At 51.8% G+C, this 138068-nt stretch overlaps 9 protein-coding genes and 1 long non-coding RNA gene across 15 annotated transcripts; 7 read left to right on the top strand and 3 right to left on the bottom strand.

The window, feature by feature from the left end:
• Nucleotides 1–17188: 17188 nt before the first annotated feature.
• On the top strand, nt 17189–18231 carry LOC116423072 (olfactory receptor 10AC1-like). The gene has a single exon (XM_031964142.1). It carries the CDS (start codon nt 17231–17233, stop codon nt 18209–18211), a length of 981 nt encoding a protein of 326 aa, XP_031820002.1. The 5' UTR covers nt 17189–17230; the 3' UTR covers nt 18212–18231.
• Nucleotides 18232–26352: 8121 nt separating this feature from the next.
• On the bottom strand, nt 26353–29108 carry RNF225 (ring finger protein 225). The gene is made up of 2 exons (XM_023507292.2): nt 28854–29108; nt 26353–27789 (listed from the first exon to the last, which is right to left on the bottom strand). The coding sequence occupies exons 1-2, from the start codon at nt 28976–28978 to the stop codon at nt 26868–26870; spliced, it is 1047 nt and encodes a 348-aa protein (XP_023363060.2). The 5' UTR covers nt 28979–29108; the 3' UTR covers nt 26353–26867.
• A 632-nt stretch (nt 29109–29740) lies between these two features.
• On the bottom strand, nt 29741–32250 carry RPS5 (ribosomal protein S5). The gene is made up of 6 exons (XM_031964147.1): nt 32104–32250; nt 31291–31399; nt 30959–31168; nt 30144–30272; nt 29965–30063; nt 29741–29876 (listed from the first exon to the last, which is right to left on the bottom strand). Exons 2-6 carry the CDS (start codon nt 31396–31398, stop codon nt 29808–29810), a joined length of 615 nt encoding a protein of 204 aa, XP_031820007.1. The 5' UTR covers nt 31399; nt 32104–32250; the 3' UTR covers nt 29741–29807.
• On the top strand, nt 32059–35509 carry LOC116422751. Its single transcript, XM_031961859.1, has 3 exons — nt 32059–32164; nt 32267–32789; nt 33142–35509. Exons 1-3 carry the CDS (start codon nt 32059–32061, stop codon nt 33269–33271), a joined length of 759 nt encoding a protein of 252 aa, XP_031817719.1. The 3' UTR covers nt 33272–35509.
• Nucleotides 35510–45537: 10028 nt separating this feature from the next.
• Nucleotides 45538–53252, top strand: ZNF497 (zinc finger protein 497). Its single transcript, XM_031964122.1, has 6 exons — nt 45538–45594; nt 46121–46499; nt 46592–46739; nt 47779–47859; nt 48114–49894; nt 52245–53252. Exons 2-5 carry the CDS (start codon nt 46161–46163, stop codon nt 49685–49687), a joined length of 2142 nt encoding a protein of 713 aa, XP_031819982.1. The 5' UTR covers nt 45538–45594; nt 46121–46160; the 3' UTR covers nt 49688–49894; nt 52245–53252.
• Nucleotides 53253–56489: 3237 nt separating this feature from the next.
• On the top strand, nt 56490–71040 carry LOC100915769 (NACHT, LRR and PYD domains-containing protein 12). The gene is made up of 8 exons (XM_031964109.1): nt 56490–56760; nt 58196–58267; nt 60278–62132; nt 62592–62762; nt 64311–64481; nt 65329–65499; nt 65715–65885; nt 69742–71040. The coding sequence occupies exons 1-8, from the start codon at nt 56709–56711 to the stop codon at nt 70097–70099; spliced, it is 3021 nt and encodes a 1006-aa protein (XP_031819969.1). The 5' UTR covers nt 56490–56708; the 3' UTR covers nt 70100–71040.
• An 83-nt stretch (nt 71041–71123) lies between these two features.
• LOC116423077 lies at nt 71124–74991 on the bottom strand. The gene is made up of 2 exons (XR_004233556.1): nt 74570–74991; nt 71124–71799 (listed from the first exon to the last, which is right to left on the bottom strand). It is a non-coding gene; the product is annotated as an uncharacterized LOC116423077 (long non-coding RNA).
• Nucleotides 74992–77483: 2492 nt separating this feature from the next.
• On the top strand, nt 77484–79185 carry LOC111720225 (E3 ubiquitin-protein ligase TRIM4-like). The gene has a single exon (XM_031964150.1). It carries the CDS (start codon nt 78496–78498, stop codon nt 78859–78861), a length of 366 nt encoding a protein of 121 aa, XP_031820010.1. The 5' UTR covers nt 77484–78495; the 3' UTR covers nt 78862–79185.
• A 2446-nt stretch (nt 79186–81631) lies between these two features.
• On the top strand, nt 81632–91629 carry LOC100916026 (zinc finger protein 501). 2 transcript variants are annotated; one of them, XM_023501314.2, is made up of 2 exons: nt 81632–81692; nt 90456–91629. In XM_023501314.2, exon 2 carries the CDS (start codon nt 90514–90516, stop codon nt 91510–91512), a length of 999 nt encoding a protein of 332 aa, XP_023357082.2. In that variant the 5' UTR covers nt 81632–81692; nt 90456–90513; the 3' UTR covers nt 91513–91629. The 2 variants fall into 2 exon arrangements, 1 of the variants encoding a protein (XP_023357082.2); XR_004233552.1 differs by lacking the exon at nt 90456–91629 and adding an exon at nt 86100–88822 and having other exon boundaries at nt 81633–81692.
• A 29112-nt stretch (nt 91630–120741) lies between these two features.
• Nucleotides 120742–137798, top strand: LOC111720224 (zinc finger protein 501). Of its 5 annotated transcripts, none has more exons than XM_031964137.1 (5): nt 120742–120887; nt 122382–122542; nt 124331–124419; nt 128106–128232; nt 132619–137798. In XM_031964137.1, exons 2-5 carry the CDS (start codon nt 122527–122529, stop codon nt 133764–133766), a joined length of 1380 nt encoding a protein of 459 aa, XP_031819997.1. In that variant the 5' UTR covers nt 120742–120887; nt 122382–122526; the 3' UTR covers nt 133767–137798. The 5 variants fall into 5 exon arrangements, with proteins under 5 accessions (XP_031819997.1, XP_031819998.1, XP_031819994.1 ...); XM_031964138.1 differs by having other exon boundaries at nt 128084–128232; XM_031964134.1 differs by having other exon boundaries at nt 122382–123757; nt 128084–128232.
• Nucleotides 137799–138068: the final 270 nt, after the last annotated feature.

Raw genomic sequence — 138068 nt, 5'->3', positions numbered from 1 at the left:
CATTCTGTCTCTCTGCATTTTTTTTCTTATCCCTTTAGTTTTTGAAATTACCCCATCATAGCCAACTTACACCCAAGTATGTCTATACTAAACTCCCAGCATAGATGAGGTTCTAGATACACTCCTGCCTATGTATATTCCTTCTAACTGTCCTAAAAATGACAGAGGTCTTTGAAATTAAAAGTACCATTTTCCTATGTAGGAAGTTTAAACTTATTGGAATCTGTTATGATTTCGCTTTGCTCTTTACTTTTTTATGGTTCTCTTTCTTGACTTTGAAATATAAACACTTGAAAGTCAAGTTTCCTATTCACCTTTCTTCTTTTCATCAGAAAGGCTTGAAAGTCTTCTAAGCAACTAAATATACATTCCCCCTCTCCCTCCCCCCACAGGAGTATACTTATTTTGCTGGGTTCAAATTCTAGCTCCTTTGCTCTCTAAAATATCACATTTCAAGACAGCCGAACATTTAATGTAAAAGCTGCTAAATCTTTTGTTATCCTGATTATGGAGTCATGATATTTGAATTGTTTCTTTCTGGCTGCTTGCAATATTTTCTCCTTGATTCAGGAGTTCTGGAATTTGGCTATCATATTCCTGGGGGTTTTCATTTAGGGATCTCTTTCAGGGGATGATTAGTGGATTCTTTCCATTTCTATTTTACTCTCTGGTTCTAGAATATCAGAATGGTTTTTCTTAACAATTTCTTGAAATACAATGTCTAGACAATTTGATCACAGCTTTCAGGTTTCCAATAATTCTTTTTTTAAAGTTTGTTTTCCCCTAGTTATATGTTTAAAAAAATTGTTATACATGCACATTTATTTTTTTAACCTATTTCTATATATATCACATTGGGAGAGAAAAAACCGGAGAAGAAGATGAAAATGGTAAGCCCTGATATACATATTTCTCTCTCTGGATGCAGATGGCATTTTCTATCCAAAGTTTATTGGGATTGTCTTGGATCGCTGAACCATTGAAAAGAACCAAGTCTATCACAGCTGATCATTGCACAATCCTTCTGTGCTGTGTACAATGTATTCCTGGTTCTTCTTGTTTCACTCAGCATGGAAATTCATGGAAATCTTTCCAGACCTTTCTAAAATCAGCCGGTTTATCTTTTTTTTTTTTCTAATAGAACAATAATATTCCATTACTTTAATATACCATAACTTATTCAGCCTTTCCCCAATTGATGAGCATCTACCCAATTTCCAATTCGTTGCCACCACAAAAAGAACTGCTACAAACATTTTTGTACATGTGGGTCCTTTCCCCTCTTTAATGTTTTCTTTAGGATACAGACCCAGTAGTATCACTGCTGGATCAAAGTAGTATACACAGTTTTATAGCCCTTTGGGCATAGTTCCAATTGTTCTCCAGAGTGGTTGAATCAGTTCACCACTCCATCAACAATGTATTAGTGTTGACTCTCTTTTTATAATTTTCTTGCATCACTCTTATTTCCCCACAATGTTTCCTCTGCCTTTTATTTGATTTTTAAAATCCTTTTTGAGTTCTTTTAGGCATTTTTGGGGGGATACAGGAGGGATTTATTCAATTCACATTTTTTTTGAGGCTTTTTATACAGTGGTTTTGATTTCATTGTGTCTTAATCTTCCCTGTTACCATAGTAACTTTCTTTCCCCCTCCCTACATTCCCTCTAACATTTATCATATTTTCTTGTCATCTTCACCAATCTGATAGGTGTGAAGTGATACTTCAGAGTTGTTTTAATATACATTTCTCTAATCAATAATGATTTAGAGCATTTTTTCATATGACTATATATGGCTTTAATTCCTTCATCTGAACATTGTTTGTTCATATCCTTTGACCATTTATCAATTGGGGAATGGCTTTTATTCTTACAAATTTCAGTCAATTCTTTATATGTTTTAGAAATGAGTCCTACATGGCCATTTTCAACAATGAGATGAACCAAATCAGTTCCAACAGAGCAGTAATGAATTGAACTAGCTACACCCAGCGAAAGAACTCTGGGAGATGACTATGAACCATTGCATAGAATTCCCAATCCCTCTATTTTTGTCCACCTGCATTTTTTATTTCCTTCACAGGCTAATTGTACAATATTTCAAAATCCAATTCTTTTTGTACAGCAAAATAACTGGACATATATACATATATTGTATTTAATTTATACTTTAATATGTTTAACATGTATTGGTCAACCTACCATCTGGGGGGGAGGGGGAAGGAGGGGAAAAGTTGGAACAAAAGGTTTTGCAATTGTCAAAATAAAAACTATAATAATAATAAAAGGAAGAAATGAGTCCTAATTAGAAAGACTGGCTATAAATTTTTTCTCCCTGTTTTCTGCTTCCCTGCTAATCTTGTCTGCATTGGTTTTGTTTGTGCAACCTTTTTTAAATGTTACGTAAAATTATCCATTTTGCATTTCATAAAATTCTCTAGTTTTTCTTTGGCCATAAATTCCTTTGTTCTCTGAAGATCCGACTGGCAAACTACTGTTTCCTCTCCTAATTTCCTTATAGTATCACCCTTTATGCTTAAATTTGACTCTTTTGATATGGGTTGTGGGATGTAGGTCTATGCCAAGTTTCTGACATATTATTTTCTAGTGTTCCCAACATTTTTTTGTCAAATAGTGAGTTTTTATCCCAGAAACTGGAGCTGTCTAAAATTCTTAAGTTTTCTCTCCTGAATCTATTTTCATTGAAAATTTTACATTTCTTCCATTTTTTCCCATTCTTTTGATTTTATTGTATTGTTTATTGAAAAGTTATAGTCATTAGATTCCATTTGCCCAATTCTAATTTTTAAGTTATTTTCCTCAGTGAGCTTCTGTACCTCCTTTTACATTTGACCAAGTTTACTTTTTTCTCCTTAGTGAATTTTTGTTCCTTTTAAAAAATATATATTTAAACTATTTAGCTATTCTGTTTTTAAAATGTTATTTTCACTGGGAAAAAATTTTTGTATGCAAGGGTTCTGATAAAGGCCTAATTCTAAAATATATAGAGAATTGAGTCAAATTTGATAAGAATACAAGCCATTCTCCAATTGATAAATGGTCAAAGGATATGAACAAACAATTTTCAGATGAAGAAATTGAAACTATTTCTAGTCATATTAAAAAATGTTCTAAATCACTATTGATGAGAAATGCAAATTGAGACAACTTTGAGGTACCACTACACACCTGTCATATTGGCTAAGATGATAGAAAAAGATAATGATAAATGTTGGAGGGGATGTGGGAAAACTGGCACCCTCAAACATTGGTGGAGTAGTGAACTTGATCCAATCATTCTGGAGAGCAATTTGGAACTATGCCCAAAGGGCTATCAAAATATGCATACCCTGTGATCCCACAAATATTTTTACTGGGCTTGTATCCCAAAGAAATCTTAAGAGATCTTAAAGGAGGGAAAAGGACTCACATATGCAAAAATGTTTGTGGCAGCCCTTCTTGTAGTGGCCAGAAACTGGAAACTGAGTGGATGTCCATCAATTGGAGAATGGCTGAATATATTATGGTACATGAATATTATTGTTGTATAAGAAACAATCAGCAGGATGATTTCAGAGATGCCTGGAGAGACTTACATGAACTGATAATGACTGAAATGAGCAGAACTGGGAGACCATTGTACAGGGCAAGGAGATAATGCGATGATCAATTCTGATGTACGTGGCTCTTTTCAGCAATGGAGAAAGCCATCTACATCCAGGGAGAGGTCTGTTGGGACTGAATGTGGAGCACAATATAGTATTTTCATTTTTTTGTTCTTGTTTGCTTGCTTTTTGTTTTCTTTCTCATTTTTGATCTGATTTTTCTTGTGCAGCATAAATGTGGAAATATGTATAGAAGAATTGCACATATTTGACCTATGTTGAATTGTTTGCTATCAAAGGGAGGGGGTGAAAGAAGGGAGAGAGAAAAAACTTGCAACGCAAAGCTTTGAAAGGATGAATAATGAAAACTATCTTTGCATGTATTTTGAAAATAAAAAGCTATTATTTTTTAAAGTATTTTCTTGGGGTTTTTTTTGCATGGTTTTTTTGTGCTCCCTTTACCAAGCTATTGGCTCTCTTTTCCTCATTTTCTCGCATCATTCTCATTTCCCTCCCAATTTTTCCTCTGACTCCATTATTTGATTTAAAAAAATCCTTTTTGAGAGGCAGCTACATGACACAGTGGATAGATCCTTGACTCTGGAATCAGGAGGATCTGAGTTCAAATCCAATCTCAGACGCTTAATTTTTCCTAGCTGCATGATCCTGGGCAAGTCATTTAACCCCAATTGCCTTGACAAAAAAGAAAATAGAAAAAAGAAAGTCATAAAAGGAAAATAAAAATAAAATAAAACAAAACATTGCCATGTGGCCAGCAGAACATCAGGGAGAATTCAAAATATATAACAACAAATTTCTATTTCAAGAAAGCACATATAATAATAAGAGAGGAAATTATATTCACAAGTGTCCATCTTTTCCTTGTTTCCTTTTAGGTTGTTCATTTGTTCTCTGCTGCTCACTTTTTACTTTATTCTTTTTACCCCTTTCATCTCCCCCACTGCCTCCAATCAGGCTACAGTTAAACACAGATAGATATCTATTTATTTGTGCTTAACTATTATACAATGTATACACACATATATATTCATATCCACCACAGATCCACACACATACACATATACCTATATGCACACATACATAGTCCTACATGTGTACATATCCCACATATGCTTAGACATACATATATACATATACATGCACATTCACACACAATGTTGTGCCATAGTTCCCTTTTAATGTCCTGACCCAGTTTCCTCAACTTTAGGCTATACTTATTCCCTCTTAATGTTGAATGGGATAAAGGTCTTTATCCATTTTAGACATCATTAGAATATCAGGAGCCTCTCCAGTAACTCCCATTATGTCATCCTAGGTGCTTCCCCCCATTAGGTCATCCCCACCCAGGGACCACCCCCATTATGTTATTGTTCTTATTACTTTATAAAAAAAAAACCTTGTTATCTGATAATCTGTGCGCTGGATTCTTTGAGAGGATAGTGTCGTTTAGCCCTGGGACCCATGGATCATTTGGTCCCAGTAAATCTCTCCATTTAATAAACTATTAAATTGTTCTCTAATCTCTGTCTTGTTCAGTTTCTTTGGCATTACACAGATACATATATACATATATGCACATTTACCTATATATAAAAATAGATCTAAAGCAATAATAATATGACTGACATATAATGTAGATTTTTCTCGTTTGAATCTTTCAGTTTGACTTTGTCTCAGATCAATGATAACTAGCCCTCCTTTTTTTCTAATAAATTCTACTCCTGAAGATCCTTGTTGTAGTGTTTCTGTAAATGTCTTATTTCCTGTCCCTGCTTACTATTTAATTCTGCTTCTTCATGTGCCTTGCTGTTACTTAACTCCCCTCCCATCCTTCCTTTATCTTCTTCCCCCACCCACCCTTTCTTTCTCTCTTTATCCCATTCTCATTAATCTACATACCTTATTCCATTTCAGTTAATCTAAACACCCTTCTGTAGCTCACCTTGTTTTTTATCCCTTGCATATTAATCTATACAACTTGTCCTACTACCATAAATCAACACATCCTTTTATAACTCAATTTATCCCATTCCTTCTCCCTTTAATTTTTATAAATTTTGGGAAGTGTATGTGTGTATATATATGTGTGTGTGTATATATAAATATATAATGTTCCCTATTTAACCTGTTCCCTAAGTGAGTAGATTTTCAGAACTATAAGCCCTCCTTCCCCCTCTACTGCCTCTGTATAAGTTCTTCCTCTGCACTTCATATGTATAACATAATTATTATTTTTATCTTTTCTGAGATAGTATTGCTTTTTAAAATCAGATCATATTCAACTCTATCTCAATCTTTCTTTTGAGCTACCCCAATTACTGATGTCGGTCTTAAATATATGGCATACATTTTCATGCACAACACATAAATGATTTGTTCATATTGAGTTCCTTGCAACTAACTTTGATATTGGTTCTTATGTATTAAATTTTCTATTAAGTTCAAGTTTGTTTTATGCAAAGTCCTGAAAATCTGCAAGTTTGTTGGATGTCCATTTTAGAAATTCAATATTATGGATATTTTTGCTGGATATAATATTTTTAGCCACAGGCCTAGTTATTTTGATTGCCAGTAAATGATTCCAGGACCTGAGATCTTTGATTGCGTCTGTTGATAAATTCTCTACAATTCTAATTGTAGCTCCAGCATATTTGAATTGGGTTGTTTTGTTTGTTTATTGCAGAATTTTCTCTTTGATCTGGGAATTTCTAAATTTGACAATAATATTCTTCTGTGATTTCCACAAAGGATCTTTTTGAGATGGTGATCAGTGAATTTTCTCTATTTCTATTTCCCACTCATGTTCTATCACTCCAGGAAAAATTTCTTGAATTATTCTCGCATTCTTCTATCAAGGTTCTTTTTCTGGTTACAGCTTTCAAGTAATCCAATTATTCTTATATTTTCTCTTTTTGATCTGTTCTCCAGATCTGTTATTTTTCTTGTTTCACATTCTGTTCTATTTTTTCATTCTTTATATTTTATCTTATTTCTTTGTCTTGTGAGAAATGCTAAAAAGTTGGGTTTCCACAGTGTTGCAAGCTTTGAGGTATTGTGGGATAGAGGGTTCCACTGACCAAGAGGTTTTCAGAATGTGAGAGGTAAGGAAGGTTAGGATTCACAGAACAATTAATTCACAGATCAATAGAAGTCTTGAGAAAACAAGGAATTGGGGGGAAAAGGGGGGCACTAAGAAGGCACAGGTGGATTCAGCCAATCAGAAAGAGTCTCATGGTTTTGAGAAAACCACAAACTTATGATAATAGCCCTCCAGCCCAAACTAGTTGGAGTCAATGACCTGACTTGACCAAATCACTACTGCCCCTGCTTAATAGGCTAATTGAATATTAAACAACACACCCTGTAAGAGAAGTTTTCCACCATTTTTTAACATGGGATGTATGCTGGGGAGGGGGGAACATATTTTATACATATCCCTTAATATGTATGTAGTATATCTTTGTATTATGTAACATGTAGTGGATGTATCAGAAAGATTGTAACCCAGATGAAATGGACCAATCTATTCTCTGAAGGGAGGGGCTGCATCGCACTGGCAAGTATAAAGATTCTCCCACTTCTGTACTCAGTGCTCCCTCTTCCAGAATTTTATTTTAAAAGTTACCATAGACAGTGAAATTCTATTAACTCTAAACACAAATGCACTAAATGGTATAATATCCAGATTCTTAAAGGAAAAGTTAAGATACAGGAGGCTATAGTAAAATTATACTGATGAGGTTCCTCAATCACTCTCAGAACTCCATAAATCTAACCAAAAAAGGAAAAAAATAAATAAGATTTTAGAAAAGTTAGAAAACTTAGACTTCTCTAAAAAATTAAATAGCACAAGAATGTGGTACTAGTGATACATGGCACATAAACAAAAATTGACCATATATTAGGGCATAAAATCTCACAATTGAATTAAAAAAAGCAGAAATATTAAATGCATCTTTTTGGGATTATAATGCAAAAAACCCAAATTTAATAAAGGGCCATGGAAACAGATTTTAAATTATTGGGAAAAAATGGGGGGGGGGGGGTTCATATAATCCTGAAGAATCCTAAAGAAAGGAAAAAAAATCAAAGAACAAATTAAAAAAAAAACAGTTTTCTTAACTATAATCAAAATAATGAGACAACATACCAAGATTTATGGGATTCACACAAAGCAGTCTATAGAGGAAAATTTATATCTTTAAACAGTTGCATCAATAAAATAGAAAAAGAGTAGATCAATGAATTGGGCATGCATCTAAAAGTAGGGAAAGAACAAATTAAAAATTGTCAATTAAATATTAAATTAGAAATTCTAAAGTAAGGTTGAATGTAAGTGAACCATTGAATTAATAAATACAATTGAGCTATTTTGTGGGGAAAGGACAATAAAAGAGATAAATCATTACTTGATTTAAAAAAAAAAAAGAAAACCAAATTATCAATATCAAAAATGAAAAGAATGAATTCATCACCAATGAAGAGGAAATAATTAAGTCAATTTTAAGTGTTATTTTGTCCAATCATATGCCTATAAATCCAAGTGAAAGGAATCACTATTTATAAAAATATATATTGTCTAGATTAACAGAAGAGGAAATAGAATTTTTAAATGACCCTATCTTTTTTTTTTTTTTTTTAAAGAAAATGAACAGACCACAAGAAGAAATCCCCAGAATCAGATAAATTCACAGGCATTTAAGGAAGTATTAATTCCAATATTATAAAAGCTATTTGGGCAAATAAGCAAAGAAGGAGTCCTACAAAATTTCTCTCACAATACAAATAAGGTGCTACTACCTAAACCAGGAAGAGCTAAAACAGAGAAAGAAAACTCTAGACTAATTTCTCTAATGACTACTGATGCAAAAATTTTTAATAAAATACTAACAAGGTAATTACAGATATATATATATCAAAAAGATCATACATGAATGTAGTACTAGTTCAACCTGAAAACTCTCAGCATAATTGATCATTTCAATAACAGAAACAACAAAAATCAAATTATTATTTCAATCAATGTAGAAAAGGCTTTTGACAAAATACAACTCATTTGTATTAAAAACCCCAGAAAGCCCAGGAATAACTAGAGCTTTCCTTAAGATAGTAATATCTAGAGAGAAGCTTGGAGAAACTTACATGAACTGATGCTAAGTGAAACTGATGCTAAGTGAAAAGAACAGAACCAGGAGATCATTATACATGGCAACAACAAGACTATACGACAATCAATTCTTCTTTTTTTTTTTTTTTAAACATGTGCAAACAGTTATTTTGCTGTACAAAAAGAATCGGATTTTGAAATAGTGTACAATTAGCCTGTGAAGGAACTCAAAAATGCAGGCGGACAAAAATAGAGGGATTGGGAATTGTATGTAGTGGTTCACAGTCATCTCTCAAAGTTTTTTTGCTGGGTGTGGCTGGTTCAATTCATTACTGCTCTATTGGAACTGATTTGGTTCATCTCATTGCTGAAGATGACCACGTCCATCAGAATTGATCGTCATATAGTATTGTTGTTGAAGTATATAATGATCTCCTGGTCCTCCTCATTTCACTCAGCATCAGTTCATGTAAGTCTCTCCAGGCCTTTCTGAAATCATCCTGTTGGTCATTTCTTACAGAACAATAATATTCCATAATGTTCATAAACCACAATTTATTCAGCCATTTTCCACTTGATGGGCATCCACTCAGTTTCCAGTTTCTGCCCACTATAAAAAGGGCTGCCACAAACATTCTTGCACATACAGGTCTTTTTCCCTTCTTTAAAATCTCTTTGGAATATAAGCCCAGTAGTAACACTGCTGGATCAAAGGGTATGCACAGTTATGACAATCAATTCTGATGAACGTGGCTCTCTTCAATAATGAGATGATTCCAACCAGTTCCACTTGTTCTGTGATGAAGAGAGCCATCTACACCCAGAGAGGGAGACATGGGAATTGAGTGTGGACCACAACCTAGCATTCTCACTTTTTCTGTTGTTTGCTTGCATTTTGTTTTCTTTCTCATTTTTTTCTTTCTTCTTGATCTGATTTTTCTCATGCAGCAAGATAACTGTATAAATATGTATACATATATTGGATTTTATAATATATATATATATATATTTTAACATATTTACATGTATTGGACTACCTGCCAGCTAGGGGAGAGGGTGGGAGAAAGAGGAGAAAATTTGGAACAAAAGGTTTTGCTAGGGTCAGTGTTGAAAAATTACCCATGCATATGTTTTATAAATAAAAAGCTTTAATAAAAAAAGAGAGAGAGAAAAGAAAAAATTTTAAAAATAGTAATATCTATCTAAAACCATCAACAAGCATTGTCTGTAACATGAATAAGCTAAAAAAACCTTCCCAATAAGATCATGACAAAGCAAGATATGAATTATCACCACTATATTCAATCTTATATTAGCAATGCCAACTTTAATGATAAATGAAGAAAAAGAAATTACTTAGAATAGAAAATGAGGGAACAAAAACATCATTTTTAACAGATGCTATGACAGTACAGCTAGAGAATCCCAGAAAAAAAAATTTTAAATTACTTGAAATAATTAACAGCTTCAGCTAAATTGCAGCATATAAAGAAGCCCACATAAATCATCAACATTTCTCCATATTACCAACAAAGTCTGGCAGAAAGAAATAGAAATAAAAACTGCACTTAAAATAACTGTAGACAATATAAAATACTTGGGAGCCTAGCTGACAAGACAAATCCAGAGATTATATGAGTACAATTATAAAACTCTTTTCATACAAATAAAGACAGTCCTTAAAAATTAGAGAAACATTAATTGCTCATGAATAGAATGAGCCAATAAAACAAAAATGAAAATACAACTTATATTAATCTACTTATTCAGTGGTATACCATCCCCCCCCCCCAAAAAAAAGTGTTTATTGTAGAGCTAGAAAAAAATAACACATTTCATCCGAAAGAAAAAATGGTCAAGAATATCAAGGGAACTAATGTGGGGGAGAGGGAGAATATGAAAGAAGGTAGCCTAGTTGTATTAAATCTCAAATTGTACTACAAAGTGGTAATCAACAAAGCAATCTCCTGCTGGCTAAGAAATAGGTGAATTAGTCGAATAGATTAGGTACACAAGATAGTAGAAAAAGACCATAATAATCTAGTGTTTGATAAACCCAAAGGTCCAAGAAAAGACAAGAACTCACTATTTGACAAAATAACTGGGAAAACTGGAAAGAAGTTTGGCAGAAACTAAATATGGACCAACAGTGCAAAATGAGTATATGATTTAGACAGTAATACCATAAGCAAATTATAGATGCAAAGAATAGTTTACCTGTTAAATCTATGAAAAAAGGAAGAATTTATGACAAACAAGAAAGAAGTATTATAGCATATAAAATGGATAATTTGAATTGCACTAAATTTAAAAAGTTTTGCACAAACAAAACCAATACAGCCAAGTTTAGAAGGAAAGCCAAAAGCTGGGTGAGGAGAGAGAGGAATTTTATGTTTCTTTGATAAAAGCTTCATATCTCTAATATATAGATAATTGCACCAAATTTATAGGAACAAGTCATTCCCCAATTGAAAAATCATCAAAAGATATTAATAGGCAGTTTTCAGAAGAAATCAAAGCTTTCTATAATATAAAAATGCTCTAAATCACTATTGATTAGAAAAATGCAAAATAAAACAACTTTGAGATACTGCTTCACATCTATTAGATTGGCTAATATGACAGAAAAGGAAAATACAGGCCTCATATCTCAAATATATAGATAATTGCATCAAATTTATTGATTCTTTCACCAAACCTGAGCTCAATAGAAAATTTAACTTATAAGAGCCAATATCAAAGATCAGTTTCAAAGAATTTAGCATGAACAAATTGTGTTTTTTATGTGGAAATGTATAACATATGGTTTAAGATGAACATCAGCAATTGGATAGCAATTGGATTAAAAGAAAGATTGGGGTAGAGTACTGAGTATGATTTGACTCTAAAAAGCAAAACTGCCTTGGAAAAGGTAAAAAATGATAATTATATGATACAAATGAGGTGCAAAGGAAAAATAGAAACAGCAGCATTAGGGGGAGGAGGAGGACTTATAGGTCTGAAAATCTACTCACAATGGGTCAAATAGGCAACACTACATATACACTATAAAGGGTATAGCACCCTCCAAAATCTATAAAGAAATAAAGGGGAAGGATGGGCAGAGGAGGGAAAACAAAGGGTGGAGGAAGAAGACAAGGGAGAGATCCAGGGATGAGGGGAGATTAAGTAATAGCAAGACAAGAATTAATGTAGAAGAGTTAACAAGGATAGGAAAGAAGAGATAAGTCAAACTTAAAGATTCACTCATGAGAGAAATCTACATTATATGCCTTTTAGATATATGTTTACATATGGGTAAATGCATGTATATTTGTGTGTATCTGAATATATGTAGATATGTATTCATGTTACTCTATGTGTGTATATAGATATATGTATGTGAGTGGGTATGAATATATGTGTATGTATATATAGACATATATATATGTCTCTCTCTCTATATATATATATATGTGCTTAACTACTGCCTGCTTGGGGGATGTAAGGGGGATGAAAGGGGGAAAAAAGAATAAAGTAAAAAAAGTGCACAGCAGAGAACAAAAGAGTAACCTACAAGTAAGCAAAGAAAAGATGGACACTCATGAATATAATTTCTTCTATTATTATATATCCTTTCTTGAACTGGTACTTTGTTATACATTTTGAATCCTCCTTGATGTTCTGCTGGGCACATGACAATCCTCTGTTTTGTTTTATTTCCTTTTCTGTTTTTCTCTTTTCTGTTCTAAGTAATAATTTGTAAAATTATGCATTCCCTTTGACTCAGCAATACCATTAGGTCTGTATCCTAAAGAGATTTTTTAAAGAGAAAATTAACTATGTACAAAACTATTTTTAGAAGTTCTTTTTGTGGTGACAGTGTATTGGAAATGAGAGGATGCCCATTAACTGGGGAATAGCTGAACAAGCTGTGACATGGTTGTGAGAGAATACTATCTATTGTCCTTAAAAAATGAAGAAAGGATCACAGAAATATGGGAAGACTTATATGAGCTGATGCAAAAGGAAGTGAGCAGGAGAATGCTTTATATAACAATATTATAAAGATAAACAAATTGAAAGACTCAGGAACTCCACCATTCCAGAGGAGTCATGATGAAACATTTTCTGATTTCAGGGTGGGCATTTGGGGTTAGATTTACAGGACACCTAGGAGAGCCCCCCAGGCAGAGGTCACCCTATGGGCTGGAGCTCAGGGTCTGGGAAAGGGAATGAGGGAATTAACAAGACTCTGAAAGGCTCTCACTGGGATGGCCTTGAATGCCAGGATCAGATAAAGTCTCTTTAAGAGACTTTGAGAAGAACTGGGGAACCATCATAAGATTTGAGGAGGGGAGAGACCCAATTAGAGGGGGCATGGGGAAGGCACCTGGGCGTGTATATGAAGGATGGACTGGGTAAGGGAGGCTGGAGGCTGACTAACCATTTAATAGTCTTGGTTAATGGTCCTAGGTTTGGGAGTTTCCCCAATCCTGGAATACCCTGGCATTCCCTAGGCTCTTTCCCTTCTCCCTTCAGTCCCTCGGGTCCAACTGGGTTCTGTCAGTCTTAATGAGGCCTTGGGGACAGAGACCCTAACAAGGCTCACGGGGGCTCATTAGTGGATCCAATTGTTCCCAGAGATTCAGGGAATTGAGGCTGGAAAATTCCCTCCCTGCCTGCCTGTCTGCTCCCCTCCTGAGTCCCCCCTGAGTCCCTAAGCCCATCAACTGTCCCAGGGGACTATGAGTTAGGTCGGGATGGGGAGAGCACGAAGGGTCGCTCTTATAGAGACCGACATTCCCCACCCACTGAGGGCAGGGCCTGAGCGCCACAGGCCAGAGGTGGCCAAGGCTGAAGGCGGAGGAAGGAGAGAGGTAAGAAGGGAGGATCAGAGCCCGTGGGAGCAGGGGGCAAAAGGCTGGACTTGGAGCTGGTGCCCTCTGCGGAGACCAGCGGCCACAAGCACCGGAGGGTCCGTGTAACTGTCAGCTCTGGGCAAATCTGCCCCTGCCCAGGCACAGCTGGGCAGCAAGGGGGGCCAAGAGGGAGTTTGGGGATGGGGCTCCCTGTCCCTCCCAGTTCCTCTGCCTGTGCCTGTCTGGGCTCCTGGTCACCTCTGACCATCTCCTCCATTTTCTGTCTTTCATCCTCTCTTTTTTTCATTTCTGTCTCCCTGTCTCATCCACTGGTCTTTGTCTTTCTGCCTCTGAGAGTCTCTTGGTCTCTCTCTCTTCCTCCCCATCTGTCACTATCTCGTTTGCCATGGGCCAGGCTGGCACTACCCAGCAAGAACAACCCCCAGAGAAAGGGGGCACTAGTTACCTCTGCTGCCAAGGTCAGGGTCCGACCCATTGCTTAGCTCATCTCCCTGTCCCAGGGCCTTCAAAGCTAAGCCCAGTCACTGGGGCTCACAAAGGGCCAAATGTCAGGAAAGCAGGGGTCAAGCCCTTGCTCCCAGGATGCTCTGAAGTAAATGCTTCTCTGGGCCTCAGTTTCTCCATCTATAACAAGAGAGGAGGTTAGCCCGAAGGCCCCTTCCAGGACTTCTCTTTTACCCAAGGTTCCCTCACACCTCCTGAGAGGGAGCCTAGAAAAGTGGGCTGAGAAGACAGACGGGCACTGGTGGCGGTCGCCGCCTGAGACAACTAGGAGCCAGCTTGTCTGTCATGACAGGACTCCTGGCAGATCCAAATGTCCTCCACGAACATCCCGGGAAGAGAGGAGAAAATAAAATGTCCCGCTGCTGAGTCTGCCTAGGACCGTGTGCAAAGGCAGTGAGATAAGCCCCATGAGCTGAGAGAAGGCGGTGCCCAGCATGCTGGGCTATCCGCATTCGTTCAGCCTTTGGATTTCACTGAGCGCTGGAGAGGGCCTGGGCTAACCCTCAGGCCAGTCTGGGGTTTTTATTAAATTTATTAAAGCATGCCGTCAGAGAGCCAGAAGCAGTCTCCATGGCCCAAGTGTCCTCCCACATGCCCCTGCTCCAAGACCTCCCAGGAGGAAGAGCCCACTATTTCAGCCTCTCTGGAGGTCTTGTGGTGAAGGTGCTTCTCCTCCATTCAGGTGTTTGCAGACCCTGGCCCCTCCCCTTCCCCATTGTTCCTGACCCTTCAGACACCTGAAATGACCGATCAGGTTTTCCGAACACCCCCCCCCCCCCGCCCCCCCCCACTCCCTAAGTCGTTTTACCCTGGCCCAAGCATGCGTGGTTTAGGCTCCTAAGCTCATAGGTCAAAGATCCGGTGGAACAAATGAAAGGTCTTGTAGACTAGTTTGGCCACTTGGAACCTGATGAGCTTTAGTCCTGCATGGCCAGACGTCCATTTAGCCCAAATTGTATCCAAAAGAAATCCCTACCATTTCCCGAGGCAGCCTGGTCACTGTTAGACAGTGTTTTACATGGGGATCTTTCCCTTTGCAGCTTCTACCCATGAATCCAATAGGTAGATCAAACTATGAAGCCCTGGGGCCAGAGTAGCAAGAGGCCTCCAGTGGAATGGCCGGGATCTGTGTCTGTCCTGCTTTTTCCTGTTCACCGTTTTGTCCAGTTCCAAATAAAAGCAGAGATGCCGTCTGCCTCCAATCTCCAGGGGACAAGTCGGGAGGAACAACAGACACATATAGGGCGAGTCTCAGGATGGACAAAGACCCGGGCAGGCTAGAACACGAGCAAAACCCACCCACATGACTTGGACTCAGAGTAAATGTCCACAATTGGGCTTGGGTTGGCAGAGCAGTCTGTGGGGAGAAAGCCCAGCTACAGTGTCAGTCAGCAAGCATCCATTAAGCGCCTACTGTATGCTGGGCATTGTGCAAAGAAAGACAAAATGCCTTCAAGAATTCATAGCCTAAAGTGGAGAAAACATGGAAATAAACACTGACCAAAAAGTTGTAGATGCAGTGACCTGGACATGACGTCAGAGAGGGCGTCAGGATCAAGGGGGATGGAGAAAGGCTTCCAGCAGCAGCTGGGATCTTAATTGGGAATTAAAGGAAGCCAGGGAAGTGACCAGGAAGTGAAGGTGAGGAGGGAGTACATCCCAGGCCTGGCAGCCAGCCACTGGAAACCCCTGGAGTGGAAGGATTGAGCCGGAACAGCCCCTGGATGCAGGATTACGTGGTGGGGAGTGAGGAGTGAGGAGGTTGGGTTTGCTCCTGGAGGCCAGGGGAAGCCAGTGGAGTTGAGTGAGTAGGAAGTGACATGGTTGACCTGAGCTTTGGGCTGAAGGATGGGGTGGATGGGGGGAGGCTCGGAGCAAGCATACCCCCCAGCTTGCAACAGTCCAGACATGAGGGGCCAGGAGCAGCGTCAGAGGAGGTAAGAGGGCTGCTGTTGGGGAGATGATAGGGATAGGCCTTGGCACCCCAGTAGAAGGAGAGAAGTTGAGGGGTCCGGGAGCAGTCTTGGCTTGAGGGCTTGACGGTGGTGGGAGGCAGGAGGGTTGAGGGGCTGAATAAGCATTTACATGATTCCCACTGTGTGTCAGTCACCTACCAGGTGCTTTCCACAGCTATTATCACTCCGGATTTTCATGTCGCTGGGAAGGAGACGCTCCGATGCTCCTGTTACTGAGCCTGAGCTGTTATTTGGCCCACTTTCTCATATCTGAGGCTGGATTAGCCCAGTGCCTGGCCCATAGTAGGAGCCTAAGCTTCCTTCCCCCAAGGCCCGCAGACAACTGCGACCACAGTCTCGGATAGTGCTGGAGAGGGACTGATACTCGTCCCGAGGAGTCGCTACTGTGTGGCGCGGGGAGGGCAGAACGAGTGTCCCAACTCCCTCACCTCCTCCCGTGGGGGACCGCTCCGGGGAAGGAGGGAACAGGTAACCAGGGCGGCCCGGGTCAGAGTGCGCTAAGCTCCCAGCCCGAAGCTGGAGGGGGTGGGAAAGGAAAAGGAAGCTGGGGGGGGGGGCGATGAGAATGGGGCTCCGACAGCCGCCAGGAACACCCCCCTAAAGGTATGGGGAGCTCCCCGCCCTGGGAGGCTCGCGAGCCGAGCCTGCGGGGCTGACCACTTGTGGGCAATGTCGCAGGGAGCTCGAGGCGGCTGGGGAGCCCCCACTCTCCCACTGGGGATCCGGCAGCACTCGGCAGAGCCGCGAAACAGCTGGCTCTCGAGCGTGGGTCTGTCTCCGCAAGCAAAGACGAGAATTCAGACGGCTGGTCCCCTTTTACCCCGGCAAGGCGGCCTTATCGAGCTCTGGCCGGCTCCCTGGGAGTCGGAGCGAGTTCGGCCCCTAGCTAGACCTGTTTGGCTCGTGTAAATCGGGGGTAGGGAGGCTCCCGGCAGGGAGAAAGGTGATCTCTAAGTGATCTCTAAGCCGCTTCCAACTCCAAAGTTCCAGGTGTGTGGTCCAAGGACAGACTCCATCCCCGCCAGCCAGAGCCCCGCAGCCCCACCCGCTCCGGCCTCCCCCGCCCCCCACCCCACCCCGGTCCGGTGCCGGCTCCTCGCGGGTCCCGAGCCCCGACCAGCCCTTGTCTCCATTCCCCCCCAGGGCCCCCGCCATGAGCCTGCGACCTGAGGCCAACTGGACCGGCCGGCTGCCGCGCGAATTCGTGATCCTGGGCTTCTCGGGCTGGCCGCGGGGGCTGCGGGCCCTGCTCTTCGCGCTGGGGCTGCCCCTCTACGCCGCCACGCTGGCCGGCAACCTGCTGATCGTGGCTCTGGCGGCCGCCGACCGCGCGCTGCGCACGCCCATGTACTTCTTCCTGGGCTCGCTGTCCGCCGTGGAGGTGGCCTACACCCTGGTGCTGACTCCGCGCACGCTGGCCGGCTTCCTGCTGCCCCCCGGGGGCCACGCGGTGCCGGCCGCCGCCTGCGCGGCCCAGATGGGCCTTTTCGTGGCGCTGGGCGGCGCCGAGTGCCTGCTGCTGGCCGCCATGGCCCTGGACCGCTACCTGGCCATCTGCCGCCCGCTGCGCTACCCGCAGTTGGTGACGCCCGCCCTGTGCTGGCGCCTGCTGGCGGCCTGCTGCGCCGGCGGAGCCGCGCTGGCCCTGGCCCTGACCGTGGCCATCTTCCAGCTGCCCTTCTGCCGCGGCCACCTGGTCAACCACGTCTTCTGCGACCTGCCCGCGCTGCTGGAGCTGGCCTGCGGGGACAAGGCGCTGCAGGAGCGCGCGCTGCTGGCCGCCTGCCTCCTGCTGCTGGTGCTGCCGCTGGCCCTCATCCTGCTGTCCTATGCGCGCGTGCTGGCCACCATCCTGGGCGCGGGGGCCGCGGCCGAGGGCCGCCGCAAGGCGCTGGGCACCGTGGCCTCGCACCTGACCGTGGCCGTGCTGCATTACGGCTGCGCCACGGCCATGTACGCGCGGCCGCTCGAGGGCCGCTCGCTGGAGCAGGACAAGCTGGTGTCCCTGGTTTACATCTACCTCACTCCCCTCCTCTACCCGGCCATCTACACCCTGCGCAACCGGGACATGCAGGGGGCCCTGCGCCGGGCGCTGGCCGCCCCACGCACTGCCGGCCTGAGCCGCCGGGGCTGAGGGGGGCCGGGGACAGGGGAAAGGATTCAACGGAAGCCCCTGTCCTGAGGGGATGGAAGGCGCTGGCCGCCGGCTCGGAGGGAGGCCCGGCCAACAATGCAAGAGGAAGGCTCGGACCTCACGATCGGGAGGTCGGCCACCGAGACACATTACGCTTCTACTATGTGCCAGAAACCGTGTTAAGTGCTGGGAGTACAAAGAACCGGCAAAGTCAGTCCCTGCTTCCAAGGAACTCCCCGCCAAAATGGAGAGCGGAGGCGCAGACGGGGAGGGAAGGAAAGAAACAAGCATTTATTAAGCACCTCCTCGGAGCCAGATGCCACGGTAACTAGCTACCGAAAAGCGTCAAGGAGCGCCCTGTCTAACCAGAGAGACTACAAAGAGGCAAACACTGTGGACAAGGGAGAGCGGATCATGGGGAGAGTGAAGATTCAGGGTGATCACACACTGTGGCAGAGAAGGGGGAGAGCTTTCCGGCGGAGGGAACGGCCAGAAAACGTGTCTGAGTGCTCGTATGGCATGGGCTAGGAGGCCAAGTGTCGCTGGAGCACGGGGGACATTGGGAGAGGGACCCTGGGACTTTGACAGCCGACTGAGGCTGTAAAAAGGTAGGGGAAAGAAGGCAGGCTAAGAAGGGCTACAGAGGATTCTATGATCCTGGAGTGGTGGGAAAGTCCCTGGGGATCAGGAGGAAGGGAGGTGAAGTTCACTTTAAAAGCTGAATGAAGGGGGACTGGAGTGGAGAGAGCTTATGGCCAGAAGCTCACCACCATGTAGTCCAGGGCATGTATCTTTCTCCCCAGGAGCATGGACTGCACCGGGAGAACATTGGGCTTCCATAACTACCGGCTGGATGAGCTGCTCCTGAGATACCTACTTGGAGAGACTCAAAGGCATCTCCTAGTCTGGTCTAATTCACATTTTAAATCTGTCAGTCAGTTGTTCATGAAGCACCTACTACATGCTAGGTCCTGTGTTAAACATGGGAATACTAAAATGAAAAAGTCTGCTTTTCAGAACCTCTCAGTTTCATGGGAAAGACAGCACACAAGAGGCAGCTGGAAGGGAAGGGAGGGAGAGGAAGAAGGTATTCAGGTAGGGGAGTCTAGTCTAAACAGGTGCAGCCAGGTGCAAAATGAGATGTGGGGATGGACAGACACTATGTTCATCAAATTTAGCAGATGGCTAACAAACTGGGTACACAACAGAGTAATTCCCCAAAGTTCTTAGCAGGATAGAGTTTAGGACTGGATGCAAACAGATCAAAACTGCACTGGATTTTGAAATGACTTTAGAAATACACGATGGGTACTGTTACCTAAAGCAGGAAGAGTGAAAATAGAAATAAAACGAGAGCAATTTCACGAATAAATATCATTGCAAAAATCCTAAATAAAATACTAGCTAGGGGACTATAGCAATATACACTGAGACCATACTAAGAATTCAGGCTTGCCTCAATAGAAAAAAAAAAAAGCTATTATCATAATTGATTACATGAATAAGAAGAGTTTAAAATCATATGATTATATCAATACAGAAAAGGCACTTGGCAAAATACAACTCCCATTTCTATTTTAAAATTTTGAAAGAAAAGGTATGAATGGATTTTTCGTTAGAGATGATTAGAAGCATCTCCCTAAAGCCATCAGCAAGTATTATTTGTAATGGGAATAAGCTAGAAGACTTACCAATAACATTAGGAGTCAAACAAGGATGACCATTATCACTAATATTACTCAATATTGTAATAGAAATGCTAACAATAGCAGTAAGTGAAGAAAAAGAAATGGAAGGAATCAGATTGGGCAATGAGGCAATACAACTATCTCCTTTTGCAGATGATATATGGTATACTTGGAAAACCCTAGAGATTCAACTTTAAAAATAGTAGAAATAACTAATAATTTTAGCAAAATAGTAGGATATAAAGTAATCCTTAACTATAATCCTATAAAGTAAACATTAACATTTGTATATAACACTAACAATGCCCTGCAAGAAGAGATAGTAAGCCACATTTCATTTAAAATAACCACAGACAATATAAAACACTTAAAAGTATGCCTGCCAAGCCAAAACCGGGATCTAAATGAACATAATTATGAGATACTTTTTATATGAAGTCATATTTAAATAAATGGAGAAATAATAATTGTTCATGAGTAAGCAGAACCAATGTAATAAAAATGACAGTTCTACCTAATTTACTTATCCAGTGCCATCTCAGTTAAACTACTAAAAATTATTTTATTGAGCTATAAAAATAATAACATTCATTTGGATGAACCAAAAATCAAAAATAACAAAGGAATTAATAAAAATGTAAATGAAGGAGGTTCAGCATTACCAGATCTTAAACTGTATGATAAGGCAGTTATTTTCAGAACTATCTGGTACTGGTTAAGAAAGATAATGGGTCAGAGGAATAGGAAATGATTATAGTACTCATATAATTGATAAATGTAAAGATTTAAGATTTGGGGATGACAATGTTAGGAAAACTAGAAAACCATCTGACAGAAATTGGGTATAGACTAATATCTTACACCATCCGCCAAGGGAATATTAAAATGGATGCATGATTTAGACATAAAAATAGCATAAGTAAATTTAGAGAAGCACATTACCTATCAGATTTATGGATAAGAAAACAATTGATCAATAAACATGAAATAGAGAGCATAGAAGTAAATAAAGTAGATAAAGTAGATCATTTTGGTTACTTTAGATTAAAAAGGGGTTGCATAAATAAAAATCAACGTAGCCAAAATTAGAAGGAAAGCAGAAAATTAGGGGAAGCTAATTATTTATAGACCAATTCTCTGATAAAGGCATATTTCAAACATATAAACTAAATTTATAAGAATATGAATCATCATTGTTGGTGGAGTTGTGAACGAATCCAACCATTTTGGAGAGTAGTTTGGATCTATGCTCAAAAAGTTATCAAACTGTGCATACCCTTTGATCCAGCAGTGTTACTACTGGGCTTATATCCCAAAGAGATTATAAAGAAGGGAAAGGGACCTGTATGTGCACGAATGTTTGTGGCAGCCCTTTTTGTAGTGGCTAGAAACTGGAAACTGAATGGATGTCCATCAGTTGGAGAATGGCTGAATAAATTGTGGTATATGAAAATTATGGAATATTACTGTTCTGTAAGAAATGACCAACAGGATGATTTCAGAAAGGCCTGGAGAGACTTACACGAACTGATGCTGAGTGAAATGAGCAGGACCAGGAGATCATTATATACTTCAACAACAATACTAGATGATGACCAGTTCTGATGGATCAGGCCATCCTCAGCAACGAGATCAACCAAATCATTTCTAATGGAGCAGTAATGAACTGAACTAGCTATACCCAGAAAAAGAACTCTGGGAGATGACTAAAAACCATTACATTGAATTCCCAATCCCTATAGTTATGCACACCTGCATTTTTGATTTCCTTCACAAGCTAATTGTACAATATTTCAGAGTCTGATTCTTTTTGTACAGCAAAATAATGTTTTGGTCATGTAGACTTATTGTGTATCTAAGTTATATTTTAATATATTTTAACATCTACTGGTCATCCTGACATTTAGGGGAGGGGGTGGGGGGGTAAGAGGTGAAAAATTGGAACAAGAGGTTTGGCAATTGTTAATGCTGTAAAGTTACCTATGTATATATCCTGTAAATAAAAGGCTATTAAATAAAAAAAATTAAAAAAAAAAAAAAAAGAATATGAATCATTCCCTAGTTTATAAGTGATCAAAGGATACAAACAGACAGTTTTGGGAAGAAAAAAAATCAAAACTATATATAGTCATATTAAAAATACTCTAAATTAATGATTGGAGAAAAGCAAATTAAAACAACTTCTCACACCTATCTGGATGGCTAACAAGATAAAGGGGAAAATCCCAAATGTTGGAGGGGATATGGAAAAATGGGCATACTAATACACTGTTGGTGGAACTGTGAAATGATCCAACCATTTCAGAAAAAATCTGGAATTAGGCCCAGGGGTTATCAAACTGTGTGTACAAACTTTTTGATCCATTTCCCAAGGTGATGGGGGAAGGGATATATTCTAAAACATATATGGCAGCTCTCTTTGTGGAGACAAAGAGCTGGAAGTTGCGGGAATAGCCATCAGCTGGGGAGTACCGGTGTGAGCTGTGATCAAGGACTGTGATGGAGTGCTACTGTTGAGAAATGATGGAATTGGTGATTTTAGAGAAACATGGAAGGAGCCGCATGAAATTCCCAGAAGGCTGGTGACCGTAAGAGCAACACTATTTGAAGAGTAGCTAAAATCCCAATCTGAACTCAAATCTTCTACAAGGGAGGAAGATGCCATCCACCAACAGAGAAAGAGCTGATCTGTGGATGCATGTATTGCATAGTTACACACACACACACACACACACACACACACACACAAAATCTCTCTCACACAAATACTAATCTTCTCAAAGGTGGGTTGGGAAGGAAGGTGACAACTCAGAACTCAAAATGTAACATAAATATTAAAAAAACAAAAACCCAAGCTCAATGTGGAGAACATGGTCTGGCAGGAGTTGCCGGCGAGAGAGGTCCCAGGAGTGGAAGGAGATGAGATCCCTCCAGTCATCATTGTCAGACCTTATCCACGGGGGCCATATTTCAGAAGGAATACCAAGGAGGTAGAAAAAGACAGATCGGAGGGACATCATCAGTGAAGGGAGCTGGCAGGCTCAGCCTGGGGACCAGACCTGGGGCTGGGCAGGAGAGGGTGCTAAGGAGCTCCAGAGAGCAGAGCTGGGAGCAGCGAGGGGAGGAAGCTTCATGTTAAGAGACCTTTTGAGCTGCCCCAGCATGAGATAGGCTGCCTGGGGAGACCGTGGTTGTCCATGGGGGAGGGTCCAGCCGAGATCACAGCACAAGCACATGGCTCATAGCGGGAGATCCCTTCTGGAGTGGGGTACACTGGATGGCCCCTGAGACTTCGATCATAATCTAGCCTGGAAATGCAGGACTGGCAGGTACAGCAGGGGGCCGGATAGAGCCAGGCACATGTGAGTGTAAATCAGACGCCTCCTGGATGGGGATCATCTCTGGCCCTCAATTTCTTCACCTGTAAGAGAGGGGGTTGCATCTCCTGGGCTAGGCAAGATCCTGCTCTCCAGGTCTGGAGTTCCCGAATTCCACGAGAGCCCTATGAGCAACACACGGGGACAGTACCCAGCCACGCCAGTGGGGAAAACCGGAAGTAGGTCTGAACCCCGATTGCATGGGGCTTTGTCTGATTCCTCTTCTATAAATACAGTTTGGTGCCTGACAAAGACCTCGGGGCTCCCTTGCAGCTCACTCAGTCTGAACATGAGCCCACAAAACCCAGGCTATTCACCATGCTACTGAAATCACTTTTTAACGCTCACTCTAACCCCAATACTCAATGCCTCCTGGCTTTAACTCTAACCTTAACCCCAACCCCAACCCAACCCTCCCCCCGAAACCTGTCCTGAACCCACCCTTTTTCCCCCCTCCCCTAAAAGGGCCCAAAACCCGGGCCCTCCACTCATCCAGAACCTGGCCCCCCCCCCTTTCACCCCCTACGATTTCCAAGTTCCCACCTAAAGGGAAATTCCCCTAACCCCCACTACGCCTCCCCCACGACCCCTTCTGGGCACAAACCCCAGCGAACCCCCCGCCCTCCCCCCACCCCAAAACCCCACACCAAAACCCCCACACCCTCCCCCCTCACCCTTTTCTTCCCACACTTTTCCCCATCCACCCCCTTCACACACACTTAAACCCACCCACCCCACCACATTTTCCCCTTCCCCTCCCCCCCATTTCCCCAACACTTTTCCCCGCATTTCCCCCTCCCCCACATTTCCCACACCCTTTTAACCAAAAAACCCTTTCCACACACTCACCCACACCCAACACACCAACTACCCCAACACCACTCCACACCTCACATTCAAAACTCCACACCAAACACTTTCTCACACCAACCCCCACTCCCTTACCCTCCCAAAACTTTCCTTCACACCTTTCTCCCCCAAACCACCTTCCTTCCCCCCACCCCCTTTTCCCACCCACACTTTTCAAACCCCCCCCCCACCACCCCTTTCCCCCACCCACACACACACTTTCTCCACACACCCTTTCTCCCCAAAACACTCTCAACACACTTCACTTTCTACAAAATTCCCCCACTTTCTCCCACCACACCCCCTCACAACCCCCAACCACTTTCCCCCCCACCTTTCTCCCACCACACACTTTCTCCCACCACACACCTCCCACAACCCTGCCTTTTTTTTTTTTTTTTTGTTGAATTTTGGGGGGCTGGGCTGGCCCCCAAAGGCTTTCCCCCCTCAGAGCGCCCCCTGGTGGTGACGTCTCTGGTGTTAGTTAAGGTCTCCCCAGCTTTAGTCAGAGCTCTCCCCAAAGGATCCCCCGCGGAGGAGGCTCCCTCGGCCTCCCTTCTCTGAATCCTCCGCTGCCTCCCGCTCTGACCACACATGTCACGCACGTCGGGGGCTCCCGCCGAGTCTCCTCTGAGCCTCTCGGGGGAGCGACATAGTACCGCCCCCGCCCCCGGGCCCACCCGCCACCATGCCCTGTTCCCGCCCCTTGTGCGGCAGCTCCCCGAGTGACTCGCAGCGGAGACTGGAAAGGCGGTGAAAGGGCCCCGGGGAACAGAAGGGCAGCGGTCCGGGGTCCCCACCAGTCACCAGCGTGGGAGGAGGGGCTCGTCCTTCCCTTGGGGCCCCCAGGGCCTCCCAGAGAAGACCCAGGAGCTCCTTTAGTCTCGCCCACCCGTTTTGCAGATGGAAAAGCGGACGTCAAAGCTGGACCCCCCCACACCCCCTGTTTCTCCGCGTGGGCGAGTCTTTGCCCCAATCTGAGCTGCCTCAGTTTCCTCGGCTGTGAAAGGAAACATCGCTGCTGACAGCCGCGGAGGAAGGAGGGGGGAGAGGAGTCCAAGCTGTGTCTGCCCGGAGCTGCCCGGCTTCCGTGGGGAGCTCGGCTCTGAGTCACCCCTGCGCTCCCAAGTCACCGGAGGCTCCCCAGTATCTCCCGAGTCCGGCCGCTCCAGGCTTTCCTTCCTCCCCAGGATTCTCCGCTCGCTCTGCGGACCCGGTCCTGCCTCCATGCTTTTGGCCAGGCTGTGCCCGGTGCCTCCTCCTGATCTTCCTGGCTGCCTCCTACAGGAAGCCTTCCCCGACTCTCCTGAACTCCACGCCCTGCTTAACTGTCCCCTGGTCCCGCCGGCTACAAGCACAGCTTTGGACGCAGCCCCCACGGGACAGGGCGCCGGGAGGCCTTCCACTTCGCACACACTGGGTGCCTAATACATGCAGCGGAGATGGGGACAGCTCTGTAGATATAACCTGGGGGCCGGCCGGGCTGAGACCCCTGGGGTCAGGGGGGTGACCTGGGGGCCGGCGGGGCCATGAGACCTCTCGGGCCGGGCACGTGCTCCTGCTCCTTTCCTCCGTTTCTGCTAACTGGGGCTCGGGCGGGAGCCGGGCTAGCGGAGGAACCCCGCGCATGCGGAGGAACCCCGCGCATGCGGGAGCGTCCCCTCCGACCTCCCGTAGACCCGGGCGCGGCCAGAGCCGGAAGCGCAGTCGCCCTCTTTTCCGGTCTCTCTCGCGGGGCCGCTCTAGGCCCCGGGGAGGTCCGGACTCTGTCCCCAGGATGCCCGCTCACCGGGAGCCTCTGCTCCAACGGCCTCGGGGTGCAGCCTCTCTATTACCGGGACGTAATCTGGCTTTGGTCCTTATATTCCCGCCCACACTCCTCGCCGGGGATACAGGGCAAGGGTCTACTCGTTTCTAGGACAACTGCGGGGGTGGGGGGGCAGTGGCAAAAGACCGTGCCAGTAACCTCCTGCGTCTGCGTAGTCATTCATGGAGCGCGCGACGCCTCCTGGGATTGGTAGTCCGATGGAGGAACCTAAGGACTCCTCTGCGTGCGTGTGCCCCCCCCCCCCCCCCCCCGCCCCCCGCTCCCCCTCCCCCGCGCATCGGTCCCTCCGCTGACCCCCCAGCACACCCCGGAGTGCTCACCGCATCCCACACTGGCGCAGCCACCCCGAGCCGAGCCCCGAAGCTCTGTTTGATGCTCAGCACATGACCGCAGTCGTGTTCCCAGGGACGGGCAGGAAGAACCGGGAAGCCGCAGTGACGCCGCCGGGAATCCGTCAGTTAGTCAGTCCACAGGCCTTTATTACAAACGCCTAGCCGATCCTCCCGAGCCTGGCAGAGCTCCCTGGCTTGTGCGAAGGGAAGCGGGGCTTGGGGGGCCGGGGAGCTTCCTGGCCGTGCCCCCCCCTCGTGACCTCAGGGAGCTGACGCGCGTATTTAGGGGTCCCCGCGCCGCTGTGCGGCCGGGCTTGGGAAGGCAGCCCGGAGGATGGCCGGGGGGCCGGCTCAGCGATCCCCGCCCAGAGAGGAGACTAGTTCTCCCCTGACTCGGGGCCACTACTTGCAGGACCTGAGGCCTTTTTGGGGCCTCAGCTTACTTCTCTAGAAAATGGGGGAATTGTACAGATCATTCCAGGGGTGGAAGCCCAGACGTGGGGCCCACGGTGACCGTGCCAGCCAACCCTGCCCATCTCCTCGGGCTGCCTCAGTTTCCCCACCTATGAGCCGGATCGGCTCTCAGCCCCCCAGGGGGCCACCATCAGCAGTCTGTCCTTCGCGGGACCCGGCGGGCGCAGCGCCTGCTTGAGACCCTCCAGGCGGAGGTCCGGGCGAGTCCCCGGGGCCTTCTCCCGGCTGGGTCCGCTCCGGGGGCGGGGGCGGGGGCGGGGCCGTCACCGGCGCCAGGAACCAGGAGGAGTTGGTGGGCGTGGGCGGCAGGTGCGGGAGGATGACGGCGTGCGAGGCGGCGTGGGGGATGAGGAAGAAGATGTACACCCCGGACACCACCAGCCCCGCCGTCACCAGCACGGCCAGCGTGACGGCCGCGTGGAAGGCCCACGTGGAGCGGTCCCAGCCCAGGGGCCGGGTCTGCGGCCGGCCCAGCCGCAGAGGCGGGGGCAGCGGCGGGCCCTCGCGGGCCTTGGCCGAGCTCGGGCCCGAGGAGGGCGGCCGCAGGTAAAGGAGGCCGCGGCGGCGGTCGAAGCGGACCGAGTCCGGGCCCAGCCCGGGGCTCTGGGCGTCGCGGGGCAGGAGCCGGGGCTCCGTGGGCAGGGCGGGGGGCCCGCGGCGGGGGGGCAGGCGGGTGGGCGCCCGGCACATGGGGCACGCCACGGCCTCCCCGCTGCCCACCGTGGCCAGCGACAGCCGCGCCAGGCACTCGAGGCAGAAGACGTGGCCGCAGGCCAGGCGCTTGGGCAGCTTGAAAACCCCGTCGAAGGGGGACACGCAGATGAGGCAGTCCAAGGGGGAGGGCGGCGGCAGGATGGGGGACTCCGCCTCTGCGAGGCCCGGCCCAGGACCCCCGTCCTCATCCTCTTCCTCTCCCTCCCCCCGGGGGGAGCGTGTGTTGGAACTGGCAGCCGGAGAGCTGGGGATGGACCAGGAACGGGATGGGCCCCGGGGCCAGCGGAGGCAGGACAGAGGACACGGCATCGGAAACCTGCCGGGGAGATGGAGACGGATGAGCAGGGGGTCCGTGAGGGGGCGAGAGACTGATGAGAAAGGGGGGCATGGGGGAGACAGAGTGATGAGAAGGGAGGGGGGGAGCCAGAGTGATGAGAAAGGGGGGGCATGGGGGAGACAGTGATGAGAAGGGGGGGACATGAGACAGGGAGACACTAAGAAAGGGGGAACATTAGGTAGGGAGACTGATAAAAGGGGGGACATGGGGAGACAGTGATGAGAAAGGGGGGATGGGGGAGACATGAGAAATGGGGGTGATAGACGTGATGAGAAAGGGGGTACATGGAGGAAACAATAAGGGAGGCGTGGGGGAAACAGTGATGAGAAAGGGGGTACATGAGACAGGGAAAGACTGATGAGAAAGGGAGGACATTAGGTAGGGAGACTGATAAAAGGGGGGACATGGGGTGGACTAATGAGAAAGGGGGGGTTACATGAAGGAGACAAGAACGGAAACAGAAAGGGACAGACCTGTTGAGAAAGGGGGACATGGGGAGACAGACAGGGAGAGAGCAGGGGGCCCGAGGGAGAGACAGGGAGGGGCCACAGGTGGAGGTCAGACTGGGAGACGGCAGAGGGGACAGAGGTTATCAGAAAGCGGGGACCGAGCGTGGGGAGTTAAGTGGGGCAGCAATGGGGAGCCCGAAAAGCTGAGCTCCAGTCTGGCTGAGCCCCTCTGGGCCCCCCCAGCTGCTCCCGCAACAGCTCCTTCCTCCCGGGACTGTGGAGCCATCCAATGAGGATGTGCCCCCTCCCCGAGGTCTCGCTCTACGGGAGGGGGGGCCGAATCCATGCGCTCCGATCGCTGAACCCAGGCGGGCTTCAGGAAGGGGGGCTCGCTGGGAGGCGCAAGGAGCGGAAGAGGGCGAGCCCTCCGTGGGGAACCAGGAGGGAGAGAGTTCCTGGCGTCTGGACGCCCCGCAGGGCCGAGCCTCCCTGAGGAGACAAGTGGGGCTCGGACCCAAGGCTGAGCCGGGAGGGCCGGGAAGCCCCGGCTCCCTAGCCGAGGTCCCGCTTCAGTCGGGAGAGGGGGGCACCTACCTGTCCCGGGGGGAAGCAGCGGGCACTCTGGCCCGCACCGAGCTGGCCGCCCGACTCCCCTCCTGCCCGGGCCGCCCCGGCCCGGCCCCATCCCCAGCCTGGCATTCCGGTCTCTCCAGGATCATCTTCAAGGGGGCGGGGCGGGGCGGGGTGGGGTCCACTCATAACCCCGGCTTGGCTTCGCAGGCCAGACCGGGTCGGCCCGCCCCCGTGCTCCCGGCCGGACCGGTTGGGCCACCTCCCGACTAGGGTGTGGGCAGGACCTCCCCCGGGCCGGCCTCCCCCAGCCATTGCACCTGTGGGCACCGCCCCAACCCTCAGCCCGGCCCGGATGGCGGAGGCGGCCAGGAATGCCGGCCTGTCTTGGAGGTGCCCCCGCCCCCCAGGCTTCGGAGCAGCTCGAGGGGGCGTGTCTGGGCCCAGCTGCTCCAAGCTGGCCCAGCCCTCCAAATGCCTGTGACCTGCGGCCTCAGCTTTCAGAACCCCCAAGGGGGAGGGAACAGTGCCAAGGGCTCACCACCCCCTCCCGGGCTACTCCAGGCAACTCCAGGCAGAGGAATGCTGGGCATGTGCTGCCAGCTCAGGCCCCGGCCCAGACCCCCCCCCCCACCTCCTGGCACTGTGCGTGAGTGCAGGCCATGTGTCTGTGTGCCCAGGCCCAGATCCCCCCCATGTTCTGTGCCCCCCAGCCCTCTGCCATGTGTGCCCAGGCCCAGACCCCCCTATCTCCTGACTGGCTGGCACTGTGTGCATGAGTGCAGGCCATGTGTCTCTGTACCCTGGCCTGGTCCTTGCTGTGCCCAGGCCCAGATACCCCCATGTTTCCTGCCCTTCAGCCCAGCCCCCGGCGCACCCCCAGCCCCAGAGCAGCAGACAGCAGACATGAGCACAGAGAGGGACCCTGCCCCCATTGCAGGGGGAGGGGGCATTTATTAGAGACAGAAGCCGCCAGCCTCAGCGGTTAGACTTGGCCACTCGCTCCAGCTCATCCTTCTTCTTGATGGCGTATGAGTTTGAGGAGCCCTGGAGAGGAAAAACGGGAAGGGCTGCTGAGGGGGGCCACTCCCCAAGCCCTCCCAGGCTCCCCCTCCCCACCAGGGCCCCCCCTCACCTTGGCGGCATTGATGAGCTCATCAGCCAGACACTCGGCAATGGTCTTGATGTTGCGGAAGGCGGCCTCTCGGGCGCCGGTGCACAGGAGCCAGATGGCCTGGGGAGCAGAGGGCATGTGAGCCTGCCGGCCCTGGCCTGGCATCCCCACCCCCACCCCCTCCCGGCAGGGACCCCTACCTGGTTGACCCGCCGGAGCGGGGACACGTCCACGGCCTGGCGCCTCACTGTCCCTGCCCGCCCAATTCGGGTGGAGTCCTCCCGGGGCCCGCTGTTGATGATGGCATTCACAAGAACCTGCAGCGGGTTCTGGAGACAGGAGGCAGCAGTTGAGGCCATGGGTCCATCTGGGGCCTCTTGGGTACCTGGGCTAGGCCAGGACCCCCCCCCCCCTTCCCCAAAGACAGAGGTCCAGGGTGCCCGCCCAGGAAAGCCTGAGGAGCAAAGACCCCCACCGGAGGGACAGCTCACAGGGTGGGTGGGGGCCCACCCCTCATGCCTCTCCTCTGAGCAGGGGGTGACTCAAGTCACATCCTGTACCCCCAAATGCCTCTCCTGTGAGCAGGCGGATGATCTCTGCCAGGAACTGCCCAGCCACGCCCCCTCCAATATCTCTGGGGTGACCAGGCCAATGACACCTGACCACACCCCCTCGGCTCTCCTGAGCAGACCAAGCCCCCCTCCCCCCTCCCGGCTCCCCCTTTCCAACAATTGTCCTATGGGTCAGCCCCTCCAGATCACTCCTCTTCCCATGACCTGCTAGGAGAGCCCCCTCCCCCAATGCCTCCCAGGTTAACTCCTCCCACCCCATATCTCTCAGGCCAGATCCCCATTACCTTCAGGCCCCCTTCTCCCAGTACCTGCCAGGTCAGCTCCCCCTACCCCATATCTCTCAGGCCAGATCCCCATTACCTTCAGGCCCCCTTCTCCCAGTACCTGCCAGGTCAGCCCCCCCCACCCAACGTCCCTCAGGCCAGCCCCCCATGCCCCCTCACCTCTCCGGTGAGCAAGTGGATGATCTCGAAGGCGTGCTTGACGATGCGCACGGTCATGAGCTTCTTGCCGTTGTTGCGGCCGTGCATCATCATGGAGTTGGTGAGGCGCTCCACGATGGGGCACTGGGCCTTGCGAAAGCGCTTGGCAGCATAACGCCCCGCGCTGTGGGGAAGGTACTTGGCGTACTTCTCCTTGACCGCGATGTAATCCTGGCGGGCAGAGGACAGAGACGAGGCACAGGGGTCAGAACAGCCCCGGGACCCCCAAATTGGGCTGGGCTCACCCGGAGCCCTCCCCCTCCAGCTGGGGTTGGCAGGGGGAGGCTCCTCACCTGCAGGGAGATGTCATTGATCTGCACGTCATCTGTGCTCCACTTGCCGAACAGCTTGATGTCCGGGGTCTCGGCCACGGCCGGCGCCGCCGTCTCCCACTCAGTCATGCTGGGGAAAGGAGGGGTCAGGGTTATGGGGGAACAGTGCTTCCAGTGTGGAGATGCCGTCCTCCCCCCAGGCCCAAAGAGCTTATGGGGGAGAACAGTGCTTCCAGTGTGGAGGTGCCTCCCCCTATCAGACGCGAGTTATAGGGGGGACTCCTTTCAGCATGGAGATGCCTTTCTCCCATCAGCAACGAAGAGGTTATGGGGGGGAGAACAGTGTGGAGGCATCCCCCCTCCAACGCCTATGAGGGGGGCAGTGCTTGCAGTGTCTCCCACCGCTCACTAAGGTTATTGGGGGAAAGTCCTTCCAGTGCACAAGTGTGGGGGGGAGGGGGAGAAAGTCCTCCCAGCCCGTAGTTGCCCTCCCCCCACCAGCCACAAGGAAGTCCTTCCAGCGCGGAGGCGCCCCCCTGCGTGCACAGGGAATCCCTGGGGGGAACAGTCCCTCCCCCCCCCCCCGCCACCGAGGCTATTGGGGGGGACCGGCGCTCCCAGCGCGGAGGCGCCCCCTCCCTCCTTCCCATACGCCACTGCCCCCGCCGAGTACGCGGGAGGGGGGGGCACAGCCATCCCCGCGGGGGTTTCCCTCCCTCCCCAGCCCAGCCGCCTCCCGGCCCCCGCGCCCGCGGGCGGCTCCGCTCGTGCCTCAGTTTCCCCCGCGCGATGTCGGGGGGGGGGGGTGGCGGCCGGGCAAAGGCCCGCACTCACTCGGTCCTCGGTCCTCGGTCCACGCGAGCAAGGGGAGGGTCTCCGGACGCCGGGCGCGGGGGTTGCAGGGGCTGCAGGGGCTGCCGCGTTTACTCCACGCGCCTCACTCAGGCGCCGGAACAGGAAAGAGGCCGCGCCCGCGGGGTCTCGGACTTTATATGAGCCACGACTGCTTCCGGGTCGCCACCTAGGGACGACCGTGCGCAAGCGCACTGGGCAGCCCGGAAAGCCCGGGAGCCCGCTCCCATTCGCACGTGGGACACAGGCTTAGAGACTGCGCATGCGTCCGCGACTGGAGCCACCAAAGCTTTACGCTCCAGTTCCTCTGACCCCCCCTCCCCCCGCTGCGTCACGGGCTTTCCCTCCTGCCCCGACGGCCCCGAGCCCCGCGGGGCTCTCCTGGCCCGGGTCCCGCTGCTGCTCGGGCCTCGGCGCCGCCCCTCGCTTCTCCGTACGGGCCGGGGGGCTCGCGCTCTCCCGTCCGACAGGAAGCGGGGGGGGAGGGGGGCGGGGGGGAGCCGGCGCTGGGCCGTGGGCCTGCCTTTGGGAAGCTCCCTCTCTGACCGGAGGGCGGCGGACGAGAGAAGAAGCTGCGCGAGAAGCGCTGGGCCGGTGGGTGCTGGGCACCGGGAGCGGAGGAGCTTGGGAGGGCGCCCTGAGCTGCTGGGGTTCCCTGTTCGTCTTGGGTAAGGGGCTCCCCGTGAAGGGGGGGGTGAGAATTCCCGGGCCGCCCCCAGGGCTCTCCCCCCGGACGGCTGGCCTCCTCATCCCAGCCCGGCGCTTAGCTGTCTTTCTGCTACGGGGGGGGGGGGGGGGGGGGGGGGGGGGGGCGGGGGGATTTTTTTTTTAACGTTTGTTTATAAGACCTATATAGGCATGGGCTGTTTTTCAGCAGTGATTCCTGCAAAACCTTCTGTTCCAGATTTCCCCTCCTTCCCCCCTCCCCTAGATGGCAGTCAGTCCAATGCATTAAATATGTTAAAATGTGTCTTCCACCCAACATATGTGTGCGTATTTATACAGTTATCTGCTGCACAGGAAAAATCAGGCCGAGAAGGAAGGAAAAACTGCAGAAGAAAGCAACAACAAACAGAATGCTGCCTTGTGGGCCACTCAGTTCCCGCTGTCCTCCCGCTGGCTCTCTGAATCACTGAACAATCGCAACTAGTTTGAATCATCTCATTGTTGAAGAGAGCCACTTGGTTGTGGTCCTGCTCATTTCGCTCAGCACCAGCTCCTGTCAGCCTCTCCAGGCCTCTCTGAAATCATCCTGCTGGTCCTTTCTTACAGAACAGCAATAAGAGGGCGGCCCCAAACGTTCTTGCACCTCCTTTAAGGTCTCTTTGGGATAAAAGGCCAGGAGTAACACCGCTGGGTCAGAGGGTACGCACAGTTTGATAACTTTGAGCATAGCTCCAGACTGCTCTCCAGAACGGCTGGATCCGTTCACAACTCCACCATCAATGTGTCAGTGTCCCAGCTTTCCCGCCTCCCCTCCAGTATTAGATGGCGGTATTTTAACTGGGACTTGAAGGAAGTCGGGAAGGTCAGTGAGCACCCCAGGCTCATTGCACGGCTGCAGCATCGCTGCAGCATCTCTTTGTCAGTTTCACCTCTGCATCTCTGTAGATTTCACCTGAGCAGTTTCTCCCCAACGCACCCCCTTGTCTAACGTTGCTCACACCCTGGTACAGACCCTCATCACCTCATAGCTAGGCTATTGCAACACCGACTGGGGATGTCTGCTTGCCTTCAGGGTCTCCCCAGTCCAGTCAATCCTCTCTGGCCACCAAAGTGACTTTTCTAAGACACGGGGCTGAAACCTCCTTTCCGGAGAAGCTTCAGTGGCTCATCATCACTTCCAGCTCAACTATTAGATGTTCTGTTTGCCATTCGAAGCCACTCTTGGCTGTCCAGTTTCTTATACCTTTCTCCCAACTAAAACCCCACCTTCTACAATAAGCTTTCCCAAACCCTCGCTAACTCTAGATTCTTCTTCTGTTTATTATTTCCTATTTAGCCTGTACCTTGTTTGTATGTATTTACATGTTTCCTTGTGAGGATCTAAGCTTCTTGAAGAAAGGGCCTGGTTTTAGTTTTTCTTAGCTTTTCCAGAACTTAGCACAGTGAGTGGTACATCCTAGTTGCCTGTTAAATGTTTATCTACGATTGCTGTTATGATGGTAAAATTAACAAGATCAACATCTCACGAAAGTAGATCGGATGTGGTGGGGATCTGTTTTAAATCTCTCCCCACCCCAGTCTACCCTTCCCTCAGCCACCAAAGTGATTTTCCTAAGCTGCTGATCTGACCTTGTACTCATACTCCAGTGGTTGATCAATGCATACTGACTGACAGGATCAGGAAAGGCTTTGTGTAAGCCTTTCAGCACCACACACAAGGACATGATGTTATTCAGGGCTTGTTTAGGGTAAAATGACTTGTTAAAAACCCACCCAGCCCATTGTCCTTTCTCTTCCAGCATGGCCTTTCTCTGGTCTAGTAGCAAGTGAATTAGAGTCTCAAGGCAGCCCCCAGGGGGTCGCCACTCCCCCGGTGTCTGCCCCTTGCTGCAGTGGCAGTGTGGGGCCTCATACCCCAGACTGCCGGAAACTCACTCTCGCCAGAACTTGGCCTACTCGTGCCCATCGTCGTGGGCTCCCTTTTCCTGGGCTGAGGGATAGATTTTTACACCCAGTGGAGAGAAATCAGATAAGACTTCAAACCCTCTGCTTGCCACCCCACCTAGTCCATCCCTCAGTTTCCCTGTCAAACCCTCAGCTCCCTGGAGATTTTTCTAATGGCTACTGGGGGAACTTTTCTGTGTAAAACAGGAAATCTGCTCAATCCCTTGGTTGCCGGTAGCTGTCCTCCATTATTCCTCACTGCCACTGGCAATCCCTTCCTTCCCAGCCCAGATGACATCGGGTTTGTGGGCCTCTGCCCCTGCCCCCATAGCTCCCAGACTACACCCACGGCTATGCCCACAGCTATACCTTTCCTCTGCAGTCCAGTGGTTCTTGGTTCAGCTTTACTCCTCTGCAAAGGAGACAAAGGACTAGCATTTACATAGCACTTTGTGGTTCATATACATTGGTGTGTACACACAGATAGGGGCATCCACATGTTATCTTTCCATTTTATTCTTCTCAAAACCATGCGAGGCTGGCGCTACCCCCATTTCATAGATGAGGAACCTGAAGTAGATGGTGGTTATACAGCTGGGTAAGTGTCGGAGGCAGAATCGGAACTCTAGGCCCAATAATGTTCTGCAGATTATACTGCCCAGCTGCTTGTGAGCTCCGTGAACACCTTCCATTCTTCCTGGCTGTGGTTGGAAATTTAAAAGTCTCATTAATGAAAATCAGATTGATTTTCCTTTTTAATTATCTTCCTTTGACTTGACCACCCCCCCCCCCCCCCAATAATCCTGATCGCTAGGAACAAAGGAGCAGGGTCTAAGACTAATGATAAACCACAGACTGGAATGTCACAAACCCAACACCCGTGGCCGGCGGGCTTCTGCCAGAAGCCTCTGAGAAAGGAGAGCCTCCTGATCTCGGGTCCCACCCCATCGCGGCCTGTCCGCCCAGCCTGGAACACAGGCCTCCCTACCTTTGTGCCTGAGGACGCCCAGCTTTCTTCAAAGGTCCCCTCATATGTTGAGGGAATCGGGGACAGCGGCTGCCCAAAATGGGGGCTCTCTTGCCTGTTGAGAGCATGAGGCCTAGAGCTTGGCAAATGGGATGCTGATGGAAAGCAGCTTGAGCCCAGAGGACCCCGGAGGTTCTGAGAATCCCCAAACCCTCTTCTTTCCCCTCCTCCTGTCTCCTCTTCCTTCTTCCTCCTCTTCTCTTCCTCCCTTTCTCCCCTTTTCCTTCTTCCTCTCTTTTTTTTATCCTCTTCCCCATCCTCCTCCTTTCTCCTCCCTCATTTCCCAAGAAATCTTTCACTCTATTTGGGGGCCCTTGGGTGCACTCCTCTGCCCCAGAAGCTGCTGTGGCTCCCTATTGCTCTGTGCAGAGGATCATTTCTACCTTGGTCATTTCTGGATTTGTTCCCTGGGAGTAGAGTCCTTGTGGGGGTGGGAAGGAGGGTCACTTCCTTTTTGGTGACATCTCAGAGGGGAAGAAGGTCCTGGGTTTGGAGGCTTGCCTTTTGGGGGGGCAGCTGTCATTGGGGAGACTGGGTGTTCCAGTCTCCAATTGTAGAATGGGGGTCCCCATACCGCCCGAGATGAATCCAGGGGCCTGCAGTTGTGGGACTGAATGGTTCACCAATCCCCGAAGGCTACTGTAAAGAAAGGGTGCCAGCCACCTTCATCCTAGGGGCAGCCATGGCTCCTCCCCTCTGGCTCAGCCCCCTTCCCGGTGCATCCCACGGCAGGCCCCAGTCGGGGGGAGAGGAAGGTCAGGGAACAGAAGGCAGGAAGACTTATTCCTTGCCCTCAAGGGAGAGCACCCCAGGAGTCTCCAGCTTGTAAGCAGAAAGGAATGGAACCAGTATTTATGAAGCGCCTGCCGAGTGCCAGGCTCGATGGGTCCAGGAGCAGTCTTTTCTTTGGGGAGTTGGGGGTGGCTAACTGTGGGTCCTTGTGTGGGGGCCTGGGGGCTCCAGCTCTAGGAACTCCTGGGGGGGGGGTTCCCCAGGCCAGATGCACCAAAAGGAGCTTGGTGCCCCAGAAGTCCTTAGTGATAAGAGTGGGGAGGGGGCCCCCTCCCCTGCTCTTCCCTGGGCTCAAGGGACCCCCCAGATCTCCCTGTTTCTCTGTGGCAGCGCCCCCACCCCGGGCACGATTGGCCTAGCATTCTTCCTCCCTTCCTCCTGAGGGCACGGGGCTGCCTTTTTGGTCCCCCTTCTCCAAACCATTCTCCCGGGCCTTGTACATTGGAGTCAGTCACTCGGGCAGCCCACAAGCCTATATTAAATGCTTACTGTATGCCCACCCAGCAGTGGATACCTAATACATGCACATTTATTGATAGTGTTCTTTTGGGGGCCACTCCCTATGATTGTCAGAAGGGAGGAGGGGAAGGGAAAGCCTCTGCTGGGCCTGTCCTGACTAAGTGGGGGACAGGCCGAACGTGGGGCCGCCCAGAGCCCCTGACGGATTGTTGCCAGTCTTCACCCTTTGCTGTTGAGACTGGACTTTTAGATGAAGAACCAGGGCAGCCGGGGATGCTGAGCTCCTGGGAGGCCGGGGAGCACTTCCTTGGGGGCCTCCAGAGCACCCCTTCACAGAGAGACCCCAGCCACAGAGGAGCGCCAGCGCAGGATTTGGGGGCGAGCCCAGATGGTGAAGATGGATGTTGGGACCTCGTCTGCAGGACTGGCCGCTGGGGCTACGGTGATGGAGGTCCTGACTTACTCTCCAGTGAGCCTGAAGTCCTGAGGCCTTGGTGGGAAGGCACTCCCATCCAGTCTACCACTGGGGGGAGGGGGAGGGGGGGAAGAGGGAAGGGACCAGGCTGCCCAGAGCCCCACATCCCAGGCAGGACTGGGCCATTTCACCTGCCATCTTCCCTTAGTTTGCCCATCCTGAAGTCAGAAGGACTGAGTTCAAATGGAGCCTGTGGAAAGGGGAGAGTTTGGGACAAAAGACAGCGAGTTCCTTTGAGGAGACTGGGACAAGATTGCCTAGAGGTCACAGCGATTTTCCAGCCAGCCAGGGTTCGAATCCAGGGCCAGGTTTCTCCTTAGAAGTACTGCGCTCCCAGGCTGCCATTCCTGAGACGGGGCGGCTGTCCCAAACCCTCAGACCCCCTCATCACTGCGGCATTTAGGGTCCACATGAGAGTCGGAGCCACTCTGGGCTCCCTTTGGGGCTTTTCTTGGCAAAGCTGCTGGAGCGCTTTGCCATCTCTTTCTCCATTACAGAGAAGGAAACTGAGGCAAACGAGATTAAGCGATTGAAAGCCAATCTTTTTCTCAGGTCCAGAGCAGAGGTCAGCCTTGTAATCATGTGCGATCCTTGGGAAGTGCCCTTACCCTGCTTCTGCCCGACTTCCCAGAAGCCTCCAAGAGATGCAGCCGTTTCCATAGTTTCTGTAAGAGTCCATTGCAATGAGTGTTGGGAGGCGGGGGCATCTCCCAGTAAAACCCTTTGGAGCCTGTGGAAAATAGCCCCTGGAAAGGGCCCCCACCAGGCCGGGGACCCTGGGCTCCTTCGGGACTTGCCTTCAGCACTGGCTTTCCCCCATCACAGCCTTCTTCCTACCCTGCAGCCTTCCTTGCCGCCTGTGCTTGCTCACCTGTGAGCAAGCGCTACTTGCCGAGTCCCAAGAAGGTTTCCGAGCTGTAAGTCAGGAGGGCTCTGAGATCGCGGGGCGCCGGTCCCGGGGCTGGCAGCCACTCTCTCCCTCCCACCTGCTCCAAGGGGGAGCGCAGGGTGCTGGGACCCGGGGCCGGCAGCCGCTCCCACCTGCTGCAAGCTGCTAACAGGCACTCCCTCGGAGGGCTCTTCCCCCTGCCTCGGGCTCACCTGCTGGACTTTGCTGACCATATTTCCCCCCATTCTCGGCACTTAGCCGGGCTCTACGCTGGCGCTCTGGCTGCATGGCCCGTCATCCTGAGGGCTCTATTCCTTCCTCCCCCTTTTCACACCTTTCCCTTTAATCCCAAGGCTACCTAGGTCTTGTTGACTATGAGGACTGATGGGGGAAACTGGGGCTCGGGGACGTTCAAAATGGGAGAAAAGGGACATGCACTGAGTGCCTACCATGTGCCATGCCCTGCGCTAAGCATTTTACAGATATGCTCCTCCTGAGCTTCACAACAACTCTAGGAGGGAGTTGCTGTTATCCCATTTTACAATCGAAGAACCTGAAGTAGACAGAAGCTATGTGACTTGCTCAGGGTCATACAAAATATAGTAGCTGAGGCTGACTTTGAACTTGGGTCTTATTGAATCAAGCAAGTACTCTATTCACTGTGCTTCTTCTTGACCATATTTGTATTCCTAGTGCTCAGAACACAGGTATTAAGCCAGGGCTGATTGATTGGTTGGTGGATCATTGGATCTCACTTTCTGCCTCTGGAAGAACAAGGGGATCGGACAGATCGGACAGATCGACCTTCTTCTCCATGGTCCCCACCCCACCCTTGGACTCTTATCTGGAACTTCCTGACACTGTTTCCTTGAAGCAAGCAGGCCATGTGACTGCAGAATCAAGCTTGGGGAACAAGCTACCATTGTACCTTTGGCTGGCTCATTCACTCTCTTCCAGGTTCAGACATCCTTCTCTTCTCCTTTCCTTACTTGTCCCTGACCTGTATGGATACTTCGACTTTCTTGGTTTCTTTCAGTTCCGTGATGCTCCTCCTGCTTCAGTCCTAGAGAACCAAGGACCTTCAGGTGAGCCCAGCCGTGATCCCCGTGATCCAGCATCAGAAAGTTCTCACAGAACAGAGACCCCTTTGAAGGGAGTGACTGGGAAAGCCTTCATGAGGGGCCCGTGCCTTATAAAACATGAGAGGATTTACACTGGGCAGAAAACCAGGACTGCTCCCAACGTGGAAATGCCTGCGGCCGTTGGGAAACAGAGAATTCAGCAGGGAGAGAAGCCCAGGGAGAGCACTGAGTGTGAGGGTTCAGTCCTTACAGAATATCCAGAAGCCCATTTTGGAGCTGAAATTAAATCTTGAATTTCCAGACTAGAGAAGAGTGGGGAGTTTTTGTTATTGGAGGAGTTGCCCAGCTAGATATACTTTCAGGAAAAATGAAGGGCATAGAAGGGTAGAGACAGAGGAGGAAACAGTCCCAGCAGTGGTCTGGCCTAGTCCTACCAGGTATGAGCACTTGAGGTGTAGATATCCCCCATGCAGTATCCCAGAAATGGGGGATGGCATGTGATCCTTCCTGAAACAAAGGTGCTACCTACAGGGGAATGGAAAGCTGGGGGCCAATGAACAGAGAAGCAGGGGACCCTTTTGTGGGGGAATAGAAACCATTTCTTTTAGGATTGTGCTCCAGGAACATTTTCCCTTATTGATCTCTCCCAGGAGCTGCTCTCAGCCTCTCAGGACCCTGGGGATCTGTTGTCTGCCCCATTCCCCCCCCCCCAACTTGAGCTTTCCTTTGTAATAAAGTAGTAAAGTAAAAAATAAGCCTGAATGATGGCTACATCCAAATCCCCATCCTTTCCTGCTGGAAAGATACCCTTTGCTCCCTGACACCTCCCCCAGATCCCCTTTCACCCCATCTTAGACTAACAGCTGTCTCTTTCCCCATCAGACCTATACCAACCCATAAGTGGTCCCATTCATTTCCATTTCCCATATCCCCCCCCCCCCCAGCTGCCTGCCCGGGCTCCCACCATCTCTCCTTGCCAAATCTCGGCTCTCTCCTGAGATTCTGGAGGGTCTTCGAGGCCACCTGGACCCCCTGTAGGTATGACTCACCAGGTATGAGAAAGAAGTCTGCCTCTGCTGACCCTAACCCTAACTCTCCTTACCAGTTACATGGAAGTTTCTTAAGGGCAACAACTGTCCCACGGTTTCCAGAATAATTTCATCATTCTGAAATTAAGGTGTCCTTCCTGTTCTTCATTCAGGTGACAGCAACCTCACTGACAAGCTGAGGAGGTCTTGGATGGAAAAGACTTTCATAAGAAACTTAAATGGGTAGAGAAGGAGAGAGACAGAAGCACAGAGAGACAACCAGATGGCAGATGAATAGATGGGTGATAAATGGGGAGATTTGCAGATAAATGAAAGGTTATTCAATCTGAGATTTATAACCTGAGAGGTGGATGACACTGGATTTATTGATAGACGACAAACTGCTGGCAGGTTTATAGATACCTGAGGGAGTTTGGTGATGTGCATCTCTGACACTGAGTGGAAATTCAGATGGACTGCAGAGTCCGTTCCAGCTCACCCTACCACGGTTGCTGCCATGTTGCACTGAAGGGCGCCTTGACCCCTCCAAGATCAGGCAGTTCCATAGGTCTCTGGCATGACGAGGATGGAAACTGCTGCCATCATCTTAGGCCAACCTGGCCAAAGGAGCTGGGACGTGGTGGAGGCTCGGCTGGGCGGGAGTCTGCCTACCAATGGAGGCTCAGATTTCATCCCAAGCCAGCGAATGAGCTTGCTCATCTTCTGCATGCTCCCATGTGAACATGAGCAACGAATGATTCTCCACCTTCATTTATAGTAGCTCACCCCCTGTACATTATGAAGGCCTCTCAGCCTTGCTCATTCAGCTTCCACAGCTCTCCTTGTTCTGTCCTTTTTTCTCCACTGCCACCCAGCCTTCTGGATTAAGGCTCAGCCTCCTGTTTGCTCTCTCTGCTTCTGACCCTTCACACAGCCCCACCTGGTCTTTCTAAGGCACAAATCAGACCATGACCAGCTTTGCATGTCCAGAAGCCTCCTTCAACAATTCCCTTGTGCCTCCGGGCTCAAAGGGAGGATTGCTCCTCGGCCCTCCGATCTGCCTCCCAATCACCTTTCCAAACGAATCTCAGTTTCATGCACTCCAAGTTCCGACCACCTCACCATTCCGATTCTGGCCTCGTGTCCCTTTGCCCTTGGCCCAGTGTCCCCCTGCCTGGAGCACCCTCTCTCGGTGTCTTTGCCATTGGACTCTGCAGTTGACTCTTGAGATTCACTGATGGTAGCCTCCTCTGGGAGGCTCCTTCTCATTCCTTCCTTAGGGAGGCTCCTTCTTGTTATTTCCTCTGGGAGGGGCCTTGTTACCTTCTCCAGGAGTCTCCTCATTGCTTCCTCCAGGAGTCTCCTTCTCGTTGCTTCCTCCGGTTATTCCCAGTGTCTCGTCCTTCCTCCATTGTGCTTCTGCTCTCTTTTTCTTCCTCTTGCCATGCTTGAGCTGATGTTTCAGGTATGCTCCTTGAACTGGAGGGACGTTGTCTTTGCTTAGTACAGCTTAGCGTCCAGACTGGAAAAGTGCCGCTTAAGGAACAGGCTGAGGTGGGCTCTGGCCGTGGTGCTGAGATCAGCAATGGAAGCTCCCAGAGGAGGGGTTCTGGGGACTCTGCCCTGTGGGGCGTGGCCACCCAGGACTTGCCTGCCAGGATACTGAGGCAGATGTGCGTGTTGGAGCAGGATGACCAGAGCCTCCCCCTTCACAGATGATGAAAATAAGCTAGGAAGGGAAGGAGGCACCCGGGACCTGCAGAACCCTAGCCCCATAGGGATCCCACTCATGCCAACAACCTCTTTCTAAGGAGGTTGATGATGGATTGCTAGATGACAAACTGATGTCAGGTTCACAGATACCTGATAGAGTTTGGTGATATGCATGGCATGGGCAAGGTCTCAGATGGCAGGGAAAATGGGGAGGGTCACAGATGGGCATCCAAGTAAGGCAGCCACTCAATAGTAACTCAATAAGCATTTATTAATAGTCTCTTGTGTGTCAGGCACCGTACTATGTGTTGAGGAAATAAAGAAAAAGGAAAACACAGTTCCTGCTTTTGAGGAGCTCCCGCGCTCATAAGGGAAGGCAAGCAGAGAGACAAATAAGAGGCAGGATACATGAGAGAGAATTCCCTGAGAGAAGGCACTGGAACTAAGAGAGACTAGGAAGGGCTTCCTGCACAAGGTGAGATTTTAGCTGGATTCTGAAGTTGACCGGGGAAATCAAGAGACCAAGATGGAGAGTGTTCTGGGCATGAGGGACAGCTGGCTGGAGAAAAGGAGTCTATGGGTGAGGAACAGCACGAAGGCCAGTGTGACTGAATCAGAGAGTTGGAGGCCAGGGAAAGGAGAAGGGATCAGAAGACTGAAAAGGTCAGGAAGGACTTCGAATGCCAAGCAGAGGATTCGGATTCGGTCTTTGGTTCCTGGAGGTGATAGAGAGCTACTTTACTTAATGGAGTGGGAGGAATTACATGGTCATTCCTGTGCTTTAGGCAAAGGGATCCACATGCGCAAAAATGTTTGTGGCAGGCCTTTCTGTGATGGCAAGGAGCTGGAAACTGAGGGGATGCACAATAGCTGGGGAATGATTGAATAAATTGTGATAAGTGAAGGTAATGGGATATTATTGTACTATAAGAAATGATAATTGACTGAAATTTATAAGAATCCAAGCCATTCTCCAATTGATAAATGGTCAAAGTTTATGAACAATTTTCAGATGAAGAAATTAAAACCATTTCTAATCATATAAGGTGCTCTAAATCATTATTGATCAGAGAAATACAAATTAAGATAACTCTGAGATACCACTACACACCTCTCAGATTGGCCAAGATAACAGGAAAAGATAATGATGAATGTTGGAGGGGATGCAGGAAAACCGGGACACTGATGCATTGTTGATGGAACTGTGAACTGATCCAAGCCTTCTGGAGAGCAATTTAGAACTATGCTCAAAAAGTTACCAAATTGTGCATCCCCTTTGATCCAGCAGTGTTTCTACTGGGCTTATACCCCAAACAGATCTTAAAGGAGAGAAAGGAAGCCACAGGTACAAAAATGTTTGTGGCAGCCCTCTTGGTAGTGGCCAGAAACTGGAAATTAAATGGATGCCCATCAATTGGAGAATGGCTGAATCTGAATGTTATGGAATATTATTGTTCTGTAAGAAATGACCAACGGGATGATTTCAGAAAGACCTGGAGAGACTTACACGAACTGCTGCTGAGGGAAATGAGCAGAACCAGGAGATCATTGTATATAGCAAACAAGACTATATGACGATCAATTCTAATGAACGTGGCTGTCTTCAACATTGAGATGATTCAGGCCAGTTCCAATGCTCTTGTGATGAAGAGAGCCATTGACACCCAGAGAGAAGACTTGGGAACTGAGTGTGGATCGCAATGTAGCATTTTCACTCTTTTTGTTGTTGTTCACTTGCATTTTTTCTTACTCATTTACTTTCTCTTTTTTGCTCTGATTTCTCTTGTACCACAAGAGAATTGTATAAATATGTTTACACATATTGGATTTAACATCTATTTTAACATGTATAACATATATTGAATTGCTTGCCATCTGGGGAGAGAGTGGGGGAAGGAGGGGAAAATCTGCAACACAAGGCTATGCAAGGGTCAATGTTGTCAAAATATCCGTGCATATGTTTTAAAAATAAAAAGCTTTATAAAAAAAGAAAAAAGAAATGACCAGCAGGATGATTTCAGAAAGGCCTGGAGAGACTTACATGAATTGATGCTGCGTGAAATGAGCAGGACCAGGAGATCATTGTACATGGCAACAACAAGATTGTGTAATGACCAGCTCTGATGGACTTGGCTCTTTTCAACAATGAGACAACTCAAGCCAGTTCCGATGGAGAGTCCTCTGCACCGGGAGAGAGAAGGGTGGGAACTCAAGGTGGAGCACAAGACAGCATTTTCACTCTTTTGTTGTTCGCTTGCATGTTGTTTTCTTTCTCCTTTCTCACCTGATTTTTCCTGTGCAGCAGGATAATTATGGAAATGTTTGGAAGAACTGCACGTGTTTAACCTATTTTGGATCACTTCCCTTCTAGAGGAAGCGGGAGGGAGAATAATTGGGATCGCAGGGTTTTGCAAGGGGAAATGTTGACAATGATCTTTGCATGTTTTGAAAAGAAAAAGCTGTTATCAAAATAAGATAAAACGGAAAAAACCCCCAACTAAGCCTCCAGAACTCCACAGCATTTCTACCCGACACTAACCAAATCCAGAGGGAAAGAAAGCAAGTTTGGTTTAAAATAGCCACCAGCCCTGAAGTCGGGAGGCCCTCAGTTCAAATCTGGCCTCAGACACTTACACTTCCTGGCTGTGTGACCCTGTAAGTCACTTAACCCCAACTGCCTCAGCAAAAAAGCCACCAAATGGGCGTCGTCTCTGGAAGTCCGACACACTCCCCTGGCTCTGTAGGGCAGGGCTACAAGCACGTCCCTGGTGGGGGTCGGCGAGGGGCCACAAGCGGGTCTGTCCCTGAGGCACCCCCCGGAAAGTCTTTGGGGAGAAGCTGGCCCGGCGAGCCCTTCTGGGCGGCCTGGAGTGAGGCCTCCCGTTTGCCTTGTGCTGGGGGCCAGGACCCCTCCCTGGCGCGGGGAGGATGGCGGGCGCACCTTCCCAGGGAAGGTCAAGGCCCTGGACTTGCTGGGGGGGAGGCGGCAGCGCCCCCCCCTCCCCCCCGCAGGCTTCTCTGCCCAAGCCCCGGAGAAGAAAGCAAGAAGCGCGGCGAGCCGGGGGCGAGACCCGGGGAGGAAGGGAGGCAGTCGGCTTGGGACTGGAGGGAAAGGGAGGCAGGAGAGTCAAGGGCAGCCCCGCCCCCGCCCCCCAGGTGCTCGGCCCCGGGGAGGGAAGCGGGGGGGTGGGTGCACCTCCTCTCCCCAAAAGCCTCCACGCCAGGGCTGGAGGATTCGAGACATTTGGTCCTCCCGACCGCCCAGAGCGGCTCGGGACGGGGACAGCGGGAGAGGGGGAGATGGGGGCCGACAACGGCGCTAGAACATGAAGTGATGTCACCAAGAGGCGGGGCTCAGGAGGAGAGACTTCCGGGCGGCGCGGAGAGGAAAAATTGAGGTGAGGAAAGCGCGAGAGGGGGCGGGGGCTCCTCTGACTGTCTCTGCATCTCCCCATCTCTGTGCATCCTTGTCTCTACATCTCTTTCTGTCTGCATCTTCCCATCTCTGCACATCTCTGTGCCTCCCTGTCTCTGCATCTGTTTGTGCAGCCTCCTTTCTCTGCAGCTCTTATCTCTCCATCTTTGTGTATCCCTGTCTCTGCATCTCCCTATTTCTGGACCTGACTCTGCCTCTGTCTCTGCATCTCATCTCTTTATCTGTTTCTCCCGCTCCCTAATTCTGCAGGTCTCTGTATCTCCTAGTCTCTGCCTCTGTTATCTTTCTGCATCTCTTTATCTGTCTGTGCATCGCTATCTCTGCATCTCCTCATCCCTCACCTCCCTATCTCTTAATCTCTATCCCTGCATTTCCCTATCTCTGCCTCTGCATCTCTTTATCTCTCTGTCTCTGCACATTTCTCCCAGCTGCTCCCCCCTCCCCTCCGGGAGCCACCAGTAACCTTACATTTCTCCCTGTCTCTTCAGGCTTGCTGTGCCAGAGCCTCCGCTGCCTCCGGGAAGGATCATGTCTACAGGGTGGGGGGCCACAGCCCCCCAGGACCCCCAGACTGCCCCCTGGGGTCCCTGGAAGCAGGAGGCCCCGGCCTGGGGCCCTGAGACTTGCCGCCGGCTCTTCCGGACCTTCCGCTACCAGGAGGCAGCGGGTCCCCGCGAGGCTCTGGGGCGGCTGCGGGAGCTGTGCTGGAGGTGGCTGCGCCCCGAGAGCCTCAGCAAGGAGCAGATGCTGGAGCTGCTGGTGCTGGAGCAATTCCTGAGCGTCCTGCCCCCAGAGATCCAGGCCTGGGTGCGAGAGCAGTGTCCTGAGACTGGCGAGGAGGCTGTGAGCCTGGTGGAGGGCCTGCAGGTGCGGGATGCTGGGGCTGAGACAGTGCGGGAGGGGGGCTGCACTGAGCCCCAAAGAGCCCCGCCCCACATCCCCGCCTTCTTGGTCTCCAGGTCGCGGTCGGTGCACGTGGGGAGAAGGCGCAGGTGGAGGAGATCCCCGAGGTGTCTCAGCCGGACGCCAGGGTCAGTGGCAGCTGCGTGGCCTCCCCGTGGCCCAGTTCTCCCGGGCAGCTGGGCCATCTCCTGGGACGCCCTCCAGGTACGTGGGTCACTTCTGCCCTCAGCCCCTTGTTCCAGAGCCCCAACCTCCCCTCCCGGGCTGCACGGGCCTCCATGGAGCACCTACTGTGTGCCAGGCTCCGTGCTAAGTGGAACCAAGGAAACCAAGGCAGACAGAGGCGCAGGGACTTTGTTCACATCGCTACAAAGAATCGGAGGCTGCCGGGGACGGGGGGCACCTCCCTGCCTCCTACCAGGTGCTGAATTCATTGATTTTGATTAATAGCCGAGGATCCACAACTGGGAGGCTGGAGGATCGGGGAGCAGCCGGGACTAGGGCGGGGTTGCAGAGTCCACCAGGTTAGGGCGGGGCCACGCCGCAGACTCCTCCTCCAGGTTAGGGCGGGGCCACGCCTCAGGCTCCTCCTTCAGGGCGGGGCCAGGTTTCCTGCTACTCTTCACTGGCTGGGTGGGCGTGGCTAGCACAGTAGCACGCCTCTCCTTCCCTGGGAGGACCGGCCCTACTGAGGCTGCTTCCCAGGGGCCTCCCGCACTGACCCAAGGGGGTCCTTGCACCCCGAGGTCGATGGCGCCAGGCCTAAGAGGTGAGACATGCCCTTAGTGACAGTCCTCTGGCTGAGGCTCACTGCCGGGCCCAGCTTCCGGGGCCTGGCCAGGCCGGAAACAGTGGGGAAGACCAGGCTCCCCTAACTCCCCCCCCTTCCCCCCTTCCCCCCCCCCCCCCCCCCTCCCCCCCCCCTTCCCCTCCCCCCGCCTCGGTGCCGGTGTTTGCGGGAGGGGCCTGGCCCAGGGTGTCCAGGAGGAGAGAGTTGGCAGCTGGGTAGTGGGTGGTTGCCTCCTCCCTGTAGCTCAGCCCCACGGCGGAGGGCCCCCTTCGGCTCCGATCTCTGGTGTCCTCTCTGGTCCAGCAGCTCCAGGCTGCTGGTCAGCCCTTGGTCAGGGGCTGATGTGTACAATGAGCTTCTTCCTACGAGCCCTACCCCCGGGGCCTTTGAGCTGTGGTGGACAAAGCACACACAAGTCCTTGTGCTCTCTCTTGTTTTTCGCCTAATTTCCAGTTCCCATCTCTGAGGTGACCATCAGTCAGGAAGGAGGGGAGAAGCCGGGGGCTCTGGACCTGCCTGGAGACAGGAGCGCAGGTGGGTGAGGGAGGAAGGGGGATGCCCCTCAGTGGAGCCACTGCCGGGGCCCCTTTGTCCCCTCTCCTTTCTGAGGGCCGCTGGCCCCTGTGACCCTTTCCCTCTTGTGTGCCTCAGATGCCTCCATTCCAGGGTTCCCCGGGTGAACACCCCAGCCCATCACCCTCCTCTCCCGGGCGTCATTGCCCTTTGTGCTTCAGCATGGCCCCAACACGGGCCAAAGAAACATTGGCCGTTTCTGTTTCTACTTTCAGGTTGTGGGACGGAGACCAAGGACCAGAAATGGGCTCCCAAGCAGGAAGTGTCCGAAGGAGAGTCACAGGCAGGAAGGTGGGAGGCTTCCCAGGGGGTGCAGCGCAGAGGAGCCTGGGATCGTCTGGGGGGTCCAGAAAGGCAGCGGGGGCCCTTCCTGGAGGAGGAGCTGAAGAGGTCCCCGTCTTTGGAAAGAGATTTCAGGAAGCCTCCCCCCAAGAGGGCTGAGAAAGCGCGGGCCCACCTCGGGCAGGGCGGGGAGTCGGGTCAGGTCGCCCACAGACGCGGGCCTGCGGTAGCCAGACCCCACGTGTGCGAGCTGTGCAATCAGAGCTTTAAGGCGGGGGCTGAGCTGACCAAGCACCAGAAGCTCCACACGGGGGAGAAGCCCTGCAGGTGCGACGAGTGCGGGAAGGTGTTCAGCCAGAGCTCCTACCTGCTCCAGCACCAGAGAGTCCACACCGGCGAGAAGCCCTACCCGTGCCGCGAGTGCGGGAAAGCCTTCGCCTGGAGCTCCAACCTGATCCAGCACCAGAGGATCCACACAGGGGAGAAGCCCTACGAGTGCGGGGAGTGCGGGAAGGCCTTCCGGGCGCACTCACAGCTCATCCACCACCAGAAGATCCACACCGGTGAGAAGCCCTACCAGTGCCACGAGTGCGGGAAGTCCTTTGGCAGGAGCACCACGCTCATCCAGCACCAGAGGATCCACACCGGCGAGAAGCCCTACCAGTGCAATGAGTGCGGGAAGGCCTTCAACTGGAACTCCAACTTCATCGAGCACCAGCGCATCCACACCGGGGAGCGGCCGCACGAGTGCAACGAGTGCGGGAAGGCCTTCAGCCAGAGCTCCAACCTCATCGAGCACCTCAAGATCCACACGGGGGAGAAGCCCCACGAGTGCCGCCAGTGCGGGAAGGCCTTCATGAGGAGCTCGGGCCTGCGGCAGCACCAGCGCATCCACACCGGCGAGAAGCCCTACCCCTGCCACGAGTGTGGGAAGACCTTCCGCGAGAGCTCGCAGCTCATCCAGCACCAGCGCATCCACACCGGGGAGCGGCCCTTCGAGTGCCCCGAGTGCGGGAAGGCCTTCATCCTGATCTCCAACCTCACGGAGCACCAGAGGATCCACACGGGGGAGAAGCCGCACGAGTGCCCCGAGTGCGGGAAGGCCTTCAGCCAGCGGTCGAACCTCATCAGCCACCAGAGGATCCACACCGGGGAGAAGCCCTACGAGTGCGCCGAGTGCGGCAAGACTTTCAAGGGCAGCTCCGGCCTGGTCCACCACCAGCGCATTCACACGGGCGAGAGGCCCTACGCGTGCAACGAGTGCGGCAAGACCTTCCGCGGGAGCTCCGAGCTGAGGCAGCACCAGAGGCTACATTCCGGGGAGAAGCCCTTCGTGTGCAGCCAGTGCGGGAAGGCCTTCGTCCGCAACTCGGAGCTCATCAGCCACCGGCGGATCCACACCGGGGAGAGGCCCTACAAGTGCGGCGTGTGCGGCAAGCCCTTCAGCCACCGCTCCAACCTCAATGAGCACCAGAAGAGACACGCGGGGCTGCCGCTGAAGCCGTGAGCCAAAGGCTGGACGCCGGCGCCGAGGGGGCGGCCCCCGCGCGCACCCACGGAGGCGGGAACCCTGGCGGCCGGCTCCTCCCACCGAACCGGGAAATAGCCGAAGGGCAGCGCGGGGAAGGGGTCCCTCCTTGGGCCGGGCTCAGAGCGAGCCTCGGAGCGAAGGACGCTGAGCAGCTCCCTCGTCCCTCGCACCCGTCTTCCACAGGTAGGTTGGCTGCAGCCCGGGGAGCCGTCTCCTAGGCAGCCTGGGCGTGTCCCCCGGCCTTCCGGCGCCCCCATCTCCCCTCCGGCATCGACTCGGCTTCCTGCGGATCTTCCCAGGGACCGGCTTAACCGCAACCGACTCCCAAGCTCTTTTCCGCGGGGAGCTGTCTAGGGATGTCTCCGGAAGCCAGGGAGTCGGGACTCGAATCGCGGCCCCAGCGCTTCGGTTAGCGCTGACTTTTCCGGCCAGCCTTAGAGCACTCAAGACGCCTTATTGAGCCCCAGACCAGCCCTGTGAAGCAAGTCCTACAGATTTATCCCTACTTTACAGACAGGAGAGCTGAGGCTTAGGGGAGGCGCCTTCCACCATGCTGCCCAGCCCAGCCCATGTCCCCATCCCTCGATTTCTGTTAGCTTACCTGCCTTTTCCAGGTTATTGTCTGGCAAGGAGGGGGCTGGGAGACCCCCGCAGGCCCCTCACGCTTGTCTCCCTCCCTCCGGCCCAGCCTCCCCCTTCATCCCCTGCTGGCCAGTCCCAGCAGGCCCCCAAGCTTCTCCGGAAGGGCTCACGGGCAGAGCCCACCCCCCTTCTCTCACTCCTTGTCTTGGGGATTCAGAGCTCAGGGAGCGGCTGCTTGGCTGGGCCCTGGGGAGGTGGAGCCGTTCCTGCCCTTGGGGAGCTTCACTTTAGGGGAGGGATGATTGAGCCCATTGGTGAAGGGGGGAAGGGGCATCTGAGCAGGAGCTGGCCACTGAGCGCGCGGCGTCCCGGCCCTCGGCGCCCCAGACGAGGCCTCCCGTCTCCTCCTTGCCAGGGCCCTGCGCGGGACCTTTGGCCGGGTCACACCCAGCACCCCGAGTCTCTCTAAGGCCCTCGTCCCAACCCCGCCTGGCTGCCGCCTCTGGAAACAGCTCATATTTCTGTGCTTCAGGCCAGATGCCGGACCCTCCTCTTCACCCCCAGCTGCCGTCTGGGCCTTTGGGGCTTTTTGGCACTTGAGTGGTTTTCCCCAATCACACGGGAAGAGCCTCTTCGATATTTGTTTGTGTCCAATCTGGATTTCCACATTCTCTCTCTCCCCCTCCCCCCTCCCCCGTGCTGGGAAGGGATCAGAACAAAAGGGGAACCCGAGCGGAGGGAGCCGGGTCCCCTCCACTGCCGATGGCCCCTCAGGATCGCCTCGGGCCCGTCACGTTGCTGAAGAGAGTTCCCCAAGTCTGGCTCAGCAGAAGTCTCTCCTAGCTTTCTGGAAATCCCTGGGTTCTCCATTCCTCACAGACCCCCACTTGGCTGGCCATAGCCCAGCAAATGGGGGCCCCCCAGAAGGAGGAGCTGCGGTTGTGTCTGTACATGGGGCCCCTTCCCTATGACCTCCAGGGAACCGTCAGTGCCCATAGCCCCTTCCCTATGACCTCCAGGACTCATCTGTGCCCGTGGCCCCTTCCCTATGACCTCCAGGGAACCGTCAGTGCCCGTAGCCCCTTCCCTATGACCTCCAGGACTCATCTGTGCCCGTGGCCCCTTCCCTATGACCTCCAGGACCCATCTGTGCCCATGGCCCCTTCTTTTTCCTATGACTCTTGGGGCTGGAGCAAGGCCGCCCCTTGTCCCAGCCTCCTGGCTGGGCCCTGCCTGCAGTGTCTACTCTGATGCTTGGAACACAGTCATTTCCCTAATGTGCCGGTGGGCCAGGAAGCCCCCCATGAGCCCCCTGAGGCCCCCAGGATCTGACTCCACTCCTCCCCTCAGCCCTGCCTTCCTATCTCCCTCCCCGGCTGCCTGGAAGCTTCCGCTCTGTGGCAAGGCCTGTGGGGAGGGCACAATGTGGAGAGAGGAGCTGGGCCTTTGTGGCCGGTCCTGCCTTTCCCTGTGTGCCCGGGACCTCGCTCCTGGGTCATTCCCACCCAGTCAGTCTCTCTGGGTCACATCTTCCTGGCTGCAGAAGCCCCAGCTTAATCCTGGGGTGTCAAGGTCCTGTAGGTCTGCACCCATTTGTTCCCCACCATGTGCCCTGGTGGCTGCCCCCTTCCCAGATCCCGGCAGTACCTGCTGTCTGGGGGCTCAGTCTTTCAGGGGCTCACCCTGTTTTCTCGTGGCCTGCTGCCACTGCAGCTTAGGAGGTGACAGCTCCTCCTGGCTCTGTCCCACAGATAGGTCTGGGGGTGGGGAGTTCAGAGTGGGGTATTTTGGGGGGACCAACCGTCACTGTTCCCAGAGACCAGAGGGAGTCCTGGAGGCCAGAGAGAATCCAGGGGCCGGAGGAACCAGCCTCATCTCTCATTTGGGCCTCTGTCCGCCAGGAACAAGTCACGCCGTTGTTGATTTTTGTCTCTCTCTACCCCGATCACAGGCAGATGATTGGTGGAGGCGGACCGGACCGGTGATGACTCTGGGGTGCCACCCTGACAGTCACCAGAGCAGCGGGCACAGTGAGGAGGCGGGTCCGAGGAGAGGCCGGCAGGGAGTGGCCGGAGGCTGTTTGGAGTCTGGTCTGGGGGCTCTTGGAGAACAGGGCCCGTCTCCCCTTCTCAGTAAGCATCCTCGGTGCTGGCTGGTTCGTCCCCAGGGACTCCTCATGGCCACCCCTAGAATTCTGGGCCGGGCCTGGCAGCGGGGAAGGCTCCCCTTCGAGCTTGGGGCTCGGCAAGGCCACGGCCCTCTCACCTGTGTGCCAGAAGGCGCTCTTTGGGAGCAGCGGGCACTGAGCCCTGACCGTGACTCGCCTGACATGACTCGCACCCAGAGGGCCAGGCTTGGGGCTGTTTCCCTCGGCCGAGGAGAACGCCAGCAGCGGCGGCCGTGACACAAAACAGGAGGCATGTGGGTAGTCGGGGGGGCCAGGCCCCTGCTTCCAGGCTGGAAAAGGGCCACTGACCGAGTAGGCCCCTTTGTAGCCTCAGGCTGTACCCCCTCCCCCATATCCCAGGCAAGTGCCTGAGCCTTCCTTGGGGGGTCCTGTGGGGGGAAAGTCATTGCAAAGGGAGGATGGGGGTGCCTGGCAGAGAACCCCATGTGTCCAACCGCCCACGGCCCTGAGGGGTCCTGCTAGGGAAAGCCGTAACCGGGTGCGGGTGGCCAGGACCCGCCCTCGCTGCGTCCCCCTCACGAGCGGTGGGTGGTGCCCACCCCAGGGTGCAGGCTGCGGCCAAGCCCGGGGACCCGTGCCCCAAATCGAAACTGCTTGATGAGCCTGATGCAAATCCCCTTGGCAGCTCCTGTTCCCTTTGCCTTCTGTAATGACCGGGGAACCTTCAGGGGTCCTTGGGGGGATCCGCTGAACAATCTGTCCCAGAATGCACTGGGGGACCATCCCCATGGTAAGAACCAGCTGGAGTTATTAAACTGCTCGTGTCGTCCTGAGGGAGCCCTCAGATTCTTCCCTTGTTGGCTGGCCCTTTGTTTGGGTGCGGGAGCGCCTCGGACTTGCCTTGGTTGGGGAATTGTGGAACCTGCCCTTGGGTTCTGGACCCTGTACTTGGGTTCTGGAGCCCGTAGACCCTGCACTTGGCTTCTGGAGCCCATGCTCGGGTTCCTCACGGAGCTGGCGGCCCTGTGGAAAAGCAACGGTACAAAGTCATGCCCAATGAACTTTTGAAGGCGTGACTAACTTGTCTGTCGGGGGAATGGGTCAGAATGGTTCTGCTCTGATATAGGGGTGATCAGACGGCCCGGTCCACGTATACGCGCCCCATGCCGGCGGGGACGAGGGCAGGCATTCCTGGCGTGGGGCCTGGCCGGAGACAAGGCCGAGAGCCAGTGAGGGAGGAAGGGCTTGGAGGGGTCACTGGGGGGGGGGGGCGGTCCTGGCCCGTTGAGGTGGCTCAGGAAGGGCTTGAGTGCCCAGAGAGAGGCTCCTCTGCTTCTGGAGGCAGCGGAGAGCCAATGGGGATATTGAGGGGTCTTGGTTGGACACAGCTACTGCTGTGCCCCACATAGGAGGGGAGGCTGCAAGGGGAAATCCACAGCCTGTGGCGCCGTGTTGGCTCTAACGGGTGAGACCAAGGAGCCAGGATGACTTCTGCCTTGGGAGCTGAAGGACTTTGGGGAAGGGGGAGGATTAGATTGGAAAGAACGGTTCCATTCTTTCTGAGGGTAAGATGTCTCCTGGCTATTGAGCCGGATGTGGGGCACGGGATGTGAGCCGGCAGAGGGTGAGGGAGGGAAAGGGAGGCTGGAGCCCCTCCGGCAGAGAGAGGGTCGCCCAGGGCGAGTCCTGAGGGACACCCAGGTTAGAGGGCAGGAAAACCCCGCCAAGGAGACTGAGAAGGGGCTGGCAGGGAGCTGGGGTCTCCCAAACCCCCAGGGAGCAGAGCCGTGCAGCAGGGGCCCAGCAGCGCCCGGACGGCCAGGATGGACCCTGAGAGAAGGCCAGCGGCCCTCGCGGTCACCAGCAACTTGCCAGGGGCAGCTGGGATGGAGTGGGGGGCAGCAGGTAGGAGGGAGAGGAGAGACCCAGCCTGGGACCAGAGTCAGCAGGGATGGAAAGGCTGCCAGGGCCCGGGGAGGGACTGAAGGCAAGTGGGATCTGGGGGTGACAGAGAGGGGGCATCCCTGCAATGGGGGAAAGGGGCACTTGATCTAGAGTCAGGGAGAAGGGGTGGGCAGGTGGGGGAGCTCCAGCTGAGAGTCCATGAGGCGGGGGCTCACTCCTGCTCCAGGCCTCGGGGTGCCCCCTGGAGCAGGGGCCCCTTTTGTTCCCCTGGGGCCCTCTGAGTTGGCTCCTTCAGTGGTGCTGGCTGGCCTGCAGCTGTGGGACGGGGAGAGACTGAGGCAGAGGGGCTATCACCCCTGGGCTCCTGCAGCTCCTGCTTTCCTGGCTAGGACAGGACACCCGGCTCCTTGGGGCAGGGCAAACTGGCACCCACCTAGGCAGCTCCACCTGGGGCTGGGGCCTGAGCTTCCAGGGCATCCCAGGTGTTGGGGCCCCCCCACGGGCTCTCCTCCCCCCACAGGCTCTTCTTCCCACCAGGCTCTCCCTCCCCAGGCTCCCCCCCCCCCCCCACTAGCCTACAAGGTCTGCTGGGATGTACTTTGCACATGAGCTCTGGGGCTGCCTCTCGTCCCCCTCCTTTGGCGTCCCCAGCGCTCAGTTTGGTGCTTGGCTCGGGGGTTCCTTTTGTGATCCCATTTGGGGTTTTCTTGGCAAAGATATTGGGGTGAACTCAGGTCTTAGAGGCCAGGCTCTTAGTGGCTGGTGCTTAATAAGTGTGCCTGCCACGGGGCTCAGTCAGTGGGGCTGCTGGGGGAGGGGGGCTCAGGCAGTGGGGCTGCTGGGGGAGGAGGTTCAGTCAGTGCGGCTGCGGGGAGGGGTAAGGAGGAGGGAGGCTCAGTCAGAGCGGCTGCTGGGGGAGGGGAGCTCAGTCAGTGTGGCTGGAGGGGGGGCTCAGTCAGTGCGGCTGCTGGGGGAGGGGGAGGCTCAGTCAGTGCGGCTGCAGGGATGGGGAAGGAGGAGGGAGGCTCAGTCAGTGCGGCTGCAGGGATGGGGAAGGAGGAGGGAGGCTCAGTCAGTGTGGCTGCTGGGGGAGGGGGGCTCAGTCAGTGCGCCTGCAGCAGGATGAGGTTCCCAGCCTCGAGCACCTGGAGGCAAAGCCTGATTTCCCCCAGGCCAGCCCGGGAGCGGGGTTCCTTCCTGGGGGGGAGAGGGGGAGGGGGAAGAAAGCTTCTGCACCCCGATTCTGGCGCCCAGTCATGCTCGAGGGCCGCAGCTTCCCCACAGGGTGTGGTAATAAAAACAGCCAGCCAGCTCCTGCTGGCCCGGGTTCAAGGTCAGGGCACTGGACGAGCTTCTCTTTGGAGCCCAGCAAGTCTAAACCCGCCTCTGTGATTTTAGGAAACGTCGGTTAATAATTGTCATCCGCTAGTCTGGGGCTTGGGGTGGGGTCCAGCGCCCCCCACGCTTCGGGGGGCCCAAATGACCCCCCCTGCGTTGCAGAGAGTGGAGGTCGAGCAGACCAGCCTGGCCCAGAGTGGGTCCCACTTAGCGACTCAGGAAGGGGGGCTGTCACCTGGGCCAGAAGCCCCTGAAATTTTGTCCCTGCGGGTGGGGGGCAAGGACAGTGGGGAGGATGAGGGCCTGGGGGAGGGGCTGCACAGTCCCAGGGACTTTGGAAGGGCGGCGGGGAGGAGTCGGGGAGGGCCGGACTTTCTCGTGTGAGAACCACGGGAAGGGAAGAGGGTTCTAGGCTGTTTCCTCATTTTCGGGGCTGGGGAGCCCAGCCCTCCTGGGGCAGTGTGCGGGGGTGCAGGCCGGCACCGGAGGGTGCAGTCAGGGGAGGGAAGGGGCTGTCCCTCTGGCCCGCCTCCTGGTGGGACAGAGAGGGGAGAAGCTGAGGCCAGAGCCAAGCCCCACAGAGGCTGTCTGACCTGTGACCTAGCCAGCATCTGTCCTGAGCCCCGCGGGGGGCTAGAAGCGAAAAGAGGGGCCCCCGGCCGCTCCTCCTCACTTTGCCTGACCTTGCCTTCTCTGCCCCCCACCCGTGGCCCCGTCCGCCGAGGAGGGCGGGAGGGAAGGCAGCGCGCTCCTGCGCCCTGAGGCCGGCGGACCCCGCCCCGCTCCGTCGGGGCCCCGGCGGGCGGCGCGATGGTGGGAAGCGGCAGCGCGTTCACGTTGGCCGGCTACCTGGAGGAGCTCACGGCCCAGGAGTTCAAGAAGTTCAAGCTGGCTGTCGCGGAGGGGGGGCCCCCGGGCTCTCCCAGGGCCCGGATCCCCCGGGGCCGGGTGGAGAAGGCGGACCCGGCGGACCTGGCCGGGCTCCTGGTCACCTACCACGGCGCTGGAGGCGCCTGGCGAGTGGCCCTGCGGGCCTGGCAGGAGATGGGCCTGAGGCGGCTCTGGGAGCTGGCCCGCAAGGAGGCTCCGCCCCCAGGTAAGGATCACCCCGCCCCCGGGTAAGGATCACCCCGCCCTCGGGGAGGGGCCTCCCCGCCCCGCCATCAGACAAGGCCCTGCCCGCACGCGGGCTGCCGCTGGGGGCGCTGGGCTGAGGTTTCCTGCAAGAGAAGTGAAAAATGGAAAGGGTTAACCTCGTAAACGCGGGGGTGTGTGTGTGGGAGGGACAACGATTTTTGTCAATTCTGGGAAAGGACAGGAGTGGGGAGCATCTCGAGGGAACCTGCCCGCTTTCCAGGCGTCAGGAACCCTGAGGAGCAGGAGCACCCCAGGCTGGAATACTTGGGGAGGAGGGGCCCCCGAGGGGCTGGAGCACCCCGGGCTGCAATACTTGGGGAGGAGGGGCCCCCGAGGGGCTGGAGCACCCCGGGCTGCAATACTTGGGGAGGAGGGGACCTTGAGCACTCCCAGGCTGGAATGTCCCCCCAGGAGGGGAACCCTTCCCAAGAAAGGGCCAGAGGCCCTGTCTCCAAGTTGTTGAGCATCCTGCACCTAGAGCTGATGCTGGGGGAAGGGGGCTGTCAAGGGCTGCGGGGAGGGGGGAGCAGAGCAGCCCTGTCTCAGGCAGCTCCCCCTTGGGGGTCAGTATCCATGGAACAGAGGATCCCAGACAGGGGTGAAAGGGCTGGGGGGAGAGGGTTTGGGAGCCCCCAGACTGCTCCAGGGAGCACACAAATGACACACCTGGAGAGGGGAGGGGCTACCCACGGTCTTCTCAGTAGCTAAGCTTTGAAGGTAGGTTGGAACCCAGGCTCGGGCCCCAGAGAACCTGGTCCCTGGGGTGGGAGATGCCCCCATCTCCCAGCAGAAGCTGCTTGTCTTCAGGATGGGGCCCATGGAGGCTGGCATTCATTCCACACCCCTGGGAGCCTGGAGTCTAGAGGCCTGGCTTAGCCCTGGCCTGGGTCTCCCCTGTTCTAGGTCCTCCCTGTCCCGGGTCTCCCCTGTTCTAGCTCCCCCCTGGCCTGGGTCTCCCCTGTTCTAGGTTCTCCCTACCCCAGGTCTCCCCTGTTCTAGGTCCCCTCTGCCCTGCATCTCTTGCCTCAGAGTGCCCCCCCATGTGAGGGTCACCAGGACCCACAGGGTAGGATTCTGTGGGGGCTGGGGGCTCGGTTACTGAAGGGAGGGTGTTGGCCATCCCTGAGTCAGTGGCTGGCCGCCCACCCGCTTCAGCCGGGAGCTGTGGGGCCCAGACCCCGCTGGGGACCGCTGGGGGGAAGGCGGGACCAGGGAGGCTTTCCACACTGGCCAGCCGGTGACCCCGGGCAATTCTGTTCAGCTCCATCTGCCTCTCGGCTCAGCGCTGGGCACCGGGTGGGCAAGCCTGAGGAGGGGGTGGCCAAGGCTAGGGCCGCCTCCAGCCTGCCAGACCTCCAGCCTCTCTCCCCCCTCCCTGTGTCCCTCTGTCTCAGATGCTGTTGAGGCCCCCAGTGGGGACACATCACAGTCCGGGAACAAGGCGTCTGCAAGGACAGGAGAGCCAGGTGAGCCCATGCCTTGGGGGGCTTGAGGGGTGCAGCTGGGACAGTGGGAAGCCTTGGCTGGGGTATGGATCCCAGCAGCACCTGTGACCTCCTAGGGATGCTCTCCCCCGTCCGGCTTCTCTACCCAGCCTCAGGTGAGAGCTGGGCTTCTGGGGCCTCCAGGGCTTCCTGAACTTCCGGGGCTTCTATAGACTTTTTTTTTTTTTTTTAAGGGAATCTTGAACATGAAACAGAAAACATACGAAAGTAGGTGACTTTTGAAGACTATTCCATAACCAGATTATCTTCCCTCTCTGCTCGGGACTAGTCCCCTAACTCCCTTCAGAAATGAACCGAGGGGGCTCAGCCGTGGAGACTCCCAGGGCCCGGGAGGCAAGGCCCACAGCCAGAGCAGGGCTCTTGGCCGCAAAGGCTTGCCTGTAGAGGGCCCGACCGCTGGACAAGTGTGCTTGCAACAAGGGGTTAGGTCAGAGGAACTGACGAGATCATGGTTCTCTAGCTCACATATATCTAGTATGATATAATGATATAATCACTCTAGTCTGACATAATGAGTCACTCTAGTCTGATATAATGATACAGTCTCACTCTAGTCTGACATAATGATAGTTACTCTAGTCTGATATAACAATAATCACTCTAGTCTGACATAATGAGTCACTCTAGTCTGATATAATGATACAGTCTCACTCTAGTCTGATATAATGATACAGTCTCACTCTAGTCTGACATAATGATAGTTACTCTAGTCTGATATAACAATAATCACTCTAGTCTGACATAATGAGTCACTCTAGTCTGATATAATGATACAGTCTCACTCTAGTCTGACATAATGATAGTTACTCTAGTCTGATATAACAATAATCACTCTAGTCTAATATAACGGTATAGTTATTTTCCACCTTTATTTTCCAAGAAGATATTCTAAGGATTCTAGACGAGGCTTTAGGGACCAGAGAAATGTCATTTCCTCAGCTTTCTGGTATTTTGTAAAGAAGAGGTCCTAAATGGGCTCCCACATTCGCCTATCATTCTTCCTTCCAGCTCCCACGTTCGTGCATCACTCTTCCTTCTGGCTCTCACATTTGCTCATCACTCTTCCAACTCCCACCTTCACCCATTACTCTTCCTTCCAACTCCCACGTTTGTCCATCCCTCTTCCTTCCAACTCCCGTGTTCGTCCATCACTCTTTTGGCTCCCACATTCGCCCATCACTCTTTCTTCCGGCTCCCATTTTCCTCCATCACTCTTCTTTCCGTGTCTCTGATGGGCCCATTGCTGTCTGGGTCCTGCCTCCTTTTGGGTTTCCTACCTTAGTGCTGGAGCTGAAGCGCGCTGCTGACTGCGCTCTCTTAGTGCGGTCTTTGTGCTGCTCAAGGCAAGGTGTGGCCAGGAGAGAGCCACTGGGAAGTGGGTTCGGCCAGACCCTCAGCTCCTCCCTTATTCTCTTTTTTCACTCTTGGGTTTTTTTTCCTAATCTTTCTTTTCCTTTGAACCTCTGTTCCAAGTGCTTTCTTCTCCATTTTCCCCTCCGGAGTCCTTGTTTTAATTTTATTCTCTCTTGTTTTGTTCACTGTGAGATGAGACTCGTTTTAGAAGCACAGGATTTAGTGGCTATTCTGATTAGGGGAATGCACGGCCCGGGGAGTTCAGCCGCTTTGGTGTTGGAAGCCTGGAGTTTGAATCACAGCCTCGAGTGGCTCGGGCCGACCCTTTCCTTTCTCTGTGACTCAGTGTCTGCAAAACGGGGTGTTCTCACCCTTCTAGCTTTATGTTTGAAGATTCGGTTATTACAACTCCCAGTGTTTTTCGTTTGGAGTCCTAAGGTTCAGTGAAGTGGGTGGGGAGGTCCAGAGGGTCGAAGCTGCAGGATTGGGGCCCCCAGGAAGGGGGCAGGGCAGGTCCTCCAAACCCTTCCCATGATCAAGCCCAGCCCCCCATCCTGGGAATCACCTGCCTGGGAAATGGCAGAATGGCGGGCCTCATTCTTCCCGCCTCTGAATCAGGTCACGCGGAAAAGTACCGGGCCCAGGTGCGGAAGAAATTCCAGGTCCTGGAGGAGAGGAACGCACGCCTGGGTGAATGGGTTGACCTGAGCCAGCATTACACGCGGCTGTTGCTGGTGAGGGGCCACGCCAGCCCTTGGCGCCGAGAGCAGGAGCTGCTGGCTTCTGGGGGGCTGCACGGCCTCCTCAGGGAGGAGCACCGAAGGCCCATCGAGCTGCAGACTCTCTTCGATGCCGACGCGGAGGAGGCGGGCAGCCCCCCCACCACCGTGGTGCTGCAGGGGGTGGCTGGCATCGGCAAGACCACCCTGGCCCGGAAGGTGCTGCTGGACTGGGCCGCGGGCACTCTCTACCCTGGCCGCTTTGACTACGTTTTCTACGTCAACTGCCGGACCGTGGAGGTGGTGGCCCCACTGAGCGTGGCCGAGCTGCTGTCGGGGTGGCTGGAGGACACGGGCCCGGGCTCCGGGCCCGCCCCGGTGCCGGCCCTGCTGGCTCGACCCGAGCGTCTGCTCTTCATCCTTGATGGCTTTGACGAGCTCCTGTGGGGTCCGCAGGCACAGGAGGCCGGCCCCCGCGTCCCAGGGGAGCAGAGGCAGCAGGTGGACGTCCACCTGAGGAGCCTGCTGGGCAAGAGGCTGCTCCCCGAGGCCTCCCTGCTCATCACCACGCGGCCCACGGCGCTGGAGAAGCTGCAGCCGCTGCTGGAGCGGCCCTGGCTGGCCGAGGTCCTGGGCTTCCGGGCTTCTGAGAGGAGGGCCTATTTCGACAAATACTTCCCGGCGCCGGGGCAGGCCGACAGAGCCTGGGCCGCCGTGCAGGCCAACAAGGTCCTCTTCACCATGTGCTTCGTGCCCCTCGTGTGCTGGGTGCTGTGCACCGGGCTGCGGCAGCAGATGGAGCGGGGCGAGGCCCCCGCCCAGTCCGCACGGACCACCACGGCCGTCTACGTGGCCTTCCTCTCCAGCCTCGTGCGCCCGGACCGGCACGGCCCACCCAGGATCCCGGCCGCCGGCCTCCGGGGCCTGTGCTCCTTGGCCGCCACCGGCCAGCGGGAGCGCAGGCTTTGGTTCCGGGAGCGGGACCTGGCCCGCCACGGGCTGGATGCGGCCACGGTCTCCACCTTCCTGCAGATGGACCAGTTTCAGCATGAGGCTGAGTGCCGGGCCACCTACAGCTTCTTCCACTCGACTTTCCAGGAGTTCTTTGCGGCCTTGTTCCTGGTGATGGAGCGGCCGCGCTGGCCCTTCCGCCGGCCTGGCTGGGGGCTGCTGCTGAAGGGCCCCTCCGGCCTGCAGGCCGACCTCCCCCTGACCATCCGCTTCCTTTTTGGGCTCTCCAGCCGGGAGAGGGCCGACGCCCTGGAGACGATGGTGGGGGAGCCCGTCCCCCGGGGGAGCCAGCGCGTCCTGCTGAGATGGATCCGGGAGCAGGCGGCCCAGGGCCCTGGGCGGGCAAAGACCCTGGAGCTGTTGTACTGCTTGTTTGAGACCCAAGAACCCGAGTTCGTCCGCAGGGCCATGGGCTGTTTCAGGGAAGTGAAGGTGAGAGTGCGCACCAGGATGGACGGTCTGGTGGCCACCTTCTGTCTGCGAGCCTCCCGGAGCACCCTGGCGGTGGAGCTGGACGGGCTGGGCTCGGGAGCTGCAGGCCTGGGCTTCCAAGAGCCGGGTCTCGCCGACCAAGAAACTGGGACCTATTCCCTCAAGGACATATGCCAAGACTTGTCCTCCGGGCTCTGGGTGCAGAGGAGTCTCTCCGAGCTGGGGCTGGGGGAGGATGCCCTGGGGGACTCCGGAATGAGATGGTTATGTGAAGATCTCCAGCGGCCCCGATGCCCGCTGCAGTCGCTCAGGTGAGTCCTGGCCAGCTTCCTTCTCTTCCCAGCAAAGGGACAAAGGAGGAGGGTCCAGGCTCGGTCCCATGTGACCCCAGGCAGGTCACTTCCTCTGTCTAGGGGCTCAGCTTTCTCATCTGAAAAAGGAGCTTTGGACTTGATGATGTCTAAGCGGTTTGCAGCCTGGTGTGCTGCATTGGCCAAGGGACTTGGCTTTGAACCTTACGGCACCATTAGCCGCCTGTGGCTCTGGGCTCCCCTCCATGGGCAGCTTTCTGATGTCTGTGCTTCTATCCGTTGGGACTAAGGGATCAAGGGAGGGCATCAGAAGACCAGGACGGGTCCTCTTCTCCCAGGACTTGCCAGGGACACCCAGTACTCAGCGTCAGAGGGATGCATTCTGTGGCTCTTTGGGGCTTTGGTTTGGGGCAGGGGGAGGGGGAGGGAATTCGCACCACTAATGTGGCATTTTCCCAGGTTGCTGAACTGCTGGCTCACTTCAGATTTTGCTGAGAGCCTCTCCTGTGCTCTCAACGTGAGCCATACCCTGACGAGCCTGGATCTGAGTTACAACCCCCTGGAAGACCAGGGAGCAGCATTGCTCTTCAGGGCGCTGGAACATCCCAGGTGCAGGCTTCAGAAGCTGTGGTAAGAGCCTTGCATTGTGGCAGGGCCACAGGACACCTCCTCGACTTTGGCTATACGCACCCCGTCTCTGCTTCCTCCACCTCTTATCTCCTGCGTCACAACTGTTCCTCCTGCTTCCCAGGGCTCTTCTTTTTACTTGTACCCTGAGTCCTCAGCGTCCTGAGGGTCAGAAGCTTCACAGTGGATGCTTAATAAATGTTGATTAATTGAATGATTGATTGACAGCAGGGGAACCTAGAATTCACTGCTTCCACTAATATAAACTGAGAACATAGTAAACCCTAAATAAAGGTTACTGATTGATTAACCGATATTTGATCCTGGAAATGATAGGGAGCCACTGGTGTTTATTGAATATGGGAGTGACATATTCAAGCCCATGCTTTAGGAAAACCATTTTGGTGGCTAAGTAGAATATGGACTAGATTAGGTGGAGACTTGAAGCTGGCAGATGAAATGGACCAGAGATGGTGCAGAGAGTGAAATGGGCAGAGATGCAGCAAAGGTGACATTGACCAGGGATACTGTGGAGGTGAAATTAACAGGCCTGGCACCGTATTGATTGGCTCTGGATGGGTGAGAAATAGTGAGAAATCCAGGATGACTTCTGTATCGGAAGTGTGAAGGATGAGGGGCATGATGTTGCCCTCCACAGTAATAGGGCAGGAAGGGTCCTGGGAGAAAGATGAAGAGCCTGACTTTGGGCATGTTGAGTCTAAGAAGCCTCCTGGCCATCCTGTTTGAGATGTGTGGAGGTCGAGTTGCATGAGGGACATCCTTCTTCCTTTAATCTTTATTGAACTGTATTATGCAAGTGATCACAAGACTGCTTCACCCCAAGGAGGGGTACAGAGCAGAGACAGAGCTGCCTGTTCCTCCAGGAAGAAGACCAGGGCCCTCCTTTTGGGCCCTCGTCTATAAAATGAGGAAGAAGGGACCCATGTAGGTGAGGCGCACAATGGATCTCTCTCAGCTTTGGGACTCAAACCCCAGGTCTGGGCTCCTTTGGCTTTGCCTCCCAGAGGGACCTTGGCACCCTCCATATTCAGGTATTCAGTGGCGGGAAAGTTTCCTTCTATTCTGGAGTTCTTAAGACCTCATTTCTGGTTGCCCCCAAACTGCTAACATGAAATGGCATCAGAGTCGTATCCAGAAGCTGAGACGTTCACGATCTCCAGCCTAGTGGGGGACCAGGGACACCCCGTAGTGGACTTTCCCTTCTTGTGCCGGAAGAGGAACTGTTGAGAAGTAGCCAGGTAGTTCAATGGGCAGCTCACTGACCTGAAAGTGAGGAGAGAGCTGAATTCAAGTCCTACCTCAGATACTTACCAGCTGTTTAATTCTGGACAAGTATCTTTCCTTCTCTTTTGGACTGAGCTTTCTCATCTGTAAAGTGGGGTGATAATGCGAGCACTCACTCTAGGGTTGTTGTGAAGAACTAATGATACAATATGTACAGTTAGCAGCCTTGAGAGTCCCACTGGATTGTGGCGCTGCTAAGTGATGAGTAATCACTGGCTCCCCGTTCCTTGTGTGTCCATCCCCTAGTCTGAAGAAATGCCATCTCACCGAGAAGTCATGTGAGAACCTTGGCCCTGTGCTGGGTGTCAGCCGGACCCTGCAGTGGCTGGACCTGGGCTTCAACGTCCTGGGAGACCGCGGTGTGGGGCTGCTGTGTGGGGGTCTGCGCCAGGCCACCTGCCAGCTGCAGACCCTCAGGTCAGTTTCCGGGGCCTCCGTCGGGGGCCTCCCTGGCACGGAGGCTTGGAAGTATTCCCGACCAGGCTGGAAGGTCCCTCTCCTGACTCTTGGGGTGGAGGCATCTGGTCTGAATTGATGGCACAGGGGTTCAAGAGGCTACAGCAGGTGGAGGATTCCCTTTCCCGGGGAGTCCTGGGGGCGGGGGGTCTTACTTCTTTGTCAAGTTGATCGTGGATTTCTTTTGGGGAGGGGCACCCCCAAGGAACATGCTTTCTCCACCTGCTCTGCACCTGAAGATCTCAGAGAGGGGAAGTCATTGGGCCTGCGTCCCTCAGCCAATGGGAGCCTGGGTGGGAAGCCCAGGCTTCCTGTCTCTGGGACTACGGCTCTAACCACCATTCCACACCGGCTCCCACTCTGGCACCTTCAGGCTGATGGAGTGGCTTCCCCATCCCAGCCCTGGGGGGCGCCTGGTGTCCCCGCCTGGGGGGGGCACCTGGTGTATGTGTGGGTGCCTGGTATTGGGGGGGCACCTGGTGTTCTGACCTTGGCTGCTGACTGGGGAGGGGGAGTTCCTGCCCAGGGGGGCCGTGGTGTTGGGGGGGCACCTGGTGTTTGGGGGACCTCTGGTGTTCCAACCTTGGCCGCTGACTGGGGAGGGGGAGTTCCTACCTGGGGGGGGGTGCCTGGTGTTCCCGCCCAGGGAGGGGGTACCTGGTGTTGGGGGGGCCCTGGTGTTCCCGCCCTGGGGAGCCCCTGGTGTTGGGGGGACGCCTGGTGTTCTGGCCTTGGCCTCTGACTGGGGAGGGGGGACCTGGGCAGAAGCCCCCAGGAACTCGTGGCAGCACCTGGGCTTCTCATACAGGTTGGGAAACTGCGGCCTCACTTGCCAATGCTGCCTCGACCTAGCCTCAGTGCTCAGCCTGGGGGCCAGGCTGCTCTGTCTCTTCCTGAGGAACAATGCCCTGGGAGACTCGGGGGTGCAGCAGCTGTGCCAGGGACTCCGGGCCCCCCGCTGCAGGCTGAGGGAACTCAGGTAAGCTGAGGCCCTCTGGGTGGCTTCAGGGAGGGGAGCAAGGGGCCGGAGCCTGCCGGGCCAAGGGGTCTGCACTGGCTTTCTGGGCTGCCAGGCCCGGTGCATTCGGGCCTCCCCCGGGGAGGACGGCCAGGGCATTCGGACCTCTCCCGGGCTGGCCCCAGGCTGCTCGCTGCCCTGCCTGCTCCTGACCCTCGGGTGCTCCTGCCCTGCAGCCTGGCCAACTGCCGCCTTACCCACGCCTGCTGTGCCAGCATCTCCTCCGTCCTAAGCGCCTCCAACAGCATCGAGTCCCTGTTCCTCAGTGGCAATGACCTGGAAGACGTGGGGATCCAGGAGCTGGCTCGGGGCCTGAGGCACCCCAACTGTAAGGTGCAGGAGCTGAAGTAAGTGCCCCCTCGCCCCGGGGAGACAGCCAGTTGTATGAGACAAAAGCCCCCAAAGCAGATCTGAGGGCCTGAGCGGACCACCAGATCAGGAGGAGGGAGCAACAAGATCTTCCACAGGTTCCCTTAGGAGGGGCAGAGACTTACTCTGTGTCCTCCATCCCCCTTGTTGACCTTGAACCCTCAAGAGGAGGTCTCTCATCTTCCCCCTCGCCCCCAGCCTTCTCTTGTCCAGGTTGACAGGTTTCTTTGAGGTCCCTCTTGTCCCAACTACCTTCATCTGAACCCTGAACAGCTCCTCCACGGGGCGCGGGGAGACCTGGGGACTGGCCACTGCCCCATGGGCTGCCCAATGCCTCAGACCTTCCTCGGGTGTCCCCAGGTGGGTCTTCCTCCTCAGCGGGGTCTGCTCTGGCTCTCTGTGGGGCCTCCACTTTGCCTTTCTTGCCTGGCTATGGCTTCGACCCTATGGACGCCCAGACATCATCCACCTACTCCTTGGTGCACAGGGGCAAGAGAGAGGGCCCCTTTCTGATTCTTTTTCTCCCTTGCCCTCCCTTCTTTCACCTTCTTTCTCCCCCCTTCTTTCACCTTCTTTCTCCCCCCTTTCATCTTCTCTCTCCCCTCTTTCACCTTCTTCTTCCCTCCTTTTCCCTTGTCCTCCCCCTTTCACCTTCTTTCTCCCCCCTTTCACCTTCTTTCTCCCTCCTCTTTCACCCCGGCACCCCGACCTTTTTGTCTTCTCCTCCGGCAGGGTGAGGAGCCTGATTTCAGGGGATTTGCTCTGGAGTGTCAGGTCTTTGCATTGAGCGCGAATTATCCCGATGATAATTTGCTATAATTTCTTTGTCAATATCTTAAAAAATTTTTTTTTGCATCAATATTCATTAAGGAGTTTGGTCTGTAATTTTCTTTCTCTGTTTTGGCTTTTCCTGATATAGGTATCGGCACCATTTGTGGTGGAACTCCTTCTTTGCTCATTCTTTTTCAAATAGTTTATATAATATTGGAATTTATTGTTCTTTCAATGTTTGGTAGAATCTATCTGGTCCTGAAGGTTCTTTCTTAGGGAGTTTATCGATGGCTTGCTTAATTTCTTTGTCTAAAATGGGGTTATTTAAGTATTTTATTTCTTCTCTAATCTGGCAATTTTTATTTTTGTAAATATTCATCTATTTCACTTAGACTGTCAGATTTATTGGCACACGGTTGGGCAAAATAGCTCCCAGTTATTATTTTAATTTACTCTTTATTGGTGATCAATTCACCTTTTTCATTTTTGATACTGGTAATTTGATATTTCATTTTTTAAAGTCAATGAGTCAAAGTTTTATCTATTTTATTGTTTTTTTCCCTCATTAAACCAGTTCTTAGTTTTATTCATTAGTTCAGCAGTTTACTTTTAATTTTACTGATTTCTCCTTTTAGTTTTAGATTTTCTAATTTGGTATTTAATTGGGAATTCTTAATTTGTTCTTTTCTAGCTTTTTAAATTGCAGGCCCAATTCATTGAGCTCCTCTTTCTCTTTTTTACTCATGTAAACATTTAGAGATATAAAATTTCTCCTAACAATTGCTTTGGCTGCATCCCATAAATTTTGGTACGTTTGTCTCAGTATTGGCCTTCTCTTGTATGAAATTGTTTATTTGTTTTGATTGTTTTATTGATTCTTGTTTGGAATGCTTTAGGATTAGATTGTTTAATGTTCAATTAGTTTTTAAGTTTATCTTTTCATGGCCCTTTACTGCATGTAATTTTGGTTTTTTTGCATCATGTTCTGAAAAGGATGTATTTGACATTTCTGCCTTTCTGCATTTGGTTGTGAGATTTTTCTGTCAGTTTTTTTTTTTTTTTTTAATTTAATAGCCTTTTATTTACAGGTTATATGTATGGGTAATTTTACAGCATTAACAATTGCCAAACCTCTTGTTCCAATTTTTCACCTCTTACCCCCCACCCCCTCCCCCAGATGGCAGGATGACCAGTAGATGTTAAATATATTAAAATATAAATTAGATACACAATAAGTATACATGATCAAACCGTTATTTTGCTGTACAAAAAGAATCAGACTCTGAAATATTGTACAATTAGCTTGTGAAGGAAATCCAAAATGCAGGTGGGCATAAATATAGGGATTGGGAATTCAATGTAATGGTTTTTAGTCATCTCCCAGAGTTCTTTCTCTGGGCGTAGCTGGTTCAGTTCATTACTGCTCCATTGGAAATGATTTGGTTGATCTCGTTGCTGAGGATGGCCAGGTCCATCACAACTGGTCATCATCTAGTATTGTTGTTGAAGTATATAATGATCTCCTGGTCCTGCTCATTTCACTCAGCATCAGTTCGTGTAAGTCTCTCCAGGCCTTTCTGAAATTATCCTGTTGGTCATTTCTTACAGAACAATAATATTCCATAATATTCATATACCACAATTTATTCAGCCATTCTCCAACTGATGGACATCCATTCAGTTTCCGGTTTTTAGCCACTACAAAGAGGGCTGCCACAAACATTCGTGCACATACAGGTCCCTTTCCCTTCTTTATGATCTCTTTGGGATATAATCCCAGTAGTAACACTGCTGGATCAAAGGGTATGGACAGTTTGATAACTTTTTGAGCATAGTTCCAAACTACTCTCCAGAATGGTTGGATTCGCTCGCAATTCCACCAACCATGCATCAATGTCCCAGTTTTCCTGCATCCCCTCCAACAATCATCATTATTTTTTCCTGTCATCTTAGCCTATCTGACAGGTGTGTAGTGGTATCTTAGAGTTGTCTTAATTTGCATTTCTCTGATTAATAATGACTTGGAACATCTTTTCATATGACTAGAAATAGTTTCAATTTCTTCATCTGAGAATTGTCTGTTCATATCCTTTGTTCTGTCAGTTTTTGTGTAGATGCCATGCACTGCTGGGAAAAAAACTATTTTCCTCTCTGTCCCCATTCTCCTGAGATCTGTCAATCATATCTAACTTTTCTAAAATCCCATTAACTTCCTTAACTTCTTGTTTATTTTGTGGTTAGATTTATCTAGTTCTGAGAAGGGGTGGGGTGGCTAGGTATTTGTATAGTTTTGCTGTCTATTTCTTCCTGGAACTGACTTAACTTTTCCCCTAAGAATTTGGATGCTATACCACTTGGTGCATATATGTTTAGTAGTGATATCGCTGCATTGTCTATGGAACTTTTAGAAAGCTGTAGCTTCCTTCCTTATCTCTTTTAATTAGATCTATTTTTTGTTTTGCCTTGTATAAGATCAGATTTGCTACCCTTCTTTTTCATTTCAGCTGGAGCAGCCTTTTACCTTTACTGATTGTTACAAACATTTTATAGGATTCTCTTTTTTAATTCATCCTGCCATCTGCTTCCACTTTTACACCCCTTCCCTTCCACCCAACATGATGGAAGAGGGAGAGATGCTGTTATCTTGGGGATTTAATAGGACTCTGACACCCAGAAGTGTGACTGGCTCCTGATTGTCCCCTTGCTGGGAAGGGATCTGAGGTCAGAGGTCCCCAGTCTCCGAGCTGGGCATTCCAGTCCTGTCCCACATCCTTCTTAGGGTTAGACGGCTTCACTAAGAAAAGGAGCCTGCTGGCCTGGGAAGGGTAGGGCAGGACCGGACGCTCCTAGGGTTGAGACAGGTAGCAGAGACCTTGGGGTTCAAGGGTGTCCCTTCAGGCCCCAGCAACCCTCTTCTAACGGGAGCCTCTTCCGGTGCTGTTCTGTGCACAGTTGGACACTCCCCCTTTTCCCATCTCAGCCCAAGCTCCTCCTCACAGCCCCTCCCCCGGGCCCCCATCTGTCCCCCTCCTGCATGTCTCCCCTCTGTCTCTCCCCCTGCAGGGTCCAGATGTGCGGGCTCACCAGACTAGGCTGTGAGACACTTGCCTTGGTGCTGAGCAGCTGCCCCAGCCTGAGGCAACTGGACCTCAGTAACAACTGCGTGGGGGAGGAAGGCACCAAGCTGCTGGGCCGGGGCCTGCTGCAGCCAGGCTGTCGGCTGCAGAGCCTCAAGTGGGTGCCTGGGCATCGGGGGGGCCCCAAAGGGAGAGGTTGGGGGCTCTGCATCTCGGCAGGTTGTTCTGGGCATCCTGCTGGGGGGAGGGAGGGGGGCAGGAGGGAGGTAGGGAGGGAGGGGAGAGAGCCAGGAGCCCCACTGAGGCAGCTCTGGATCTCGGCAGGTTGTTCTGGGCAGCCCTGAGTGAGGCTGACAAAGCAGAGCTGGCAGCTGTGGCCAGAGCCAAGCCTGGCCTGGAGATCTCCTACCTGAGTGACAATAAGGTCGGGTTATACCCCTTGGGGCTCCCTTGATCTGGGATGCAGGAGCAGCAAAAGGCAGCAGCGGGTCCTGAAGAGGACCCTCCCCACCGCCTCCATCGGATCTCAGAACCCTTGGCTGCCCGCTCTGTCTCTCTACAGGAACTTTGGCTCCCTAGTACCTCCAGGATAAAAATGGCCAGGTCAGCGTTAGGCCGGGGAGCATTAGAACCCAGACCCGTGGATTGGGGGCCTCTGCGTCGCTGGACAAGACCCGCCAGCACAGCCCGACTGTGGAGGAGCCTGACCCACAGAAGTCGCCCCCTTAGCAGAGGTGGCGGCCGCACGTGTGGAAGACCGGGATTCTTTCACTCATTGACCTTTGCTGAAGTTTTTTCTGCTGATTTTACAAGTTCTTTCCAATAAGAGGCACTTCTCTGGGGGGGCCCAAAGGAGCAGGGCCCAAGGATGGCGACCGGATGGTCTCTGGGGAGAAGGCAGTAGAAGTGGGGGCCGAGGCGGGCAGAGGGGGAGTGACTTGGTCAGGGTCACCCCACGTGCTCTGGAAACATGTGACGGGGCTGAAAGGAGTTTGAGCTCAAGGGAGGAGGGGCTTTCCCAAGGGCCCGGGGCTCTGTGCGGCCCTGCTGGCCCCTGGCAGCAACTAGGGCAGAGAAGCTGCTTCCCGGCAGTCCTGGCTCCTCCAGGTGTTCTCCAGGCTTCTCTCCACATCAGTGTCGGGCACCGCCCCTTCCCCAGAGCAGGGAGAGGGGGTGTGAGGGGCCTGAGGCTTCTGGGGCTGCTGAGGTCCTGCTGAGGTCTAGCTTTGGGGGACCTAAATGAGATTAGGGTTTAGTTGAGGTCTAGTGGCAGGTTTGGGGTACAGGGAGTCAAGCAGAGCTCCCCTGCACCCCCCTTGGATTCGGCGCAAGGATACGACGGTAAATGAGGTCTAGTAGCGGCGCAAGTCCCCAATAAAAGCATTTATTAGCCGGAGAGCTAGATTGATAAAAGAGGCTTATTATTGGGTTTGGCAGTAAGGAGAGAGGTGAAGGTAGAAATAAGGAGGGTACGAGACAGAGGGTCCTCACATGGTGGCATGTTTGGGACCTCTGCAAAGAGGGGGTCCCAATGTGTCCCTTTTATAATGGGAGATTTAGCTCAAGGGGCTTTTGGGTGTAGCCCCAAAGTTGGCTCAGATTCGGGTGGGGCTGGGACAGGTCCAGATCTTCTATTGGAATTCAAAGGGACCAGGATTTGTGAGTCAAAGGGCAATTACATTCACTAGAGGGGGTGGGAATCAAAGACAGGACTCTTTCCCACATCACTCAAGCAGTTGGGGCACCCATCTCCTCTTTATGCTTCGAGCTGGCAAGGGTCGTAGAGATTTGGGGGCTTCATGCCAGGAGGAGGTGTGGGGTTTGGGGATGGCAGCAGGGCATCTAAGGGCGTTTGTCCCGGTCAGTCGTTCCCAGTCAGTTGTCCCATGTTCTCCAGGCTGAAGGGCAGTTGAGAGTCCAAAGATTGAAGCCCAGATCTCGGGAGCAGGTTAAAACCGGGGTGTCATCCAGGGTTGAGATGGCGACAGCCGGAGATGCATCAGGTCGCTTCTGTGGGCTGCCTGTAAGAACGCTGATGGCCCATCTAACAAGGAGAAGTAGGAGAAAGTGCTGGGAGCAAAAGATTATTCTCTATAGCAAAAGCAATAAGTAGCCTAGAGTTTAGCCCTTTCACTCTTAATTTCCAGGAAAGCTAATTTCTCCTGGGGTTGGTTCAGGGTGTGGACTAAGAAGTCAGGGTAGGCAATGTAATGCCAAAGAAACTGAGCAAGACAGAGATACTGGGACCAATGCATCCATGTTGATCCCAGGGTTAGAAGAGACTATCATCTCATAGAGTCTAGTGTGGAGTATGGGGCAGCAAGCTTTTTATGGAATAACAAAAACAATGACATTACTGATATTCTAATGACATCTGAAATGGATAAACCTTTATCTTGTCAAACATTAAGGAATGTCTATAAAACCTTTATCTCAAACATTAAGAGGGGACGGTTATAACCTAAGGCAGAGTAACTAACTAGGACAATTGGAGGAACGGGGTCACCCCATTAAAAGGGGACTTTGGCATAACAGCAAGAGGCCTTGATAGCTAGTCAAGATAAGAATGCAATTTAAGCTCTTAGAAATCTTTTAACTGTGCTGTCTTTCTTTAAGAGTTGGTTCCTCAATAAGCAAAGACCCTGAGCCTTCCCCCCCACTTTCCCCACTCTTATGGGGGAGGGGTGGAAGGGGTCAGAGGGAGTACAGTATCAACACTGCCAATCCAGCTTACCGGCCTCTGAGATGTTGGGACTGTCCTGGGATAAAAGGGGAAACAGGGCCAGACCCCAATTCCCCACCGGGGAGCAGGACGCCAGGAGCCAATTCAGCCCCTGTGGTGTGACGCAGTTCCTCCAGTGTTCCTCCTGCTCGTACTCAGGACAGAGACTGGGGTCTCCTCAGACAGTTTCTGGGGCACCTACAGGCCTAAGTCTGGGAGAGATTTGTATTAAGAGGCGCTTCTGCTCCCCTCTTGAGTGTTTTTTTTTTTTTTTCAGGAGGCAGAAGTTGCCTTGGGAAGAAAAGAGCTGAGAGTCTCAGGTTAGAGTTAAAGGGAAACCAACAAACAGCTGTTAGCAGCAGAGAGGAAGAAACATTGAGGTTTGGACCCCGAAAAAGTTGAGGGGGTGGGTGGGTCCTAGGTTTCACTAGGCTGAGTTTTTCAGCTTTAACAGCGTGCTGGGTGTGTTTTGGCTCCCCGCTTTTGCCTGAGGGCACAAGTGTTAATCAGTCCCAGGATTCTAAAGGAAAACCTCACTTAAAGAATGGACTTGTCAGGAGAGATTGGAATTCAGCTGATCCATTCAGAGTTCAGGTGCTGAGAATGAGGCAAGTTTCTCAAGCCTAGTGTTTGTCTTTGCACCAAGAGGCAGCTTAAAATCCCTAGGGACGGGGGAGGGAAGCCAATTCATTGCAAAACCCGAAGACTTTGCTATTCTATAATGTAACCTTCCTAGACGTCTCTAGAAGGTGTCACAAAGGGCCTCCTAGAAGGCCGTTTGCCAAAGAAAAACCAGGATTTCATCCTCACAGCGTCCTGTGAGTGACTTAATTTCCTCTGAAGATTCCCGAAGCCTGCCAGCAAGTTCAAATTAGCCCGGGACTTTGGGGTGCCCCTCCCCCCATTATAGAAGGGTGGATGTGGTGGGTTTGCCTCAGTGGAAACTTCCTAGAGAGCCACCAACATTGAGGGCAGGGTAGTGAAGGAGAGAGGTGGTAGGGGTGGGTGTGGTGTCCATTTCAATAGGTCCTCGATTAGCTCCAGACAGTGTGCATGTTCTCTAGTGCCTGGGCTCCTTGAGCTGTAGTATCTCAAGGAATGGAGGGGGGAAAACAGGGAACAAGTCTAGAGAGCTTGAGAAAAGCTCGACAGGAAAGACAGACAGACTTCTTTCCTTAAGGTGTTCTTATGGCTTCAGTTTCTCCCATTAACTCATTTCTTGCTGCAGTCAAGTTATGAGAGGAGAAAAGGGAAAAAAAGCATCTTCTAAAGAATTTCATTTGCCTTGACCTGGAAGTTTATTCCCCAGCCATCATTCCAAAGGTCTTTCTTGAAGCTGCAACTTGGCCAGGGTTGGAGCCCAGAAAAAAAACCCTTAATTGTTGGCAGCGACCTAGAACACCAATCCAGAAAATAAGAGAACCGAGTGTGCTAAGAGCAAAAGGTCTTGGGACTGGGAAAATTAGGAGCAAAAGAGTTCCCACCTGTAGGGTTAGGTAGGAAAGTGTGAGAGACAGACCTAGCCTGGTTTACCCAGGTTATCTCTCCACCAGCAGCTGAGAGAAGGTTTTAAGTGGTGCCCTGAGGCTAAGAAAAAAACCCTAGAGCAGTTTAAAATCCCCTGTCTTTGTAGACAGCCTGGTGAACAGGCAAAAGCTCACTCTGAGGCTTCTACAGTTAAAAGCCTGTGGCGGGAGGGGCGTTGCTCTAATGCAGGATGACCAAATCAGGGAAACCGAGTCCCGTTTAAAATGTATGGACCGAGCACGCTTCTCGGGGGCTGGAAGCTGCGGCTTTAAGAGCCAGGTAAGGGTCCGGGAGGGACGCGACTCCCTTGTCCAGATTGCCAGCAAAGTTCTGTTTTAAAAGTTTAAAACCTTTCCGGAGATTTGAGAAGATAAGATCGAGTCCCCAATCTCCCCACTGTACTGGTAAGCCCAAGAAGGGGACAGGATGGGAGCATTTAAATGGCAGGTTCCCAAGCCCCATGGGAGAGTTCTGAAGCAGGCCTCGAGTTCTACACTCCCCACTCCATGGAAGAGGGGGAGGAAAGGCCAGAGCGAGGGTGGGGGAGGAAGAGATGCCATCTTACCCAGCGTGGTGCATCTCGAATGGCGAGGGCTTCTCTGGCGACTCCACGCAGGAACTTGAGGGCGGGGCAGCTCATCTAAGCCCCCAAATCTTGCTGGGAGGGAGAGCAAGACCCGAAGGAGAGACCACTCACCCCTGTCCGGGGAGTAGCAGCCGTGGGCAGAGACATTCTCTAAACTCACCCCAAGTCAGGGACCTTTCTCCTCGTGGCCAGAGCCTGACCATTAGAGACGCCACTGCATTTAACAGTAGAGGGGGAGAAGGGCTCAAACACGGCTCTTCTAAACGTTTCTCCGGTTATCTCCCCAGCACAAAGAGCACTGGCCTGGACCCCTGAGAGGGGTGGGGTCCCCAGAACGGCCAAGTGGCTCCTTGGTCTGGGGGTATGTGTGTGTGTTAAAGAGATACTTCCTGTCTCGGAGTCCCTGCCCGAGAGCAGGGCTTCCTGGTGGTGAAAAAAGATTAGAAATGCATTGAGATGCAAAGGAAGAGCCTTTGTCTCTCGAAAGGATTTGGACAGAGGGAGTTTACTCAAGCAAAGCCTCTGCTCCTGGAGAGACTTTAGAGGCAGGGGAGTGTCTAGGTTGTGGACAGGGAAAAACTTGTAGTTTTCCAAATCCTTGCAGCCTCCCTCATATCTCTTAGAGACAGAGTAGACAAAAGAAGGGCTTTTGTCAAACCGCAGCAATTCTTCAAGAATTGTGCCAGAGCTTAGAGCTCCCACAACGACCCAAGCCCGGCCCCAGGGCTCTGGGCGGCCACTGCAAGATAGGGAAAGAAAAAGTCTTCCCTTGTCCCGAGTTCCGGATCGCCTGGTCAGAATAGAGGCCTTTTCATCTGAAATGCAAGTAGGGCGAGACGGACGCAGATATTCTCCCCACTGCCTCAGAGATAAGAGTGAGACAAAGAAGGAGCGCAGATTCTTCCCACTGAAGTACCTCAAAATGCAGATCGATTCCGAGTGCCCCGAAAAGTTTGGGGATCGGTTTGGTTGCCAATCATCCAGCTTCCAGTGTTCGTTTCGTCAGGGAACCAAATGTTCAGGTCTAGATTTGGGGAACCTGAGTGAGATTAGGTTAGTTGAGGTCTAGGGGCAGGTTTGGGGTACAGAGAGTCAAACGGAGCTCCCCTGCAACCCCCCTTGGATTCGGCGCAAGGATACGGCGGTAAATGTAGCGGCGCGAGTCCCCAATAAAGGCATTTATTGGCCCGAGAGCTAGATTGATAAAAGAGGTTTATTAGTGGGTTTGGAAGTAGGAGATAGGTCAGGGTAGAGATAAGGAGGGCACCGGACAGAGGGTCCTCACAAGGGGGAATGTTTGGAATCTTTGTAAAGAGGGGGGTCTCAGCGTCTCCCTTTTATAATGGGAGACTTAGCTCGAGGGGCTTTGGGGTGTAGCCCCAGAGTTGGCTCAGATCCTGGTGGGGCTGAGACAGGTCCAGATCTTCTATTGGAATTCAAAGGGACCAGGATTTGTGAGTCAAAGGGCAATTACATTAACTAGAGGGGTTTGGGAATCAAAGATGGGAATCTTTCCCACATCATTCCCAGTCCCCGCTGGGAGCACACGAGCCGGGCAGGGTCCTCTGCCCCCTCTGCCCCCTCTCCCCCCGCAGAGCCTTCTGGGACTGGGGCTGGGGGTTGCGAGTTCCCAGCCCCCGGAGGTCATGGGTGCCGTCGCCCAGGGGCCGTGCAGGGTCCTTTGCCCTCCCCTCCCCGCTGCCGCCAGGCTAAGGGCCCTCGGGTTCCCTGGGGGAGCCCCTCCGGCAGCGGACTGGGTGGGGGGTTCCTTTCCATTGCACTTAAATCGCTTGGCCGGGGGAGCCCCGAGATCCCGCCAGCGGTAAGGGCGCTGTCGGGCTCCTCTCCCGCTGATGCTGAAGCTTCGGCCACTTGGGGAGAGGCCGGGACTCCTGGGCCCCCGAAGCCCGGAAAAAGGGGGTGCGGGAAGGCGGGCGTCCGGCCGGTAGGGCCCAGCGCTAGCAGTTCCGAGTCTCGGGGGCCGCCGACCCCGCAGGCAGCTGCCGCAGGGGCGGGGCCTGGGAGTCCGGCCGGCCCCGCCCTGGCCTGGGGGAGGCAGCGGGGTGGGGCCGGGCGGGGAGGAGGACTGTAGGGGTGGGGGCCTACAGAAGCAGGCCCGGGCCCCAGTGGGACCGGCGCCTCTCCCCTGCAGTCTTCCAGCCTTCCTGTCCAGGTGAGTCCGTCCGCCAGGGACTTTCTGGCTGGGCGCCTGCCCCAGACCTTGCCTGGGGAAAACTAGGAGGGCCCTGGCCCTCGGGAGGCCGGAGCCCTCCCCTCTCCCTGGGTCCGGTGGGGCCCGGCCAGGCTTCCCGACCACCTGTCCCTGCCCGGTCGGGCCCTCACTGGAGGGGGGAGGGGGAAAAGGGGGGACGGGGCAGGGGTCCTGGAAGGGACCAGACTTGCAGCCCTTTCATGCGAAGACCCAGATCCGGGAAGGGCTTGTCCGGGGCTCAGGACCCAGGTCTCCAGGGATTTCCACCCTTGGTTTAAAGCTCTGGGCTTAGGTGACTGGCCCGGTCATGTCGGCCAGCACTTAGTAGGCACTTACTGTGTGCCATGAAGTTGAGCTGAGCCCCTGGTACAACTGGGAATTGCAAATGCAGGGCCCTGGCCGCCAGCTGTTTGCAGTCTAACAGGAGAGATAAGAGCCTTAGCTGGATGGGATTACCTGGGGAGCTTCTTAAAGGGGCGGGGCCCTGGGCAAAAGAGAAGGTGGGGGGGCCGAGGCTGGGGCTTCCCGGAAGCTGGAAAAGCCGGGCTTGGGGGACCAGAGCTCAGCCCAGAGGCCCGTGTGTGCCTGGGGAGGTAGGGCCGCTGAGCGCTAAAAGGCAGGAAGACGGTGGGGGCGGGTCAGGAGGGGCTTTGAATGCCAAGCACTGGGGCTTGCACCTGATCTTGAGACAATAGAATCACTGGAAGTTCAGAGGTTGGGAGGCTGAAAAACTGGGAGCATGTAGCATGGTGGGACCTTCTAGAGAAATAGGGAAGGTAGAGGAGTGGGGAGGGCTCCGGGGGAAAGAGAAGTTCTCCTGGACACTGAGGGTACCATGTCTACCAGACATCCAGAGGTCTGAAAGGCTGTTGGAGGTGGGATTGGAGGTCACCATCACAGCCCTTCCGTCCATCCTTCTTTTCATCCATCCATCCATTTCAGTTCATTGATCCATCCTTCCATCTACCCCCCATCCTTCCCTCCATCCTTCCATCTTTTCCTCATCCATCCTTTCCTCCATCTTTCCATTGATCCATTCATTCAACCATCTGTCCATCCTTCGATCCATCCACCCTTCCATCCGTCCGTGCAATTGCCCTTCCTTCCATCCTTTTTGTCTAATCCCCTTTCCTTCTGCATCCATCCCTGGGCTCCAACGTGGAATAACACCAGTGTCCTTGCTTCTACTCTCCTGCCAAGCTGGTCCTCCCTTCTCCCTTCACCTGTATCCCGTGGCTCCCCACTCCCACTCAGCACCTGCTAATTAGTCTTCCTGTGTCACTCGTGCGAATTGGATTCGAATGAGTCATGCAAAGGGGTCAGGGTCAGGGTCAGGGTTGTGGAGAGGGGAGCAGTCAAGGCAGCGGCAGGTCCCTCTTGGCTGGGGACCCCTCTTCCAGGGGAGCGTTATCTGTGGGGGGCTGAGCCAGGTGCCCCGGAGGCAAGTTGCACTGTGGCCACCCGGTTAGGGAGGACTTCCTGCCAGTGGTGTCTGCCCCTTCCCCCGTGGGGGGCTGGAGTCTGGCTGCCTCGGGGCTGCACTCGCTGGGGCTGCCTCGGGGCTGCACTCGCTGGGGCTGCCTGTTCTGACCTCTCCCAGAGCCCCCCTCCCCCCATCCCCCCGGGGTCCTGTTTGCCAGTGAGCCAGGCAGTCCCACAAGCCCTTTCCGGTTTCCTCATTTCCCACAGGACCATGGACACGGACCTGGCGATCCGGGCCTTGGAGAAGGAACTCTTGTGCCCGGTCTGCAGGAACTTCTTCCGGGACCCGGTCACGAGCCCTTGCGGCCGCACCTGGTGTCGCGCCTGCTTCCCCGGGGGGGCCCCCGGGGAGCTGCGGACCAGCCTGCGCCTGGACAGAGTGCGGTCCCTGCTGCTGCGCCTGCAGCCCCGGCGGCCCCGTGAGCTCCCCCGGGACCACTGCCCCCTGCATATGGAGCCCTTCGCGTTCTTCTGCTGCCAGGACTGGGAGCGCGCATGCAAAGTGTGCAGATACTCCCAGGAGCACTCGAAGCACCACATGATCCCCCTGGCCCCCCAGAGCCCCTCCGGTGAGTGAGCGGGGGCCAGCCTTTGCCCGTCGCAGGCGCCGGGGTGGAGGAGAGGCACTGCACTGGCCAGGAAGGGGCAGGGGCGAACCCCACCGTGCCGGCCGGCCTCCCCGTGTGTCCGGCTGAAGCTCCACTGGCATCTGGCCGAAGCTCCCCGTGCGTCCAGCTAAAGCTCCCCTGTGCGTCCGGCCAAAGCTCCCCTGGCATCCGGCCGAAGGTCCCTGTGCTCCCCACAGTGTGGCCCCGAAGCCGTCCCGGCCCAAGTGGAGGATGTGCAATAATAAATAATGGCACCGTCTGTACTGCCTTCTCATCTCTGACCCTCGCGGCCACCTGAGAAGGAAGGTGCTGTTGGGGTCCCCATCTTACAAAAAGAGTCTTTGCTGAGCCCTCCGTCCTTGTGGCTGCCCTGCCCCCGCCCATGTCCAGAACCGGCCGCCACTGATCCTGGAGCGAGTCTTTGGGACCACCTTCCTGGAGGGCTTTAGGGGCGCAAGGTGGGGGTCCTTAAATTCACAGGAGCCGAAGATGTCCCTGGGTGAGATGGTGGGGGGCGCCAGGGCGGAGGGTGGGAGGGCACGATCCACAGGCACGTCCAGGCAAGAAGACAGAGGAGTGGGGAGGGGGAGGGGGCCGGGCCGTGCAGCCAGGATGGCCCCTGAGAGAAGGCCAGAGGTCCTCAGGGTCACCGACCACTTGCCGGGGGCAGTTGGGATGGAATGGGGGTGCAGCAGGTAGAAGGGAAAGGAGAGACCCAGCCTGGGAGCAGAGTCAGCAGGGATGGAAAGGCCGCCAGGGCCTGGGAGGGACTGAAGGCAAGTGGGATCTGGGGGTGACAGAGAGGGGGCCGTCTATGGGGAGGGGGGAGGGGGATCCCTGCAGTGGGGGGGAGGCGCACTCTGGGGTCAGGGACCTCAGGGAAGAGGAGGGCGGGGCAGGGGCCATTCAGGCCAAGCCTGTGGGCACTGCCTGGGAAACTGAGGCAGCCTTGACATGGCCTGGCCCAGTCGATCCAAGGCAGGATTATCCTGATCTCTGACTCCAAATTCCATGTCATTTCCTTTTTTTAAATGAAAGGCTTTTTTTGTTTTTTGTTTTTTCCCTTTATTAAAGATCTGCATTTTCCTGAAGGGGAAAACACCATTAAAAACATGATCATGTGCCAGAGAGGGGCTTCCCCTGCTCCCCTTCCCCCCTTCCCTGTGTCTGGCAGGGGCTCCGGGTACCCGGACACCTCCTGGCCTGCCCGTTCCCAGGTTCTTGGGAGCACATGGAACCCACGCTCCTTTTTTTCTTATAGCTTTTTATTTACAAGTTATTTTTCTCTGTTGTGATCAGTAATGATCTGGTTCTTCTCTGGTCACGATCCCTTCCTCCTCCACAGGGATGGGAGGTGACTGTCCTGTGTTCCGCTAGTCTGTTTAATCTCGTTCTTCACGCCTACGTCACGGCCCATCAATCTCAGCGTGTGATGCTGGGCGGCGTGTGCCAGGCCCGGTTCTGCTGCACCAGCTTCTAGTTTTCCCAGCATTTTTTGTCAAATAGTTCTTATCCCCAAAGCCGGGTCTTTGGCTTTGCCAAATGCGGGATTATTTAAGTGATTGGCTGTTCTGGCCTTTGAACCGAACCTGTCCCCTGACCGACCCGTCTCCTCCGGAGCCGGTACCGGTGGTTGGGGCGGCTGCTCTGTAACAGTTTCAGATCAGGGACCGCTGGGACGCCTGCAAGAGGTTTTTCCTTCATTAGTTCCCTTGAAATCCTTGACCTTCTGCAGCTCCGTCCCTTGGGGGCCACAGGTGGCAGCTCAGCCTGGGCACTCCCCAAGGGCAGCTCTGACCCCCAGCCCCGCCAAGGGCATGTCGGGCCTGCTGCTTCCCGTTGGGGGGGCGGCTGCTCCTGCTGGGGGGACCTGGGGGCTGCGGCTCAGTGGGACGAAGCTCGGCCCCTCCCCGGGGAGCCTTGCCTGCAGCTGCCGCACTGAGGTCTCTGCAGATCACCGTGACCCCCAGGGGCAGTGCCCATTCCCCGGACTCTGACTCCTGCGGCTCGGATCTCCTCGTCAGGGAGGAAGGGCCTTCCGGGGGCACCTCACAAGACAAGGCACAGGAGGAAGAGGCTTCCGAGGCACCGTGTGCCCCCCTCACCCTCACCAGGACAGGCTTTTGATGTGAACGCCTTTGAGGCTGCATTTGAACACAGGCCCTCTGGACTTGAGGCCCCCAGTGTATCGCCCCCCAGCTGCCTTCCAGGGGCCTGCAGACTAGCAGCCCCAGAGCTGGGGGCTCCCCCGGGCAGGCTTTCCCCACATGTTTAGGCCAGAGCTCACCCCAAATGATCTCCAAGGGTATGAGAGAAATCAATGGAGCCCCAAGTCGGGGCTCTGCCTGATCCAGGGCTGGGGAGGGGGTGCAGAGAAGGCCAGGGAGGAGCCGGGTATGCAGTAGGGGCTTAATCAGTCCTAGAGTGGGGGCGGGGCCTGGGCAGTAAGGAAAGGTGCTCCCATGTCCTGGGCAGGTCCACCGGAGGGAGGGGCCTCGCTGGCCAGGGTCCGCGCCCGGGATCGCCCCGGTTACTATGGAGACCAGAGCCTGCAGCCCTCCCGCTCCACACTCCTCATCAGCGCCGGTGGCCATCCTCCGGCAGGACTCCATTTCCCAGCAGGACTCAGAATTACCTGGAAAGTGATGTCACTCAGTAAGGGGGGGGGGGTCAGGCTGCCTCTTGTGCGCAAGCGCGAGCCCGGCGCATCTTGGGAGTCGTAGTCCGTGCCTCCTGGACGCAGGCGCAGTGCGTCGGGAGTCTGGCGCTGTCCGCTTTGTCCAGCTCCGGGCTGGCAGGGGTGAGTCCTGCCCCGCACCGTAGGGCGGATGGGCGTGGGAGGTTGAAAATGAGGGTTTGGGGGTCACCTTCCTAGCGTCCCCCTCCCCATGTCCTTCCCCAGCCGCAAGCCCCTCCCCTGAGTCTGGTCCCCCAGAGCCGGTGCGCGCGCACAGCAGGGGCTCCAGCGGGGCTTGCTGTGCTCCCTTAACTCCTGGTCAGACCGGGAGCCCCTGGAAGGCAGGGACTGCCCGGCGCCGTTCCCTGCAGGGAGGCACACGAAGCCCCTACTGTGTGCCCAGCACCGGGCTGACTGTGCGTCTCTGGGGGGGGGGGGAGGGTGATTTTGATCCCCATTTTACAGATGAGGAAACTGAGGCAGTCGCACCCCTAGTACGCCTGACTCTGGATGTGAACTTAGGGCTTCTGGGCCCCGGGAGGACCTAAAGCCTGGACTCCAAGGCTTCTTCCTCCAGCCTGGGGAGACTAGCGCTCTTCTCCCCCTGGGGGTTCAGATCTGGGCCTCTCAAGCTCCCTCTTTGGCCTCCGCCCAACCCCCGCCCCCCACCCTGAGCCGGTGGCGAGCACTCAGACCCCTAGATCCTCTTCCACCTCCTGGCCTAACAGCGGGGTTCCTGCCTCGTCTTTGGCCCGATGTTCCGAGAGTCTTCGAAGACCCTGTGGGGGCCCGGGGAGGGCCCTGCCCCGGAGGCTGCAGCGCGAGGGAGGCCTCTGGCCAGCACCTGCTCTTCTGGCCCCCGTGAATGCTGCTCGCCTCCGGTTCCTTTTCTGTAAAGCGGGGATCCATCGCACGGACCAGGTTGAGAGCGTGTTGGGGCAGACAGCCAGTGCTTCCTGAATGCTTATTGCCATTCTGACCGCCCCTCCCGGCGCAGAATCCCCGCTTCCCCTCCCGGCACCCTCTTCTCGGTGGGCTCCGGCTGTGGCTTCGGTCTCCTGCGGGCTCCAGGGCTGGAGGGAACCTTCCAGGTGGCGCGCAGCCCACAAGCATTTACTCAGCGCCCGTGGTGTGCTGGGGGGGGCCTGGAGTAGTGGGACTAGGAGGGATGCTCCGTGATTGCGAGAGGGGAGGGGGAGGGGGAGGGCGTTTCAGGCTGGAGGCCAGGCTGGCCGAAATGTCCCCGGGGGCAGGGGTGCAGGGCGGGGGGCTGAGTGGGGGAGGGGCCTGGGGAAGGGGCGTGGGAGGGTGCGGGGGCGTGGGGGCTGAGTGGGGGAGGGGGCCTGGGGCTGAGTGGGGGAGGGGGCCTGGGTGCGGGGGCGTGGGGGCTGAGTGGGGGAGGGGGCCTGGGGCTGAGTGGGGGAGGGGGCCTGGGTGCGGGGGCGTGGGGGCTGAGTGGGGGAGGGGGCCTGGGGCTGAGTGGGGGAGGGGGCCTGGGTGCGGGGGCGTGGGGGCTGAGTGGGGGAGGGGGCCTGGGGCTGAGTGGGGGAGGGGGCCTGGGTGCGGGGGCGTGGGGGCTGAGTGGGGGAGGGGGCGTGTCGGGCTGGGCGGGGCCCAGCTTGTCAGGGGGCTGATCCGGTACTTGCAACCACCCACCTGGAGGAGGTGGGGGGGCAGACATCTCTCTCCGGACAGCGAGGGCCTAGGGGGTTAAACGCTGTTCCCCCAACCTAGGGGGTGGGGCAGCACTGACTGGAAGACCTGAGGAGCCTGCAGGAGGGGGGGAACGGGGGTAGGGGAGGGGGGCGCGGAGTAACCCTGCCCGTTACCGCCCTTTCCTAGAAGAGGGAACTCATTTCCTGAAGGATTACCTCTGCTGGGGGGGCTGGGGGGGAGGGAGAGACAGGAACTGGGTTATCTGCCTGCCCCGGCACGCCTCCATGGGGGGCCTCCGGAAAGTGCCCCGGAGCCTGGAGGAGGTTGGACTGAGGGTTCCAGGAGCGCCCAGTACCTTTGCAGGGGGGTGTGACCACATGTGCATTTGCCCTGGGAGGAAGACTGGGGAAGGTTTGATTGGGAGGATCCAGGCTCCAGGAGCACTGTGGGACACGACCAGGAGGGAGTGCGAGAGAAGGGGCTGGGAAACCAGTGGTGACCGGAAGAGCCCGGCCAGGACCCTGGACTGAACTGAATGGAGCCATCTCGATTGGGTTTGGGGACCAGGGAAGTGGCCTGCTGGTAGCTCCGGATGTGCTTGGAGGAGGGATGCAGTAGGTGCATAATAATGCTCGCAGCCTGAGGACCCCGGTTTCCCACCTACTCAAAGTCCTTTGATGTAAGGAATTAGCATCTAAGTAGCGCCTCCTGTGGACTAGGACCTGGCCAAGTAAGGCTCTACAGCTGTCTCCTCTGATCCTGGGGAAGGGCTGTTAGGACCTCCGTGTTACACTTGGGGAAACAGAGGCAGGCTCCGGTGTCTTACTCAGGGCTCAGTATCTGAGGCCACGTTTGAACTCGGGCCTCCCTGACAGCAGCATGAGGTGCCTCGAAGATCACCGGCATCTGGCCAAAGCGGGCCTGGCACCCCAATGCCGCCAAGCCGGGGCTGCTGCTCGCCCCTGGGCAGCCAAGGCAGAGCCTGGCCCCAGGTTCCCCAAAGGATCCCGGCAAGGACCTTGTGGGGAGGAAAAACTGGCTCTGCCCTGGTGCCTCCGGAGGCTTTCACCAGCTGTCCAAGCTTGGCCCACCCAACCACGGGCAGGATGCTCCCACTGCCCTCTGCCCCCACTGTTGGGACCCCCAGATTCCCCAGCAGGGGCCAGTGGTGGAGACTTTTCGGGCCCTGAGACCCTCGGGACGGATGCCTCTTACCGAGGTCCCTTTGGGCTAGGACTGGGCGAGAACAGGTAATTAAGGGCAGCCTGTGGGCCCTCGGACCCGACAGAGGGAGATGGGCAGGTTTGGGCCGGCTTTGGGCCCGTGGTGGGTGAGGCTGCCCTGGCACCTTCCTCCGGGGGACTGGAGTAGTGGGAACAGGATTCCAGGTAAGGGATGTGGGTCTTTAGGAGTAACCCTGGTGCCTCCCAAGATTGGGTCTGCCCTGGTGTCCCCCTGGAGTTATCAATGCCCAGTGCCAGGTCTGCCCCCTAGTGGTGTCCCTCTGGAGTTAATAATGCCCAGGACCAGGCTGCCCTCCAGCAGTGTCCTCCTGGAGCTAATGCTGCCCAGTGCCAGGGCTGCCCCCTAGTGGTGTCCTTCTGCCGTTAATAATACCCAGCACCAGGTCTGCCCCCTAGTGGTGTCCCTCTGCCGTTAATAATGCCCAGCACCAGCTGTGCCCCCTAGTGGTGTCCCTCTGCCGTTAATAATGCCCAGCACCAGCTGTGCCCCCTAGTGGTGTCCCTCTGCCGTTAATAATGCCCAGCACCAGCTGTGCCCCCTAGTGGTGTCCCTCTGCCGTTAATAATGCCCAGCACCAGCTGTGCCCCCTAGTGGTGTCCCTCTGCCGTTAATAATGCCCAGCACCAGCTGTGCCCCCTAGTGGTGTCCCTCTGCCGTTAATAATGCCCAGCACCAGCTGTGCCCCCTAGTGGTGTCCCTCTGCCGTTAATAATGCCCAGCACCAGCTGTGCCCCCTAGTGGTGTCCCTCTGCCGTTAATAATGCCCAGCACCAGCTGTGCCCCCTAGTGGTGTCCCTCTGCCGTTAATAATGCCCAGCACCAGCTGTGCCCCCTAGTGGTGTCCCTCTGCCGTTAATAATGCCCAGCACCAGCTGTGCCCCCTAGTGGTGTCCCTCTGCCGTTAATAATACCCAGCACCAGGTCTGCCCCCTAGTGGTGTCCCTCTGCCGTTAATAATGCCCAGCACCAGCTGTGCCCCCTAGTGGTGTCCCTCTGCCGTTAATAATGCCCAGCACCAGCTGTGCCCCCTAGTGGTGTCCCTCTGCCGTTAATAATGCCCAGCACCAGCTGTGCCCCCTAGTGGTGTCCCTCTGCCGTTAATAATGCCCAGCACCAGCTGTGCCCCCTAGTGGTGTCCCTCTGTAGCTAAAACTGGAACACCAGATGCTGTAGCCTTAGAGCCAGGGCATTAGCAAGTCCAGAGTAGTTTCTAACAGACCCTTGAGGTCCCTGCCCGAGGTGCTAGAGGAAGTCAGCGTGCTACGTGCAGGGCCCTGTGCTAAATCTGACATCAATAAAAACCAGAAGAACTGTGGGGTTTGTCCTTCAATGGGAAAAGGCGCAGGGGGGGTGGTGGGTGGGGACACGGTGACCCCACCCCGGGGCAGGAGGATGAGGTAGAGGAAGGGCCAGGGCTGGGACATGGCCAACCTCACCTCTGGCCGCCGCCTTCCTCTTCCTTCTCTGCTCAGTGCCTGGTCAGTGGCTCCCCCAGCTGCCCTCCTTGGGCCCTCTCTCCCATCGGGGCCACCTCTGCTGCCACTGTGTGGGATGCCTGCCCGCATTGTCATGTGCTTTTCCTTCGTTACTACCAGCCCAGGGAACATGTGCGGTTTTTATGTCTTTCAGACTGTCCCAAGGAGACAACCCAACCGCAGACCATTTCTAGCGACTCAAAGGCTCAGAGGGGATGTTCCCCAAGACCCTATACTTGAAAAAGCCTATTGTGAGAGCACACCACTGGGACAGTAAGGACGACTTGTGTCCGGCTCCTGCCGGGACACTCTAGCTGGGGAGAGAGTCTGTGCAAGGGAGGAATTGGGGAGAAGCTCAAATCCTGTCACCCAGGAGAGGGGACCTGTGGGAGACAAGCCCCGGACCATGGCCCCAGGTGAGGAGAACTCCACGCCAAGTTCACCTCCAATCCAACATGCAAGGAAGAAAAATGCCCATAAATGTGAGGACTGTGGAAAAGACTTCAAGGTACCCTCGATCCTCATTGCCTGCCAGAGAGTTCACACCACAGAGAATCCCCGTGAATGTGGTCATTGTGGGAAAGTTTTCATCCAAAATTCAGCTCTTATAGTGCACCAGAGGACTCTGGACAGAAGCCCTGTTCATGCAGAATGTGGCAAAACCTTCAGGTGGAGCTTCTCCCCCACCCCATCAGACATCAGAGAATGCACAGTGGAGAAAGGCTCTATCAGTGTGGTTGCCGCATTCCTCCCTTACCGAGCACCACAAGGTCCACACTGGGGAGAACCCCTATGAATGCGCCGAGTGCGGGAAAGCCTTCAAGGGCAGCTCGGACCTGAGCCGATATCGCAGGGTTCACACCAGGGAGAAGCCCTACGAGTGTGATGAGTGTGGGAGAGCCTTCATGTGGCCCTCATCACACATCAGAGAAGTCACAGAGGGGAGAAGCCTCATGAGTATCCCCAGTGTGGGAAGGCGTTCGTCCAGAGCTCCCAACTCACTCAGCACCAGAGGACTCGCACTGGGGAGAAGCTCTATGAGTGCAGTGTCTATGGGAAAGTCGTGTTTCTACCCGATTCACCACCAGAAACTTCAACCCAGAGAGTTGTGTGACATGAAGGTGTCCTTGAGCTTGTGTAGATCAAGTGAGATGATATTTGTGAAGGGCTTAGTGCGGTGGCTGGGGTGCAGGAATCCTCCCTCAGGGGAGTTGGGCTTGGTGTCCCAAGCCAGGTTGTCCCACACATGAGGAGAGGGAGCCCTTACACTAGCCTCACATGTCCTCCAGCCAGGCACCAAAGACTTCGTCCTGTAAGGTCAGAGAATGCAGGAAAGTCTGGAGGAAGAACTCAGAGCTGGACCCTGCCCTCAGCAGCTCACAGTCCGTTAGGATAATGCTTGTGTGGCTGAGCAGAGGCCTCTGGTCTGGGTGAGGATGCCAAGTTCCCTAGGACCAAGACACGGAGACTTCAGACCTTCTCTGGAGCCTGGCCCTGTTTAAACAGGAGTGCTGCTGACCAGAGGGGAGGGCAGCTGGGAAGGGCCAGGCGCTCATACCAGGGGATGGAGGCAGATAGAAGAGCTGAATTCAAGGCTATGAAGGACAGGCCCTGGGAAAGTATCAGTCATTCTGCTTGACCCCTGGAGCTAGAATCAGGAGGTCAGGCAGCAGCACCTACTGTGTGTGTGTGTGTGTGTGTGTGTGTGTGTGTGTGTGTACGCACGTAACTGGGGCCTGAGGCTGCTGAGATCCCAGTTCCTGGGAGTCTTTTTAAAAATTTTAATTATTTTTTATTAGTGAGCAAATCAATATTTCCAATTATTTCCATTAGAAAATATTGACTTGCTCTGCTTCCATGGAAAAGATCCAGAAAAGACATGGGCAGTCCTAGAGAAATGTGTTTGTGTTCCACATGATTAGGCAGATAAACTAGGTCCAGCTCAGTGCTTCTAAGGGTTCAGATGGTGGAAATGCAGAAAGAAACAAATGAGCCTCCAAGATGCAAAATCTGTCAGTAAATTATTCTTCCCATTGAGATAAACCGAGTCCTGTTTTAACCATGTACAGCAAGACCAATTTCCACATTGATCATGTCAAATAGAAAATGACCAAGCCTTCCCTGTGCACCAAGCTGAGTCCCAAGGCCACTCAGAGTTAAGACTTTCCAAGGTTTTGTTGTCAGTCCGCAGATGGTTCCCTCAGTGCAGGCTTCTCAGAAATCGTCCCCCCTAATATTCCTCCACAAGTGTTTCTGTACCAACTGAGCAAGTTCTCCCTTTGAGCAGCTTGCCCACTCTCCCCACCCCTCCCCTGTGTTTGTGCAGACGTGGATACCATAATGATGTGAGAAGATTTCCCCCATCCTTCCTCTTCCTCCCCTTTTATAAAATAGAAAAAAAAATCGAAGCCTTGTGTCTACTTCTCCCTCTGTGACGCTTGATGAGGTGAGAGCTCTGAGGGAACCCGTGGCTCATTTCTCTCCGTCAGAATGTGAACCGCTCGGTCTTTGCTTATTTTTACCTTTTTCTGTTTCTCTTGACTCCTTGTTGGCATTCCAACCTTTTATACTTCCTTGGTCATCTTCTCAGGAATGCTTGGAAATCTATTACATCGACGAGCCACTTTCCACCCCGGAGGATGACACGTCATTTTGCTGGGCAAACCTTTTGGTTATAAACCTAGACTTTTTGCCTTCTGGAGTTCTAAATTTCAAACTCTCCATGTCTTTATAGTAATGGTGGATAAATCAGGTGTGATCTGCCCTGGGGCCTTCATATTTGAATTCTTTCTGGCTGCTAGCAGTAATTTGTTCTTTGACCTGGGAGCTCTGAATTTTGGCTATGATATTCTTGGGACATTTCATTTGTGGGCTTTTTTTTTTTTTTTCGGTAAGAGGTTGGGTTTTCTTTTAAATATCTATTTCTCTGATTCCAAGAGATCTGGGCAGTTTTGTGATTTCTTAAAATATGCTTCCTGGACTCTTTTTTTTTTTTTTTTTTAATTATTGTTCATTAATTTTCACATAGTCCACGTTTTCTTCAATGATCTTTTCCCCAATCTCTTAAATTAATCTCCATGTTTTTCTTTGTAATACTTAACTTTTTCTTCTATTTAACCAGTCCTTTTATTTTGCTTTAGTGGTTTTTGTCATAGAGCCATTGTCTTCTATTTGGTCCATTTTAATCTTCAGGGAATTTGTTCCCTGGTTAAGGTGTTGTGCCTCTTAAAGAAACAAAAGCTATGAAAGAACTAGAAAAGAGCAGGTGATTTCCTGTCTAGTTCTTTCTTTCACAGCTTTTGTTTCTTTCCCTGTTTTCCTCTTGCACTCTCATTTATTAAACAATTTCCTAAAAACAAATTCTTTATCTTTTCCGGGAATTCCAATTGAGTTTATGCCTGAGCTGTGTTTTTCTTTGAGGCTTTATTTGTAGATGTTTTGGAGTCATTCTTTTCTGGGCTTGTGCTTTGAGTTTCCCTACCTCCCTTTTTTGTTGTTGTTGAAGGGGGTGAGGTTCTCTTTGCGTGTGATTTTAGGACTGGGCTCCACACACTTTCGGGGGAATGACTGGACTGACCTTGCTGCTGATTTTTTGGGGGTACTGATTATCATCTTATTCCAGCATCTCAGAGATAGCTCAGATTGGAGCCCTGCAAGCTTTCAGTGCTCACAAGAGGGTCTGATCCAGGGCTCGGCAGTTTCCTAGGCCAGGTTTGGTTTGACCTACGAGCCTCTGGGCCTGTCCCTGATAATCTGTGAGCCACAGAGCTGCCCAGCTTAGATCCCTGTGGTCTTCCTGGAGCTGGTCTCCCAAGGGATAGTCCCACTTCTCCTAGCTTGCTCTGTCTGCTGAGAGAGGAGAGAAAAGTCAGCTTTTTTCTCTCAGCCGAGCCATATAACTCCCAAAGAGGGCCTGGAGGCCCAGCCTAGAGTCATTCACCAGTGATTAAAAAACTCCCCTATCCTATGCTCTCCATTCTTGCTTTCATGCCGACCTTTCACCATCTCCCTTTGCCTCTTTCCCCCACCCCTTCCGAGGGACCCTTGAGAAAACCTGCTCCATAGTCGTTCGTCCAAACTGTTTCCTGCTCCTTCCATCTGCGAAGGAGATGGCCGAAGACAGACTGTCAAACCCGACTTGGCCGCCCGCCAGCCTTGTGCCCTTGAGCTTCCTGGGAGTCAATTGCCTCATCTAGGAAATGGGCACAGCAGAACGCCCCCATTCCGTGGGTAGCCAGATGGGCCAGAGTGGCCAGCATGGGGCTTCCGCTTCTGTTTGGAGACCTCCGTGGTTGAGGGGCCGCCCACGGGCAGGACGCCTAATCCTTAGGGAGAGAAGCGCACCTTCCGCCGCAGCCCACCGTTCCTTCAGCCGCCTCTCCCGGCTTGGGCAGGGCCCCTCCAGCTCCCCCTTCCGGAGCTCCCCAAACCCTCGAGCTTCCTGGGGCCGCCGTCGCTCCCCCCCTCCGGCGCCTGCCACGGTGACATGTCCATTTTCGATCTCTTTCAGACGGGGAGGCTGGGACTGAGACCCAGGCACCTGCTCTACAAGAAGACCCGGGGCAGTAATGGAGAGACTAGAGGGGAGCTGGCCCCTGGGCCCCCAGTTTGCTGAGGCTCGTGGATGGGACCCACTGGGGAGGCACGGGGAAGGGGCGCCCCCCGAGGCTGCAGCATGGCCCCCTGCGGTGCCGGCCTCGCCCCGGAAAAGCCCCCAGGGGGAGGAAAGCCACTTGTTCCCCAGCTTGGACCCTTTGGAACGGGGTGCCCCAGGGGCCAGGCTGAGTCTGCCCGTGGGGACCGGAGACAAGTCCCACAAGTGTGGCGAATGCGGGAAAACCTTCCTGCAAAACTCAGCTCTGAGCCTGCACCGGAGGGTGCACACGGGAGAGAAGCCCTACGCGTGCCCCGAGTGTGGGAAGGCCTTCCGGTGGAGCTCGGACCTCCGCAAGCACCAGAGGAGCCACAGCGGGGAGAGGCCCTACCTGTGCGGCCGCTGCGGCCGAGCCTTCGGCCGCAGCTCGTCCCTCATCGAGCACCACAAGGTCCACACCGGGGAGAAGCCCTATGAGTGCCCCGAGTGTGGGAAGGCCTTCAAGGGCAGCTCGGACCTGAGCCAGCACCGCAGGGTTCACACCGGGGAGAAGCCCTACGAGTGCTCCGAGTGTGGGAGAGCCTTCATGTGGAAGACGGCCCTCGTCACACACCGGAGAAGTCACAGCGGCGAGAAGCCCTACGAGTGTCCCCAGTGTGGGAAGGCATTCGTCCAGAGCTCCCACCTCACTCAGCACCGGAGGACTCACACTGGCGAGAAGCTCTACCGGTGCAGCATCTGTGGCAAAGCCTTCAGCGTGAGCTCCTACCTCATCGAGCACCAGAGGATTCACACGGGGGAGAAGCCCTTCCAGTGCAGCGTCTGTGGCAAAGCCTTCGTCCAGAGATCCCACCTGACTCAGCACCAGAGGATTCACACCGGGGAGAAGCCCTATGAGTGTCACCAGTGTGGGAAAGCCTTTCGCTATAGCTCGGACCTGATCCAGCATCACAAGCTTCACACTAAGGAATAGTTGGAGGAATATCATTGTCTCTGAAATCCACCAGGGTGTGTGACTTCTCTCTCTCTCTCTCTCTCTCTCTTTTTTCTGCTAATACATATACATTTTTTTTTTTTTTTTTTTTTTTTTTTTTTTTTGCTGAGGTGATTAGGGTTAAGTGACTTGCCCAGGGTCACACATTAGGGTTAAGTGTCTGAGGTCAGATTTGAACTCGGGTCCTCCTGACTTCAGGGCTGGTGCTCTATCCACTGTGCCATCTAGCTGCCCTTATATTCACTTTTTAAATACACATTTCTTTATGAATCATGTTGGGAGAGAAAAATCAGAACAAAATGGAAAAGCCGCGAGAAAATGAAAAAGAAAATGAACATTGTGTTGATTTACATTTAATCTCCGTAGTTCTCTTTCTGGATGTAGATGGTGTTTTCATCCAAAATCTATTGGGATCACCTTGGATCAGTGAGCTGCAGAGAAGGACCAAGTCTGTCACAGCCAATCAGGCACAATCTTGTTCCGGCGTACAATGGATTCCTGGTTCTGCTTCTTTTGCTCAGCATCAGTTCCTGTAAATTCAGCTTTTCTATAATCGGCTTGTTCATCATTTTAAAATATACAAATTATTCAGCCATTCCCCAACTGAGGGGCATCTACTCATTTTCCAATTCGTTGCCACCAAAAAAAGAGCTGCTACAAACATTTGGTCCTTTTCCTTCTTTTCTAATTTCTTTGACATACGAGCCCAGTAGAAACACTGATGGATCAAAAGGTATGCAGAGTTTAATAGCCCTTTGGGCCCAGTTTCAAATTGCTTTCCATACTGGTTGGCTCCGTTCACAGTTCCACCAACAATGTATCAGTGTCCCAGTTTTCCCACATCCCCTCCAACACTGATCAGCTTTTCCTGTCATCCTAGCCAATCTGAGAAGTGTGCCATAGTACCTCAGTTGTCTTAATTTGCATTTCTCTGATCAATTGTGACTGAGAGCATTTCTTCATATGACCATAGATGGATTTAATTTCATCATCTGAAAATTATCTGTTCATATCCTCTGACCATTTATCAACTGGGGAATGACTTGTATTCTTATAAATGTGACACAGTTCTTTATATATTTCAGAAATGAGGCCTTCATCTCTTCATGAAGTCTCCCATCTCCTCCCCACTACTTCATGGGCCTCTTTCCCAAACATCCCCAGATTTTCCCTCCATTCTATAGGAGAGAACAGAGGCTCAAGCATTGTTCCTACCTCAAGCTCTTCTCTACTTCTCCCTTTCCTCCCTCCTCTCCCTCCCTCTACTCCTCTCTCCCCTCACCCCCCTTTGCCCCCTCTTTTCTCTTCTTTCTTCCTCCCTCCTCCTTTCTGTCTCTTTCCTCTTTCCTTTCTCCCTCCTTCCACCCCATCCCTCCCCTCCCCTTTCTTCCTTCTCTCCCTCCTTCCCCCTTTTCTGTCTTCCCTCTCTTCCTGCTGTCCCTCCCCCTTCCTTTCTCAGTGCTTGTCCTGCATTTCCTCCCAGTGTACCCCTTCTCTAGTGCCCCCCCCCCCAACAGCCACACTGCACTTCTTGCATTTCTCTTCTCTTGCCCCCTAGCTTTGGTTGGACCACGTGACCTTTCTCTTGACTCCTCCCCTGTCTCCTGATCTTGCTTCTTAGCTGGCCAAGTCCCAAGGCCCCATCTTGGGCCTGCTTTTCTTCTGTTTTGGCTGTTTTGACTTCTGGCCTCCACCAGGGTACCAGTTTCCTGGATCCATCAGGCCGTTGGTCTATCAGGCCTCTGGTCCATCAGGCTGTTGGTCCATCAGGCCTCTGGTCCATCAGGCTGTTGGTCCATCAGGCCTCTGGTCCATCAGGCTGTTGGTCCACCAGGCCGTTGGTCCATCAGGCCGTTGGTCCATCAGGCCATTGGTCCATCAGGCCCCTGGTCCATCAGGCTGTTAGTCTATCAGGCCGTTGGTCCATCAGGCCATTGGTCCATCACTGTTCCATCAGGCCGTTGGTCCATCAGGCCCCTGATCCATCAGGCTGTTGGTCCATCAGGCCTCTGGTCCATCAGGCTGTTGGTCCACCAGGCCGTTGGTCCATCAGGCCGTTGGTCCATCAGGCCATTGGTCCATCAAGGCCCCTGGTCCATCAGGCTGTTAGTCTATCAGGCCGTTGGTCCATCAGGCCATTGGTCCATCACTGTTCCATCAGGCCGTTGGTCCATCAGGCCCCTGATCCATCAGGCCGTTGGTCCATCTGGCCCCTGGTCCATCAGGCCGTTGGTCCATCTGGCCCCTGGTCCATCAGGCCTCTGTTCCATCAGGCCATTGGTCCATCAGGCCTCTGGTCCATCAGGCCATGGCTTGCTGGACCTTGAGGAGCTCCAGATCCCTGCTCGTGCCTGCTGCTGTCACTGGGTCCTTGTGGAATATCTCCCGCCTTCCTCCCGTGCCAGGGAGCCCAGGATTCTCTCAGTGTCCCGAGCTTGGGAGGGAGTCTCCCTCTGAGCTCTGAGACAGTCACCCCTTTCCATGGGGGAGACAAGTGTCTGGGGGCCTGTGAAGGCGGCCCCGAGGAAGCAGGGTCTGTGTGGCTCCTTTTCAGGGATGCCTGCTCCGGGCTGCTGTTCGGTGTTGGGTTGGGCCCGTGGGCCGCCACAGTCATCCCCCCCACTATCCCTTCCCTTCCCCACCTGCAGCCTGCTGTGTGTGCCAATGACTTTGGGGATCCTCCGTGGCTCCAGCTGAGGGGAGCCGAGCTCATTGATCCTGATGAAGGGGCTGAGGGCTGGGACCCTCCGTGCCAGCGAACTGCCCATTCGACAAGGAGCCAAAGGGGCCTCTGCCAGCCCCTTCCCTGCTCCGGCTCTCATCCCCAAGAACCTGCCGTGTCCTCCCGGTCTTGTCTCCTTCAGCCCAAACATGGCCAGCTCCTTCTGTGTCTTCATGCGCAATGGGAGCCGGGCCCTGTCCGTCCTGGCTGCCTCCTCCCAGGGTTCTCCCCTCTGCAAGGGGACCTGTGAGATGGTCTCCACTCCCTGGACAGGGGCAGCCTCCTCCCCTCCCTGTCCAAACTAATCAGCTATGGTGCCCAGGAGCCATGGCGCCCCAGGGTGTGTTCCATGCAAGGAAACTGAGGTCCACTCGAGGTCCTGCAGAGATGGGCCAGCTGCTCAGCTTGACTTCCTGCATTAAGCACAGTGCCTGGCATACAGTTGGTGCTTAATAAATGCTTAGCCCACTTGGGCCACAGACCTTCAATCTAGAGTGAAACGTTTCTCTCCCTCCTCTAGGGAATTAGGGTAAGAGGTCAGGTTCTCCTCCCCTCTCCTTTCTCCCCCCTCTCCTCTCCTTTCTCCCCCATCCCCTCTCCTTTCTCCCCCATCCCCTCTCATTTCTCCTCCCTCGCCTCTCTTCCTTCCCTCCCTCTCTCTGCCAGGTCTCAGGCTAACTTCAGCAAGTGGCCACAGTGGGGGTGGGGGAGGTCACAGCACAAGTCGGGAAGCTCGGGAGCAGCGGGGGCCTAGCCCTCGGCACCCTGGGGTGCTCTGGGACACCAAAGGCCCTGTGCTGGAGCAGCGAGGTAAGGGGCCGGACTTAGGCTGACTGTCCATCAGGGTGTGGTCCCCTTCCCCTCAGGCACACGCCCTCAGCCGCCCTCCCTAAGCTTTGCAGCTATGATCTCATTTGATCCTCAGTGACCTTGGGAGGGAGGGGCTATTATGATCCCCATTTTACAGATAAGGAAACTGAGGCGGGCAGTGAAGTGACCTATCCGGGGTCACTCGGCCAGGATGTCTGAGGCTGGATTTGCTAGCTGGCAGGGGAGGAGCTGCGTGTGCTGGGGCCGGGGGAGGGACTGAGGGGTGGGGGAGGGGCCGAGGGGCCGAGGCTCCTCTGGGAGTTCCCTGGCCGGTTCCCAGGGACATCCTTGGGACTGTGCACCCCGTGGGCCTCCATTCTCCCTGGGGAAGCTGGGCTGGACCCCTTTCCCTTCTCCCCCCTCCTGCTTGGCGGTGATGGGGCCTTCCCCACCCCCCCCTTTCCCTTGGTCTTCTCTGGCTCTGAGGAAGCCCCCGTTTCATCACCCGGAGCAGAAGAGCGGGGAGGGGGGCCCGAGGGGGGAGCAAAGAGAGACCGGAGGCCGTTATCCCGGGCTCCCTGCGGACAGCAGTGGGGAAAGCCGGCCAAAGGCAGGGCCCTGCGGGGAGGCCCCCGGCCCCTTGGTCTCCCAGAGCGCCCCAGAGGGTGGCGCGGCGCCCGCCATCCCGGGAGGAAAGGAGAAAGGGCCGGGAGTGCGAGCGCCTTCCGGGGAGACTCCAGCCCTAGAACTCGGGAGAGCCGCTGGCAAGAGGAGGCGTCCCCGCAGGTGCGGCCGGAGGGAGCCGGAATCCCGAGCCTCGGGCCCAGGGCAGGGGCTATACCAGGAGGAACACCACCGGTCAGGAGGGCGGTGCCCTGGGGAAGCAGGGCCCAGAGCTAAGCCCTACAGATGCCGAATGTGAGAGCGGCTTCCGGAGCGGCTCCCACCTCCTGGAGCACGGGAGGATTCACACCGGACCAAGCCCTGCACGGGCCGCGAGGCTCCGCCCCCAGCGCCACCCTCGCCGCGCCCCGGAGGCTCCGCCCCGACGGGGCCCCGCGCCCTCCGGCAGCGAGGGAGAGCCCAGCTCGGACCTCCGTGCGCACCGGAGGAGTCACGGCGGCGAGAGACAGAAGCAGCTTCTCGTGGAGCTCGGCCCCGGGCGGCCACGAGAGGACGCGCAGCGGGGACAGCCCCGACGGGGGCGGGGAGGGGCCCGAGGCGGGTGGTGAGGGCGAGGAGGCATTCAAGGGAGCTTGAACCTGAGCCAGCAACTGAGGGTGCCCACGGGGAGAAGCCCTACGGCTGAGGGAGTGTGGGCGCGCCTTCACTTGTAGGATGGCCCTCGTCACCCACTGGAGGACCCACAGCGAGGAGAAGCCCCTGCCGGGTGGGGAGTGCGGAGAGGCCCCGGCGGGGGGAGTGCGGGGAGGTGCCGGGGGGGGTGGGGAGTGCGGGGACGTGGGCAGTGAGGGCCAGAGCTCCCGCCTGACTCGGCCCTGGAGCGTTCACATTGTGCGCTCAGTGTGGGAAGGGACTTCACCCCGATGGGCTCCAGCTCCGGGCCAGTGGAAAGGGGGCTGGCCAGACTTCTCTCTTCGTCTAGCCTCACTCCTGCATCCAGGCAGCTCCCGCCAAGGGCTCTTGCCTGCTCTTGGTGCTGGGTCCCAGCCCCTAAAGCCTTTGGCTCCTGGAGGGACCCCGCCCCCCCTTCCCAATCCCTCCCCCTCTTCCAGTTTCCTTTTTTCCGCCTACAAATCTGCCAGAGTCCTCCCTCCGGTTGCCCGGGTCATGGGGCTGGCCCGAGTCATGGCACAGTCCCGGGCCCCCACTTAGCCCATCGTCACTCCTATAAGTCAACCCTTCCAACCCCCCCCCCCCACTGCCAACCAGCCAAATGCTGCCATTTCTCTAAACTGCAAAGCTGAGTCACCAGTGACCTCCCCTCTCAGGCCTCCCCTTGAGCTCCCTCAGGACTAAAAGGCCCTCCTGCTGTGGCCCTGTGCTGGGACATCAACCCCACTGCTCCCTCACTGAGGTCTCCTCCTTGCCTCTGTCTTCTAGGGCCCCTCCTCCCTGCCCTTCCCTACCTCTGGGAGCTTCATCTCATGGCCTGTCCAATGAGGATCTGGCTCTGTGGGAGCAAGCTGAGGTTAGACCTCCCTGCTGTGTCACTGGCAGGCAGCCCACCAACCTCAGTCTGCTTCTGCATCTGTGGCCACTCGCTCCTCTGGGTGCCAGGCTGTTTGTCCTCCCCTTCCAGATGTCCCATCCGGGGCAGACTGGCACGGAGCCTTTCTTGGAAGCACTTCCCCCATTCCCTCCCTTCTGGGGACAGGATTCCTAGGCCCTTGGGGGGGGGGGCTTTCCTACTAGATGCTCCTGGCTGAGCCCTCTGATGCCCTTAGGTGGCCTCCTCTGCCCAGGGCCAGCCTGGTCATGTCCTGGTGACTCCATGGGCCATGATGGAGTTCATGACTTGCTGTCCTGGAAAGGGGAGGGTGGAGAAGGGTTGCCTTCCAAAGAAGGGGCTGGCCCTTCACCCAGTGGGGCTAGCACCCAGTGGTGACCGCCCTCCAGACTCCCCACGCTCCTGGCCCTGCCTTGGTGGGGCACCCCTCCCCCTCAAATCCTTCCTGTCCTGCTGGAATCCCTCTCCCTGGGAGCCTCCCCCCCCCCCTTTCTAAAGCACCTTGTGGAGGAGATGGCAAGGTGTTGTTTGTGTGAGGAGGCCCAGGGAGAGGCAGTCAAGCTTATCTGTTGGGGCTCCTGGCAAGGAGGTGGGCGGCAATGTCGTTTCTCCTCCTCCCCTTCAGACTGGTAGCAGAGGTTCAATGTGGCACAAGGGGGAACTTGCCCAGACTACAGGCAGAGGGAAAGAGAAGGGCGCACCAACGGCTCCCTCCCTGTCCTCTGGGACAGGCCAGTCTCTGCCTGTGGGGTTCCCCAGCCTCAGCTTTTCTGCTTTGGTCACTGATGGGTGGAGTCGCCTTCCCCAGATGTTCCCCTTGTGACCCCAGATGGAGATCACCTTGGTAACTTGGTCAGTTCTCCCCCATAATACCACTTTTTAAGTGGTCTTTTTTTAATAAATGGATTAGATTTTATTAGTTGCCCATAAAAAGGCATAAAGTAAATGTCCACTTGAGAAATGAGGCAAGCTTCCTAGACGACCTGTGGCAGTGGTTATTATTGATAAATTGTATACCAAATATCCATGAGCAATTGTTAATTTGTTTTATATTTAGTACTAGCAACTAAATTTTTTTTAAAGGTTTTTTATTTAGGAAACATATGCATAGGTAATTTTTCAACACTAACCCTTGCAAAGGGTCCCCTACTTATCTCCTTCTTCCCACCCCCTCCCCTAGATGGCAGGTAGTCCATTACATGTTAAATATGTTAAAATATATGTTAAATCCAATATATGTATACATATTTATACAGTTATCTTGTGCAGTGTGGTCTCTTTTTTTTATTATTTTTATAGTAACTTTTTATTGACAGAACCCATGCCAGGGTAATTTTTTTTACAACATTATCCCTTGCACTCACTTCTGTTCCATTTTTTCCCTCCCACCCTCCACCCCCTCCCCTAGATGGCAAGCAGTCCTATATATGTTGAATATGTCCTAGTATATCCTAGATACAATGTATGTGTGCAGATCCAAACAGTTTTCTTGTTGCACAGGGAGAATTGGATTCAGAAGGTAGAAAATAACCCGGGAAGAAAAACAAAAATGCAAACAGTTTACATTCATTTCCCAGTGTTTTTTTCTTTGGTTGTAGCTGCTTCTGTCCATCATTGATCAATTGAAACTGAATTAAGGTCTCTTTGTCAAAGAAATCCACTTCCATCAGATTACATCTTCATACAGTATCGTTGTTGACCTATATAATGATCTCTTGGTTCTGCTCATTTCACTTAGCATCAGTTCATATAATTCTCTCCAAGCCTCTCTGTATTCATCCGGGCAGAGTGGTCTTGAGGAATATAGAATTCTAGGACTTAGAAGTGTTGCACCCCACTATTGAATTCTCAGAAACTTTGATATCACTGACCAACAGATTATCTGATCGTCAGCATTGTTTGTGGCACTCCCAAGGTCCAGTAGCAGGTATTGATATGTCCTCCATAAGAGCTACATCTCATTACTCTCATTCCCGAGATCCAACAGACAGTCAAGGTCTGTTGATTTCACCTCTGCACCATCTCTGGTCCATTTCACCTCTGCAGTTCTCTGGTTGATTTCATTTCTGCACCATCTCTAGTCCATTTCGCCTCCGCACAATCTCTGGTCCATGTCACTCCTGCACCATCTCTGGTCCATGTCACTTCTGCATCATCTCTGACCCATTTCACCTCTGCAGCTTCTCTGGTCCCTCTCAACTCTGCACTAAATCTGGTCCCTTTTAACTCTGCAGCATTTCTGGGCCATGTCACCTTTGTACCATCGTTGGCCTATTTCACTTCTGGTCCATCTCTGGTCCCTGGCACTTCTACAATGTCTCTGGTCCATTTCATCTTTAGTCCATTTCACCTCTGCAGCTTCTCTGGTCTCTTAACTCTGCAGCATCTCTGGGCCATCTCACCTTTGTACCATCTCTGGTCCATGTCACTTCAGCATCTGTGGTCTATTTCATCTCTGCAACATCTCCAATCCATATCACCTCTGCTTCCCCCCTGGATTGTTTCACCTCTGCAGCATCTCTGGTCCATTTCACCTCTCCACCATCTCTGGTCCATTTCACTTTTGCAGCATCTCCAGTCCATGTCACATCTGCACCGTCTCCAGTCCATGTCACATCTGCACCGTCTCTGGTCCATTTCACCTCTGCACCGTCTCTGGTCCATGTCACTTTTTCAGTGTCTCTGGTCCATTTCACTTTTGATACAGCTCTGGTCCATTTCATCTGTGCACCATTTCTTGTCCATTTTACCACTGCAGCATCTCTGGCCCATTTCATCTCTGCACCTTCTCTTGTCCATGTTATATCTGCAGCAATTCTCCGAATATCCCCTTTTCTCCTCTGACACCGTCACTTCCTTACTGCAGGATCTTATCACCTCACAGCTATGTAATGTGATGCTAGTGGATGGCAATAGGGGCTGATCTCGGGGAATGGGTCTCTCTCTCCAGACCATTCCTCATTCTGCCACTAAAGTGATTTTCCTAAAGCACAGATCTGACGTCATTATCCACCCTCACTCAACAAACTCAAGTGGATCCCCATAATTTCTAGGAGTAAATAGGTAATGCTCTGTTTGGCATTAAAAGCTCTTAATAATCCAGCAGAATTTTACACCTCACTCCCCTACAGTATTCTTTAGGCATGACAGCTCCAGGCTGTTCTCTCCATTCAGTGCCCTGTGCCTGGCATGCTTTCCCTCCTCGACTCTATTGATGTCCCTGGCTTCCAAGTCCCAGTTAAACTCCCAGTTTCTACAGAAAGCCTTCCAGGGCTTTTCCTGTGTTAATGACTTCCTATTACTCTGTAAATTACTTTGGTTTTTAACTATTTGCAGGCTCTCCCCCTTCAGACTGGACTCCTACATGGCAGGGACCAACTTTTGCCTCTTTTTTGTATCCCCAGCATTTAGCACAGTGATTGGCACGTAATAGATGTTTAATGTTTTGACTAATCATTGTTGTCAATATTTGATTTCATACAGATCCTGGCTTAGTGTAGCAGTTTCAGGATACTAAAGTCTTCAAAAAGAGTCAAGACCAGCATGGGAACCCAAGAACGAGAAAAATGAGGCTTTAGGGGAGCTCCCAAGGAAGGAAAATCAGATGGTCTGGAGCCGCCAAAGGAAGAGAAAGGGATTATTCTTAGATGTCTATCATTATAGTTCTACCAGCTTTCCTGATTGCCAGGTAACAATCTGTTGTTCAGTGATAAAATGGGTTTCTAAGACAAATGGTGAGGTGTATACCAGACCACTCCTCAATTTTACTTCTGGGCCACAAAATTAGCATATCAGTAACATGAAGAACCAGATCTGTTTTTTCCTATAAATTTGTCTTCTTGCTCCTGGTTGTTTGCTAACTCCTTTTGGTGCGTCAGCTGGCTTCAACTGGCATTACAATAAACTTTGCACCTTAATTTGGAGATGGGTTCAATCCTGCAAATACTTTTTGAGACACCTCAACACTGGCCATGACCCCAACCTTTGAATCTCAATTCTATTATACTTCCTTGCTGGGCATTGTCCATCTCCTTGACCCCCAAGCTGGTGCTTGCACTAATTAAAAAAAGAATTGGCTTAGAGACTTACTATGGGAACAAGACTGACCAGGGTTCATCTTCAAAGGATGATACTGAAGCAAAAAAAAAGTTTCTACCCCTAAGAATGCTAATTGGCTCCCTGCCCAGAGAGAATTTATAGAACTTCAAAATGAATTTAAAAATCAAATGAAACATTGAGGAAAAACTAAAAAAACCTCCACAAAAAACAAGCAAAAAACCCCAAGAAAAACAAGATTATGAAAAAAGTTAACCAACTAGAAAATGAAATTTTTTTTTCTGAAGCATTTGGGGTTAAGTGACTTGCCCAGAGTCACACAGCTAGGAAGTGTTGTGCCTGAGGCCAGATTTGAACTCAGGTCTTCCTGACTTCAGAGCTAATGCTCTATCCACAAAACAAAGTCTTAAAGATAAAAAAATTCTCTGAAAATTAGAATTGGGCAAGAGGAAGCCAGTGAAGCTATGAGACCATAAAATATGAAAAAAATAGAACAGAATGTGAAACATAACAGATCTAGAGAGCAAATCAAGAAGAAAAACTAGACCACCTGAAAGTTGTGATGAAAAAAGTCTTGACACAATACAAGAAATAATCCAAGAAAACTGTCCTGGAGTGTAAGGGTCCAGAGAGGAACCTCGCCTACTATAATGATGATGTCTGAGGTACCCAGATGCGATCTCTGCAGCTAGCAGAGACAGCCTTGTGAGTGGGAGCTCTGAATCACATTGAGAAAGCAGCAACAACGGGTTATGTCTCCTCTTATTGGCTGTGCATATGACCTCATAGACCCATGTAAGTAGTGAGGAGCTGGAAGGAGGTGGAAGCAGTAGGAGTTCAGTCAGAGTGTGGGAGAGTGCAGGAGTGGTGCAGGATGTGATCGCGTAGAATAAAGACCTGAGCTCGCAAGCCGCTGTGTCTGGGTGCTCTTTTGGACAAGTGAAGCAGTGACCAGAGATCTCGGAAGACCTAGGATTAGGTAAGCAGTAAAGAACCACTGCTTGAAGAGGCAGTGGCCAGGGATTTCTGAAGACCTGGGATTAGGCAAGACTGGCAATCAGTAACCTCTGAGGGGGGAGGTTACACTGGAGTGATAGAATATGTGAAGAAAGTAGAAATGAAAAAAACACCGATGACCGTTTCAAAGAGATCCTTTGTGGAAAACACATAGGAATATTGTCAAACTTCAAAACCTCCACATTAAAGAGAAACTCTTGCAAGAAACAAGAAAAATAAACAATTCAAATATGCTGGGGCTACAATTAGAATTGTGTAGGACTTAGCAGCAGCCATAATAAAAAGACCTCAGGTCCTGGAATCATATACACTGGCAATTAAAAGAACTAGGCCTGTGGCCAAAAATATATCCAGCAAAATTATCCAGAATATCGAATGAAAAAGAAAATGGACATTCAACGAACTTGTAGATTTTCAGGACTTTCAACCAAACCTAAACTGAAAATTTTTTCTAAGATCTAATATCAAAGATGAGTTTCAAGGAACTTAATATAAACAAATTCTTTTTAAACACGGAAATACTCTATGTTTAAGATTGAAATCAGCAATGGGGTAGCTTCAAAGAAATGAGGTGCAGAGGGAGAAGAGACATGGAAGCTAAAATTGGAGGGGGGTTCATAGTTTTGAAAGCCTACTCATGTTGAAAATGGGTTAAAATAGGGAACACTACATGTATACCATATATGGCCTCCAAAATCTATAAATAAGGATGGACAGAAGATGGAGAAAGAATAGAGGGATCCATGGATGGAGAAAGAATAGAGGGATCCATGGGTGGGGACAAAGTTAAATAGTAGCAAGTGAAGGAAAATTAAAGCAGAGAGTTAGCAGGGATAGGAAAAATGTATGGGGAAAGGGTGTGTGTGCGTGTATACACAATGTAATAGATACATCTCCTTACTGTCAGCCTGCATAGGGGAAGTGGGGATGGGGTTGAAAGAGATAAAAAAGAACAGAAAAAGTGCTCAGCAGAGAACAAAAGAACTTGTAAGATGGACATTCATGAATATTTCTTCTATTATATATTCTTTCTTGAACCCAGTAATTTATATATTTTGAATCCTCACTGGTGTTCTGCTGAGCACATGACAATGGTTTATGGTCCATTTTGTCTCTCTCTTTTTTTTTTTTTAAGTTAAAATGAGCAGTCTGATTTCACAAAAGCCTGGGAAGACTTACATGACCTGATGCTGAATGAAGTGAGCGGAACCAAGAGAACATTGTACACAGTAACAATCTGATCACTCAACTGTGCTGGACTTGGCTCTTTTCAACAGTTTGATTCAAAGCAATTTCAACAGACTTGGGAAAGTGCCACCTGCATCTGGAGGGAGACTATGGGGCCTGAACGTCCCCCAAAGCAGAGCATTTTCACTTTTGTCTGCCTGTTTCCCCCCGTATTTCCCCCCTTTTCATCTGATTTTTCTTGTGCAGTATGACAAGTACGGAAATGCTCACAATTGCACGTGTCTAGCCTCTATCTGCTTGAGATCTTGGGGGGGTGGGGAGAAAAATTTGGAACACAAGGTTTTGCGAAGGTAAGTTTTGAAAACTATCTCTGCATGGATTTGGGAAAATAAAACACTCTTTAAAAAATGCTTTAGGCTCTGGCTGGAGACACCCTCAGGACATGGACCAGTCCCACCCATTGGGACCACCGATAAGTCAGTAATCCAGTCACTGGTCAACGAGTGGAGTTTGAGTCCAGGAAGGGCAGGCTCCGGAAGCCCCACCAAAAACAAGTCCCAGAGCACTGGGACTTCGCCCCTCTCAGAGACGCTCCGAGTGCTCCCCGAGGGCAGAGACTTTGGCCTTTTGGTCAGTGCATCCCTTGTGTATCAGACAGTGGCTAGCACCCTGTGGGTGCCTGATAAATGTCTGTGATCAACCGCTTGGCTGATTTCACCAGGGAAGGGAGCTGGTCCCAGAGAAGGGAAAGGTCTGCCAGAGCGCAGTCTGTAAGGTTCAGAACCAGAATCCTCTTACAGGTCATTTCAGAAGAGTAAGTCAAGGCAAGAACGACTCACTCAGCCCTTCCTTTGTGCCAGGGTTCCCTAGGACGCCCCCAGGGCTCCCCACCACCCCTCTGGCTGGTTGTTGCCCTTTGTTCTTGAAGAGGACCAAAATGACATCTGTGATGGCGTCCAGTGGCGGCGTGGCCGACCAGACCAATGCGCTCCAGATGCTCTGTCACAGACACAAGGAGTCCCCATGGACTCCGGGGGCTTCTCGCGCCCCCTCTGGCACAGCGGCAGCCCCTTCTCTGAGGGCTTGCCACGCTGGTCGGCCCCTGCCATACGGTGGGTTCTCTGGCCCTCCAGCGGGCCCCTGGATCACTTTTCCTGCCCGCCTTGGGGGCGTGTGCCTGTGGAACCCTGACACTGCCATTTGGTAGCTATATGGGAACCTCTGAGCCTTCCTCCCACCTAAGATAATCCTGTTAATTGAGTCAAGAAAGTCCTTAGTGGGGCAGCTGGAGGGCACAGTGGATAGGGCACCAGCTCTGGATTTAGGAGGACTCAAGTTCAAACATGGCCTGAGATACTTAACACTTTCTAGCTGCGTGACCCTTGACAAGTCACCAAATTCCAACTGCTCCCCCCAAAAAAAGCCCTTCCTACACACCCAGAAGACACCTAGAAGGGGCAGAACCCACCAGGAAGCTCCTGTTCACAACCGACACCTGAGAAGAGGGTCCCCTCAGCCCAGGCCTCGGGGTCACCAGAACAGAGGAGGCCGACCCGGCTTGGACCACTCAGCATGGAGGCTTCCTCGGAGGCCCGGAAGCCAGCGGGCTGGCGGGGGCTTCTGGAGGGACTTGGTCAACCTTGGAGGCTGCAGAAAGCTGCTTAGTCCAATGTTTCACAAGAGATCCAGACTGTGAGCCAGGACCTGCCCACCTGGTCCACAGGTATCGTCCACAAGCCCTGCACGGGTGGGGTCTCCCCTGGCCCAGACTCTGGCTCTGACCGCCTCATTGCCCACCCGCCCTTTGGGGGCCCTGGGAAGCGTAAGGCTCGGTGCCAGTTTACGGTGCAAAGGACCCTAGTCTCCAGCATTGCCTCCTGGGTCTCACTTTCCTTATCTGTAAAATGTGACACTGCTCTCAGCGCCCACTCCCCATCCCTCCCATCTCATTGTCATCATTTCAGCAGAGAAGTGCCCCCTCCACTTCCCCCCCCCCCCCCCCCCCCCCGCCCTGCTCCCATTCTTTCTCCCCCACCTTCCTTTCTGGATATCCGCCCTCTCCTGAGCCGTGGGAAGGGGGCCAGGAAGGGTCTGAGGAAGACCTCCAGGGCAGAGGGAAACAAGGGCTATTCCTACTTATCCCCCACAGGTCCCGCCCACCAGCCCCAGCAGCTCCAGCTTTGGCTTCTGTGACCCATTGGGGCTGCCCAAGCCCTCCGCTTCTCCCGGGATTCTGGAGAGGGGAAATCGGACTTCCGCTTTTCCAGTTATTCCCTTAAGAACCACGTATTTCAGCAGCTACGGCACCACTGTCCACTCCTTTCCGGTTGCTACAAAGTCAGGGAACATCCCTGGGGCCGCATCAGTGCGCTCCCTCCAGGCCGGGCGTCAGGGCCGGACAGAGGCTCTGTCATGGCCAGCCTCCGGTGGGTGAGTTCTCTCTTGTGGATGAAGGTGCGTCTTCCAGGGGAAGGGGCTCCCGCAAGCGTGACTCTCAAGGGCTTCTCTCCAGTAGGGACCCTCTGAGGTTCCCTCAGGGAAGCGAGTGCCCTCAAGGCCTTTATCACACTGACAGGGTCTCCCCCCATCATGGACCCCCCTGAGGCTGAGCGAGGGGGTGCTACGGGTAAAGGCCTTTTCACGTCCGTCACACTGACAGGGTCTCTCCAGTGTGAATTCTCATGTTCATTGAGGCCTGAGCTCACCCTGAAGGCTTTGCCCCACTCAGCACAACCACAGGCTTCTCACTCCTATGTCCATTAAGGAATGAGCTCAGTCTAAAGCTTTTCCCACCGTCACCACATACGGAAGGTCTCGTTCCACGGTGAATTCTCTGGTGCCAAGTGGGGGGTGGCCCTGGCTGAAGGCTCCCCCACACTCAGCGCTCTCGTGGGGCTTCTCTCCGATGTGAACTCTCTGGTGCGGGGCCAGTTTCCCCCACATTCACTGCATTTAGAGGGATTTTCTCCGAGGGCCTGGTGGGAATAAAGGCTCCCCCACACTCAGCGCACTCACGGGGCTTCCTTGCGGAGGGACCTGCTAAGGTATGGGCGCTGACCCAAGGGTTTTCCACAGCGATCACAAGGGGGAAGTCTCTGATGCCCGGGAAGGCTCTCCCACGCTCACGGCTTTTGTTCCTGTAGAGCAGGAGATGGGCCTGGGCAAAGGCCTTCCCCACCCGGGACCCCGAGAGGGTTTCTCAGCCTGAGTCTTCTCGTGTTCGCATAGGGGGAGGCAGGGAGGAGGCTCTCCGGCGTTTCTCTGTCTGTGTGAACACTCTGGGGCCGATCGCTGCCCGCATTCTACAACCGGGAAGGTTTCTGCACGCCCTGCGCCAAGGGTGAGGAGCCCTTTCCCCTGTGCTAGACCACGAGCCATCACGCCCGCCGGAAGCCCCCGATGCTCCTTCTCGTCCTGCGTCGCCCGCTGGGGTCTCTGATGGCCGACTTCTCAGCGGCGGGCCAGGCCACGGGCGCCCCTTTTCTGGTGATCGTGTTCGGGGTGCACTTCGGGACTCGCTTGGCTCGGGCATCTCCTTTCCAGCCCACAGTCCCGTGAGCTGGCAACCCCGGGCCTCTGCCTTTTCATTCCTTGTGACAAGGGGGGCTTCAGGTTCTGGGTATGGCCTCTTGTCTCAGGTCTGGTCTGAAAGACACTGACAATGTCACCTGTTCCTATCCGGTGGGGCTGAAGGGGTGGAACTAAGCCCAAAACTTGGAGGGGAGCGAGGCTGAGGTGGCTGGTGGTGGAGATGGAGGCAGTGAACGACTTCTCAGGAGCCAGGACCCCTGGAGGGAGGGACCAGGGGGACCTGCCCCTGCCCCAGGAGACAGGAGTGCAGCAACCCCAAGACAGGCTTGCCTTTGGGGGAGAGGAGGGTCAGCTGCTCTAACCTGGGGAAGGTGGCCAGAAAACCCACGGGGATGAATGGACCGGGAGGAAAGGCAGCCCCCAAGGCGCTGTCCCCTTCTCAGGCACCCGCAGGAAGACGCCCTCTCTGGCCGCCTCCCAGTAGGTCATAGCCCCGGGAACACTGAGCTCGCCGCTGGCCCGGGGGCAGACGGCAGAGACGCCCAGGGGCCCTGGAGGTCGGGGTGGGGGAGGGGATTCACATGGACTCCAAACACTCTTCCTCGGCTCCCACGTCCTTGGGACCCCTGACCCGGCTGCCCCTCAGAACTGGACCCTGGCCACACCTGAAGCCCTCGCCCCCTCCCTGCTCTCATCTCCTCTGACCTCCCTCCCCGACCCCGCCTCGGGCCAGCTTCCAGAGCCGGGACTCTATTTGTTGGTAAGTTGTCTCCTCCCCGTGACCGGAAGTTCCTCAGGAGCCTCTCCCCTTTGTGACCACTTCCCCAGTGGAGGCGGTCCCGCATCCCCCCTTCTGGGGGCAGGGGCCGCGCTGGGCCTCTGGGACCAGGGAATAAAGAGGGGTCCTTTGACCTGCCTTCTCCCCCCTCGCCCTCCCTGGTGACTACAGGCTCCTGAGGGCAGCCGGGCACACAGCAGGCGCTGCATAAATGCGGAGGTTGGGGGCGTCACCACCGGTGTGGGGGGGTACAGATGTCTCTGAAGGCCACTCGCTGTTCCCTTTGGGGCCTCACTCTCCCCTAAGCGTCTCCAGCCATTTTCTGAGCTCGGCAAGACTCCCACTGGGCAAAGATGCGCGAGCGTGAACCAGCCTCCTTGCTGAGGAGTGACGTCATCGGACCTCTTCTCCAGGGGCCTTCCTCCCAAACAGCCCGGGGTCCCTCCCCACGGTTGGACCATGACGTCGCTCATCCAGACCCCGCCCACTGAGCGTCCCAGCGTGAGCGTAAGCGGGACAGAGGCGGGGCTGGGTGGCCCCTCGGAGTCCGGGGATGCGGACGTCCCTCCGGCGGCCTCGCCACAAGCCGGTTGGCCTGGGCCTCCGCCTCTGCGCGCGCCCGCGGCCTCGGGAGCCCCAGGCACGTGCGCACCCGGCGCCGGTCCCGGCAGCCCGCGCCTGGGCCGGCCCTCAGTGCGCCTGCGCGCCCGCCTTCTCCGCCCGGCCCTGTCTGCGGGACGCCGGCACCCGCCGCGGAGGCGCTACGTTCCCCCGAAGCCTTTGGGCGGCTCGTGCTGTTGGCTGCCTGCTGGACGCTTAGGGTTAGGGTGGCGGCCGCCTTTTCTTTTCTTTTTAAAGGCGAGAAACAGGCTGCGGGAGGGGCGCGTTCTTGGCGAGTTGCTCCTTCCCAGAAAGTCCCCACCCATGTGCTTGGAGATCCTCAGGCGCTCCAGCCGGACTCATGCCTGCCAGGCACAGGCCTCATGCCCTGCCCCCAGAAACTGAGTGTAAAAGCTTCCGAACAGTGTCCTTTCGATTCAGGGCCCGCCTGTTTCCCCATTTCTCTCTTCTCCCCTCCAGCCTCCAACCTTTAACCTTGAGCCCAGGATGGATCAGAGCGGGGCGCCCGGTCTGGGTGGACCTCGGCTTCTGGACCCCAGATGGGCAGGTCCCGGAAGCTCTATCTGTCTGCCCGATTTGAGGGTCCATCTTCCGGCCTTTATCCACGTGCTCCTCATTGGACCGTAACTGGCCCTCGGGTGTCACCTCAGCTGTGTGATATCGCCGGGCTGCCGGAGAGAGGAGGCGCTTCTGCAGTTGTCATGGAGACAGAACGTCCTCCCTCCCCTATGGAAATTAGCCTGTACCAGTGCTTTCTGATTGGTAGGTACGTCCCGCCCTCAGCCAGGAACATGCGCAGTATGCAGGGGCCGCCCGAACAAAGGGAAGGCGGGCTCTTGGAGGATTTTGGGAAGCGGAGTGGAGGGTTGCCGGAGCGCATGCGCATTGTGTCATCCGAAACGGAATGCGCGCGCAGGGCCGTCCACCATTCAACCTTCCTCGGGCTTCCGTTGGCTTCTGTTTTCCCTCGCCCCGGGGAAGGCGCCCTCGCGGGCGGTACGTTCCGCGGTCCTAACTGTCGGCGGTCCTTCTGCCGGGCCGGAGGCAGGGAAGAGACGGGGAGCAGTGACGTCACAAGGCTGGTCCAGGACACGAAGGAGTCGCGAACCTGATGACATCACCTGTCACCGGGGCCTTTGGACGCAGGCGGAGGAAAGGGGGAGGGGCGAGATAATGACGTCACTTGTTACTGTCGCTTCAGGCAGGAGGAACTGGGACGAGTGACGTCATATGTTGGGGCTCTTGGGTACAGCCCGATGGGGGCGGGGCCTGGTGACGCCACCAGTTGCTGGGGTCCTAAGAAGAGCTTTGTCTCCTGTGGTCTCAAGTACCTGGGCACACAGCAGGTGCTTCATATGTGCCTGTCAAGTCCTAGGATGGGATAGCCTCAAAGTCGCCCACATGTCAGTGGGTCCTTGGGAGCCCAGAGATCCGGCGCCGCCTGGGAATTCGACCCTCTCCTTTGGCCGCCGAGCTGGGGCAGCCGTGTTCTGGGGGGAGGGGAGATCTGGGACAAGTTTTTGTGACTGCGGCTCAGCTGTGGGATTGCAGCCCCTCTGCTGACATCTCCCTCTCTCTGCCCACAGCAGCCGCCCTCAAGGGGACATCCCCAGCTCCCCAGACTGAGCCCCTGGAGGGTTACTTCCTGTGTAGACCCCTAGAAGTCAGGGCTTGACCTCTGAAAACCCTCTGACTCCCCTTACATGACCCTACTCTCCCTTGACCCCTCAGCCCTCTCAGGCTCTCTCCCCCGCTCTAGCTATTCCCTCTACTTCTCCCCATTGGCGACCCAGCTCAGCCCTTGTGCTCCTCTCCTGAATCCCTTGATCTCTACCATGAGCCCAAACGTGCCCCACCCCCAAAAGCTCCAGTCTTGGATCACTCTCACCATCTGACCTCCTCCATGCCCACATACATGTTGGTAAATGAAGGTAGAGAAAATCACATCCTGACAGGGCCCACTCCAGGTTTACGGGACACACTCCACTGGGCCCTTGATGCTACCAGGCAATCTTACTATAGCTCCCTCATCAGCTTACTCCCCTCCCTGACAATGGCTCCTCCAAAGCCTTCCTCTCCCCCTCTCTCAGCTGAAACTCTTTGTTTTGTAAAAAAAAAAAAAAAACCTGAGACCATTTGCCATGAACTTCCTCTTCTCCCCTTCCCTCCCTCAGAAACCCCTATCCTTCCCTCCTTCCTTCCCCCATCTTCCATGCTGAAATGGTCTGACTCCTGGCCAAGGTTGACCCTCTATCTGCTCCAGGGATTCTCCCCATCTTGCCTACTCCACCAGATCATTAGTCTCTCTCTGGCTCCTTGCTCCTTCAAACCTATAAATCTAACCAATCTCCCCCAATCCTCACTTGACCCATCTACCCGGCTAACTGTCATTCTAGATCTCCTCTGCCCTTTGTGGCTAAACTCAAATTCATCATCTATGATGGCATCTCTCCTCTGTCTTCCAAACCTGCGATGGTTTGACCTTTGACATTATCATTCCACCCAAACTGCCCCCTCCAAAGTGACTGTCAGGCTCTTAGTGATCAGATCCAGTGACTCATTCTCCTGGACAGTTCTGTGGCATTAAACACTGTTAGTCACTCTTTCGTCCTGAGTCCTCTCTTTTCTCTAGATTTTCAGGGACATCCACTCTTTTCTGGTTCTCTTTCTCTGACTACTTATTCCTTCCATGTCTCCTTTGCCGGGTCCTCCTCCAGACCCTGTCCATTCCCTCAGGGTTCTGTCCTGGGCTCTCTTCTCTTCTTTTTCCATACTATTTCACTTGGTGACCTTGTTGGCTCTCATGAATTAAATTACCTCTGCTATGCTTATGATACATACATACATAAAACAAACTCTCCTGCCTCAACCTCCCTGTTGATCTTGAATCTCTTACTATCTTAAAGACATTTTGAACTGGATGTCCAATAGACATTCATCTTAAACTCAACATGTCCAAATTAGAACCCATTGTTTCTTCCCCAATCCCTGCCATCTGTCTGCTAAATTATTGTAGCGGGCACCCTCGTTCTTCCAGTCTTTCAGGATCACGTTGCACTCTTTACTCTCTCTCACTGTCCATATCTAACATGGTGCCAAGGCCTGTCCATTTCACTTCTGCACCATCTCTGGTCCATTTCACTTCTGCACCATCTCTGGGCCATTTCACCTCTGCAGCTTCTCTGGTCCATTTCACCTCTGCAGCTTCTCTGATCCATTTCAGTTCTGCACCATCTCTGATCCATTTCAGTTCTGCACCATCTCTGATCCATTTCACCTCTGCAGCTTCTCTGGTCTTTTTCAACTCTGCAGCATCTCTAGTCAATTTTGTCTCCATACCATCTCTCCGATACATCCCCCTCTTCCCCTCTGACACTGCCCCATCCTGGTGCAGACCCTCATCACTTCACTATCACATGAGTTGCTATAGTAGCTGGCTGCTGGGGGTTCTTCTTGCCTCTTGTCTCTCCTCACTTTAGTCCATCCTCCATTAAGTGACCAAAGGGATTTTCTTAAAGTAAAAGTGTGACCAAACCTACCATCTTTGTGCCTACTGGATCCACATCTCTGAAGGGGAAAGTGAGGCTGGTGACCTTGCCCAGTCCTCCCTCACTTAGATCTAGTTCACGTGCATGTCATGACATCACTTCCCTGATATCATGGTTTTCTTTGAGAATGAAGGACAAAAAACAACCCTTCAGTAACTTTCAATGGATTCTTATTGCCCCTAGGAGGAAATGCAAAATGTTTTGTTTCAGTTAATCATTACACATTTATTTATTAAGTGCTTATTATTTCCAGGCACATATTGGGGATACAAAAAGAGGCAAAAATAGTCTTCTTGAGCATCTGCTATGGTCTCAGGTCTCACTATTGGTGGGTGTACCCCACCCCCCCACCTCCCCACCCCCTGAGAATTCCTGGCTGTGAGAGAGCTTGTGGTGCAGTAGATAATTCTAGGCCAAGAATTGGTAAGATCTGTACTCGAATTCTGTCCAGAGAGCTGGGCATCCCAGGGCAATCATTGATCCTCTACCTCAGTTTCCTGATTTGTAATACAAGGATAATAATGGCATCTACCTTGAAGGATGAATCAGATAATGAGAAGATTATCAGAGAATCAGAGAAGAGAATACTTTCAATCAATCATTAAAGCAAGAAATCTTCAGACACCTGCTGTATTCCAGGTACCGCATAAAGTTGTGGGGACTGAAAAAGAGGCAAAAAATAGTGGACAAACACATATATATATATATAGCAAGCTCTACTACCCAAGATAGATGGAAGAATTGGCAGAGGGAAGGCACTGAACTTAAGGGGGATTGGATCAAAGAATTATGAGTGAAGCACTATACACAGCTTTATTTAAGGTGATCAGCTTTACTTTCTCCCCCCAAAACCATGAGAAGTCTCATTGCAAAATCTGGTAATGTTCTTGGTGGGAGGTGTGGGCAACTTCAGTTTGCAGTGAAACATGCTGCTTACCAAAGTACTTCTAAGTTAAGGGTTCAACTCCTAAGAAAGTTCTATTTTCCTTTGTGGTAGTAATAAAAATGAAATGAAATGATAGTATAAGAGACTTGTGGATGTCATAGATATTTGTAAAAAATTCAGGACTCTTTTAAGAAAAATATTTTGATAAATAAAAATGACCACTTTTATGAAAAAGTTATTATAGATAATATACAAAATGATGTTTCTTAGTTTTAAAAAAGCAAGCCCTGAAAATGAAATAGACTGATTAGTCATTGGCCAATCTACAGAAGCAATCCACATTTTATTTGTAAAACCTAGGCTTTAAAAATATGGGTAAGCCATTTGTCAGGGACAAATATGATGCATATGATCTTCTAAATTAGAATGATCAATAGATTTCTTTCATGAAAATTCATTTCATTAAATGTGTTATAGGTGCCATAATGCATAGAGTGCAGGGTCTTGTTTGGGGCAGTTGCAACTACCCAAACTGACTACTCAGGAGTCGCTCCAAATGATGTACAGAAAGAATTTATTAGAATCTCGAAAAGCGGACCGTCCTGGCCCATGGGCCGGAAAGGACAGCAAAGATACCCACAGGAGGAGAGTCATTCACTTGAAGATGCTTACAACTATCATACATTTCAGACAAAGAACCTCCAAAATCCCACCCTCTGCAGGCTGTGATTGGTTACATAAACCTTTATCCCCCTATTTGGTCAGTGAAATGCAGTGAAAAAGGTGATATACAGCTTCGGCCACTTAATTCCTTCTTTGGACAATGGAATGCAGTCCAGGTCTCATCTAAAATCACATGACTGGGGCCTATAGGCCTGATCTACTTTAGTTAACAATCTGATCAATATGCGCTTAATCTGTAAATTCTTCACCTTTCCACACAATCTGGAGGCAGAAAGTATCCTTGGCTTGAGTTCAAACATGACTTCAGACACTTCCAAGCTGGGTGACCCTGAACAAGTCACTTAACCCTGTTTGATTCAATTCCTCATACATAAAATGAGGTGGAGAAGGAAGGGACGAATCGCCCCATTATCTCTGCCCAAAATACCCCAAATGGGGTCACAAAAAGTCAGACACAAAAGCATCGGACACTGTGCTAAGTAATGGAGATACAAATAAGAAAAAGTGTCTGCCTCAAGAAGCTTACAATCTAATGTGGGAAGAGAACATTAAAACAAAGCTGCTAAGAGGGTATATGAAGGGGGATGCCAGGGGCTATTTGGTATTGGGGGTATCGAATTCTGTGGAGTTCAAATCAAGCAGACAGCTGGAAAGTCCAGATCTCTGCCCTCTCTAAAGGGAAGCTTTGGGAGGAATTTAGGGTCCCCTTTAGTGAGAGCACATTGAAACAAGCATTTGAACCTGAAAAGCTGGCTCTGCTTTGGCTATAGATGAACAAAGAGTTCTTATGTTTATCAAACAAAAGATGAATATTTTAATAACATTCACAGTGTCTTAGATTTCCTTCTACAGCTTTTATAAGAACAAATATTGATCTTGATTATTGGTTGAAAATATATCACGAGAAACTTTGTACAACCCATAATCATAAATTATGGCTTTTGTTTTATATTAGATAATGTGAAAATGATCATTTTTTTTTTAATCGCTTTTGGAATACAGATCTGATAGTTATATTGCTGGGTCAAAGGGCATGCATAGTTTTGCAGTCTTTTGGGTACAGTTACAAATTGCTCTGTAGAATTTTTGAATCAGTTCACAACTTGATCAACAATATTAGTAAATCATTTTCCCCATATCTCCTCCACCATTTGTCATTTTCTGTCCTCCTGGCCAGTCTAATAGTTATGAGGCAGTACCACAGAATTGTTTTAATTTGCATTTTCCCAATCAATAGGGCACTTTTTTTTTTTTTGACATACTATAGTTCTGATTACTCCATCTAAAAACTGTTAATATCTTTTGATCATTTATCATATGGGAAATGGCTTTTATTTTTATACATTTAAGTCAGTTCTAAACATGTCTACGAAATGAGGCCTTTATTAAAGAAACTTGCTTCAATTTTTTTTCACAGTTTCTATTGCTGTCTTTCCCTTCATTTCCCCCATTTATTCTATTCTTTCTTTTCATCTTGCCCTTCTTCAAAACAGTTTCACTAAATGACAAAGCATTAAATCAATAAGTATTTTTACTCTGAGTCTGTTATAAATTTTTAAATAAAATTTGAATTACTAAAATTATTCACATTGTTTCATAAAAGCAGGAAGGGGGTTGTCATGACAACTCAAAAAAAAAAATAAAATGAAGACTTAAGATTATTTCCAAGATGAAGGAGCAAACAATTTCACTCCAATAGGAATTAGGTTTGAGAGGCAAAGCAACTTCAGGAGTTTCCATTCTCCAAGTCACCAAGAATTCAAATGTGGTAACACTTCAGTGAGTCAAAAAGGGCTCACTCAGATCACTGAGAAATGGAGGGAGGTGGGTAGGACTGTGTGTGTGACTCCATTCCTCCATAGGGGAGCTCAGTCTCCCACTGGGGCCAGAACTTTCCACAGAAACCATCCTGGAAGGAGGCCATTGATATTAGGAGAAAGTCCTATATACACCAAAACATTTATATCTACACTTTTTGTTATAGTTAAAAAAAAAAATTGGTTACAAAGATGCTGCCCAGCGATTGGGGAATTTCTAAATAAAGTGTGTCCATGAATATCATGGGATGGGATTGATGTGTGTGATCAGTACAGAGAAACTTAGGAAAGCATGAACTGACACAGAATAAAGGCAACAGAGCCAAGAAAATGATGCATACCATGATAACAAGGTTGAAAGAACCATCTTAAAAAATCCAAAGTCAATGCTTCCATCATCTACCCACTCCGCTGAGGTCAGAGGTTGGAGGTCACAGAGATTGCTGGCTGTATACACTGACTTTTTTGTTGTGTTGCTCCGTTATGCTGACTTCACCATACTATTAAGTGGAATGGTTCTCTGGGAGGCAGAAGGAAAGGAATACTGGGGGAAACTATAGTGATATAAAAAAATATACATCAATGAAAATATTAAAAAAGGAGGGGCCTCTGGTCAGTCTGTGGCATTATTTAAATACCTACTGTGTACCAGGCACTATAGGAATCCAAATGAAGGATTTAAAACAAAAGACAGCCCCTGCTTTGGAAGAGCTTAATGAGCGAAAACACCATTACATAAAAACAAGTGTGCTGAAGTGGATCAATTGAAAATAATCTCACAGGGGAGGGTACTTGTAGCTGAAAGAACTGGGAAGAAGGTAGGACTGAGAGAGAAGTGAAGAGGGAAAGCCTGGGGAATGGCCAGAGAGAATTCTGGGAGCCAAAAGATTTATGGGTCACCCAGAAGGTCAGATGGAGAAAGGGAGCGTTAAAAGTAGGGGAAAACCAGAAATTGTTAATGTTAAAGGGGTCCCTCTAAAGGGAGAAGGCTGCCGGGGCTGCTTCCTGCTTCTGGGACAGTCACAATGATGTATACAGAAAGTGTAGATATTCTCTCACTGACTCCCATCAGCTAAGCTTCTGGTGAAGAAGTAGTAGCTGGACAGCCTGTCAGCTCCATGTTTCCTTTTTGTCTCCATGCTTTTGGAGAGGCCTAATGGCTGTTCTGTCTCCCACTGATGAATGAAGGGGGTATGGTCCTCAATCTAGTGAGTTCATAAGGTCTGGAGTATGTCTCAGTCCTGGGGTGAGCAGAAGAGAAAGGAAGGAAGGAAGGACCTCTTAGAGTGGTCTTTTGGTCCCCAGGACAAGGACTTATCCAATAGTAGGCCGGTCAAGGGGCATTTATATATATATATATATATATATATATATATATATTTTTTTTATTAAATAACTTTTATTAAGAACCCATGCCAGGGTTTTTTTATCCCTTACTCCTTTTTCTGATTTTTCCCCTCCCCCTCCACCCTCACCCCAAAGATGGCAAGCAGTCCTATACATTTAAATAGATTACAGAATCTTGGATACAATATATGTGTCAGAACCAGTTTTCTTTTTTAGGGTTGGATTTAGAGGTATAAATAACCTGGGAAGAAGAACAAAAATACAACAGTTTACATTCTTTCTAGTTTTCTTTCTTTGGGTGAGCTCTTCTGTCATCCTTGATCAATTAAACTAAGTTAGATCTTTCTTTGTTGAAGAAATCCACTTCCATCAGAATACATCCTCATATAGTATCGTTGTTGGGTATATAATGATCCCTGGTTCTTATTTCGCTTAGCATCATTCATCTAAGTCCAAATCCTCTCTGTATTCATCCTGCTGGTCATTTCTTACAGAATAATAATTTCGTTTCATACCACAATTTACTCAACCATTCTCAATGCTGGGCATCCATTCATTTTTCAACTTCTAACTACAAACAGGGCTCCCAAAACATTTGGCACATACAGGTCCCTTTCCTTTTTAGTATCTCTTTGGGGTATAAGCCCAGTAGAGACACTGCTGGATCAAAGGTATGCACAGTTTGATAACTTTTGGGCATAGTTCCAAATTGCCCTCAGAATGGCTGGATTATTCCCAAATTCCGCCATCAATGTATCAGTGTCCCTTTTTCCCATCCCTCAACATTCCGTGTTATGTTCCTTCATTCTAGCCAATCTGACAGGTGTGTAGTGGTATCTCAGAGTTGTCTTAATTTCCATTTCTCTGATCAATAGTGATTTGGAACATTCTTTCAAATGAGTAGTAATAATTTTAATTTCATCATCTGAAAATTGTCTGTTCATATCCTTTGACCATTTATCAATTGGAGAATGGCTTGATTTCTTATAAATTAGAGTCAATTCTTTATATATTTTGGAAATGAGGCCTTTATCAGAACCTTTGACTGTAAAAATGTTTTCCCAGTTTATTGTTTCCCTTCTAATCTTGCCTGCATTAGTTTTATTTGTACAAAAACTTTTCAATTTGATATAATCAAAATTTTCAATTTTGTAGTCAATAGTGATCTCTACTTCTTCTTTGGTCATAAATTCCTTCCTCTTCCACAGGTCTGAGAGGTAAACTATCCTATGCTCTTCCAATTTATTTATGATCTCATTCTTTATGCCTAGATCATGAACCCATTTTGACCTTATTCAAGGGGCATTTATGAAGCTCTTCTTCCCCTCCCTTCTTTCTGTCCACATAGATATCATACCCTTACCTGCAGGTGCTCAGCCCAAAGTACAGTACATTTTGATTGTTGAAACCTCACAAGATATCTTGAGATTTACAGCCTAGGATCATGTCAAGTCCAAATCACTTCAGCTTTTATCAATTGACCAACAATAGGTCCCAGGTCCCAGGTCAAGCCCCACTTGGTCACTGTCAGGATCCTCCGAGGGCATGTAAATAGTGAGTGTTCTGTTGTGGCCAGAAATGTCCATTTGGACTGGGTAGATGAGGACCTCCTCTGCCTCGTTTCTTCCCTAGCCTTAATCACTGAGTGGGCATCCCCTCAATCAGACTGAGACCTGTTTCCAACCTCCGGTAGTCCCGATCTGCCTCCACATCCTGTAGAGCCCGGAGAGAGCTTGCTTTCACTATATTTGCGTGCCGTTATGGCTTCTCAAGGGCAAGGACTCTCCGTATCCCCAGCTGGAGACCATACTTGGCACAGTGGTGTCCTTCCTTCTTTTTTTTTTTTCCCATATATATATATTTTTTTTTAATAGCCTTTTATTTACAGGATATATACATGGGTAACTTTACAGCATTAACAATTGCCAAACCTCTTGTTCCAATTTTTCACCTCTTACCCCCCCACCCCCTCCCCTAAATGGCAGGATGACCAGTAGATGTTAAATATATTAAAATATAACTTAGATACACAATAAGTATACATGACCAAAACATTATTTTGCTGTACAAAAAGAATCAGACTCTGAATTATTGTACAATTAGCTTGTGAAGAAATCAAAATGCAGGTGTGCATAAATATAGGGATTAGGAATTCAATGTAGTGGTTTTAGTCATCTCCCAGAGTTCTTTCTCTGGGTATAGCTAGATTCAGTTCATTACTGCTCCATTAGAAATGATTTGGTTGATCTCGATTGCTGAGGATGGCCTGATCCATCAGAACTGGTCATCATCTAGTATTGTTGTTGAAGTATATAATGATCTCCTGGTCCTACTCATTTCCTCAGCATCAGTTCGTGTAAGTCTCTCCAGGCCTTTCTGAAATCATCCTGTTGGTCATTTCTTACAGAACAGTAATATTCCATAATTTTCATATACCTACAATTTATTCAGCCATTCTCAACTGATGGACATCCATCAGTTTCCAGTTTCTAGCCACTACAAAAGGGCTGCCACAAACATTCGTGCACATACAGGTCCTTTCCCTTCTTTATAATCTCTTTGGGATATAATCCAGTAAGTAACACTGCTGGATCAAAGGGTATGCACAGTTTGATAACTTTTTGAGCATAGTTCCAAACTATCTCTCAAAATGGTTGGATTCAGTTCACAACTCCACCAACAATGAATCAATGTCCCAGTTTTCCCACATCCCCTCCAACAATCATCATTATTTTTTCCTGTCATCTTAGCCAATCTGACAGGTGTGTAGTGGTATCTTAGAGTTGTGGTGTCCTTCCTTCTTGAAGAGGACACCCCCTATCCCCATAGTGGTGACGAATGGGCTTGTAACTAGCAGCAAAAGACCACTTTACTCTGAGAGAAGGGCAGAGGATGTGATGGTGGCAACTGGAGGAAGGTCAAGTGTGGGGAGGGAGAGGAGAGGCAGGGAGGGAGCATGGCCTCCATTGTGGAGTGAAGTAGGAGGCAAGGCCCTCTGGGGAGGTCCCTTCTCTTAGGGGTTTGGCACTGCTGTGCCTGTGAGCGATGGCACAGAGGGGAGAGAGGGCCGGTCTTGGGGCTCAGTGGTGGAATGGCCCCCTTTGTATCCAGAAGCAGACAAAAGAGAGATGATGAGGGCTGGGGGCTGGGAAGCAACCCAGGGAGGCCAGGAGATAGCAGCCGAGGGGCCACAAAGGGCACAGAGGGACAAGAGCCAAAACTAAACCCCGGGGACATTCCCACCCCTCGGCCCATGCGTTGGGAATAGTCAAAGAGAGCCAGACAGCCTTAAATCTCCCACCAGTGGTCCTTTCCTCTGCTTAGTGTTCCTGCTCAGCCCGACCTCCCCGCCAGCTCTCTCCCGGGCCACAGACAGAAACCCAACAAGCCGGAAACAAGCCTGGCCCTGGGGTCCATGGAGGGGGGCGGTCACAGGGGGCCTGCTCTTCCTCTTCACCCTGCTCCCAGGACTCTCTTCCTGCCAGGGCCCTCTCCTGAGGTGAGCCCCCTGCCCAGGAGGTACATACCGTTGTGAATGGGAGCTGGGGGATCTCTGAGCACTTTTAGCCTCAATGGGGGGAATCTCTGAGCGCTCATCCCCATTAAGAGCTTCAGAGATCTCTGAGCACTTTTAGCCTCAGTGAGGGCCGGGGTGAGGGGGGGAATCTCTGAGAGCTTTTAGCCTCAGTGAGGGCCGGGGGGATCTCAAGCACTCTTAGACTAGCTGAGAGCACGGGGGATTTCTGAGCGATCTTAGATCGGGTGAGAGCGCGGGAGGGAAGCCGCGGCGGGAGAAGACGATCCCCAGTCGCTCCAGAAGCTGCCGAGTCCTGGGGCTCTAGGTTGGCCGAGCTGGGGAAGAGTCACGCCAGTGGTTGCCATGGAGATAGAACGGCCCTTTCTAGGGGTGGTAAGTTTTTAGGCAGAGACAGGCGAGGACTCAGATGCGGCTCATGATTGGAGAGTCCGTGGGAAGGCCCCGCCCCCAGCCCGGGGAGGGGCGGGCCTCTGGAGGGACTCAGGACGCAGGCGCACTGTGCTCCCCGCGGCTGGGGTTGCACGCATTTTGTCCCTGTCAAGCCGCCCCTTGCACGCCCGTTCCCCGGCGGCCCTTGCGTGCCTGGCTCCCCGCACCCCGGGGCAGCGCCTTCGAAGCCGGTACGTGCGGACCCCGGTCTCTCTGAACCCCGATTCTTTTGGCTAGTGCTTAGCGTCCGGGGCATGGAGAGGGGAGGAGCCCCAGCGCCCGTGGAGGGGACGTGACTGGGTGACGTCACTCGTGGCTGGAGCTGGCTCGTGCCTGGAGGTGACGTCAACTGTTGCTAGGGCCCCGGGCAGGGAAGCTGGGATCGCCTCCGGAGCCCTGGTAGAGAGGGGCAGGGAGGGAGGAGGGGTTGGCGACGTCACCAGTCTTTGGGGCTCGCTGCTCTCCAAAACTCGGCCCCGCAGCGGGTGCTTAATATGCACTTAGCCAGTCTGAATGTGCGTCTCCAAGTGGGGAGACTGGCGGGCCCCGGGGAGCCTGGGCAGATGTTGCCCTCTGACCCGGGACAGTAAGCCCACCTTGTTTCCCTGGGGTGGAGAGAGGAGTCCCATGCCATAAGTCCCGGGGCTGTCAGCGCCCTCCCTCCCTTCCGCACTCCCTCCGATCTCTTTTGTGGGCATGTGTGACCCTGCCCTCCCCCGGGACACTAAATGCCTCCCGACTCTAACCCGACTCCCGGCCTTCTCTGCCCCCGAAGCCTTTAGCTCTCGGAGATCAGCTCCAGCTGACCCCAGTCTCTGTCCAAGGTACCGGCGGCCTCTTCCCTTGCTCATGGCTGGGCTGTTTTTTCTGTGACCCCCCCCCCCCCCCTTCTCAGGCACTGCCCCCCCCATCCCCTGGCCCTCTCCTCTCCTCTGTCACTGACCCCCCCATCTCCTGGCCCCCTCCTCTCCTCTGTCACTCCCCCCCATCTCCTGGCCCCCTCCTCTCCTCTGTCAGTGCCCCCCCCTCCTCTGACACTGCCCTCTCCCCTCCTCTCAGACCATCATCACTTTACACCTGGCCCATTTCAGGAGCTATTGAGGGTGAGTTTCTGCCCCCTCCAGTTTGTCCCCCATCCACCCACCAAAGCCTTTTCCCGGTATGACCCCCTTTCATTCCAGTAATTTAAGTGGAATTTCCATTTCCCTCTTGCTGCCGGACTTTGCGGGCCATGTGTGGAAATGCTGCATAATTGGGGGGGGGAGGGTATTTTCTGTTCTGCAGCTTTGTGAAAGCTGGGGATCATTTCCAGAAGTTTTTTGGATGATCTAGAATTCCCTAAGCACCTCTTCGGATCATCTGCATGGAGCAAGCTTTTATTTTCTCCTGGCTGACTCAGATCTTTCTAATTTCTTTTTTTAATCACTAAAACCAGAGCCCCTCTTCGTTTGGAAGCTCCTGGGGCTCTTGTCCACTTCCAGAATGAACTCTAAGTGCTCCCTCCTTGGTATTTAGAGCCGCTCTTCCTTCTCCCAGCTCCCTCACCTCACAGGCCAGGATCAGTTTGTTTTTATCTCTGTAATCCAAGCCCTTAGCATAGGGGCAAGGCACACAGTAGGAACTTAATAAATATATCTTGGTGTATTGATTCACTGATGCTGATGTCTCTGTACTTCTGCCCACAGCAGCCACCCTCAAAGGCACAGTCCCCAGAACCCCAAGGTGTGTGGACCCCCCAGAAGTAAGCAGAGTAGCTGTCCAAGACCCTGGATCCTAGGACTACGTGAGGATTGAGTCCCCACTGAGGGCACCTTTGCCCAGGTGGCTCCAATGTTGGAGGAGGGGGGTAAGAAGGAATTTGGGGGTCAGTCCCAGCAGTTTCCCTCTTCTGCTTGAGCTGGCCTCCAGGATTTCAGAGGCCTGTGACTACAGAGACAAGGAGAAGAGGAATGGGTTCCTGGGAAAAGGTAGCTCCCCTCACTCTGGGAGGCCTGATTCTAGGCCCTGACCCTCTCTTTCTACTCTCACCTCTCCAAATTCCAACTAAGGGCATAAAAAGATCCCTCCCTTCTGTGGCAGGGCCTCTGTTTCCCTGTCAGTGGTCCTCCTGAGGCTGTAGAGATGTGAGTCATCATCTCTGTTTCCTATTTGTCTCCTGGGTGGGAATAGGGAGGATTCTCCCTTCTCTGGGGCTAGTAGCAGATCCCTCCCACCTCTTCTCCAGCACAGGAGCCTGGGACTCAAAGAAAGAGAGCTTTTATTTGGGGTGAGAAAGCTTGGGATTAAATCCTGGGCCTATTCCTGCCCCATCATTGTGTGTAAATTTAATCTAGGTGTGGGATTCGAATCTCAGCAGGCTTAGAATATGGGTATAAATTTATTACTGCTCAGAGCCTTGATTGAAATAAGGGAGAAGAAACTCAAAGCATAAAAGTGATACAAAATTAACAACCACAGTGGCCACAATAGAGACATTAACAAACAAACAAGTACAATAGACATCATCACCATTAAGCATAAAAGTAGTACAGAATTAACAACCACAGTGACTACAATAAAGACACTAACAAACAAGTACAATAGACATCACCATTAAGGATAAAAGTAGCACAAAATTAACCACAGTGGCCACAATAAAGACACTAACAAACAACAGACATCATCACTGTTATGAAGAAGCACCAACATCTGATTCCGGGGAGTCTCAAAGGAGAGGTGTTGAGATGTCCCTGGACAAGTTGTCCAAGGCTTTCTGGCTGAGTTCTCAAAGTCCCTTTCCACTAAGGGGTTTTTACAGGCGGAAGACAAAGAAGGTTCTGCGCTGTGTCCTCCTTTGGTACATGACCCTTGAAACGGAGCGACCTTCCAGGGACTGCTCCCTCACAAGAGGCCCACCAAGGAAAATATGCTTTGACTCCTTTAGGAGGATTGGGTTTACTCAAGACACTGGCCAGGTTTCCAGGGTAAACCCAGGCTGGTCATAAAGGCTGCTCATTGTCGACGGCACTCCAAGGGTGGCCAGCCCTTCTTTGTTGCTTCCCTGGCATTTTGTCAGATGGCTGTAAGTACTTTCTCATGTTCTCAGCAAACAGTTATACAAAAGACACGTCTCAGACTCACTTAGGATTTCTTACTAGGGTTCCTTACACTGTGGCCCCGATAGTTCTTCCCACTGGTGGAGTAGGGCTGTGGGCAAACTCTGCTGTCTTCCTTTGGTACCTTAGAGATGGAAGAAGGAGAAGGAGAAGGGAAAGGGGAGGGGAAGAGGGGGAGGGGGAGGGAGAAGAGGGAAGGGAGGAGCAGGAAAAGGAAGAGAGGGAAGGAAGGGGGAGGGAAGGGGAAGGAAGGGGAGAGGCAGGAAAAGGAAAAGGGGGCGGGGAGGGAGAGGGAGAAGACGGAGGGGGAGGACAACTTGCCTCCACTGGGAAGGCCTGGTCCCTCATGTGTCCTCCTCCAGTGCTGCCCAATGAGGGCATAACCCATTGGAGGGAGAGGAGGTAGGGGGAGAGAAGGAGGAATAGGAGGAGGAGGAAGAAAGGGGAGAAGGTGAAGAGGGGTACAAAGAGTGAGGAGGGAGGAGCCAGTACTGCACAGGCCTGGCCCCACCACCCATGACTCCTATGTCTTCTCCTAGCTCTGCCCACTGAGGGTTCAGCCCCAGCCCAGGAGGAGGAGGAGGAGGAGGAAGAGGAGGAAGAGCAGGATGGAGCAGCCCCTTCCCAGGTAGGTTTCAGGCTTTGGTGTGTAGACCCCTCCCTGGTCACCACCTGTCTGAATGGCCACTCCTTGAGGGTGTAAGAAATGTTGATAGTCAGGTTTCCCCAAACTTTGCAAAGAACTGGGGTGGGGGGGTGCAGTCTCGCCTTAGGCCCATGGTGAGTCTGGGAGCTAGCTTGACTACAGCTTCTGCTAAGGGGACCAGCTCTAAAGCTGCTAGCCTGGCTGGGCTCAGGGGCAGAACTGGAGGCAAACGTGAAGCTTGCTGAACCTTATACATATGAAGCTGTGTATTCCAAGGCCGGGAGAGCGGCCATCTTTAGCTTTGGGAAGTCTGCCCGGAGCCACGTGGCAGGGGCAGATGAGGAAGGCTGGCAGTCTGGGCCTCCTCTGAAGGGAGGAGTAGCCAGAGGAGAAAAGGTGCTTCTCCTTTCTGTCTCACCCCCAGGGAGTTTAAACTGCTCCACTCACTGAGTGAATGTGTACCCATTTTGGGGTTCAGAATTTTGTTTCCCACAAAGGCAACGATTGGGTGCCACTTGCTCTACTCTGCTCCTCTTTTCCCTCCCTCATAGATCCCACTCCTTCTGTGGGGCTCAAGACCAGAGCGAGGGTTGGAGGGCTGGCCCTTGTCTTCTGGGAACTGTGGTTTCCCTGGAGAGCCAGGGCTTCAGCCCAGGAGGGGGGGCAGCCCAAATATAAGCATGGGTGGGCAACAAGGGTCAGGCACCGGGTTTGAGGTTTGGAAAAAAGCCTGGAGTTGGGCATTTGTGGGGCCGAGCTAGGGGCTCAGTGTTTGGGAGCAGAGGGAAATGAGGTTGGATACAGTTTGTGGATGGCCTTGGAGGCCTGGCTGAGGCCCTTGGCCACAGGCTGGTCCATGCTCATGCTGGGATTGTGTTGGCCCTCTCTGTTGTCTCATGGTGGGAGTCGAGGGGAGAATTTGGGTCAGCAGTTGCAGGGTAGTCCTGAGTGTGTTCCTGACTCTCTGATCCCTGGGCAGGCCTCGTCTGCTGCCTTCTGTCCTCCCCCCGAGACTTACTGGCAGCTGCTAATGCAGCTTCTGTCTCCCACTCCCTCTGAGGTTGTCTTGCCTTTCACCCCTTCCCAAGCATCCCCTATGGGGACCTTCAGAGGCTGTCCATGTCTCCCAGGTACCTCCCCCTTGCATTGCTGTATTTCACAGCCTTCAAAAACCCTCACTGGACTCCCATGGCTCCTGGCTCTTGGAAGAGTCATCTATACTGGCTGCCTTCAGGCCCTCCCTTCTCTCATCCATTGCCCTTGGTTTCCAGTCTCATTACCTGGATGGTCACATCCAGGACTCCTCCTCTCTCTGAGCCTGCACAGTCTTTCCTCTGTTTCTTTGACTGTCCTGGGCTGCTCTCTTGGGGACCTCCCTGGTTCTCAAGAATTCATCATTGTCTTTTTGGAGAGACTCCCAGCAGTCTTTCAGACCTTTCCAACTGGACGTCCAGTAGACATCATTTTTTTTCTTTTTATTTCTTATTTTGCTTTTCCCTAGTTACATGTAAAAGCAATTTTTAACATTCATTCTGAAAACTTTGAATTCTAGATCCTCTTCCTTAATTCCTTCCCTCCCCCCTCATTGAGAAGACCAGGCAATTCAGGCCATGCAAACCATTTCCAAATAAGTCATATTGTAAAGGAAAACATGGACCCCTGCCCTGCTTCCTCTGAAAAAAGACCTCTGGAAAAATAAAGTAAAAAGAACGTATGCTTCATTTTGTAGTCAGCACCAGATCCTTCTCTGGAAATGGACAGTGTTTTTCATCAGAAGTCTGTTCTCTTGCATCATTGTATCTCTGAGAGTAGATGAGTCCTTCACTGCTGAACACCTTGTATCATTGTATCACTGAGAATAGCTTTACACTGAACACCTTGTATCATTGTATCACTGAGAACAGCTTCATGACTGAATATCTTGCATCATTGTATTGCTCAGAATAGCTTCATGGCTAAACACTTTGCATCATTGTATCACTGAGAATAGGGGAGTCCTTCACAGCTGAACGTCTTGCATTATTGCCGTTACTTTGTACAAAGAATACTTCACTTTGTATCAACTCATGGAAAGCCCTCCCCATTTTTCTGAGAGCAATCTGCTTATCATTTCTTATAATGTATTCCATCATAATCACATACCACTATTTATTCAGCCATTGCCCAATTGATGGGCATCCTCTCAATTTTCCATTCTTTGCCCCCAGAAAAGAAATATTTTGAAATATTTTTTAATATGTATAAGTCCTTTCCTTTTTTTTTTTTTTTTTTTTTTAAAACAACAACAACATCTTTTGGGATACAGATCTAGTAGTGGTATTTAGGTCAAAAGGAATGCATGATTAAAAAAAAATAGCTTTTTATTTTCAAAATACATGCAAAGAGTTTTCAATATTCACCCTTGCAAAACCTTGTGTTCCATATTTTTCTCCCTCACTCTTCTCCTTCCCCCCTCCTCTAGAGAGAAGTAATCCAATATAAGTTAACCATGTGCAATCCTTCTAAATATATTTCCACGTTTATCATGCTGCACAAGAAAAGTCAGATCAAGAAGGGGGAAAAAGGAGAAATTTTACAAAGCAAGCAAACAGCAACAAAAGAGCTGAAAATACTACGTTGTGATCCACACTCAGTTCCCACAGTCCTCTCTCTGGATGCAGATGGCTCTCTCCATCATAAGTGCATTGGAATTGAATCATCTCATTGTTGAAAAGAGCCACTTCAGCAGAACTGATCATCACATAAATCTTCTTGTTGCTGTGTAAAATGTTCTCTTGGTTCTGCTCACTTCACTCAGCATCAGTTCACGTAAATCTCTCCAGACCTTTCTAAAATCCTCCTGTTGATTTCTTATAGAACAATAATATCCCATAGCATTCACATACCATAACTTATTCAGCCATTCTCTAACTGATGGGAAGCCACTCAGTCTCCAGTTCCTCGCCACTACAAAAAGGTCTACCACAAACATTTCACCTCTGCAGCATCTCTGGTCCATTTCACCTCTGCAGCTTCTGGTGCATGTCACCCCTGCAGCATCTCTTCAGTGCTTCCCCTTTTCTCCTCTGACACGGACCCTATTCTGGTGCTTGCCCTGATCACCTGACACCTAGCTTATTGAAAGAGCTATTGGCCCTGACCCTGCCTCGATTTTCTCCCTGCTTCGGTCCACTTTTCATCAAGCCATGAGTGATCTTATCATGCCTACTTCTTGCCCACCAAGTTCAGAGGGCTACCTCTCCTGCTTAGAATTTAAAGGTTTTCCTACTCTGGCTCCTTCCCACCTTTCCAGTTTTCACATACGTTCTTTCTCTCTGTAGGTGCCAAGATCCAGCAACACTCACCTTCTTGCTGTCCTAACATGACTCTCCACCTTTCACCTTCATACCTTTGCCCTGGCTATCCTCTATGTCTGGAATGCTTTGTCTCTTTTCTTCCAACTCTTGGATTTCTTTTTCCCTTCAAGGCTTGCTTCAGATCTCATCTTCTTCAAGAGACCTTTCCCAGACCCCTCCATTGTAAGTGCCAGCCTTAATTTCTCACTTAGCTTAGCCAGTTGGGCAGGGACTTTGCATGGCATCACATTTTATAAAAGGAAGAAATGAAGGCCTAAAGACCTAGAAGTCTTTCTCCTGTGCTCCCTTAGCAGGCTCGTGCTTGGTTTTCAGGAGCCCGTGACCTTCAGAGATGTGGCCGTGGACTTCACCCTTGAGGAGTGGGGGCGGCTGGGCCCTGCTCAGAAACAGCTGTACCGGGATGTGATGCTGGAGACCTACCGGAACCTGGTCTCCCTGGGTAAGGCAGCCACTCTCCCCTTGGTCCCATAATTCAATATCTGTTGCTCTTTGTTGCCTGTCTAGGAGCAGGACTGGGAGTCTGAGGAGGCTGAGTTTGGAGTAGAGGTCCAGATGTGAGTGGGCATATGTGTGTATAGATTTAGGGTCATCTTTTTTGTGCGTATGTAGAGTCTGAGAGGTAGCTTGGGGGTATTCTCTGTTTCTCTGTCTCTGTCTGTTTGTCTGTCTCTCTTTCACACACACATACACTCAGAACTCAAAGACTCTTTGGGAAAGTGACTAGCCCAACCTCTGGAGAGGGAGAGGTTCAGGGATTTGCTCACCCATGTATCTCTGAGCCCTCAGACTTCAGACCTAGCTCTACCTGAGTTTGTTCTTTTCTTTTGGGGGAGCAGCCATTCAAACCTGTGTGCTGGTCATGTGTGTGTGTGTGAGTGCTCGCATATATTTGCATATATGTGTGATTGTGTTTGTGCTGCTGTGTACTTCTATGCACACACATATGTAGGCATGTATGTTTGTGTATGTGTGCACACGACCATGTGGATGAGGGGGCCTGTTTGTGTGTGTCTGTAAAAGCACACGTGTGGGCCCTTGTGTCTAAGCCTGCATGTATGTGTATTTGTATATGTTCACGTATGTGTGTGTGTGTGTGTGTGTGTGTGCAAGTACGTGCAACTGTTCTGCCCCTGGCATTTCTCCGATACCAGTTTGACCATTTCCCTGCCTTTTCTGAAGCCTCTCTGGTTCTCTGGTAGATGACCTTTTTCCAGGCGTAGGATCTGCTTAGTAAGAATCTTGCGATCATTGACTAAGAGAGAGACCCTGCTCTGCTCCATCACCCCGTTTGTTACAGGACAATCTACTCCCTTTACCTTTATAGAGATAGACAGTTGAGGCATCCCTGAACTCCTGGGGGATGACCTCCTCTTGCTATATAATCTGGAAAACTTCAGTCAGCTTTTGTATAAGTAATGGATCCCCCATCGTGTAAATCTTAGTTGGAATAGAACCAGCGGTACTTTATGGCAGGAATAAGGCCTAATGATGTTCAGACCGTCTTCATCAGTTGGGACTTCAGCTAGGGAGGGATTGATTTCAGCTGGAGGCAAAAAGTCATGGCTTCAGTTTCTTGATGATAGTTTCTTGAGAACACTATAAAAAGTGTTTGGTCCATCTCTTTAGGATCTTGGGCTTATCATTCATCAAAGTGGTTCCATCAGCACAGAGTAGTTGAGATGCACCACAGATCTTTGGCCCATAAATAGCCTTCAGTGTGTCACAATAAGGCTTTGGATTGTTATCTCAGCAGAAAACGGAATTTCATAGGTCTTCTTACTGAGCCAAGAATCTCTCGTGGCTTTGCTTGTGCCTTACTTTTGATGGAGTTAATTGCTCTTTCTTAGAGATGGATGAATTATCCTGCTGGTACACACTGTGGAACTCTTATTTTTCATTTGGCATACTCTGAATTTGTCCATCATTTTCTTCAAACTGGTCTTGATGTTTGTAAGTGTTCTGACCCAGATGGGTGAACAGCTTTAATTTTACTTTTTTTTTTTTTTTTAAAGTTAGATGAGATTGTGTGCCTTGTAAGTAACAAGTTTCTTGTTTGGAGGAAGAATTTATGATTCATTTAAGTTCTTCTATTACCTTAGGGATTGCTTTTTTGGTAAACTGTTATGGAAAAATTCTTTCAGCTTCAGTTATGGTTTTCAGTCCTTGATTTTGGAATTTCCTCACTTGTTTTTTCATTTGTGTACATATGTGCTTATGTGCATTCATGTCTGTCTGGTTTTGTGTATGTGTGAGAGAGAGAGAGACAGAGAAAGAAAGAAAGAGAGAGAGACAGAGACAGAGAGAGAGAGAAAGAGAAAGAGACAGAGACAGAGAGAGAGACAGAGAGAGAGAGAGACTCTGAGAGAGAGAGAGAAAGAGAAAGAGAGAAAGAGAAATGACAGAGATTTTTTCCAGCACAGTGGTTGGAAATCACCTGTGGGGAAGGCTAGCCCAGTGACATGACCCTCCCATAAGCATCATGTGTGTCAGGGGCTGCATTCTTTGTGGAGAAGGCAGAGGCAAAAATGAAACAGCCCTGGCTATGGAGGAGCATCTGTTCTTGGGAGTGTCACAAGAAAAACAAAATACACAGAAGATAAAATAAAACTTTGGCTGTGTCATGCCATGATATACATATGTACCTACACATACAGAAGATTAAGTATAATTTTGACTGCATTTATAAATGATACACAAATACATACATGTACACATAGAAAATGAACTAGAATTTTGGCTGTATTATACACACACATGTCCAGGGGGTCATATCCTCTGTAAAAGGCGGCTTTCAAGTTGTACATCACATTTAATAGTTTATTCTTCCCCAATTACAGGCAAAACCAATTTTTAACATTTGTTTTTGTTTAACTTTTGATTCCCAGTTTCTTTCCCTTATTCCCACTTCTCCCCTTCTAATTGAGAAGGCAAGCATTTTGACATAGGTTTTATAGGTGAAGTCATGCAAAATATATTTCCATGTCAGTCCTGTTGTAAGAGAAAACACAAACAAAAAATCCTCAAGAAAAATAAAGGAAAAGTCTGCTTCCATCTGCATTTAGACTCCACCGGTTCTTTCTTTGAAGATATTGTATTGCTGAGATAACTAAGTCATTCACAAGTGGTTATCAGACAGTGTTATGCTCCTGCTCATTTCACTTTGTGACAGTTCACGTAAGTTGTTTTTCTGAAATCTGCCTGCTCTTCATTTCTTATAACCCAACAGCATTCCATCACAATAAGACACAGCAACTTGTCCGGCTATTCCCCAACTGGTGGAATCCTCAATTTCCAATTCTTTGCCACCACTAAAAGAATGACTGTAAATATTTTTGTGCTTATAGATCCTTTTTCTTTTTGTTTTTTATCTCTCTGGGTCACAGACCTGGTCATAGTATTCATGGTCAAAGGGAACACAAGGTTTTATAGTCCTTTGGGCATAGTTCCAATGACTTTCCAGAATGGTCGGCTCAGTTTACAATTCCACCAACAGTGGAGTTTTAATGTTTTCTCACATCCCTTCAGCATTTATCATTTTCCTTTTCTGCCATTTTAGCAAATCTGAAGGATGAAATGTAGCTCAGAGTTGTTTTAATTTGCCTTTCTCTGGTCAGTAATGATTTAGAAAATTTTTTTCATATGACTATAGATAGCTTTTATTACTTTATATTCTTTGATTATATTTCTATAAGTGACTTAGTTCTCTATATATTTGATAAATGAGACCTTCATCAGAGAAACATGCTGTAAATTTTTTGTTATGACTATTATGTATTTCCCATCATTTTATTTTCTTCTTGTTTATTCTACTGTCCATTCTCAAATGTTTTGCTTCTTATTTTTACCTCAATCCCTCTCTCTTCTTTCCTCCCCCACCTTCCCCTCACCTTTCTCTCATGCATTTACCTTTCTACTTCCTTGCAGGGCAAGATAGATTTTTACACCCAACTGAGTGCGTATATTATTCCCTTTTTGAACCACTTCTGATGAGAGCAAGGTTCATATGCTCCCTTCCCTCCCTCCCAACTTCCCTTGCAGTGAAAAATCTCTTTTTCATTTCTTATATATGAGATAATTTACGCCATTCCCCCCTTTCACTTCTCCCAGTGCATTCTCTTTCTCACCCTTAATTTTATTTTTTACATATTGCCTCATACTTAATTCACACTTCCTTAATAATGAGAAAATTTTTTAGGAGTCTCAAGTGTTATTTTCCTATGTGTAAACATTTTAACCTTTTTAAATCCCTTATCTCTTTTCTGTTTAACTTTTTTTGTGTTTCTCTTGCATCTTGTATTTGAAAGTCAGATTTTCTGTTCAGCCCTGGTTTTTTGATCAAAAAAGTCCTTTCTTTCATTGAATATCCATTTTCCCCTTGAAGGATTATGTTCAGTGTTTCTGGGTAGGTGATTCTTTGGTTGTAATCCTAGCTCCTTTACCCTCTGGAATATTACATTCCCAGCTCTCAGATTGTTTAGTGTAGCAGCTGCTAAGTCTTGTGTTATCCTGAGGTGACTCCACGATACTTGAATCATTTCTTTCTGGTTCTCTACCCTGGTGTAGACCCTTACATCTAACATCTACCACCTGGATTATTGTGATAGCCTGCCAGGGTCATTGGTCTGCCTGCCTCGGGCACTTTTTACTCCAGTCCATCTTCCAGTCAGTCACCAAACCGATTTTCCTAAACCTCAGGTGGTCTGCTGTTTTTCTTATTCTGGGCATTTTCTCTGGCTGTTGTCATGGTCCCCTTCTTGCCCTTTCCCATTCTCCTCCCAAAGAGTAAAGGACATATTTTGGGATGTTCTTTTTTATTCTCTTGTAGGCTGGGAGACTAGGAACAAGACCCAGGAGAAAGGTTCAAAGGGGAATGTCCCTGCAGAAGAAGCAACCAGAGAGAGGACGGTGGAAAGCCTCGGAGCGTGTGCTCACCACTCTGTTTTGAGGATTGATGAGGAATGTGGGAGCCAGATGGTGAGACCTCAGGAGGGGGAGAGACACGTGAGGCAAACAATCAGACATCCTACGGTCCCCACGGGAAGGAAACATAAATGTAGTGACTGTGAGAAGGCCTTTAATAACCGCTCAGCTCTCACTGTACATCAGAGAATCCATACTGGAGAGAAGCCTTATCAATGTAGTGACTGTGAGAAGGCCTTTAATAACCGCTCAGCTCTCACTGTCCACCGGAGGATCCACACAGGAGAGAAACCTTATAAATGTGGCGTGTGTGGGAAAACCTTCAGTAACAGCTCCTACCTCACTGTCCATCAGAGGATTCATACAAGAGAGAAGCCTTATAAATGTACTGAATGTGGGAAGGCCTTTAGCAACAGCTCCTACCTCATTGTACATCACAGGATCCACACGGGGGAGAAACCCCACAAATGTAGCGAATGTGGGAAAACCTTCAACCACCATTCAGAACTCGTCGTGCACCAGAGAACTTACACTGCAGAGAAGCCTTACCAGTGCACCGAGTGCGGGAAAGCCTTTAGCAGTAGCTCCTACCTTATTGTCCACCAGAGGATCCACACGGGAGAGAAACCTTACACGTGTGAGCGGTGTGGGAAAGCCTTCTGCAAATCCTCCGTCCTGGTGCAGCACCAGAGGATTCACACGGGGGAGAAGCCTTTCCAGTGTGACCAGTGTGGGAAAGCCTTTAGGCAGTGGTCAAGCCTCATCAAACATCACAAGATTCACAGCGGAGAGAAGCTTTTTAAATGTCTGGAGTGTGGCAAAGCCTTTAGTCATCGGTCAGAGCTTGTTGAACACCAGAGGATTCATACTGGAGAAAAGCCCTACGAATGCAGTGTGTGCAGGAAAGCCTTCCGGCACCACTCGAACTTCAGTAAACATCAGAAGATTCATACTGGGGAGAAGCCTTACAGCTGTGAAGAGTGTGGGAAAACCTTCACACGGAGCACCAACCTAACCCGACATCAAAAGATTCACTCCAGAGAGAAAAGCTAGCCATGTCTAGTGTCTGACACTTCATCAGGCAATCTTCAGAATCTTCCTAATCCAGCTTTATCTCTGCGGCAAATGCGTTTTCTGAAAAAGCATCTTCAATCAACAAGCGTTGATGACAAGCCTACCATGTGCCGGACAGTCCGCAAGCTGCCAGGGGCCAGGCTCTTGTTCATTTAATGGTGGTATTTAAACTATTCACACTTATGAGTAATAACTTTGATCTGTCTTCTGACAATTTCTTATTGTTCATGTTGCTCAGAGGGAGTAAAATCCACTTCACTTTTTAAACGCACTTAATAAAATAAGTTATATATATTTTGGGGTAATTCATTTAAATCTCTGATAGTACTCCTGCCCCTGCCCTTTTAATGCGTTTTGCTGATATGATTGTAAGGAGAGGGAAAGAATCAGTTTATGGTGAGAAAAAAGAATTGGGTTTGTTCCGCCTGGTCACCTAAGGCTGGGTTGTTCTTGAAGACCAAAATGGCACAGTGTGTTGGAGTCCAGACATAGTATCTGACTGGCTCTTTGGATTAATAAGAGCTCCCAGTGCTCTGCCATAGTCGGGAACAAATAGTCCAGACGAACCTTTGGAGTGGAGCTCTTTCCACATTTACAGAGCTCCTGCAATTCTGCTTTGCTCAAAGCACAGCTCCTTTGATGTGGGCACTCCATGCTGGCCTGTCCTTTGCCACTGTCTCCCATGTCACCCAATCAGCCCCAAAGTTCTTAGGAGAGATTTTGAGCGTATTCTGCTACTGTTTCTTCTGACCTCTGTGTGAGTTCTCTGTTAAAGGCTTTTAGGCTAACGTATGTTGGGAGCAAGTGACCAACCTCAGAGCTGTCCTCTCTGCTGTAGAGTGTCCACGCTTGGCAGTTCAGCTTCAGGAAGCACCTCAGTGTCTGGCATTTTACCAGGCGAGCTTCAGAATCTTCCTAAGACAATTCAAATGGCAGGGACTCGGTTTCCTGGACCAATGCTGATGGACTGTCCAGGTTTCACAGGTGTACAACAATGAGGTCAGCACAAGGGCTCTGTAGACCTTAAGTTTGGTAGGCAGCCCAATACCTCTTCTTGCTCACACTTTCCTTCGGGGCTTCCCAAACACTGAGCTAGCTCTGGCCATATGTAGACACTCTTGGAGGTAGGTGAACTTATCCACAACATTCAAAACGTCTCCATTTGCTGTAATTAATAGGTCCATATGTGGATGGCATGGTGCTTGCTAGTGGAGAACTTACATTTTATTTGTGTTCAGGCCAAAATTAGCACAAGTGGAAGAGAATTGATCCATCTTTTGTTGCATCTTAGCTTCAGAATCTACACTGCGTGCAATCGGGCGCAGTCCAAAAGTTGTGCACCAAATCTCCTTCCACCTTAGTCTTGGTTTGGAGCTTTTTCAAGTTAAATAATTTACTGGCAGTGAGGGAGCTGACCTGGGTGCCATTTTCACCTTTGCTGAAGGCATCACTGAAAACTTTTTAGCATGGAAACATTATGCTAAAAAGCATAGAAGCAAGCACACAGACCTGCTTCACTTCACTGGCCACTAGGCAAGTGCGAGAACATCATACCGAACCCAGGCAAGCTTGTCACCACAAAACTGGCATATAATACTGATGATCAATACTGATGATGAGCTTCTCTGGGCAACCAGATTCTGACACAGTTTTTCATAAGCCCTTAAGACCGACAGTATCTTGGTGATTGTGTATAGACCTCTGTTCTGCTCCTGGCATTTCTCCTGAAGTTGCTGGATCACAAATCATATTGACCATCTCTTGGTCCTTTCTGAAACCACAGTGATTCTCAGGTAGATTTCCTTCCAGGTAAAAGGTCAGTCTATCAAAGAGGAGTCTGGCAAAAATTTTGCCATCAATGACAGTCACAGGACAGCCTATTTCCTTTATCTTTATAGGGATGGACAATGGAGGCATTCCTGAACTCCTGGGGGACAATCATATAACCTGGAAGATTTCAGTCACCTTTTTGTTGAGCAATGGACCCCTTGCCTTGTAAATCTCAACTGGACTAGAATCAGCTTTATGTGCCTTGCCAAATGAGAGGACCTAATGGCATTCAAAACCTCTTCAGTTGAAATTTTTGCTAGAGAGGTCTTGACTTGAACCCAAGATAATTAGTCAGTGGCTTCAGAGAATTTTATGGAGGTGTTCAGCCTTTCTCTTCAGCATTATTCCTCATTACTAATCAGTGTGGCTCCCTCAGCACTGAGTAGGTGAGATACGGCCTATGAGCCCGGAATCCTGCATTTCTAAGCTCACTTGCACTTTACTTTTGATGGAATTAAACCCTGCCTTAGAGATGTTTTAACTATCTTGCTGGTAAACCCTGGGGAGTTCTCATTTTTAATTTGTCAGTTTCTGAATTTTTTCATTGTTTTTGTCAAACGTGTCTTGATGTTTTTAAGTGTTCTAGCCCAGATGAGTAAATGTGATGCTGTACACAACAACCTCTGACCGCTCCTTTTCTGTTCCACTCTTGCCAACCATGTGTTAGCTTAGCTTTCACTCCAAATTAAAAATAAACTGTTCTTGTTTGGAAAAGTACTGTGAACTTTTGACATTAACCTTTTGGGAGTTGTCTTGTTCTGGGGTTACTACATGTTTAGCTTGGAGAGCATGTCTGTGATCAAAAGTCCAGCACTCTGCGCCTCACATTGCCTTTGTCACTCTCGCATCCTGTCTGCCTCTTCTCCTAACAATCACAGAGACTATTAAATGCCAGTATTTGCTATGAGGCTGTATCCGTGAAGTTTTATTCCATTTAGGCAAATGGAAGACAGTATTGATGATGAAGTCATGCACAAGTCATCAGTAGTGTCACAGCTATTGCTGTGTGGTTCTGACTTCACCCCTCCAGGTCTTGTCAGGTTTTGAAGATTGTACCTTATTTTGCATTAAAGTCACCCAGAATTGTAAGCTTATCTTCTTCTAGCTTTAAGGGTAAGGATTTCCTTACAAAAATTTTCCTGCAAAAGTTTTTTTTACATTTTTTGGGTATTTTAACCATAGGATTGTATACCTACCTATTGAGAAAAGCAGACCAGGGTTAAGTGACACAATTAGCCCCTTTATCATACCAGAAAATGAGCAGGAAAGTCCTTAAAAAAAAAAAAAGACTGCTCAGACACCCAGAGGGCTGCTGAATGCCACTGTTGCTTCAGTCCAATGAGAAGACAATGGCCCGGGCCTGGACCACCCATATTCAACTCCCATTGTATTTGTACCTGCTGTTTCATTACTTGCTCATTGGCATAGGACTTTGAGGCGGGTAAAAATGATAAAGTGGTATGAGTGATGTCTTCTGATTTGCACAGAAATTGAGTTTTAAAAATTATTTTATTTTTAATTTATGGAATACAACAAAGTTCACATGCTTTGGGTAGACAACCCCTTGACTCACTATCTGCAAAATGGTTTAGTGGGAGTATGACTGCTCTGCCTTCTATAGCTTTTTGAAGGCACAGATGAGATTTGGGTGAATCAGGTGGGCACCAAAGTTGGAAAGTCCTTACTGCTTGCCAGTAAGGTACTAGTCACACTAGAAATACTATTCTTCTCTGAACATCATTCTATACACCCAACCAGAGTAAAACTGGAAGCAATGAATGCATGGAAGCTGCAAAGAGCAAGCTTTAACTTCCAACACTAAAAGCTAGCCATCCAGAAATAAAATGAGTGTTGTCTGGGTGGGTAGTGGGCCCCCTGATACCAAAGGTACCTATGCAAAGACTGGATGACTGGCTGTTAAGTATGTTAAGATGGGCTGGATTAGATGGAACTTTGTATGTTGAGAGGCAAGATGGCTAGGTAACCCAGATTGAAGCTGGAGAGAAGAAATTTGAGTGAAATTGGAAGAAATTTTTTTTATCAGGACAAAAATACTTCTGGCTTCTGTAAATGGATTGAAAGAGAAGGAACGGGATCAAGTCAGTAAAAAAAAAATTTATGAAGCACCTGCTGTATGCCAGGCAAATACAAAGGATATAAAGTACAAAAAAAAAAAAAAAATCAGTTCCTGCCATCAAAGAGCTACAATCTAATTGGAAGACAACATGCAAATAATTTTAGACAAATAAGCTATTTACAGGCTAAGTTGGAACTAATCAATAGAAAGAAGGAAGAAGACATCGCCCATGAGGTCATTGATTCTCTTTGAAAAAAGGAATGAAGGCGGGATTGGGAAAGATTTCCTACAGGACAGAACTAGTGAACTAACAGTGGGGCTGAACTAGATTAAAATGCAATTGGGAAATGTTAAACAAAACAAATCATATATAA

Source organism: Sarcophilus harrisii, chromosome 3 (genome assembly GCF_902635505.1).
Source record: "Sarcophilus harrisii chromosome 3, mSarHar1.11, whole genome shotgun sequence".
Classification (NCBI taxonomy): domain Eukaryota; kingdom Metazoa; phylum Chordata; class Mammalia; order Dasyuromorphia; family Dasyuridae; genus Sarcophilus; species Sarcophilus harrisii.
The sequence above is the reverse complement of the archived record's forward strand: the minus strand, read 5'-3'. Positions and strand labels throughout refer to the sequence as shown.

Bases quoted from the DNA above. Each gene is read 5' to 3' on its own strand.
- LOC116423072 (XM_031964142.1), top strand. From the start codon at position 17,231: ATGAGCCTGCGACCTGAGGCCAACTGGACCGGCCGGCTGCCGCGCGAA.
- LOC100915769 (XM_031964109.1), top strand. From the start codon at position 56,709: ATGGGCCTGAGGCGGCTCTGGGAGCTGGCCCGCAAGGAGGCTCCGCCC. The intron at 62,763-64,310 runs GTAAGAGCCTTG...TCCATCCCCTAG, and splicing joins TGCAGGCTTCAGAAGCTGTG to TCTGAAGAAATGCCATCTCA. The intron at 64,482-65,328 runs GTCAGTTTCCGG...CTTCTCATACAG, and splicing joins TGCCAGCTGCAGACCCTCAG to GTTGGGAAACTGCGGCCTCA.
- RPS5 (XM_031964147.1), bottom strand. From the start codon at position 31,398: ATGACTGAGTGGGAGACGGCGGCGCCGGCCGTGGCCGAGACCCCGGAC. The intron at 31,169-31,290 runs GTGAGGAGCCTC...TCTGCCCGCCAG, and splicing joins TCAATGACATCTCCCTGCAG to GATTACATCGCGGTCAAGGA. The intron at 30,064-30,143 runs GTAGGGGTCCCT...TCTGCTCCCCAG, and splicing joins CGCTCCGGCGGGTCAACCAG to GCCATCTGGCTCCTGTGCAC.
- LOC111720224 (XM_031964134.1), top strand. The intron at 124,420-128,083 runs GTAGGTTTCAGG...GTGCTCCCTTAG, and splicing joins ATGGAGCAGCCCCTTCCCAG to CAGGCTCGTGCTTGGTTTTC. The intron at 128,233-132,618 runs GTAAGGCAGCCA...ATTCTCTTGTAG, and splicing joins CCGGAACCTGGTCTCCCTGG to GCTGGGAGACTAGGAACAAG.
- LOC111720225 (XM_031964150.1), top strand. From the start codon at position 78,496: ATGGACACGGACCTGGCGATCCGGGCCTTGGAGAAGGAACTCTTGTGC.
- ZNF497 (XM_031964122.1), top strand. From the start codon at position 46,161: ATGTCTACAGGGTGGGGGGCCACAGCCCCCCAGGACCCCCAGACTGCC. The intron at 46,500-46,591 runs GTGCGGGATGCT...CTTGGTCTCCAG, and splicing joins GCCTGGTGGAGGGCCTGCAG to GTCGCGGTCGGTGCACGTGG. The intron at 46,740-47,778 runs GTACGTGGGTCA...CCTAATTTCCAG, and splicing joins TCTCCTGGGACGCCCTCCAG to TTCCCATCTCTGAGGTGACC.
- RNF225 (XM_023507292.2), bottom strand. From the start codon at position 28,978: ATGATCCTGGAGAGACCGGAATGCCAGGCTGGGGATGGGGCCGGGCCG. The intron at 27,790-28,853 runs GTAGGTGCCCCC...TCTCCCCGGCAG, and splicing joins GCTGCTTCCCCCCGGGACAG to GTTTCCGATGCCGTGTCCTC.
- LOC100916026 (XM_023501314.2), top strand. From the start codon at position 90,514: ATGGAGAGACTAGAGGGGAGCTGGCCCCTGGGCCCCCAGTTTGCTGAG.
- LOC116422751 (XM_031961859.1), top strand. From the start codon at position 32,059: ATGTCGGGGGGGGGGGGTGGCGGCCGGGCAAAGGCCCGCACTCACTCG. The intron at 32,165-32,266 runs GTTGCAGGGGCT...ACTTTATATGAG, and splicing joins TCCGGACGCCGGGCGCGGGG to CCACGACTGCTTCCGGGTCG. The intron at 32,790-33,141 runs GTAAGGGGCTCC...TCTGCTGCACAG, and splicing joins GGGTTCCCTGTTCGTCTTGG to GAAAAATCAGGCCGAGAAGG.